This window comes from Sceloporus undulatus, chromosome 6 (genome assembly GCF_019175285.1).
Source record: "Sceloporus undulatus isolate JIND9_A2432 ecotype Alabama chromosome 6, SceUnd_v1.1, whole genome shotgun sequence".
NCBI classification, from domain to species: domain Eukaryota; kingdom Metazoa; phylum Chordata; class Lepidosauria; order Squamata; family Phrynosomatidae; genus Sceloporus; species Sceloporus undulatus.
The window spans coordinates 108,178,482-108,291,805 of NC_056527.1; the positions used below are offsets into that span (position 1 = coordinate 108,178,482).

Here is a 113,324-nt window from a genome sequence, read left to right on the forward strand (position 1 = left end):
ATAGAGGTTGCCCTGCTGATCCTTAGAATAATACAAAACACACAGCTGGCCAATACCATTATTAGGAGTAAGTATAATTTGGCAAGCCAGTGTGGCATAGTGGGTTGTGTTGGATTACGACTCTGGAGAGCAAGGTTTGATTCCCAGCTTGGTCATGAAACTCACTGGGTGGCCTTGGGCAAGTCACACATTCTCAGCCTCAGGGGAAGGCAATGACAAAACCTCCTCTGAACAAATCTTGGCAAGAAAACCCTAGGAAAGGTTTGCCTTACAGTTGCCATAAATCTGATACAACTTGGAGGCACACAACAACCATTTCACAAAGGAGTGAAAGTGTTTTGAGTTCTCCAGAACGGTTCAGCAGATTAGACTGCTTTTTTCCCCCCCAAAAAAATCAGTGGGGAATTGGCAGGCCAGAGGGAATATGGAAGACAAAAGAAATTAGGTTAGAGGTTTTAGCCATGAGATTTGCAAATTCCCAAAAGAGAGAATGTAGGCTAAGCAAGTCACAGGTAGAAGGGAAAATATAGTTTTCAAAGAAAAAGATATTTGAAAACTCACACTGCTGGCCTGCCAAATGGTGAAAGGGGTCCTGGATAATGCCACTTATAAGCATCATTATGGGCAGAAAAACAAACAAACAAACAAACAAACACCAGAAGTAAAAAAAACTTGGAAAAATATGATAGGAAGGTGGCTTCATTAGAATGCTTCTTGCTAAGCTCTAGGTGTTTTAATGGGGTGTTTCATTTAAAATATAAATAAATACAAGGGAGAGTACAAGATGAGCTTCCAACTGTATATTCACATGCCAGTATTCTGAAGTAGTACAATCCAACACCACCCCCTCACCTCATTGAAATGGGTAAACCAAGTGGATGTATTTGGAGTTGCCATCCATTTAGAGAGCCCAGTTTGATTAAGGCCACCCCACAGCATTCAGGGGCATGCGCCTTGACTCGATTGCCCAGATCCCATGCACTTGAGATTCCCTCACACATTCCCACCATCCTTTCCTCACTTTAAATGAGCCTCCACTAGTGTTGTTGGAAGGGCAACTAAAGAACTGGGATCCACAACACTGCACTTCACATACCTTGAGTGTCTCTCATAACTATAGCTTTAGACTGATTGAATCCTCAGTCCCTCTCTTCTCCAGGTACCTTGGGAACTATGGTTCAGGAAGGAAGTACTGTAGATAAGGACAGTGATTCTCAGCCTTTGGTCCCACAGATATTTGCCATTTCAACTCCCAAAGTCCCCATCAGTATGAACAATGATCAGGGAATTAGAGAGCAAGGGTTCAAACGATATGGAGGATCAGTGGTTAAGAACTGCTGGCCTAGAGCAATCTACCAGAGAATTCTCAGTACTTCATCAAACTACAAATCCCAGAATTCCCTTAGGATGTGTCCATGACAATTTAAGTTGTATGAAATTGATATAACAGTGTAAACAGATCGAATATATGTTTTTTGCATTTTGCTCTGGTTGGTACTAGTAACCAGCATTGATCCAGCAAGCCTGAAGATTGTCTTTTTCTTGATCAGAGCATTAAGCTCTGCATTCTGTCAGTCTTGACAATATCCAAAATGCAGTTCAATTTTGAGCGAGAAACAGCGGTCAAACAACACCCACACTTCTCTCTGCCATACTTCAAAGTTCTTATATAAACCATTACCCCAGAGACAACTAAATTAAGACATGTAATTAGATGGTGATACAGATGGTCTTTATTACATACAGCTAATCCCACTCTGCAGAGAGAGAGAGAGCTCTTATTACACCAAAATCTCAAATTGGTAAAAACTTATGTATAAATTACACACAATTTGGGGTTCTGAGGGTGTTGGCAGTGACACTGTGAAGGTAGTACTGGTAAGGTAACACTGATCCCAAACCTGCAGGAGACAGTGTGGGACATTGCAGGGAGGCAAGTGGGTCTCTTAACTCAAAATACATGTGTGCCTTCACCCCTCCTTTAGTAGAACTGCTTCTGTGGCAAGGTAATACAGTTTGGCTTATTATATGAACACATGAATGGCAACTCATTACACGGGAGGGGGGGTCTTCTATACAGCTGCCAAATCTCAAGTGTCAAATCAGATGATAAACATGTTACCTCTCAGCACAATAATCTCTTTCCCACTCCTCTATTGCATCAGTTCCCTAGGTCCTATTGCAAATGTAATAATCTGGCTTTTTTGGAGAGGTGAGAGAGTGATAGGTATATCTAAATGGCCACCCTACCAATGGTAAATTTAGCCATCCTTGATGAAAACCACACATGGAAAACAGAACTACAAAGTAATATAGTAACATGTACAAAGGTGGGTCAGGAAAAAGGAATGAAAGGAAAACAAGTATGGAGGATGAGGCTCCTGCTATGCCAGGGTACTGAGATATCTTGTAGGGGAAAATATCTTTCTCCTCTTAAATGAATTTCATGGCAACCGAAGGTTTACTTCAGGGTGGGAATCATGCAGCCCTCCAGATGTTGGATGCAACTCTCAGCATCCCTCACCATTGGTTACACTGGCTGAGGCTGCCTGGAGTTTCAGTACAACAACATCTACGATGTCAAATGATTCCCACCTACTTTAGTGGAAGAAAGAATAAACAAGTCAGGCTAAATAATATGGACATTAAACTTTGTCATTATTTATCAAATATTATGGCTGTACTGCACTTCTCCAAGAGCATAAAAGCATGATTGAGGAAAAGAGGAACATCAGATTGCAACTGTCATCTTGAAATTATGTGCAAAAGTATGGGAAACGTTGTGCAAACAGACAAGCCAGGAGAATAATGTTTCAATATCGAGGCCACTAATATGGCCTCTCCTAAGTTCACCATTTAGATTTGTGTAGCAAAAACAGCTGATGGTGACTGGGCTAAGCAATATATACTTCAAAAGCAAAGCATTGTTGGGAGAAGGCTGCTCCAAACAGGTGTTTCCCTCTGGCCATGCATACTGCTCCTTACATTTCTGCCAAGACAGCTTGGGCCATCAGCTAAAATGGACACACACAGGGTAAACTAAAGAGCCAGAGAGAATCCTAAGGGGATAATTAAACTTCAAGCCCCAATAGCAGCACTTCATAAGGACACAAGATAATCTGTTTTAAATATCTATGTTAGTATGGTCAGAAGTAAACAATGGGCAAACAGTTGATCTACTCCCTGACCTGGCCCAGATATAGTTGGAGAATTATGGGAATGATATTTTGTCCTTCTCAGATAAACACTCTTGCACAGTTTAGAAAAACAACAACAAAAGGCTCAGGTGGGGCTGAAGAGGACTTCTCTCTGGGTGAATTTGGTTCCCCTCCAGAGATACACCAGCAGTGTGATGCAAAGTTTGAAATCTTGAAAATGAGTCTATTTAGCTGCCTTTCAAAATAAATGGTGGACCAAATTCCTCCCTTTCAACCCAAGCTTGAGGCAAATTTCTCTTCACCAGCTACTTTTCTCCTCAACAATGTATAATATTATGTGGGTGAAGGAGGAAGCCAGGAGGAGCTGGACCTAACCCATCATCCCACACAGACCACGAAGTATTATGGGAAGACAGGGGTCATCACATCAAGTATGAACTGCACAACTGGAGTGACTAATCTGAGGCAAAGCATCATCCCATTGTGGTGAGGGTTGGTAGCTGGTCCCACTGGAGGTGAGGGGCATTTTGCTCCCAGCCCTACACCATAACCTGGAAATGCTATTTCCTCTTTGCTCGTTCTGCAGCATCCAAAGCAGCCATATTGCACGAAGCAGAGACCAAGTGGATTAGGCTGATGAGACTCTTGATGATAGCGATGGGGGCACAGACCCACAGCACTAAGCGATAGAGACCAACGTGGGCTGGTAGAACTGGAAGGAAAAAGGAAAAACAAAGGGTGGAGTGAGGAGATGCATTCCATCAATCCCCAAACCAACATCCCATGGTCTTTCCAGGGACCCTTTCACTTACATAACTGCTGGTTGAGTATTCCTTATCTAAAATGCTTGGTAACAGAAGTATTTGGGATTTCAGATTTTTTTTGGAATATTTGCATATAAATAATAAGATACCTTGGAGATGAACCTAAAGCTATACACAAAATTCATTTAGCCTGAAGGTATTTTAACAATTTTGTACATGAAACAAAGTTTGTATATACTGAACCATCAGAAAGAAAAGGTGTCAGTATCTCAGCCATTTATGAAAAATTTTTGGATGTTAGAACATTTTAGATTTTTGGGTAAGGGATACTCAACCTGTACAGTGCCATGACTCGATTTTAACTTCTATGGGAACCTTCTATAGAATCCCAGGATTTGTAATCTAGAGAGAGGTATTTTATATTCTCAGTCATAGTGCTCTACTGCCTCAACAAACTACAAACCCCAGGATCCCACAGGCAGTTAAACTGGAATGATAGCAGTGTATAATTGCGTAACATGAAAGGGACCCAACTCTGCATACTCACTTTCTGGTCCTTCACCGAAACACAGCAAATACAGCATGCAGTAAAAGAGTTCATTACCAGCACACATAATGAAGAGAACGGGCTAAAGGGAAACAGAGAGAACAAAGTATGTCATACAAAACAAGCCAAGAAAAGATAGCAAATAGAAACTAGTTTAACATTAACTTCTGTATGTCTCTATTGAAGTTTTTATGTGTGTCAAGTCTCTCTTATTTGGAATTCCAAAATACGCCAAAATCCAAAAGTGTCCACATGGATGGTTGAAATAGTGACGTCTTTGCATCTCCATCTGTAATTAAATAATTCAAAGTCCAAATTCTTCTGGTACCAAGCATTTCTGATAAGGGAGACTCAACCTGTATCTGTATTTGTTTTAAAAATATAAGCTACTCTGAGCCCTAATTTGGGGCAAAATGGCAGGATATAAATGAATTATTAACAATAGAAATATTTTGGTTTTGATATGAATGCCTTAATTATTTCTGTTGGGTTTGATTTTTACTTTATTAACAAATTAGAGCCTCTTTTTTGAAAGAAAAAAAAATCCAAAATAGCAGATGGTATCTTATACAACCATCATAATATCGTGTAAAAAAATAAAATCAGATCAAACAAAGCAATCAAGTTAATAAAAGCAGAATGAAGATAGTCCAAAAGAGTTTCTGGCTTAGGTTAGTGCTTCTTTGTTGTATGAAGGTGGAGGGAGGGAGGGAGGGAGGAAGGGAGGGGAGAGGAAAATTCCCTAGGAAGGGATGTTCCAATACATTTCCATGTTTACCTCTGACAGTGGAGGCTCACTGAGCAAGGTTTCAAAGGAGAATCTCAATAGATAGGTAAGTTCTTAAGTGAGGAAGTGGTCCTTCAGTATCTTGGGCTTGGGCTATTTAGGGCAGCGGTGTGCAATGTGGTGGTCACAGGCCATATGTGATCCTTGGGACCGCTAGGTGTGGCACCTAAGACACGCCCCTCAAAAAGAAAACCCTGACACCCAGTTTGGGGGGGATTTTATTTTGTCCCCAAACCATTCAAAAACATCAAAAGCCACTCAAAAGCCATTCAAAAACATCAAAATGTAGTCGATTTCCCAACTGCCAAACCTCACAAAAACAACTCCAAAAATAGAAACAATGTTTAAAAACTGGCCAAAATGGCAGGCAGAAATGATGGCTTAATTGCAAGGAAGAAAAACAGCCTCCATACCATACACAGTTGCCAACCTCTGATTTAAAAGACTATACAAAACCAAACTAGCACTATAAATTGGACCTTAAAATAACTCAACATCACTGAAGTTGATTTGAATTTGAAGTATTACCGGAAATCTAGAATCCTTACAAAAGCAGAAATCTGGAAATATTTACAAAAATGTGTATGACAAGAATGGCTTCAGAGGAGGGCCCTCTTCCTGTAATTTCCATTTGGAGACAAAATGGAAATCATTAGTATTCATCATCCACTGTGTACTACTCTACATTTCTTAATGAAAGGAGAAAAATAAATACATCTTATTGTCTCAAGCTTCCAAGATGGTTTCCAAATACTGGAAATGGTGTGGAAGGACAGCTGGAAGACAAAAGACAAGGAAATTTCACAGTGTGGATGACTGGAAGCCATTTGGGAGGGAGAAAGGTTGGGACAGCATTTTGCATTGGAGAGAACAAAAGAGGAGGCTATCAGTGGGACTGAGGCAAGATACTTGAGAGATGTGATAGGAACAGTTCTAATAGACGGGTTCTAGACAAACTTCACTCACCCGGGAGCTGTAATACACTCGCAGGATCCGGTTCCCAGATAAATCGATGCTCTTGTGGCTCTCGCCACCTTTCACCACTGTACTGGTGGAAAGAGATTAAAAGCCTTAAAATGAAAGTTTAGAGTACTCAGCCTCTCCTCTTAATTGTATATTGCTCATCCCCTTCAATCTCTCTTATGCCACTCCAAGCACTTCACTTGGGAAAGATACTCCTAGAAAACTGTGCGTGTTTCCCAGCAATCACTCCCTATTCAAACTTTCACATCTTACACTTGAGACCTGTGTTTGACTTAAAAACAACAACTAAGATCTTCACCCCAAAAAGCATTCTAGTCTTCACAACTGCAAGAAAAATAATAGCAATAATAAAAATATAACACTTTGAACACCTTACAGTCTCATGTACATGGTTGCATTCTAACCCTTACATCAATCTGGTGATAGAAATCAGAATTTTTATTCCTATACTGCGATGGATTGACTGATCTTAAGAGAGAGTGGCTTGCCTAATGCCATTTAGTGACTTCTGGGCTATAATGAAATGAGATGCTAGGGACATCTTAATTCACAGTTGACTACAGTTGGTTTTGACCTACAAAGTCCTATACTGCTTGGGTCCAGGTTATTTGAAGGACTTTAGATTACAGATCCCTTGGACCAGTTCCCAGTTGAAGGACTGGGACTTGCAAAGCTAACAAGTGACAGCTTGAGTACTTGCAGTGCAAGTCCATTCACATCAACACAGAAGCTCCACTGCCTTCAATGAGATCTACTCCAAGGAAAACATATCTATGATGATAGGTGTTATTTTCAAATCAGGTACAACTCCTGACTGAAAAAGGAACTTGAGAGAGACAAGCTTTGCCTTGAGAGTAGAAATGATAGCTCAGTTGCAGAGCACATATTTTATATGAGATCTCAGGCCCAGGCCCCAGTGTCTTTGGCTGAATAGATTAGGGAGGCACATAAATGCAAAGATATCTGCATGGAAGCAGCTGCCTATCACAGTAGGTCACCCAGGGCTAGGATAGATCAGATATAGTGCAGCTTCCTCTATTCCTCACACAGAGTTACATACCTGTGAAGATGGAGCCAGTGGGAGGCAATATCCAGGCTCATGCTGAGCTGGAACCAGAGGGCAGATTCAGGGTAGAGCATAGCTAGGTTCACCAAAAGGCACATAGTGGCACAGCGGTCAGTCAGCATGTCCAACATGGCGCCAAAGCGGGTGCCTGGGAAGAATGTCATAGATTAGGAATAAAAATGTGCTATGAAATACAACTGGGGCGGGGAGGGAACACCAACAAAGATGGAGGCAAGGGAGAGGTTCAGCAGGGTTGCAGACTATAGCTTCCAGATGTGTTTGGACTGCACTAGCCACCATTACTAAGAGTGAGAGATCATCATCTTCTATTTATTTATTTGCTCTTTACTCTCCACCATTTTTCCAGCCTTGGGACTCAAGCTGGTTTATAGAAGTGAGGACAGATAATAGATAAATATTCACAACACTAAAAACCTACAAACATTAACATATAATTAAACTGCTAAGACCTTTTAAAGCAATTTAAACACATGATGGGTATTGCAGCCCAGTAACATCTGGAGGACTTTGTCTTCCTTATTGCTGGTTTTTGGGATACAAGCTGTGAAGGTTGTCACATAAGAGTCAAATGCAGCTCATACATTATGATCTGCCAGATGTGTGACAATTTTTTTTGCCATCCCAAGTAGATGATTCAACTTCTAGCTACCGTAAAACTGCACACAGAATGAAATGCCACTTCCCCATGGCCTGGAAAAGGGCTGTTCTTGGGGCTGCATGCACCCAGACACCCCGACTGGCGCAGCCATGGGAGAAAGGGACCGCCTGGCCCCTTTTCCCCTGGCTTCGTTCCAATGGCAATCTAGTTTTGGAGCTCCTTTTTGCGTCGCAAGCGCCCTCCAGCAGTGCAGTGATGTCATACACGCGCTGGTCGGTGTGGAGGCAGCGTGTGCATGACACGATCGTCCCATGCTGTGTATGGATGGTGCACCTTCAAAATTGCACCGTCTATACGAACTAGGGCTGTGGAGCATGCAGCTGCGCACTCCCCAGCCCTAATTTTGGCCCTAGGACGGCACTACCGCGCCGTCTGTATCAGGCCATAGTCATACTTTTTTTACTCTGTATGATTTTTAACATCTTTACCTGACGAAAAAGCCAGTGGAGCTTTGAAAGCTTGCAATATGTATTTTGTTCATCTTGGTTGTCCTAATAAAGGTATCACTGTTTTGTGCATTTTGGATGTTACTGTACTTTCCAGATGAGGTAGCAATTGATGGGAAGACTTCAGCTGAGATGTTGGAGAACTGCTAGCCATTAAAGCAGACAACAGATGATCCAGCAATTTGAACCAATCAACCTAGGCCAGGTTCATACGTTCATATATAAGTGCTCTCTCTCAAAGAAATTGCTGGTGTTGACTCCAAAAAAGTATACTTTAGAGCATAGAAATTCTTTCAAAATCACACGCTGCTGTCCACCACCTTTATGTGCAAACTGAAAGGAGCAATGACCAAACTTACCTTGGTTAAGGACCCGGGCTGCATGGCCATCAAAGGCATCCAGGAAACCACTCAGCAGGTAGAAGAACGATGCCGTCAGGTGAGATGTTGGCATAAAATAGAAAGCGAAAAAAGCGAAGATTATGCGGGCATATCCTGCGTAGGGAAGGAAAATAAAGAATGCTGCTGAATCACCAACCTACCCATCCTGCAACTCTCGCCCAACCAAATTTCACCTGGTGCCCACCTACTGTTATCCAAATCCCCACCATCTTGGTTTTCTAGAATAGAGCCGGCCAGAGTCCTGAACCTCATCCATTTGCTGCATGAAGGTTGATTATGAACAAAATCCCAATTTGAGGGGCAGCATCTTCACTTCTGACATATATAGAATGCTACTTCTAGGGGAGGAAAAACACTCTAGCATGGGCCAAATAACAGTAAGGAGTAAGTATTAGGCCAAATAAGGAGAATGCTTCAGGCTAGAGGCAAAATAAAGGAATAGTAATTTTTAAATTTACTTTTTGGCTCTCTTAGTTTTGCACTGATAGGGAAAGGTGCTTGTGGGACTTTCTAGCTGTCATGCTCAGAATAACTTGCTGGGCTTTTGGTAAGATACACCTTGACAAGGATTCTGCCTCCGGTAACAAAACATCTAGGGTTGGCCTCAGGCAGGTAAGCCCCTGTCCCCCCCCCCCCCCCCCCATGGCAGGCTTAAGAGAGTCTCTGGCAGTTGCTGCTTTTGGCTGGGCTGCTCTGGAAGCTGCAAGAGCAGAAATGGACTGCATGGAGGAAGATGCAGGGATCCTGGAACTGTCTTTTAGATGAGGATACATACACACACACACACACACACACACACACACACACACACTGCATATACTCAGTGTGTGTGTATATATATATATATATATATATACACAGTATATATATTTACATATACTGTATATATATATATTTGAATGTGTGTGTGTGTATATATATATATATACACACATTCAAATATATATAATAAATATATATACTCTGTGTGTGTGTATATATATATATATAGTATATACATTTGAATGTGCTATTATATAATTAATAATAGAAACCATGGGGGGGGGTTTCGTTTCCTTCAAAAGGCACCCTGAATTCTTTCAGCTTTGCTTGTGTCCTGTCCCCCATTTCCTCCTATGTATGTCCTCCATTTAGTGGTGCCTTGTCCTCCTTTGAGGGCATGGCTTCTGCTCACTTTGCCCTGCAGAGGACCTTCACCAACCTCCCATCAATCAATCAATCAATCAGTTAATTAGTCAATGAATCAATCAAGTCAAGGCATCCCTGCAACGTACCAATGATGTTGGGGACGAAGAGGAAAATGTTCTCTTCCTTCATTTTGCAGCTCTTTCCTCTCCTTCTTCTTCTTGTTGCTGTTTCTGGGTGGAAATGGGGGCTTCCCTGCAAATCCTGCCCAAAGACCCAGCAGAGCGGTTGAGACTAAATGCAAGACCCCTCCAAGCAGCCCAGGGACTCCTGCCCCTTGTTTTAAGGCAAGCCCTTTTATTGTCTGCAATAATAACCTCCTCTGTTTCCTGCAACCCTCGGAGGAGGAAAGGGAAGAAAAAACCCGCGGCCCCTTTAAGAGCCTTGATGGATCGCCGCGCTCCGAGTCGCCCCCCTCCACTGCGTTGGGCTAAACCAAAAGCAAAAAGAGGGGTGTTCCTTTTTTAAAAAAAATCCCAAATTACACACATTTTAAGGTACAAACCGGGAGAAAGGCTTCATAACGTAACAAAAAGAGGGAGTTTATGGTCAGGAACGTTTCTATTTCCTTGTACTCTTCTTTTACCTCAGAGGTTCTTCCAAGTCTACCCCGCTATCCGCTTTGGTTTAGTCCGACCAACAAGATGCGGTCGCCGCCCGGCTAGAAAGTCCCTTCCTCTTGTTTCCTCGGACCATAGAGTCTCGGAGGACTGAGGCTAGAGAGGCCCAGGTGGCTGCCACAGTGCAGCATTAATGCACTTTAGACACTACTTTAACTGTCATGGCTCCATCCTATGGAATCCTGGGATTTGTAGTTTGTTGTGGCACCAGAGCCCTCTGATAGAAAAGGCCAAATGCCTCACACAACTATAAATCCCAGAATTCCATAGTATTGACCCATGGAAACTGCACCAATCTTTTTAAACTTGATTTTAGCATTAAATTTGTTTTAATTATTGTAGCAATTTAATTCTGTTTTAATATAATATTTTGTATGTTTTTAACTGCATGGTGTTTTTTTAATGTTGTAAGCCACCCTGAGTCCCAGCTTTGGGAGAAGAGCAGGATATAAATATAATAATAATAATAATAATAACAATAACAATATTAAAAGTAAGTATTAAAATTAAACATGAAATAAATAAATAATTTTTAAAATAAATAAAATAAATGAAAATAAATACAAAAATAAATTTATAATAAATTATATATATTAAATATTAAAATTAAATATTACAATTAAAAATAGTAGTAGTAGTAGTAGTAGTATTTCCACAGTGTAGATGCAATCCCAATTTGGTAAAGATTTTTAAAAACGCGTTTTCATTTAACCTTTTGCAGAAAAATGGAGGTTTTTTTTTTAAAGGTTGTACAATTCTTTTTTAAAACTTGTAAAGTATCTATTTTAGGCTATAAAGTTTTTACCTGTTTAAAAGTTGTACAGTGCTTAGTAGCACTGTAATAATTCTTAGTATAGCCGTATTGTACAGTGGTTTGTGGCACTGTAATAATGGTTGTGTTACATTTAGGGCAAGTTTCTACAACCCAGTTCCTTCCAGATAGGCAAGACGCAATTCCTAGATTGATTTAAGGCAATGGTGAACTATTATTATTATTATTATTATTATTATTATTATTATTATTATTTACTTATATCCCTTTCTCCCAATATAGGGACTCAAGGCGCTGAACACCAAACAAACAGACTGCGTCAGCCAGAAAAATCAGCAGTAGCAGAACACATTATAAACCATCCTGGGCATAAAATGCTGTTTGAAAACACTGAAATTCTGGACCATGCCAACAACTGTCAGGTCAGAATACACAGGGAGGCCATTGAAATCCATAAACACCTGTGCAATTTCAACAGGAAGTAAACAAAGTTTGGCTACCTGTCCTGAAAAATACCAAAATCAAAACTCAGCCCATGGAAATGCAAACCACCCAGAGTGAGTGGGGTTCCCAGAAAACAATGGATCATTAAGTAAATGGGCACCCTGAGGTAGGGATGCCATAACCCGGTGGCCCCCGTGACAAAACCGCTTTTGGGGTCCCCCTCCCGGTCCCGGTCCGGTTTGGCCCCCAGCCCCCGGTTCGGGGCCCGCACGGCGCCAACCCACCTTCCTCTGCCTCCCTGCATGGCTGCGCCACCCACCTCCTCCTCCGTTCCAGGCCTTGTGGAGGAAGCAAAGGAGGAGGCGAAGGAGGAGGCGGTGTGCGGGGGGAAGTGGGGGAGTGTGGCAGGGGGGAGGGGGGCGCAGGCACGCGCAGGAGGCACACCTCCTTCTCCTCCTCCTCCTCTGTTGCAGGCCGCGCCAAGCGGAGGAGGAGACAGAGGTGCCTGTCTGGCTTGGTGCCAGGGCAGCAGGCACTGGCAGGCAACCACCCACCGCCTCCTCTGCCTGGCGCGCCTCCTTGCTGGGCACTTTCTTGGACCCAGGAGGCGGAGGCAGAGGTGGAGGTGGGTGGCTGCCTGCCTACTGCCTTGACGCTGTCTCCCAGGCCCCAGGGAAGGCTTGGAAGCGGTCTCCTCCAAGTCTTCCCTGGGGGGGCACTGTCTTCCCAGCCCCAGTGGGGGGGCCTTGGACAAGGTTTTAAAATGTAGGACCTTTTTTAAAATTTCCTGGCAGGAAGGAAATTTAAAAAACAAAACAAAAAAACAGTCCTACATTTTAAAACCATGTCCATTTTCCCGGTTTGGAGGCCCTCAGGGATGGCAACCCTACCCTGAGGCCTTGCCATCCAACAACAGAACAATACACAGATTAACATGCAAGTCACCTCCTCTCAACCAACAGTAAATATAACCCACTCTCTTCCATGCCAGCATTCTCTGAAGATGCTAGCCATAGCTGCTGGCTAAGGAATAAGCTCTTCTACAACATGGCCTCATAGCCCTAAAAACCCACAAAAAACTAAGCAAACCCCTTAAAACTAGGGGAAACTTTTATTTAACTGAAACTTTCATTGAGCAAGTAATTGGTTCCCATTTGCAACATTCTGGGATTTAGCACAAAGTGGGAATTACCATTTTTTATTCCCTGCTAAAGACAGAAATTAATGGCATGTCACTTGTTCATGGAATATGAATTATACAATTATTTTAATCAGGTTGTTTTCTAACAGAATCCTTTACAAATTTATAAGGTAGGTCCAAAACACACTGCAGAAATTATCCAGTTAGAAACCACTTTAACTGCCCTGCCTAAGTGGTAGGAAATCATGGGAACTGTAGTTTATTGTGGCACCAGAGCTCTCTGACGAAGGTCCAAAACACACTGCAGAAATAATCCAGTTTGAAACCGCTTTAACTGCCCTGGCTCAATGCTAGAGAATTCAGGGAAGTGTAGTTTTGCAAGACATTTAGCCTTCTCTGTCAGAGAGCTCTGGTGCCACAATAAACTAGAGTTCCCTAGCACTGAGCCAGGGCTGTTAAAACTATTATTTCTGCAGTGTGTTTTGAGTCAGAGAAGGCTAAATGTCTCACAGAACTACAGTTCCCAGAATTTCCTAGCATTGAGCCAGGGCAGTTAAAGTGGTCTCAAACTGGATGATTTCTGCAGTGTGTTTTGGACCATGGAGACTCAATTTTAAGCTGATACTGAAGCAAACAGAGTGGGGACCACACAGTACTGCTGGGTAAACCATCTCAGTTCCCAAACTCCTTTTATGCTACAATCCTATGCCTACTTCTTGGGGAGAAATAACCACATTACACTCAGGGCTTCCTTCTTAGCAGACTAGTGTAGGATTGTGTTGTTAATTGGTCTTGTTTTTAGCAGAGTAACAACAGCTTAATGATATATTGAAGTACTGCTTATCACATTAATATACTGACCTTTACCCAGGTTGCGTATAGAAATGTCTATTGTTCCTTAAACTAGTATATATACCGATGGCATACATACAATTTTCTCCAAAGCCTGGAAAACTTGGTTGTTCAGACTATAGGTCACAGAAGTCCCCAGCCAATATCGTTTGGAAAAGTTACCTTTTAACTACATTTTCAAGAATCTGGAAGTTATAGTCCAAGAAAGTAATTTTTCCAAGCATTTGCTAAAATAATCTCCAAGACTGTGTAAAAGCAATTCTAAAATATAAAGCTGAACATCATGGCTGAAATTAGCTTGAATCAAAAGTTTCTTCTACCAAGAATGACTTTGAAGATGGTTCAGAATGCACCATAACACCTAAAAACAATTCTATAGACAACACTGCCATATTCCCTAGTTCTGGGACCAGGGGGACTAACATAAAAACCATACACCTAGGTATGACTTGTCTCATCAAAGTGTTGCTCTCATACAGGAGTGGGAGTCATGTGGCCTTTAAGACGATGGACTGCAATTCCCAGCATTCTTAATAATCTGCAGGACCACATGATTTCCATCCCTTCCCTAATGAAACGAAGAGTGCTTGGTTCAATTTTCCTTTCTAAAAGAGGTCTTTAAAAGTTCTGGATCTGAAACCCCTACCCCAAGGCATGACCCAATAGTTCTGTGGTTGAAATCATGTAACCCTCCAGTTGTTTTTGGACCATAGTTTCCATCAGCCATAGCCAGCCAATGGTGATGAACACTAGGGACTGCAGTTAGATAATGTCTGGAAGGGCACATAATGCCTCTCCCAGCTTTAGTTCTGGTGCAGTTACTTTGCTGCCTTTTGATGTTACTAAAAGGGTTGCCACCTAAACTGTAATCTGGAGGCATAAACCTGTGGCATGACAGTTGTTTGTTGCCTTCCATGTTCCAGCAATCCCAGTCAGTGTGGCCAGAAGGAATGATGAGAGTGGTACTGCAACAATATTTACAATATTATAACCACCTAATCTGATTAGAAGTCATTTGAGCCTTATATGTAAAAGAGCAATGGCCAAACTGGTTTGTTTGTTGCATTTATATTTTATTTTAATTTTTTAAACAGGGAAGAAGTGACAACTGCAGAGGCTTCAATGGTTCTTCCACCCCTTCATGTATTGGCCCTGAAATTTATCCAGGATGCCTATTTTTGCAATTAACCCAGTAAGCTTTGCAACACTTTCCCTCTCCCTCCCTTACCCATGGTGGATGTTTTGGGGGTATGAGATGCATTGGACTTTCCCCCATGAGATTATGGAAGGAAAGTGGAGGGGGGATTTGAGCTGTGTGTTCATTATTCCCTTTCTCTTTCAGTATAGTGGATCTGGGGCCAGGTTTATCCAGTGTCCTTAGCTGAGATCTCTGACTGATCAGTGTCGCTGTCCGAATTTTCCTGCTGGTGATGATCCACGCGCCGAGTCACTTTGCTCAAGAACTTCCCTGATCCACCCTGCTGAGAGGGGCAGCAAATCAGGGGATGTAGTATAGAGAGGGGAGGAAATTGAAAAGAAATACACAATTCTAAGTGCCCCCCTCCAATACACTGACTCTTTTTCTGCTTGGCACAGCATGCTGTTGAGAATGTGAGGGAATTTCACCACAAGGTCTGCCAGAAACAGTAGTAAATTTGAAGTGGAGAACCTCACTGGGACAGTTTCTGTAGTAGCATCCCTATGGCGTGTCTAAAACTGCATGCAGCTGTGTTGATGTAAAACTGTTTCTCAGTTTTCATCTCTATCAGGAATAGGGTTGTCAGATTTTAGGTCCTGGCCCAGAGACTCCAGGTTTCAAGAGCTATTTCCAGACAGGACAGGAGACAAGGGTACAAATTCTTCAGTTTTGGTGGAGTCTGTTTAAGGCAAAGGAAGTGCTGGATGCAAATCTCCAGCTCAGATAGTTGCACAGCAGCATGCTACAGCTTGCAAGAATTAATTGGCTTCTTAGAGAGACTTGAAAAGACACTTGGGATGTCTTTGTATTTACTTAGGCCTGTTACAGACTGCCAAAATAAAGCTGCTTCGGGTCTCTTTGGAGGTATGCTGTTTAAATGACGCATGCATCCAGAAGCTGCACCAAAGCTGCACTCTAGTCCTTAGGACTGGAGCGTGGCTTTGGTGCGACTTTCGGACTCTTAGGACCCATGTATCATTTAAACAGCATAACTTCAAAGAGACCCGAAACAGCTTTATTTTGGCAGTCTGTAACAGGCCTTAGCTTCCTTCTTCCTTCCCAGTTAGTAGTAGCAAGGCTCGTCCTTCACCCTGTTCTTCTGGCTAGAAGTGAGTAGGCTAGATCAAATGTCCTTATCCCACCTCTCTAAACAGGTGAGTGACTATAGTTGGTACTTAATGCATAAGGCTGTCTCTAGGTCTCAGGTTTTGGCTCTGAAAAATCCAGGGATGACATGATGCTAAATTGGCAATCCTAACCAGCAATAGGTCTTGCTAAACCACCTTTGGGCTAAAACAGGGATAGATGTTGTGCATGGGTTAGGACTGCCATTAAGCTAAGAGGAAACAAGACCCCAAGGGGGTGGGAGGTGACATCATTATCCCTGCTCACCAGAAAGTCCCAGACTTTCAACCCTGCAAACCCATTCTCCACTAGATTACTGTAGTGTCATGTTTCACTACATTACTGTAGTGTATATTACTGGTCAGAAATATGGTGTTAGGGTTGCCACCCCTCCTGAAAAATTATTTTTTGAAATACAGCATACGCATGAACTGGCTGGGGATTCTGGGAGTTGCAACCCAAAAATATTTCCAAGCTCTCAATGGGGCTTAGAAAATGGCCATTGCTCTTTTACATGTGTTAAACAAGGTTAACTGTATTCAAATTTAATATTGTTCATACTTTCCCCTCCCAGTACGTGTACATGCACACACCCTTCCTGAAACAGTTAAGCATTGGAAAGCCCCAGCCTTGGAGACCTTTCACACTATACAGTTATAGAATACAATCCCACTTTAACTGCCGTGGCTGCATCCTATGGAATTCTCAGGTTTGTAATTTGGTGAAGCACTAAAGTTTTCAGGCTGAAAATTGCAAAAGCCCTGCCCTAAACTGCGAATCCAAGGATTCCATAAGTTGCTGCCATGACAGTTAAAGTGGAATCATGCTGCTATAGTTGTGTTGAGTCAAAGAGTCCCAGGCACAATAAAACCAATGGCTGAGGTGGCAACCCTAAATACTATGAAACCTTGAAAACAAATGAGAACAGCCTTCCCCAACTTTCAGGTCTCTAGATGAAGGAGTTGACAACTCCCTTTACCCCAAGCCAACTTCTATTTGCTGGCTGAGAATAATGGGACTTGTATTCCAGAACATCTGGAGGGCTGCAGGTTGGTGAGGAGTGATGTAGAGTATGGGTGTTCATTATCCTGCTGAATGAAAAGTTGTCCCTGGAAGAGAAACTGTGGAACAGTGCTTCTCAGTCTTTGGCCCTCCAGGTCAATCAACTTGGCCAAGTGTCAAGGATTCTGGAATTCCAGAACATCTGATGGGTCAACATTTTAGAACCACTGCCTTCACAGGGACTTCCCTCCTTTAAGCAGTGGAGATCTTTAATTAGAGGTAGATATCTTTCAAGGGTGCTTTAACTGTGTATTGCTACATGATGGAAGTTTGACTGGATGGTCCTTGCAGTCCTTTACAGCTCTGTGATTCTATTTCCATGCTGGGGATGGCAGTATAAATTAAGTTGGGCCAGTTATGAATCTTATTCCTGCTTTCCCTACCATTTCTTCTCCTTACACTTTCCCATGGTGCTTTATGCCTTGTGGCCCAGTACCTGAATGGTGCTGAGTTCCTGCTCGGACACTAGCGGGGAAAGTCCATCTACGCCAGCAGAGGGGGACCGCCGGGGTGAGCGGCGGCGCTGGGTCACATAAGCGCCCCCCATCTGATCCTCCAGAAGCACTGTCTCCACCTGATAGAAAAAGAAAGGAAAGGGGTAGAAATTTGTACATGTCAATGGGAAGCCATTTTAGGGTTGCAGGGAGAGGATAGTGAGGTTCTTGTGCCATCTTAAAACAGGGATGGGGAATCAATGGCCCTGCAGATATTGCAGTACTACAGTTCTCATCATACTTGAGCACTGGTTAGGGCTGATGGGAATTGAAACACAAAATATTGGAAAGGCCCTGTCTTATAACACATTTACAGTGGGCCTTTGGTACCCGCTGGGGTTTGGTTCCAGGACTAGTGGATACCAAAATCCGTGGATGCTCAAGTCCAATTATATGCAGTGGGATAGTAAAATGGTGACCTTCATATAAAATGGCAAAATCAAGGTTTGTTTATTGGGAATTATATTATTTTGGAATATTTTCAAGCCATAAGTGCTTGAATCTGTAGATAAAGAATCCGTGGATAAGGAGGGCCAGCCGTTTATGATGTCAGCTTCTGTGGACTAAAATTAATCTCACCAGATGCAAGAAGTGTTATTCTCAGTGTAAACAGTGGGATCAAAAAGCCACAACATGCAAGAAGGACAGTCTTGTCATTTTATCACTGTCTGACTGCCTACTGAAGATACAGTCTCCTTTTTCCTTGGAGAAACAGTCCACAAGAAGCTTCAGCTACAATAAATAATTGAATCTTTAAATGTTCCACAATATTTTTTGTTACAGAGGGTGCCACTGAACATGTACATCTTTTTCACAGTGGAGTATCCAGAGGCAGTGATCTCTCCAATGTCAGTTGCTTTGGAAAGAGGGAAAAGAGGGCTTCCAGGACAGAACTCTGACACCATTAATGTCTGGGAATCAAACCTGCTTGTGCCGTGAAGGATTTCTCCCCCTAATCTGCAGAGACTGACCAGCCTCCTCTTCTATCCCATCTTCTTCCTGATGTGAATTATAAGGGAAAGGATGGAATTAATAGTGCCACAACTAGAGCTATAAAGTTATCTTTTGTACTACAATTCCCAGAATCCCCCAGCCATTATGGCCCATGGCTGGGAGGTTTTATAGTGATAGTTTTAAAAAAAAACATTTCCAAATTATGGATTGTACTGCCTCTGTGTCATACTTCCTGCTACAGTACTTCTTGATTCCCTTTCTGATTGAATACCATTCCCTTATTCTGTCCAGCCAGTCAGGCCCAATCTCAGCCTCTGGTACCATGGCCTTAGTCCTCCAGCAGGAGCCACTGCTGTTAGGTACCTTCCTCTCCTCACCCTGGGCCCTTTTCAATGGTTTTGTCATCTCAGGGACCTGGAAGCTGGCACTTTAAATTTTCCATAGTGACAGTGTCCCAGTGTAACACCATTTCATGGTGACATGGGAATTGCAATGTTGGCTTTTTGTCCTATCCATCAATCACCTAGATTTAAGGTGTCCGTGGCAAAATGCCACATGGTGGGCATCCCAGTGATGTTGGCAGGTGGCATCAGAAGGGGCATTTTTACATGGACACCTCAAATCTAGGGTCAGCCATCCCAACCATTCTGGTCCAGTTTTCTGAAAGGGCAATTCAAGACTCGCCAGGGAGGCCTGCTCTAGAAGAGATAAATGCTCCTCATTGCTCCTTACCATATTGATTTAGCTAAGAGCCATAATACAGGAATATTTTTCTCTGCTGGGCTATTAGTCCCCGGCCCACCCAAGACCAGCTCAAAACATTTACTGAATGAGTTGGAGCGCCATATTGTAATCCAACTCAAGGTGCATAATGCTCAAAATCAATTTTTTATCTTGTTGCATAAGGCAGAAGGTCCTACAGACACCTCTTGTCAGCCCTGGGAATAAATCCACAACATCTAAGTAAGTAACAATTTGCTGCCCTTTTATGACACCCAATATGTGATGCCTGAGGCAGACACCTTGGTCTTCCTGATGGTAGGTGTCCCTACATACAAATACCACTCTCAGTCCATATGAGGGAGAGTTGAAATGAAAAGCAAATGAGGTTCAAATAAAACATTTCTCGGAGTGGGGGGAAATCATTCTCATGGGACAACTTGTATAATGTTTGGGGCTGCTGCTTTTCCAGTTGCAGTTACACCTGGAACTTGATTTGAACTAGGTATAAACTGAACTAGGCACATGGCAGAATGCATCTTATAAGCACATGCAAAGTGCCTTTCCTTAAGCACCTAGTGACTAGTACATTGGAGCATGTACATAGTATCTTTCATTGTTGGGTGCCTTCAAGTCATTTTGGACTTACGGCAACCCTAAGGTGAAACTACCAGGGGTTTTCTTGGCAAGATTTGTTCAGAGGGGATTTGCATTTGCCTTCCTCTGAGGCCGAGAGAATGTGACTTGCTTACGGTCACCTAGTAGGTTTCCATGGCTGAGTGGGAATTCGAACTCTGGTCTCCCAGTGTCTTAATCCAATGCTCAAGTCACTACACTAGGTTGGTTTTTCTGTCCTCAGAGTCCTAATGGTGTGAAACTTGTGGGTCTCCAGAAATTGTTGGACTCTGACACCTAACATCCTTCACCATTGCCTATGCTGGCTAAGACTGATGGGAGTTGAGAGTTCAAAGACATCTGAAGAGCTACATATTCTTCATTCCTGGTATTATGATAACCAGTCTTTGTGTGCCTGTCATTAGAGGCCAAAGCATACAGGTCCACAGCTTGCACTTCTAGGGAAGTTCAAAGTCCACAGGGATGTTTTTAACTCACTGTTTCTTGGCCACAACAGGATCTAAACACCTGGAGATCATTAATTCCACTTTGAAGGCCATCTTCTGGACTGGAGGGGGGGAAAACATGCAAGACAAGAAATTGAGTGAATATATTTGTCTTATATATCCCTCCCATTTTCTTAACTAGTTCCTCTCAACAAGTCACTCACGAACAGCTGCATTCAGAATCTGGACTGGGTTCCCGCTGGACTGAAAATCCTGGCTTGCACTTGAGGACGGGGTGCAGGAGGGCTGCAGCATAAGCGAAAGTAGAAGAGGGGACAATGTTTAGAGGATTTGAGTGAAGCCAAGATCTCAGCTGATAGGGGCACTCATGAGCATGGGAGGGCTGTTTTTGTGTTTACCAGTTAATCCAAAAACAAAGGTGAATTGCCTCATCGGGAAGCTTCCAGGGGATGCAATTAATTTTTTAAAAAATAGGTTGCAGCATTCCCTGCACATATTAGCATCAGATACTAGCTGTTCTTCAAACCCACAAGGGAACTCTTGGTTTTGGAGCTGGAGCCCCAGAACTGTTTTTAAGGTGCAGGTGGGGCTCAATATTGATAGTCAGGTCAATACTAATTTTTTGTGGGTTTTTTTGGACTATGTGGCCATGTTCTAGAAGAGTTTATTCCTGATGTTTCGCCAGCCACAGACGCTGACAAAACATCAGAAATAAACTCTTCTAGAACATGGCCACATAGCCCAAAAACACCCCCCCCAAAAAAAAAACCTATGGATGCCGGCCATGAAAGCCTTCGACTTCACAGTACTAATTTTGCCTACTTGCAGGTACTTGCAAGGGGAGAACAATTTACTTTCCTCATTCATTATCATTCAGACATCCTTAAACGTGAAGACTCTTACAAGCACAAAAAGTGGTTACAGGCATAGGAGTGCTTGTAAAAGTGCCTTCCAATGTGTTCATTTTAGCATACGCCCAACTAAAAGCACTTAGGAGAGATCATAGGCAGCTTCGATTGTTCCTGAGACGGTTTAGCAACAATCAGAGTCTTAAGTATTTTTTACAGCTTTATCATAGCTTGCACTCTGATAATTCCAGAGAAAGATGGACTTCATATGAGTCTTTGTGGACCAATTTTGCCAGGTTATTTCAGTAGGAACTCAATCCCCATAGACTAAGATTTTTGGGGAGATTTATGTGTCCTATGTCCACCTGTTCCTGTTGCCATAAATTGGAAATGATGATACACAACAATAAACGAAGGTTGGATGGGTATCTCTCGGGGGTGCTATATGTATTCCTACATGGAAGGGTGTAGAATTAGGTGACCCTTGTGCTCCCTTCCAAATCTAAGATTCTGTGTGACTATTCTATGATTCAATGACCAGTACACAAGGTGGGGAGGGAGCTGGTTAGCAACAGGGATGCCAGTCACTTACTATTTTCTGTACGTCGGATGGTTGCACAGAATTCAGAATATGGCATGGGAGGCTGTGACAAGACTTGGAAGAGCCCCTGGTAGTCGGGGGGACTCAAGAAGCCCAAAAGCTGCTCAGCCAACCCTCGGGCTGCGATGTAGCTCAGCCGAGCCTGGCCCAAAGCTTGCTCCGCATGGAAACAGGTCAGCTGAAGAGAAGGCATGGGACTAGGTTATGGTGAGACACCCATTTTTATTATTTATTTACCTGCCATCTCAATATTTAGTTAATTAATTGATTGGCATCCCCAATATGGGATCAAAAGCAGCTTATCAACAACCACAAGTTTATTGATTAGTCGACTGACCATATCAACAGCTTATAAAGGTTAAAACAAAATGTAGCTTAAACGCTATAGTGTAGAAAAGTTTTACAACCATTAAAAACAAATTAAAACAGGAAAAAAACACATTTAAAACATAATAATAATAATAATAATAATAATAATAATAATAATAATATCAAGCCACAGCTTAATTAAAAGACTCTTCTAGCACATGTTAACAGCTGAAGGCCTGGGTAAATAAAAAAGTCTTTACCTGCCAGCAGAAAGAGAGCAGAGAGGGAAATTCAAACCCAGGAGCAGCCACAAAAAAGGCTCTTTCCTTACCAGATGAGCCGGTGAGGATGGTAGGACTGAGGTCCAATCCACACTGCAGAAATAATCCAGTTTGACACGACTTTAACTGTCCTGGCTCGGTGCTATGGAATCCTGGGAATTGTAGTTTATTGTGGCACCAGAGCTTTCTGGCAGAGGAAGTTAAATGTCTCATAAAACTACAGTTCTCAGAATTCCCCAGCATTGAGCCAGGGCAGTTAAAGCAGTGTCAAGCTGGATTCTTTCTGCAGTGTAGACTGAGAGAGCACCCTCTCCTAAAAATCACAAGGCTTGGGCAGGTTCATATGGGAAGAATGGGCTAGCTGGGACCAAAGCCTTATAGAGCTTTTATAAAGGCCATAACCAGTGCTTTGCATTGAGTCCAGAAATGGACTAGTCGTCTGTGAAGCTGATTCAACAAACACATTGAGCTTTGCATTATTTTCCAAAGAATTTGCAAATATACAACATTCCTATATAAATCTGCCATAAAATGTCTCCTGTCTTTATCTCCTTGGACCCTAGATGTCACTGGACTCCTATCAGCCCTGTCCATTAGCTATTCTGGCTAGGTCTGCTGGGAATTGGAGTCCAACAACATTTGTAGTCCTTTCCCCACCCCCTGTCCTCCTAACATCTTAGCAGGAATTCATTACTACTAATAGTAGCAGCACTTTTGTTGAGTGCTAGTACTAATGTAAGTACTTTATTACTAACAGCAACAAAATAATAATAAATATAGGTTGTATTGGCAGAATTTACATGTTCAAACATTTAAGGGTATTAGCTGGTGGGGGATATGAGTCTACATACAAATACTTTTGGGTTTCAACCTTTCTTCCCCTTTGTTTTCTGCAGCAGCAGCATTCATCACTACAGTCAGGCCTTACATCAGTTGCAGGGTTACCTGTGCGGTCTTTTGGGCCTCAGCTGAAACCTGGACCATTTTGGCAGTGTTCGCAACTGTGTTCACTAAGAGCTCAGCCATAGCTTCTGATATCCTGGGTACAAAGCCGTCTGGAGCTGCCTTGTCAGCCTGAGAAGTGCTTCCCGTGGGAGATTCAGGGATCTCTTCCATTTTGGACCTAAGAGGAATGGGTGCGGGAGAGAAATGGGTGGACACTAGATGTAAAATGGAAAATTTAATATACATATATATACTTCCTGGTAGAACGGGAGGACTCTCTTGCAGTGGTGCCATCAGATCAGGTTTTTGAGGTAGATATCTGGAGCTCCAACTCAACAGAATGAGCAAAAGGGGTCTGATATGGAGCAGGGCAGGCTGAGCATATTTTGAAAGAGCAGCAGAAATAAAGATGAAGCAGATCCATAAATCCATTAAGCCTGCTGTCCTGCTCTTTGCACTGGCTTGAAGGAACTGTTAGCCCCAGGACAATTCATATGAAGCATTAACCTGACTTTTTTCCCCTGGTCTTTTTGAGCTAGATGGTACTCAAAGTGCTTCTGAGCATGTACAAAGATGTTCTTCTTCACCCTTGAGTTTCCAGGGATGCATACTTGTGAACGGAAATGTTTAACTCATAATTTCCATAGTTAGGTGGGTAGATTGATGCTTTGTCAAAATATGCTCTTATCAGACCCCTGCTCCCCTTTTCTTTTTGTTTATGTGATTTATTGGGTTCATTTAGGGACCTCATATACTAGGTTCTCCCACTTGTCTAGATTATCAGAGATACACGGCCTTTTTTTCAGCAATAAAGTGCTAGAACTCTCTTCTCCTTTCTGCCTGCTGCCAAATTTGTTGAAGTTTGGGCACCTGGTGAACATATTTCTCCAGGCAGTTAATGATATTAAAATTGTCCTTTAACAACTGGATAATTTTAAAGTGTTTGTACCTACTACTGAGTTACTGTTTTATTTGCTGTTTTATTATCATGTCTTTTTATTATTTTAAAATGTGTACTGCCTTAATTTCTTTTTATTAGGATGAGATTCTCTCTCTCTCTCTCTGAGAATGATTATATGATTATATAGGGAAATAGACCACACATTATTTTCAGCACTCTTTTTTACTGTATAAAAAGATAAACAGAGGTTAGCGTAGAAGTGCATTAGGCAATGCACAGTTTGCCAAATGCTCCTGGGCCTGAAGCAAATTCCTAATCCTTGATGTACTGAAGAATGGCTTGGTGGTATTTGGGCAGTGCAGAGGAATGGCCTAGGTAGGAAAACACAGAAACTGGAATGAGGGAGCCCAGGCTGAACAGACCTGTCATTATAAATGTCATTTTAGTGCCCATGAACTTCTCCCGGTAACCAATAGATGCAGAGCAATTTATGAATGAACAAGCACATTGGTTTAATTTTTACAGGATGCAGAATTCTGGCTTTCTTGATGCAATTTTGATTGTAAATGTCAGTGCACACTATTTTTTTTCAATAATGCATTATCAGCACACTGCAGAAATCTAGTGTGGAGCTGGATGCCTCTTTTGCTATCGATTCTCCATGAAGAACATTTACTTGGAGAGATAAATTACCATAAACTTGCCCTTTCTTTCTTTATACTTTCACCTCAAGATGCAGAGGCTGGGCTTTGCAGCTTGGTAAGCAAGGCCATAGTTCAGAGACCCTTGGAAACAAAGGCATAGCCAGAGTAACAGCAAGATGCAACTAATCCAAAGGTGAGGAGCATTTGTTCCCAATCCTCTCCAGCCCTAATCAGCATAGAAAATCATCAAGGACTGAGAGCTGTAGTACAAAACACTAGGAGGATAAAAGGCTTCAGGTCTCTCGTTTAATCAATACTGTTTTTATAGACTTTTGTAAGCTCTGTGTGTGTGTGTGTGTGTGTGTGTGTGTGTGTGTGTCAGTGTCAGCTGTCAATTTGTGAATTTTAAAGGGTTTTCTTATGCAAGGAATACTCAGATGTGGTTTTCCATTGCCATCCTCTAAAATACAGCCTACAGCACCAAGTACTCCTTGTCAGTCTCCCATCCAAGTACCAACTAGGTCTGACCTGGCTGTTTCCAAGATCAGATGGGACCTGGTGCCTTCAGGGTATTTAAGCCTTGCCACTTGCATCCTAAGTTCAGACTGTGTGATCAGCTGGAAGGGCGTGTATATGAGTGCGCTGTGACATTTGCTGTGTCCATTTTGCTGTCCCAATGGGAAGGAGTTGCAATCATGAGCAGATATCTTTCACCCTTAAGTTGTGGTTCTCAGCTAAAAGTGATAGCAGGACTAGGTGGTGACATCTGGGCATGCTGAACAATATGAGGTGGGCAAAGTGCAGTTTGTGCATCCCGAAGTCCCCCTCAGCGACTAGACCATGGGGTGAGATACCTCAAGAACTGGGGCTAACATTCCCCAGGAGCCACACACAAACTTCGTGACAGGTCTCAAGTGGTGCTGCTCAAAAGTATGGGTTCCTGGACCAGCACCACTTTGCAAGCCATTGCTTGCCAGTCTCTGGTGAGCTTGCAGGGAAAACAAACTGCTGCTGCCAATGGTCACAAATATGTTCACTCTCTCTGGCACATTCCAGTCCTCCGCATCAGATAACCTGAAAAACTCTGCACTACATCAGTGCAAGATATTGCCACACCTATGAGGCTTAGACTCACACAAACCAGACGTCCAGCTCCACCCGAATATATAAAGCCACCATATATGTTTTTAAAAATATACCATTGGGTTGGCAGCTAAATACTCACAGCCCAACTTTAATGAAGGTGGGGGGTGATACCTAAATGGAAATTGGAGACTTTGGCCACACTAGTGTTGTTGTGTGCCTTCAAGTTGGTTCCGACTTATGAGAACCTTAAGGCGAACTTATCACAGGGTTTTCTGGGGCTAACAGTGCGAGACTCACCCCAGATCACCCAGCAGCCTTCTAAGGCCAAGCATGGAATCGAACTCCAATCTCCAGGGTCCTAGTCCTATGGCAAAACTACACCACCACACTGACTCCATTACACTATGGTGATCATTTGAACATAGTGCAATGGGAAGGCACAAGTGGGCTTATTAGGAATGTTTCTGCCAGAAAGGTGTCCTAACACCACCCACCAACTTAGGTGCAGAGACCCAGCTCCTTTTGGCTCCCCTGAATACAAACCATCACTCCCTTTGCTGTCAAGCAAGCCCCCTGTGGCAGGAGGTGGACGGCAACCAAAGGTGCTCCTTTGACTTGGTACCCAACTGCCAGAGATGCGGTTGCTATGGGAATGCTTCCAGAGCCCAGTTGCTAGGCAATGGAATTCCTTCGCAAGTCAAGAGGGTTGAATCTTTGCAGAATGCAGAGATGGAACTGGAGAAGGTCTCTGAGAATGGCTGTTTAGGGTGGGGAGAATAGTATTTTGGAAGAAGGAAGAAACTACCTTTGATTGAAAGTTCCCTCACATACATTCCAATATGCAACAGCTGAAAATTGAACGCAGAGATTTAAAAAGTGGCCCCTTGGATCCAAAATGTTTTTTGGATCCAAGGATGAGACAAGGAGTCTGTTTTTCAAGGTGGAAAATCGGGAGACTTGACATACTGTATATACATGGCTATAAATCGACTTCATGTCAAGTGCCCTAATTCAATGCAGCAGGTTGCACATACAGGTTTAAATGTTATTCCAGCTTTCTCAGCCGAGAACAATCACTACTCCTTGGATCTATGTACACACACACACCAGGTGGCTTACGTTCTCCACATGTAAACTCAAAGGAGAAAAAATATTTGTGCATCTCAGAAGATGATATATATATATATATATACATACATACACACACATAAAATAAAATGTTGACTGATGTGTTGTAAGGACACAAATGTTTGGACCCTTTCCCACAGGGACTTGACCCAAGCCCTCTCCAAGCCCAAAGAGACAAAATACTTTTGGTTTTCTTTTTAAATATTCAACATTTTTATTAAAAGATTTCTCATCCCATCTCGAAATCTATCCCACCGGTAGCTCCTGGGGGAGCAACCATTTTCCATCCTTGTGTTCTTTTCCCATTTTTTATGCTCCCCCATCCCAGTAAGAGCCAAGCTTCCCTGCCCCATCGTGGTTGTTGTTGTTGGTTGTTGTTGTTTTTTTTAAAAAAGTGTTTTTTTATTTTCTAATACATTCCATAGGACACATATGTCTAAGTTGCCCCCAACATTTTTTCTTCATATATAAAAAAAGACATACACACATACATACACACACTCACATTAGTTTTTAATCACCCACACAGAGGGAGACAGGGAAAAAGGGCAGAGGGGAAGGAGAAGGAAAGCACCAAAAACAAAAGAAAGGGAGGGAGGGAGGAAGAAAGAAAGAAAGGACAGAAAGAGGTAAACTGTACATGGGGGAAGTTATGGCACCAAAAAACAGAAAAAGGATTCTTTTTTTAGAAACAAAAGGATTATTATAATACATCAAGCCCCTCTGGCCCCAACCCTCCCCATGCCCCCATTTCCCAATCCCAGGCAGGCAGAAAATCACTAACTGAACATCTTGAAGGAACCAAAGAAAAAGTAAAAACAACGTCCCATTCTCATCCCCACCCTCCCACCGGCTACTTGCTGAAATTGGTGGTGGCCTTGTTGAGAAAATTAACATGAAGGGTCAAAGAGGGGTTTTGTTTTTGAAAAGGTCAGGTTTCCACTGATGTCTGAGAACTTTCCAGAAGGTAATGTTAAGGTTGAGGCCTAACCAGTTGCCTGCACTGGTGGGTACAGACAGGTCATCTGGTGAGGAAAGGGGATTTGGGATGATACATGTGGGGGTGGAAAGGAATTGCGTCAGGCATTTCAACTGCTTCAAAGCTCCCCACACCAGAAAGGAAGCATCTAATAAACCTCAGTATCTTAATCCTATATGTAAAAGGAGCATTGTACTATTATTTCTCCCACACAGAGGGAACGTTCTGCTTCAAAATCTTCTTCCAACTGAAATTCCACTCTTTGTAAGAACTGCCTAAGTGAGTTTCACCTTCCTTGTTTCATGTAAGGACTCTCTATTGTGTTTTCTCCTCACATTCAGACCTGCTTCTCCTGTTGGACTTTGGGCATCACTCAGAATGCTGTCTACGTTCTATAGCAGAAGTAAAGCAAATATGCCTAGTAGGAGAAATCTGCAAAGAGAAAATTTTAATTCCACACTTTCCCCCATTTTTCTTCAGGATGGCAAAATTATTTCCCTACTTCTTCCTGCAAAGGATGGAAGCTTGGTTTGCCCCATTCTTCCTTGAACAACTGGAATTCCTTTTTCACATCTTACATTTCTTCTGACCTGATGGAGCCTAAGCCTTAGTCACACAACCAGCAGATGGAAACTTAGTGACCTTTTCTTACTTTGTGCAATTTGTGACAATAGGATAGACAACAGAGTGTACAGCTTCCCTACAGGAAAACCATAAGCATACATTGCATTGCAGAAGGCCAGACCAGAGCTTATCTCTCTGGCATCCTGCTTTCTTTTGCACAGGGCATTATTTATATGGATTCAGTCATATTATCTCCCAGCAGAAACTCAAAAGGTACAGTCCAGCAACTGTTTTACCACCTCATCTGCTATTGGACATGGCATTCCTTTCTGTGTGGTGGAAACATCTAGAAATGCTCTCAACTGCAATGACTGGGAAAGGAAAAGCTCTAAAGGCCAGCTTCTCACAGTAGTGTTCAAGAAGTGTTTTCAACATGATAGCCCTTCTACCCAGTTTTAAATACCTGTGTATTGTGGCCTCAATGGAATTAACATGTATCCATGCTTCTTAACCCCAAGAAAGTTTTGGAAGAAGCCCTGATTTCCTGTTTATATGCTATGACAGCCTTCCCCAACTAGATACCCTTCAGATGCTTGCTACTCCATAATCTGCAAAATCATGGGCCATATGGCCTGAGAAGGATGGAGTTATAATTCAACACATCTGGAATGCATCAGGTTGGGCAATACTCTGCTAGATTTTCGAAGTCTCCTGTTGGAGAAGAAAATGGACACAAAACTATTTTCACTTGCAGATTTGCCTTTTCATCTTTCTATTTATCACACAAGAATGTTAAGATTCTTAATTCTGTTCCTCTCTGCATTTACTTCAACATGGTCCACATGAAGGGATGGGTAGGAAAGCATGATTTACAACACAGAAAAGGTTTTCAAGGTTTTCTCTTAACAGGCAAAGTTGGAAGGCCTACTTTGAAACTCCTGTCCTTAACTGGGCAGGCAGTACATCAGGTTCATAGTTTTCTACAGGATGTTGGCATCTTTTCAGTCTCACCCACAAGATCTGGGGGAGCTAAGGAGAGGGACTGTTTCCCATCAGAAAAGTGGTTCAATTTAAAAAAACCTACAGCAGATTGTGTTAACACAGAAAATAGAAGTAGGGCAACTGGACCTTTAAAAATAATTTCCTTATTGTGACAAGTTGACCCCGATCCCAAACCCTGGGTAGCCAGCCATGGGGTTTGATCATACTGGGTGTTTTGTAATTGAAAACTTTCTCTAGGGGTGCATGTGTGTGTGTGTGTGTGGGGGGGGGGGGGGGGGAGAAGTGAGGGGGGGGGGGGGAAGCACAGAGAAAGAAGGGATGAAGAAGGGTATATTCTTTGTAGTTAAACCTTAACCCAAATGATGTTATTCACTCTGCTAGGCAACTGATTTTCGCATGCAGTTATGAACTCAGGGCTACAGATTTAAGGAAATTAAAACAGGGCATGTAGGGTGCATGTCAGCCATGTGGAGAACATCAGGGGCCACAGGAGTGACTGGAGGCAAATCTGAAAGGGGCAAAAGGGTTCTTAGAGGAGCTTGCAGGGAGAAAACCAGGTGCAATAGGGAAGCAGGAACTAGATCTTTCAGAGACTTAAGACTGTGGTCTGGAAACTAAATGTTAATGCTTAGCCTGGGGGAAGGAATATAGTTCAAAGTCCCTCTGAATTACAGGAATGATGAGGTGGATTCCCTTCCCCCACCCCCACAGAGGGAGGAGATATAGTCTTCATGATGTAAAGATACCTGGGATTGCAATGGATTTCAACCCATATTTCCAAACAGACAAATGGGCAGGTGGGTTGAGAGCACTACTGAAAGTCTACATTCTGGCTCATGACAGGAATGTGAGGACTATTTTCGGACCATCTGTCTTCCTTGTCCCCTCTGTTCCCAATAAGTTGGGACCAGGATGGTGCCAAAGTAAATCTTAAGAGCTGGAGCAAGCCATCTATCTGACAAATGGGACAATGGCTAGCAAGAGCCCAGAGCGTCTTGCAACGCACACCTCCCTTGCCATCCAAGACTGTGGTGAGGTAAGGAAGATTCTGGCAAGAATGGTCCAGAAGCAGATTGAGTTCTGTTATCTGTAGGGCTTTGGGTAAGATCAGAAAGCCAACATCCGCACCCAAGTAAGGAGGGAATGTTCTTCACTGTCAATCTGATAGTTCTACGCATGCACAGACTGACCGCCACCACCAGCAATCCTGGGGTCTCTCCAAATCCAGACCCACTAATTTTGATTCCTCTCACTACGTCAACTGATTTAAGGAACAATAATGCAGGAGAAAGATAATATACGTGTTTTCTTACTGCAGCAGCTTTGTTCAAGGGCCCAGCGGGCAAGCTATGGGGGCACAATCAGGAATTGTGGATCTGTTGCAATGTGGAATCTTTCCCCCTCCCTCCTTTCTGTCTTTCCCTCTTATCAGGTGTGGGATTGGGAGTATTTTCAGTCCCACCCTGAAGAGATTAATTTAGTCTCCACTGTTGGGGCACTGTTCTATGTCTCTCTCCATCTACAGATTGCAGCAACGCTGGGGGAGTGACCGACAACAATCAGAGATGCAAGGACTGATGGCCAACGTCATGTCCGCAGCTTCGGTGTCTCCATCCATTTGGCGGGGGATAGGAAACCACGATCTGAGGAGGCACCAGCATGCTCCAGAGGCCAGGAATTCAATCTCCCCAATCTCACAGTCCAATCTTCTGCATCTCTGTGCTTGCGAGGTGGTGGCAACTCAAAGGCTACCAACGATGTCTGAGGAGCCTTCCATTGGGGTTCAGTTTCACAGCATCTCCCCCACCCCACCCCCTTTTAAGCTTGCTGAGCCCTGGCAAACATGCCCCACTTCCCACCCTTTTCCAACAGCCAATCCCCTGTCTCCCTCAGGAAAAAGTCTCCCTGTTCTCACCCAATCGCCTCATGAGTACGAAAAATGCGACCCATTGAGGATGTGAGAGGTGACACTGGCTGAGCGGCTGATGCCCTGGTCCGACTGGCCACCCGAAGCCGTGCGCCGCAGCGGCTGTGGGCTATTCCTCAGCATGACCACGTTGGAGCGGCCGCCAGGGGCTGAGGAGGAAGAGGAAGAGGAGGAGGAAGGAGAAGAAGAAGGAGGGTGAAGCCAAGCTGAAGGGGGTGGGGCCAACATGGGGGGCTGTCTCCATGCATGAGGAGCACCGGCTGTGTTCTGGACACCATGGCTCCAATGGGAGCCACTGCGGGGAACAGGACGGGAAGGCCAGGGCTGAGGGGGGGCAGTATAGCCTTGGTTGAAGGCTTCAGCTGGAATGCCTGTGAGTGCCATGTTGCTGAATCCCAGGCGCATGCTTTCTGAGTCAAAGGCCTCAATCTCCCGGGCTTGCCGCTCCAAGAGGCTCCGAATACGGTCAGAACGCTCATTCTGCAAGGCCAACATTTCCTCCTCAATCTATAGATCAACAAAGGAAACACACAAGAAGAAAGATGACAGACAGAACTTAGAAGTATGTACCTGCAAAACCACAAATGTAATTATGAGGGCGCAGAATGAGGTTATTCTGTCTCCATAAAATGAAATTCTGTCCCCCCATTGAAATTTTCCTCCAGTCCCACAATTTCTTGCATTGCAGGAACTTGAAAATTCAAATGAGCATTTAGGAATTCAGTTTAGGCATCCAAAGAAAAGGAACAAGTGAAGATACCAAATAAATACTACAAATTTAAGTGTTCTAAGTGTAAATGATTTTCAGTGTCTCATCCTCTAGAATGCTAGAAATTTGGGGACTGAAGGAAAATGTCATTTCAGGACAGGAACAGCATACTTATGAGAGGGGCAATGCCCTCATTTTCCCCTCACTGTAGCTATATTTCTAATGTAAACCCATTTGCTTTGGAGGGTGCTTTCCCCTTTCCCCTCCTCTCTCTTAGCGAGGCATTAAGAATAAGGCTGAAGCAATCTGGATTCACTTGCATGAACTGTAAAAGGTTGGGGAAGATACAGGAAGATGGGAGAACCACTCTGGTGTTTGGAGGTGGGTGGGACAGGAAAACACACTAGAAACACCATTCCTAAATCATAGGTACCTGAAATTATAGCAAGTACATTATACACTAAAAGAAGTTATACTGGGCCAGGGTTTCTTTTCTGACTTTAGTTCCTCATGGTGCACATCAGCAGTTTGCAGCACTCAAGAAAAGCACAGCACAGTTGGTTGCAGAAATATAGTCCAGGTTTGGATTGAAGAATAGTGTCATGGCACTGATTCAAATGGACAGTGAAAATAATAGCCCTAGGGGACTATTTGCCTTTCTCAAAGCACTTCATGTGGAATAATCCTTAAAATTGATTTTGTAAGGTAAATGGCAGCTCCTGGTGGAGGGAGAAAGGCAGCTATGGAAGATACAGTGGGCCCTTGGTATCTGCTGCGGTTTGGTTCCAGGATCTCCTGTGGATAACAAAATCCGTGGATACTCAAGTCTCATTAAATATGGCATAATAAAATGATGCCTCTTATATAAAATGGCAAAATCAAGGTTAGCTTTTTGGAATTTAATTTTTGGGGAATATTTTCAAGCTGTGAATGTTTGAATCCGTGGATAAAGAATCCATGGATACAGAGGGCGACTATTTGTTTGTTTTGTTATTGTGTGCCTCCAAGTCATTTTTTTTACTTATGGAGACCCTATTTCTTTGCAAGGTTTCTTCAGAGGGGGTTTGCCATTGCCATCCTGTGAGACTGAGAGAGGGTGACTTACTCAAGGTCACTCATTGGGTTTTTATGCTCAAGCAAGAAAATAAATTCTGATCTCCAGAGTTGTAGTCCAACACTCCAACCACTACACCATGCTGACTCTCATAAGATATTTGTACTCATTAGAAATTTTGGTGCTCCATGAAATATCCTTCAGGGTCATAGATTAAAACAACACAATTAGGATTTTCAATGGGGAAAAAATCAATACTGTTAATTTTCTGCAATATGACTTTCAGAAATCCTCACTAGCATAGTCAATGGTCATGTTTGCTGGGGAACTCAAAAAGTAACTTTCTCAAGCTTTGATGCTTATGCAGCACGGTAAGAAAGCAAGAACTGTGGATTCTGAGGACAAGCCAGTGGATGCAGGTACATACCCTTTGCTCTAGCAGCGCCCGACGGATGGATACCCGCTGCTCAAGCTCCTTGATCTCCCGTTCATGTTGCGCTTCAGTGTGGATCTTGATTTTGCTCTGATAGGCATTCAGTAGCTCCAGCTCCTGTTGCAGCTGCATCCGGAGGACCTGGTACTCTGCTTCTTGCGTCTCATCCAACCGCAACTAGGAAGGGACAAATGGAGAGATAAGGGAAAGAGATAGTAACACAGAGCTGATGCAGAGGTGAAGGTGACTGTTTCTAGAAAGAGAGAGTGGCAGACATGGTTTACCTTCCAGGGATGCAAGGTCTCCCATTGTTTTACAGCTGCTTCTGGAACAAGGCTCTGACAATAGGCTCTGTCCCTGAGCAAAATTTCCCCATTAGTTTTTGCTTCTTAAAGCCATAGGGGTCATTTCACATACTTTTGATTATCTACCACAGGGCACAGGGACTCTGTGTAGTAAGTAGGGTTTCCTGGTTCATAATTGCTATGGAACAGAAAGAAATTGAGGTGATGTGCCTCTCGCTTTAAAGTAAGGGAAGTTGCACCTGCTGATTTGCTATTCAGCAAAGAAGAGAAACACATAGGGCTTACCAGGTAGGGGGAAAGACAGGTTTGTATGTGAGGAATTTTCATGCTGAATAAAAGAATGTCAAGACTTGGATCTTTAAGAGTCAAGAATTCAAAATACAACTCAAATGTAGTCAGGCTTTACCTGCTGCCTCTTTCACATGCGTTGGGACTAAACTGCCATCATCCTGGTGTAGAAGACTGAGGAAAGCTGCCCTTGGTAGTCTTGGGCAAGTGAATCTCCATCAGCCCCAGAAAATAATTTAGTGACCAACCTCAGACAGATGTTCTGAGAGTAAGAAGGGTGCAAATTTGTACCACGTTTCTAAGGCATTTACATTATGCAAAGAAGTCCAGAATTTAGAAAGCTTATTTTTTTTCCAGATTATAACTCCCTGGATTCCCACATCCAGTATGCTGTTACTTACGAGGCCTGTCTAATTCTGCACCAATGAAGCCAAAATCTTGTGCTCCTTTACAAAACTAGACTGAGTCACTTCAATAAAAACTGTTTGTCAATCAGAATTGGGCAAAAAGGAGTATGAATTAATTTTTGCTGCCTGGATATAAAAGCAAAGGTGGGAAACACTTTCCTGACTGGGAAAATGGGCAGATTCCCCCTCCTCCACCCTAGCCCAGGGTGGTGGGGGGAAGGCAGAGTGGGGTACCTACGGCCTGGGTGGAGAGCATTTCGTTGATGCTGTGGTCGTACTGCTCGGCGAGGATGGCCAGCTTGCGCGTCTGCTCATCCTTCAGGCGTTTGAGGATCCCTTTGTGCTCGCTCTTTGGGGTGGTCTCCAAGAGATGGTTACGAAGGGCCTTGTACTGTCGTGTCTGGATCTTGCAGGTGTCCTGGAACTGCTTTTTGATTTGCAGTTCTTTGGACTGGGGTAAGCAAGAGAAAGAGGAGGACAAAGGAGGAAGCCAAGTAGAAAGCAAAAACAAGATAGCCCATAGAAGTGGAGGGAGGGAGGGTGAACAGTGAACAAAGGAAGAAGGTACCAAAAAGGGAGTGGAGAAAGACAAGAAAGGAGGAGAAGAAGGGGGAGGGGGAGGGAGAGATAGAGAGAGAGAGATAGAGAGACAGGATCATGTGTTAGACAAACAACTCCCACCAGTCACAGTTTGGTGGGAAGAGCCTGCAGTTCTACTGTTCCACCTGATATTCCCTACAAGGAGAAGCATACCCCAAGGATGTAGCCATGAATACAGTCCAGCGGTGTACTGTGGTTGGACTGAAATCCCACCACCTAAGAACAGCTAATGGTGAGAAATGCTGGGAGGACTGGCCATCCAACATCACCTGGAGGGCTACAAACTCTATGGCAAAGACCCTGCTTCACCTGCAGAAGGTCCCAGGTCCAATTCACAGTACCTACAGTTAAGAGAATGTACAAGTGACCTGTGATCTTCCAGGAGATTTTGCTACTATCAGCCTCAGCCTCTACTATAAATGGTAAGGGTTGTAGGAAGTTCAAATTATATAGCAGGACTGGGAGAGAGCTCTCCCTCTCTCAGGACCTGGGAAGTCACTGACAGTCAAGACCAAGCACTACTAGGTCAGACAGACCAAACAGCTAATTTGGCATAGGGTTGTTCTATATTTTACATCATGGAAGAACAGGATACAAACGTTTTGATATGAAAATTGCAATGCAGCTCTGCCAGCAACTCATTTATTGAATACACCCACATTCTGAAAGATTCAGGGGTAAGGAAGCAGCTAAAGAGACAGGTGAAAAGCAGGGTAAATATGCTTTGAATGAAAAAACAAAGATGGGTTCCACCACTTTTATTCTAGCATAAAGGTCACTATCTGTCCTCCCTATCAGTCCCTTGGGAACAGCAGCTATTCTGCTCAGGTCTATCAAGGGGCCCTTCAAAGACTGGCTCCTGCCCACAAATCAAAACAGAGAGATGTAAAGGGAGAGCTTTAAAGAACAGCCTCTGTCACTTTTATTCAGGGGTTGATTAAATAGTGTGTTTTCCCTCAGATCTAATCTAGGGTTGCCAATGGGTTATATTAAAAAACCACAAATGCATAATGTAAATGAGGTGAGGCAAGTGTGTGTGTGAGTGAAACCTTGGGCAAGTCACACTCTCTCAGCCTCAGAGGATGGAAATGGCAAACCCCTTCTAAAGAAACTTGCCATCGAAACCCCATGATAGGTTCCCATGATATGGTGGGTTCCCATAAGTTGGAAATGACTTGAGTACACACAACAACAAACAGCAAAGTATATATATGCGTATATGTATATGTATATATATATATATATGAATTAGTGACACATGTATGATTTCCTGAGAGTTGGAAACAAAAATACAGAATGGAAGGAATGACATGGGTATGATTTTCCTCAAAGTGTGGAGAAGTAACTTTGAAAGGAACACGTCTGTGTGTTAACCTGTTCTAAAACATATGATGTGTGACATTTTCAGTATTATTCCATTATGGACAGATACCCATCTGTTTTGATAATTTTTCACCATCCACGACACTGTACACTGATCAACATGGAAGCCCTTCATTTGAAACTTTCTCTAGGCTGCTTTCTGGTATTCAGCTCAGTGACAGGGTGGCTCAACACCCAGACAGTACTTTTTGGAAAAAAAATTATTCCCTGTTGGTTTTTCTATATCTCAAGAGCAGGAAACTGCAGTGCGTTATATAGTGCTGGACTGTAACTCTCATTAGTCCTATCTTGCATATTCCATGGGGATGAATGCTGGGAACTAACACCTCTCCTTTATCTAAATAGCTATCAGGTTCCTCAAGAAACCCATCAAGAAAAAGGGGATGGGGGAGTGGAGGGGAGTGCTGAATGCTCCAAGTCTATTAACACTTCAGATAGTACAATAAAGCCAGATCTACCAAAAAACCAAACCAAACCAAACCAAAATGAGTATCTGTTTCTGGGCTATCTTATGGCAAGGTTTCTGATTCACCTGGAAAGCCCTTATCAGACAGAGCCAAGACCAAAGCCAGAGCTTGCACTAGTTACTTTCTGGGGCTACATCTCCCAGAATCCCCTAGCCAGCATGACCAGGGATCACGCAACCCCAGAATTCTGGAGGTTGTAGCCCTAAAAAAAGTAATTTTTTCCAAGCCCTGACAGTCCTGTCTTCCAAAAGAGATGAGTAAGGGCAAGCACCTCACATTTTTGCCAGGATTAGACAGGGCTGTGTAGTGGACAAGGGCAGGCAACCCTGGTGCTTGGTTACCTGTTCACCTTCCAGGTCTCCTAGGCATCTAGAAAGTTTGAAATTCTGACAGTAAGGGAGAGACTACTGTCTACTAGGAGAACTCTATGCCTGAGTGGTTTGCAATCATTAATGGAGAACATACCCCTCTTTGTTTGTCATGGCCGGCCTCAGAAGATTTAGAACGTCCAGGGTGGGGGATATTTGGCAGAGGTGGTGGCAGAAATCCTCTTGGGCTGGTGATTAGTACAAAACCTGGTAATGGCCAGTATTCAGGTCGTATTTTTGCTTGTAAGACATATATATAATTATTCTGCGTGGATTTCAGTTATGTGGAAATGAAGGGCTAGTTTCTTCTAGAGGCAAGAAAAACAAACTCCACCCCATCCCTTCACTGTTTGTGTGAGACACAATCCATCCACAAGGACTTGACTGAAACTCACCAACAGGAGTAAGAGGATCTCTTGCTTGGTTTTGCCTAATAGGTTAAAGCTGTCTGCCACTCAAAAGCCCTCGGTGGTACCTCCAAATCCACTTTCCTGAGGTAGCTGCTTCACCAAAATGAGTATTTTCATGACTACAATTATTATTTCTTTGTTTCCAACACAGCCAAAGACCATGTAGAAATCTAATTTTCTTCTTCTGTTAGCATATTTTTAATATTCTCCCCAATCTTGGATGCAGAGAATTATGAGAGTTGGGGACTCTCACAGAGAGTAAGGAAAGGAACCAATAGGGAAGAGCAAGCACACACTGTAACAAGAAATATTCTGGACTTTGTAAACCTAGGGTACATGAAGAAATGCAAGTGTTTTGGGGGGCAGAGGGTGTGAAAACAGACTCGTAGCCCAGCTCCTAAACTTACAGTGCCTCATTTTATTTCAAATGTGATAAAAGAATCAAATCAAACTCAAAACTCACAATACGGAGGTGCTGAATTGTGGTGCAGAATTTTTTATTGATTTTTTTCCTTCAAAATTTCACATGCATCCACAACAGGGAAGGGAAAAATAAATAAACCACAGATGAACACCTTTCCCCACATAAAATGGGAGAAATAAATTAAAAATATTTAACAGAGAAATAAAAAAAATGCAAGGAGGGTAGGGGAAAAACACAGCTCAAACATGCACACAAAATGGGAAGAAATACAAGTACAATATTAAAATGAACAAAATAGAATCTGGATTAATGAATCTAAGTTTGGCCATAAAAAAGGTTAGAGGAATGCTAAAAATAAATCAATGGCTAAACAAAACAAAATAAATAAAAGACCACAGGTGAACCAAAAAAGGGAGAAATACAGGGCAAGTGCTCAATGCACCAATGGGACACAAACCCAGAAGAGATGAATATGGAATTAAAAACAAAACCAGATATAATATAAAAATGTTTTTTTTAAAAAAAACACACACACGAACAGATACAATTTAAAAGTAAATCACCAATTAACAAGAAGTATATTCTACTACTCTCAAAATGAGTTAAATGTGTGAAAACATGGTCTGCCATCACCTGATGCAAAATGGGTAAGAAGGAATGTGAAAATTCTACCTGAGCAAATGTACTTGAAGTAAACACTGATAAAAGAAATGGAATTTACTCTCAAAGTAGCTCATTCTGCGTGTCGTTTAGGAAGTTAAAGTTGCTGACATTCAGGTCCAATCAGGTTCAGGTGAAAAACAGAAAGCCTGAACATTGTCTGTATGATTCTGGCTCTCTGGCTCCATTCATCACAGGAACAGATCAGTTTGTTTCCTAAAATCTGATTTTCAAAAGAAGCCAGCAGAAAAGTCATTCACATGAACTATATCAAGATTCTGTACTGTCACCTTTCATAACGTGGCTCTTCCCCAAAAGAGTGGACTGTGGGTGATGAGCTATAGTCCAATACATCTGGAAGGCACCAAATGGGGGGAGAGTGCCATAGTGTTTTTGGGTGCTTTCTGGTCAGAGATAAAATGGGCAAGACAATGATTTCCAACAGCACAATTGTTGTCAGGGTAGATTTATAGGAACTTGTGTCAGAACTCTTCAACATGTTTGTTACTGGTATTAGAAATGAAGGAATCTTATCTAAGTGTTACTAGGCCAGCAGTAACCACCAAAGCGGTTTGGTGCTCCACGACTGCTGTTTTGGCTTAAGCCAGAAATGTATGGGGATGAAGATGACTAAGTAGCCAAACAGCTATGTGACAAAACTGTTTTCAGCAAAGCTCAGTAAAATGGCTCCTAGGCCTGGACCTACACAGTGAAAGAGATGTAAAGAAATGGGAAAGAATGAAGGAAGTGAAAGTGGTTGTACATATTCAGGGGGTAAGAAATGTGATACTGTTGAGTCCCTGACAAAAGGAACAATCTGAGGCATTACAACTCCTGCAGCAGTTCCTGTATTTCATCATGTAGCAAAAACAAACAAACAAACAAAAAACCAGAGTATTTCCACATAAATAAAAATTAAAAATGTCGGGTTCTTCATTAACAGAACTCACAACTGTCTCAACACTGTAGGATGTATTAAATGTCAAGCCAGCTTTGTTTTCTATGTAGCTTTAAAAAATCCAAGTATATATACCCATATGTTAAAATAAAGCAAACCAGCCAAAAGGAGAGTCACTATTTCAAAGGCCCAGAATGTGGGTTTCCATTATCAGTTAAAAAAAAAAAAGAGAGATGGTGGTAGAAGTAAAAAAACAACTAATGGCTGGGCCATTGGGCTTTCAAATGGAAAATCTATGGCAATCAATTTTGTTTCATGTAGATTTCTCCCATTTTTGGTCAGAATATATTTTCCAAAATAAAAACCTCTTATTAGCTCTCCCCCACTCCACAAAATCTGTTTTATATAAAGGTTACAAAGCACCAGTCCTAAAAACATACACAAATATATACATTCAAGTCAAAACAAACAAAAAAGTGAAATGATGGGGATGTTACAAATAGGGTGGGAAATGATAAATATATATAGATATATATTTATAAAATGGTGGGAAAATATATATATTTGAACGGCGAAAGAATCACCTAAAATTAGTAAGCCCTCAGGAGCTGGGAGGAGTCTGCTTTCTTGAAACATGTACACCCTTATAATTTCTTCAGCTTCCAAGTCAAATGGAAAGAGAGGGAGGCAAAACAGTTCTATTTGAGTGGGAACTTTTCCAGAACAGAAGCAGTTATTAGAAAGGTTAATTTCTGGGGCTACAGTTCCCAGAATTCCCCAGCAAGCATCACTACAGGTGCTGCTTTTAGGGGGATTACAGGAATAGTAGTCCAAAAAGTAATTTTACCAAGCTCTAGAACCAAGTTGCATTCACATTAATAATCTAAGTCCCAACACCCTTCCCCTTCTTTTGGTCTTGTTATGTTGTCAAAATCAGGATCACCTACATCTCCTCAATGTGGTAAAGTATATCTCAGAGAAAGCAACTGTGCTCATATGTTTGAAAGGGGGCTACTGGATAGCATTTGTAGGAGTGGAGCATTCTGCAAACCCACAGCCCCTATTATCAAACTACTCTTCTCTGTTAGGTTCAAATCTACAAATACATTAGTATACATACATCTCACACCTCAGTTTTAAAGGGCTTTAGCTTTACCTGCAACACAAAATTCTCTCCGTCTTTCCCCAGCCAGCCTGAATGGGCATTTTTTTTAGTCCACCCAAAACTGCCAGCTCAAAAGGGCATCAGATGATTCTTTCCTCGTTAGGATAATGAACAAACAACAACGCTCCCACCCACCCCCAATATGTAAACAAACAGGGAGCTGGCACAAACCTCTGGTTCCCCGCACCCCATGTCAAGACCCCTTTCTTCAAGCAGACCCTATCTCCAAGGGATGATTGGGCTCTCTTGCCATTAACACATTAAATTATCTCCTAATGCTGCTTGTCTCTCTATGCCAATACTACACATAAGATGGAATGAAATAGCTCTCACTGTGAATACTGCAAGTGGTTTTGCCTTCTTTCACAAAATTCCAGAGACTGGCCAACATCCCAGATTCTGTGTGTTAGACTAAGGACGAAGATATCAAAGTTGCGCCAGAATTATCTGTCTTACTGTTTTAGAAGAGCTTTGTGGGAATTCACAAGCATTCAAGGCCAATTATCTCCAGGGCTTCCTGACAGGCTGGGTAGTCTGTCCCCGACTTCGTCTACTAAGCCGCCTTACGGAGCCCATGGAATGGCCTCTTGGCCTGGCTGCACGGGCCATCAGGCGGGGGATGTGGCTAGGCCTCTCCCCCCGCAACACACGCAGCCCCTTGAGGCAGTGTAGGGCTGAAGGTGGCAGCTGGGCACAAATCACCTCTGTAAGGAACTTGTTGAGGCTGCAAACTGGTTTGGCAAGGAGGGCTACAGCCTTGCGATGCCAGGGGATTGGTGGCTGCCGTTGGTGGGACAGCACTGGGATACGACTACGGAAGCCACCTTTGTTGGTTTTGGGGAAGAGTCGAAAGAGCCCTCGCTCACTAACCAGGCCCAGGCGCTGCAGAATACGGAAAGCTGGGCGTGGCAGACGAAGAAGGATCAGCAGCCAAAAACGGCGGGCACGCCGGGGGAATCCCCTCAGGCTATACCTTGCCATTGCCCCCAAGAGATAAAGGGGCAAAAAAAGCCAGGGCGATGCTAAAAGATAGGATGCCAGGAGGATGACTGGAACATATAGGCGCCCCCTACTGGCACTCAGGCCCACCACACCCACTGCCCCTGCGATCTTGGCCAGCAGTAGAAAGGATGCACCAGAGAGAAGGAAGATAGAGTGTAACAGGGTATACGTAACCCCCAAGCCCACCATAACCCCCTCAAGGGCTAAGAGGATATCCTGAAATCCTCCACCCTGGGCCCAAAGAACAGCCAGGAGCAGCAGGAGAGTTGGGGCACAGGGATAGGCAGAGACCAACAATGCCAAAGCTACACAGAGCACATGAGGCAAAATGGCTGCCAATGGAGCTGGGGCAGGGCGGGGTTTGCTACTTTCCAATTGACTGTAGGGGTCTTCAGGGGCTGGGCAGCCATCACCTGGGCCTCGCAATGCCCCTTCCTCTACAATAGCTGGTAAAGAATGAGGGTATAAACTATCTTCACATTTAAATGGCTCTAGCTTATCAGCCTCTTGTCCATCTGGCTCTGGGACACCTGGGCGTCTCCGGATTGGTAACAAAACCCTAGAACCCTCTCTGTAATGATCCACTCCTTCAAGAAACTTCTTGCTTAACTCTAGATCTGCTGCTCCCTCTACACAGAGCTCTTGCTGTTTCAAACACAGTCCACCAAAATCTAGAATCTGTCCTCTACAGACTTCACTGTCTTTCCCTTCAAGTCCAACACATTGTTGTCTCTGTTCGAGAGCTGTAGCTTCCTGTCCATCTGGAATGACACCAGCCAGCCGCTGCCAAAATGGCTCTACATCTCCAGAACTCCTCAATTCAGACATCGAAGACTCCAAACTCTGCTCACTCAGATCCAAAGCTCTCTTCTGTGACCACTCCTGTACAAGTGCCCCAATAGGCAGTTTCAGCTCTAGATCCTGTTCTTCTTCCTGGCTGTACTGTTCTAGAACCATATGCCCATGACAGTCTAACTCAGGCTTCAGAATCCCCTTGGCATGGACACACTTCCCTACAAGGTCTGAACATTTTATTCCTGAGTCCACAATGTCAACATCACCCTGAATTTGCTCTAAAGCCCCTCTAATATGTTCACAATGCCCTAGATCATCATGACAAAGAGTGCCTGAATCCAGAACAGCTGTATCAGATCTTTCTGGGTCAAGGTAACCAACATGTGCACATCCTACATCAGCATCCACTAAGCACTTCTGAACCCCAGCCATGCACTCACATGGACCAGGCCCATCCAAATGGTCCTGTACAGACTCCAGACCTCCAGCCTCACATTTGTCCATTTCCATAACCCCTGGATATCCCTGCCCTGGCTCCAGAAACCCTGCATCCTGCCCTTCTGGGCACCACTGGCAGCAAGGCGGGGTGTAGGTAGCACCTACTTTGAGGCTCTTAGGCTGTTGCCGGACTTCCATGGCATGTTTCTGACGCAGCTCCTGCTCTCGACGCTTGTTGTACTCCAGCTGGTTTGAAAGCTCAGTTTGGTGCTGCAGGCGGGTGAGTTCTGTGCGGGTGCGCTGGACAGTGTGCAGATGCCGGAATTCCAGCTCCTGGGTGGACTCATGTTGGCGCAGCAGCATAGCACACTCGAGATCCTTCTGTGTCTGTTTTTTGTTCAATTCCTGGGAGAAGCAAAAATTAAATTATGTCAAAACAGGAGCTTCATAAACTGTGAGCTCTCCACAGTATCAAAGTTCATAAAACACCTGGTATCCCTTTTTTGGTTCAAATCCTTTTCCCATTAAAAACTGGGAATACTGGCACATACAATGGTTATGTTTTGGGATAAAAACTCCTAGAAATCTGTCCAAGAAGTGGAAAAAAGTAACTTTTTCATATTCTGCTAAGAATGGTGACACGCTTGCTGCTCCTTGCCACAGTATGAAGTCAACATGCACTTTCCACCAATGTGTGTAATAAGTACATGATGTGAGACTGAGAACAATGGCTTGAATTCTGAGAATCAGCCGTTTTTGTTTGATAAAAACCCCAACAGCAGGAAGGTGAAGGCAAGGTTCTGACAGTGTTTAATGCCAGAAACTGGAAGGATGTAAGTGTGTGAACAGGATTTCCATTAGTTAGATGTAGGTATTTAGAGTTCTGTTCCATTACTAGAATAAAACAAAAGCAAAGTATTTATAGTATACAGAGTACAGCTTACAGCACAGTTTACTAACACTCAAGAATTAGAGTGTCTGCATGTCCAAAATTTGCATTAGTGTGAAGAACAGGCTTTCTGCCAGTTCTGCTTCAACAGAGCGGGGCTGAAACTGTGTTACTTCAGTTCTTGTAACTGAACCACCTAATGCTCCAGCACTCCCAATCACTTATCACCCACTGAGACAGGCATTCAGACATCTGCTCAAGACACCAGTAGTTTTCCTGGGGCTATAGCATCTCCAAAGGGACACACCAAGAAGAAGACATATGTGGGGGTGGTACATAAGTGTAGATCTTCAATATGCCCCACCCCTTAGGTCAGTCCTCCTGCTGTCCTGTCTTTTCAACCGTGACCAATAATCTTCCCTCCCCCCCCCCAAGAGCAAAGTCTGATTCTTGGTGCCCACCTCCCGCAGTAGGTCCTGGTCCAAATTGTGGCGTGCCAGCAGCATTTTGCGCTTGTATTGGCGGCACTGCAACTCAAAGTACTGCCGCTGACGGCGCAGAAGGTTGGCCTCTTCCTCAGCCTGGTAATGCTGCATGTTCTCTTTTTGCCTCAATAGCCATTCCTGCTTCTCCCGCTTGGGTGTACTCTGGTTCTCTTGCAGTTCCTAAGAGAAGCACCAGAATGAGATAAGAAACTGAGCACTACACATTTTGCAGATACCTCCCATTACATCCACACAGAGGACTGTCAAATGATCTAAGCATATCTGATAGTCAGAAGGATGGAAAGAAAACAAGCAATAAGTAGTTCCAAAAGAATGTCTCACATTCTACTTGTTGCTGAATTTTCACTAACTATTCCTTCCTTTTAGTATATTCTCATTCCTTTTGTCACTGAAGAAGAAAGGAAAATCACAGATCTAGTGGAAAACTCAAACTTTATAGAACATTTCCCACAATATGTTTCTCTCCAAAGGGACAAGAACTACTTCTTTGCTCTCAGAAAAGCATTCTGTGGCATTATCCCTTTCCCATTCACAAACAGTTATATTTGCAAGGCATCATGTGAGCTTTCAGCGCACAAGAACAATGGAACGTCCTCTGGCACAAGTCTGATACATTGCAAAGTTTATATAGTCCGCCCTTGCTTTATGTGGGGGATCCATTCTGGACTCCCCCGTGTAAAGCAAATACCACTCATGCTCAAGCCCCATTTAACTGAATGAGGCTTGTGCATGCGGCGGTGCGCGCGCCATGGGCATGTGCCCCATTAGTCGCAATGGGATGCACCGCCCCTTGTGCCCCATGTGTGGGTTTCAGCATATGCTGAAAGCTGCGTATGATGGGGGCGCACTATATTTTATTTCTATTTCTTCCAATAAGAGTGCATTAGTGCTACATTTGCTCCTCAGTAAGTTCCTCCAAGAATTTTCAGTTACTTAAAATAGAGCAGCATTACAGTTTGAAATGGATGGCCATGAATTGGCAATGCCAGTCTTGTAGGTAAGGAAGGCACATCCTTCACCTAAAAGATTTCTAACCACAAAGGAAGTCTGAGTAGACACAACTGGAAAAAATGAGTGATGGGCTGGCGTGGGACAAAGAATTTTGGAAAGGAGACTGCCAAACAGATGTGGTACAAAAATGAAGGCTCATCTTTTTCCCACACACCCTCATCTCAATATTTTCTGCTCCCTTTAAATGCTGGTACCTCTTTGAGTTGTTCCTTGCGTAACTTATACTGGCGCTTCTGTGATTCCAACAAATTACCCAGTTCTTTCTTCTGCTGACCCAAAATATGTTGCTGGAATTTCTTCTCCTCAGCCAGGGCTGCCTTTGCCTGTACAAAGGGAGGAAGCAGGAGAAAGGAAAAGGACAGAAAGCTATCTTAGCCAATTTCAGGGAGCCATGAATGCCACAATTTCATACAAGTGCAGAAATCAATTCAAGAATCAAAGGACTCTAATCACCAGCTGTGGGAGTGGGGAGAAAATGGATTGTGTGACCAATAATTGGTTTAATTCAACATGGTTTTCTCTGAGATCAAAAGGACAAATGATCCCCAGGCTCTCTACAATGGCTAAGTGCAGTTACTAGATCATAGTTGCTCTGGTCAAGAACAATGGGAAAGACGAAGAGCAGCAATGGGAGTCCAAGATGCTGCATTTCTCGCATATTAGCCAGGACCACTCAAAGAGTAATCCTGTAAGAGCTGGAGGAGAGGGAACCAAGCAAAGAAGGAGGGGTAGTTCTTCACTTATTCCCCTACACAAAGTTGTGCAATATCAGCTTTCCCTTTTAGAGATTTGGAGTCTCTTTACCCTCTTCATGGGAGTTTATCCAGAGCCTTGAAAAGTTCCTGTTTGGACAACAATGCTAAGAATCCTCTAGTGGGGTGGGGGTAATTCTGGAAAGTGTTCATCAAATATCTTTTCTAAGCTCTGGATTTCTCCTTGCATAAGCCATAATTACTGATCTTCACCCATACCCCATCTAGTCTGGCACGGTGAACTCCCTTCTCTCTACCTCCAGTCGTACAAATCTCCTCTCTCACCTCCTTCTCAAAAATAGCTTGGTGCTTTTTGGCCAGTTTCTCAGCCTCAGCAGAGAAATTGTTGCGGTGGGCCTCCAGCTCCTTGTCCAGTCGCAACTGGTGCTCATCCAGCTCTGCCCGGAGCTTGTTCTCCAGAGCCAGCAGCTGCTTCTGGTGCTGGCGCCGCATCCGCTTGTAGCCGCTCATCTGATCTCGCAGGGCTGAATCTTGCTCGTGTTCCTGGATCTGGCGAGTCACCTGGGAAGGTGGACAGAAGAGAAAGAGGAAACCCCAAATGAATCCTCAATTGTCACATAAAGATTACTCTACTTACATGGTTACCATCATATTTGATCTACAGCTGATGAAGTAGGGAATAAGAGCTTGTCACATTTCTGTCTGCACCATTCTCAACAACCTACCTGGAAAAGTTTGGGAAGCAGGGCTAAAGTATTTTGTCAGCACATTGGTTATGATTAACCTAGTATCTATGATTAAACATGGAGTAAGATTTTTAACACCTCCACAAAGACATACTGTAGTTACCTGCTTAAAAACTGCAGGTGGCAGGCTTCAATGTATTTTACTTATTAGACTTACCTCTTGCCTTTCTTGCATACAACTCAAGACAATAACACAGACATATCCAAGAAGTCTCCCATTCTTGCAGTGACGAGACTCAGAGCCATTTATTTACACCACAGTTTCGCCATTATATCATGGTCTAATACAACGTGTTCTCTCTCCACCCAGCTTTCCTCAATCACATACATATATCACTGCTTTTCAGGGCTATTTTTTCATTCATGTGCAGATTCATTAATCAATTAAAGAAATCACAGTCAATTAACTGCCAGAGTTTTAAGAGAGCAGTAGCCTACACTACACACTTGATCTTAGCCAAAAGGCCGAGAAGCGATAGTAGCCATACAAAGAAACCTAGTCTTTATTTTTAATTAACTTTTCTGGCTCTCTTAGTTCGAAACAGTGCTGGAGAAATATTTCAGATATGTTCAAAGGCAAAAGCTCTTCGGCCTAAAGTCCGACGCTAATGTTTTCTCCTAGGTTCATATCCTCTAGCCTTGCAAAAGCTAAACAGCCACTGATCTTACTAGGTGAAGTCCCTGAACAGGTTGAGAGGAGGGACAGGTGTAAAAGCTAATAATTTTGCTTCATACACCTGCCCAAACCACTTTAAATGGGCTTAAAACCTTTCATTCAGAATCCTTCATTTTAATTCCTGTCTTTAGTTACCCCACTTCTTACTCAATACTTGCTCCACATCAAATTCCCACAATGGACTAATCTTGGCTGGCTACATTTAAAGTAGCCTTTCTCAAGCTAGTATCTTCAGATGTGTTGGATCATAACTGCCAGCCAACATATATTGGCTGGTAATGATAGGAATTGTCCAATTTGAAGACATTTGCTTGAGAAAAGCTGCTGTAGGTGTACTCACTGAAGATGTGGGGGCAACATTCAGAAACTGGTTCTCTAGCCTTGACATTTCTCATACCTGCACAGAAGAACATGGCTTCAACAGGAACAATGAAGCAAATAAAACCACTATGAAGTATGTAGGCACTGATTAATCATGACTCTGTCCTTTACTCACCAGGGAAGCAGTACGGATGGTGGCAAAATGGTCTCGATTGCGGCAATAGGCACGGCGTCGAGCAGCTGAGGATGAGCTCTGGGGTTCCATCTCAGGTTGGTACGGATCATCATACAAATTGTCATGGCCCTGCAAAGAAAAAAAAAACCCACCAAGGTGTGAGGAATGGAAAAGGTGAAGAGCACACACAACTATTAAAATGGGAAAAGGCATGTGGTTGGGCAATAGGACTTCCATGGGTAATCTGGGGCCAGGAACATATAGCCCTCCAGATGTTGGGATTGCAACTCTCTGGAGGCCTAGATAGCATTGTCAGTGGTAAAGGATGAGGGGAATCTGTAGCTGATCAACATCTTGATGGCCTCCAAATTCCCCTTTGCTGATTCAGAACATGCTGCATGTTCTGGGGCAACAAGAAAAGCAGCAAACACGATGGCTTGAGCAGAAAAAAAAAAGGCCATCAATAGTATGAACAAGGAGCATGGGTCTGTTCTGGGAACTTCCTATTAGTGCACTGATAAGGCTTCAAGTAGAAGATTATTTTCAGTTGAAGGAATAGAAAAAAAATGCTGTGGACAGATCAGAACGGATTTAGGGGATTGCTCTAGGAATGTTGAAGACAGTTGGTATGTTTAACCCAAATCTAAAAAGAACTGGAGCAGGGCAGGGAAGAGATGCTAATATTTTTCAGAGGCTTCAAAGGGAATCTTAAAGGGGAGAACAATTTAATTGTGAGGATCCACAATAGTGGGCTTTAATCTACCTTGCTGTCATTTCAATTATTTTAGGGGGTGAGGAACTAAGTTTTTCGAGGAGCATCTCTGAAGTAAGGTGCCTAGGAAGTTCTAAAAAGCAATGATATTTAATTCCTAACATTTTCTGCTTAAGAGATGAGATGGATCATAAATCTTTGATCTGATCATCAATCTACCTCAACCACACACCATCAAAAGCCTCCACTCACTTTCTTCTCACTATTTGTGCTACATAAACGGTCTCTAATTCATGCTCAGAGACACAGTGTGCTCCTGTTAATTTGCCCACATTGTTTGGATTAGTTGGTTTTTAATCTTATATTGTTTAGTCTTGTTTTAAGGGGGGGGGGGGTACTGTGTATATATAGTTGTATTTTAACTTGCTGTACACCGCTTTGATTGCTTGGCAAAAAGCGGGATAGAAATAAAAAAAATATTTTTTATTTTATGGGCAGAGGCACCCTGGGATTCTAATATATTTAGCACTGTTCACCATCACCCACAAGGAGGGCAATGGATATTCCCAGGCAAATTTGACATCTAAAGGTGACACTTCAGATGCCAGGCTTCACACTTCCTCAAACTCAATCTCAAAAAAATCCCACAACATCCACAATATTCATTTGGTCACTCTCTATGCTACTCTCATCCTCACTGAAGTATACAAATCCTGTACCGGGAGACGATGGATGACCGAGCTGTTGGAGGTGACTGTGTGCTCGCCTTCCTGCATCATGGCAATCTCAGCTCCATCATCATCATCTGAGGCATCTGCCAGGCTGTTGACACTGCTGCTCTGGCTGCTGGCACTGATGGACATGCTGGGCACTGAATGGCTGCTCTCCATGCTGTTAATGGTGCCTGTCCGGTGGAGAAACTGCTCCACTTCCTATAAGGAAAGAGAAGAGATAAGAAAAAGGTACAACTTCTACTTCTGGGAAAGGAATGAGAGGAAGCTGTCTTGGGAGATAGTAAGGCAAAAGGATAACAAAATGGAAATCCTAACCTCCTCCTCTTCTGGTGCTTCTGCATTTGGGCCATTCTGTGCTTCCTGGAAAAGGATTTTCTTCATCTTGCGGTACTGCAGGTTGTCAAGCTCCCTCACAGCATCCTTGGTTCGTTGGATCAAATCCATGATAACTGTCTGAGGCCGCTCCCTCAAGAGGAAGCGATGCTGTGGGGTCACAAGAAGCAATAGCATTAGGTAAACTAGACAACTGGTTGAAGAAGCTATCTTAATTATCCACTGGTTCTTTCAAAGGTAACCTAAACCAAATCAAGGGGATAGATACAAAAGGAGGTATGCTTATACTACACTAATTGAAAACAATTTAAGAAGTTTATTGTAAGAATAAATCAACAATTTAAGAGGTTTACTCTAAGAATTAACAAATCTGGATCCAATCCAAAGGGAAAATTCAATCCTTTTCAGGGGGAAATTAAAACCAAATGGAACTGCAAATACTGTGGAAGTAAGAGATATAAAATTTCTAGAAACTTTAAAGACACAGAGATGTTTGTGTGTGATTTTTTCATTTTGCTCAGGAGAAAGCCAGAAATCTTCAGGCAGGGGATGCCCTTTACAGCTTGAAAGTCTCTTTGTTGCTTTAGGAACATAAAATCCATTATATAACTCAGTTAGACATAACATTATCATGTTTGATACATTAAAAGTACAGCTTATTTACAAAATCACTGTAAATTTGACTTCCTTTTTAAAAAAATAATTTGTTACAAATGGAGCTACAAGGTCCTGAAATGTAAGGGACAGCTGCACTATAAAGAACCTCTTTGCTTTTGCCAGTTTATGATGTGCAAGCAAAAGAAGAAACCATCAAATTAGTATAGCAAACAAAATTATTTTGTTTCCATTGGTTCTTCATAGCATCAACCATACATCATATCCATAAAAAAACCTGAACAAAGAAGTGGAGCCAGAATCTGATACTGTACGTTTGCTGTTGTTAATTGCCCTCGAGTCAACCCCAACGAATGGTGATGCTGTGGATGAGACACCTCCAAGATTGCCTATTTTCCACTGCTCTGCTTAGTTCCTGCAAATTCATGTCTGTGACTTTTCTGATTGAGTCTATCCATCTAATGTGTGGTCTTCCTCTCTTTCTACTGCCCTCTACCTTTCCTAGCATTATTGTCTTAATCCATGCCTTCTCATTACATGGCCAAAGTAGAACAACCTCAATTTGATAATCTTGGTTTCCAAGGGGATTTCAGGCTTGATCTGTTCAAGGACCCATCCGTTTGTCTTTTTGGCCACCCACAGTATCCTAAGCATTCTTCTCCAGCATCACATCTCAAATTAGTTAATCTTTTTCCTGTCTGCTTTCTTTGCTGTTCATCTTGTATCTGTACATGGTGATGGGGAATACAATGGCTTGGGTGATTCTGACTTTAGTGCTCAGATATGTATCTCTACTCTTCCATTCTTTCTAGTTTTTATAGTTCTTTCATAGCTGTCCTTCCCATACCTCGTCTTCTTATTTCTTGACTGCAGTTACCATTCTGATCAGTGATCAGTACAGGACCAAGTAATTTCCTCATTTTCTAGGTTGAATTTATGTACAGTATTTCTTCTGTAGTCATTGTTTTTGTTTTTCTTTATGTTCAATATTAAGCCTGCACTCTCATCTTTATTTGGAAGACAAGCCTTATCTTTATTTGGAAGACAGGATCAAAGCTCAAGTGTTCTGATAAATCAACAATGTAATATTCACTTACATTTATGGCACATATGGGGAATGTTTTTTTAAGAATAGGAAGCTATTCATTTATTTTGATTTATAGCTGCTTCTAGGGGAGCAATATTGGGAAAAGTTACTTAGAAATGGTGATTCCACACCTGATTCTGTATATACTAGAATATTTTCAAATTTTATTTCAAGTCCTGGCATTTGTCTTCCCCTGAACAGACTTGTCCTCCTTCCTCAGCCTAATGTTCAACTTCACACAGACAGAGTAGTGCTGTAATTGCTCCATAGTCAAAAACACATTATATTGTGGGTGGATAAGACAGGAAGGCACCTCCTGATGTCAAACTGGGCTGGAAGTACCTTGAGCAGTACATCAGAGGTTGGGCGGTCCTGGGGGATCTTCTGCAGGCATGAATCTACAAAGTTCCGGAAATATTCAGACCTGGAGGAAAGCAAGGAAGGGAAATAAAAGTTTTACTTACTTTATAGCTCCAGACTGCTAAGTTTCTCTCCATCACTAGAGCTCTGAATTTATCAGCCCTAAATTCTGAATTTCAGGAAGGTCCCACCTTCTTATACACACTAGCATTTTTGGATTTTCTTACCAGTGACTAGACTGAAGGAGAGGAGAATCATTCTGGGCGATGTGGTATAAGGCACTCATAGCATTCATGTTAAAGAGAGGTGGTTTGCGCTCCGCTGGGGATACAAAGAGACAGATATCATTCTGTGGCTTCTAGCAGAGACCCTCCTGCCCACTCCATCCAATCCCTTCTTCCTAGATGCCTCCAAGCTTAATAGGGCAAGGAAGCTCTTGGACTATGCCACCACTTTAGTTCCCAAGTGCTCATTATGTACCAAGTTCGATGCAAGTGATTCCAAGTGACCAGACATCCACCTTGCCATCATATTGTCCCTCATCCATGGCTAGGATCACTTCAGGAGCCATCCTAAAAAAAGAGCCCAATGCAAAGTGATGTGTAATTATGACTTCCAGTCTATAAGGACCTACACAAGGCATGGGGAGTGCTCGTGGTCCAACAATATCTGGACAGCCACACTTTTTCCATCCCTGATGTATGCACTTCAGTCCTTTCTCTACAAAAATAACAACATCCTTTCACTAAAAGAAGACAACCAACTTCATTATACCTTAGCTTCCCACTTCTCAATATCATTGCTACCCTTTCAATCCCACCCAGGAAATACCCTTTCCCATTATCTTGTCCACTAAATTTTCCTTGCTGTTCAAGGAACCACAGAGTCTGAAACATCCATCCACCCTCCACTATTTCCCCTGCCACATTTTAATTCAACCACTATTCTCCTCCTAGTAGGTGCCTTCAAGATGGCTGAAGAGTGGGGAAATAAATACAGTAAATAAATAAATAATAAATAAATAATTACAAGATCTGTAAGACCTATCTAACAAGGCCAGGGATTATGGATGTTGTAGCCCTAACCATCTGGGAGGGCATCCGGATGCCCACATTTGGTTAGAACACAGAGACAGATCTACAAATACTTCTTGCTGTGTACATTTCTTTTTTTTAGTCAGGCTGGTCCTGTCAACCTTACCAGTATGGAGTACCAACAAAAGAGTTAGCAGGAGCAATGATAGAGGCTGAGCCAAAGTCCCCCAGCTTCACTTGTCCTGGTTCTGTCAGCAGTATATTCCCAGCTTTCACATCTCTGAAAATATAGGCAAATATTAAAAACTGTATAAAGCAAGCAGAGATGAAGGCTGAAGACTAGTGAATACGCAGTGACCCAGGAAAACAGTGTAGGATACTGGGGAAGGCAGAAGAGTGGACTGGATCACACAGGATGCATTTTAAAAAGTAGTGCCATAAAGTCTAAAAATCCAGATTTAAACTGGAAACTGACATTTGCAATTATTCCTCTAGATAGGAGGAATCCTATGGTGCTATAAATACATTCTATATATAACCAGGTTTCAAGCATTAATCTTGGAATTTGCATTCATACAAATATATAAAGCTTTACATGTTTTGTCAGCAAACAGGCGACAGTGGCACTATTTCATCTCTGTGGTGTCTCTGCTGAAAACCTAGCAAATTCTGCACTGAGTTCACCACTGTGTCATCCAGCTTCCCATGCCTTCTTCTCAACATAGCACAGGGAGAAGATGGAGTTACAGAGGTCAGGAAGGGTATACATCTCACCTGTGGATCATGTTGTGCGAATGCAGGTATGCAAGACCCTGCAGGGCACCATGAGTTATGGCTGCAATCTCTACTTCTTGCAGTGGTTTCTTGTGCACTAGGAGAGATGAGAAGGAAGAGTGCACATTGCATAAAACTTGAGGAAAACGGACACAGAAAATTGGTTCAGCTTATATAGGTTTTGGTTACTCACCTTCCAGCAAGTCTGAGGCCGAACCTAGGCAGTATTCCATTACCAGCTGGTGGGGTGAAGTCAGAGAGGGAAGTGAGTATATGTTAGCATTTTCCTCTGAAGGAGAGCCTGTTCCCAAATAGTGTGCTCCCCTAGCTGTGCCCCCGCAAACCTGGTACTTCCAATTCACTTAAGAACATAAGAAGAGCCCCTGCTAAATCAGACCAAAAGGTCCATTTAGCCCGTTATTTGGACCCCCCAGCAGCCAGCCAGGTGCCTCTAGGAAACCCACAGGCAGGGCATGAAGGCAACAGACCCTTTTCCTTTTGCTCCACCCCCAGAAAAGCTCTGACCAAGAGATTCCATTTCACTACCATGGTTAATTGAGTATGTGTATGTGCATTTAAGTTGCCTGTCAACCTCATGAATTTCATAGGGTTTTCTTAAGAAAAGAATACTAAGAGGTGGTTTCACCAGTTCCTTCCTTAAAGCTTGGAAATGTTAGGGATCCCAGAATCACTGGCCATACTGTCTGGGGGATTCTGGGAGCTATAGTTTAAAAATGGTAACATTTCAAAGAACTGCCCAATAGTTTTCCTTTGTGAATCTGTCCCAATGTCTTTTTAGTGCCATTTAAGGCATAAGACACAGCCATACTGTGTGTAAGTGAATACTGTGTATCAATTATGCACTGACTGATGATATTCCCTGGCTTCTCTGTTCTTGGCCTGTTCAGTAATTTATGCAAGAAACCAAGCCACTGTTCACACTAGCTGCAGGCCCTGTTCCTGCCTTACATTCAAAGCCAGTCCCTCCCACACATACTTCCTCAAATATCCCATAATTCTACAAATGGGGAAAAACTGCCTGAAGGGTTTCACCCCCAAAGGAATATCACAAGGCATTCCCTTCTCTTACCCATGCTGTATGTTCCCGTAGATAGCAGCCCTTGTATTCAATTGTGTTTGGGTGCCGCAGCTTTTGCAAAAACTTCACCTCCTTGATAATGTCTTGCCATTTCTGGAAGACACAGAAAGAGAACCTGGGCACAGAGTATTTTGCATTTGAATGAAGGAGAGAACAAGTTTTGAAACCTAATGGAAACAGTGGGACTACAAACCAGAGCAAATGAATATCCAGGGCCATTGGCAATTATCAGTTCTTAAAATATCTCTCGTGTTTTAAAAAAGAAGTGAAGCACAAACCTCGTTAGATTGTTTCCCACTGTAAGACATCTTCTTGATGGCCACCACTTCATTGTTGCGTATGTCTCTAGCCTGGGAAGGAACAGAGAAGAAACCAAGGGAGGAGGAAATTGGAAATAATGGTCAGAATTAGGAGACAGTTAAAAGCTAAGTGATGATTTGCTTCTGTGCCTGGAAGAGGCAACACAGATCAAAGACGTAAGACAGTTTCATGGCTTGTTCACCAGGAGTCATGATGTCATCAGAAACAGAACAGAAACAGGCCAGAAATATGAGCAAGTGACAGAGATTTGGCCTCTTTAGTAAAAAAAGCATAAATGGCACCATAAAGACGATCCAAGAATATCAGGTCCAGCTTGTTTTTCAAAGCTGCAATCTGAGCACCTACGGAAATTGAATAAGAAAAGAATGGTCTTCTCTCATCACCAGCATGTGGTTCAATGATATAAGTGCCTCTACTCTTGGGAGGATGTAAACAACCACCATAGCTAGTAGTCCTTGTTATGAGGACAACGGAGAGGCATAATACCTGTGGCAGAGGAAGAAATGGCATTTCACCATACCCGAAGTTTCACTGAACAATATCTTAGGCCTTGAGGTAGAAAATATCATCTTTCTGAACAACTGGCAGGAAAAATACCACCATAAAAAATTAAGTGGCTGTCATCTGCTGCCTTTTCATGACACCTAACATCTCCTGATTGGGACATCAGCCATAGGGGTCTGCCCTTCATGTTGCTAAGATTCAGTATCAATGGTTGCGGCAAGGGTCACACAGTTACAAAATGCTTTCAGTGAGCTCCGCAGACACCTGCATTTCTGTCAAAATTCCCACCAGCACTCACAAAGTAGACAGCTCCGAAGCTGCCATGCCCAATCTCCCGCAGATCAACGAAGAGTTTCTCAGGGTCATCCTTGAAGAAAAGTTCTGCTACTTCAGGGTCCTTCAAGCTGCCAGCCCGGGCATTAGACGGCATGGTGGCCGTGGAAGGGACTGGGCCTCGCCTTCACCCTTCTCCTAAGGAAGGGAAACAGAGATTAGCTAGCTTGCCATGGTTGAAACTTGCTGAAACTACTGTAAATTGTTCAGGTCTGGTGAGTATCCTGATAGGGGACTACCTGAGAACTCCATGCATGCCTCCTTCAGTTCCTTGCTAGGCAAAGGCAAGCAGTAAATGTACTAAATGAAGAAACCCAATTTTTTCTGAAGATAGCCAGGCCATATCCAATCTTGCCAGTGACAATAAGGGACAGATCTGTAGTCTGCAATACAGCCTTGGACTGCAAGAGAGTGGGGTTGGCATGCTGGCTTCCATGCATACCAATGCAAGCAAAGTTTGGAAATATATACTTTTGGAGACTGAAACCCCATGATTCCTTACCTGGCATAATTACTAACCATGCTGGCAATGGGATTCTGGGGACAGATGTCCACAGAAGATAAACTTTCCAAACTCTGTTTGCAAAAAGTGCATCAACATAGGTACTGACTACATATCCGCTAGGGAGGTTTCACCACGCAAGTGAGGAATCAATGCCTTACAGCAGGAATAAGTCCAGGGAAACTTCCTCTTCTCTAGTCTCATCTGATTACTAAATATACTTCAGAAAGATGTGCATTGTTCATTTTGCTTCTAACAAAACCCAGAGCAAAAATGGCACAAGTTCCTTGGGAGTAGAAGGAATGCAAATTTAGAGTTATCAAGAAGATGTATCTGGGGAAGTAGCTTTGAGTCTACAGAAGCTCATGCTACCAACTTCTATCTTTCAGTTAGTCTTAAAGGTGCTGCAAGATCCATTTGCATACAAGAAGATGGCCTATTGTTGTTATGTGCTTTCAAGACATTTTCAATTTATGGAAACCCTAAGGCAGTGGTTCTCAACCTTCCTAATGCCGTGACCCTTTAATACAGTTCCTCATGTTGGGGTGACCCCCAACCATAAAATTATTTTTGTCTCAGTTCCTAAGACCATCAGGAATATGTGTTTTCCAATGGTCTTAGGCAACCTCTGTGAAAGGGTCATTCGACACCCCCCCAAGAGGTCATGACCCACAGGCTGAGAACCGCTGCCCTAAATCAACCCTATCACAGGGTTTTCTTTGCAAGATTTGTTCTGCGCTTGCCTTCCACTGAAGTTAGGAGAAGGTGACTTGGCCAAGGTCACCCAATGGGCTTCCGTTATAGTCCAACACCCAAACCACTATACAATGCTGTTTTCCAGATGGTTTACCACACTTTTAACTGGACTGCAATACCTCAATAGGCGTAGATGGGAAACATCCCAAGGAAAAACAGGCTTCATTCACAATCCAGGCAGAATCTTTGCAGTCTGTGTTATCTCACACTGACCCTATTGAAAGAGTCCACAAACAACTGGGTTGCCTGTGTGGGCTGACAAAATGATATGTCTGGTCAAGTGAAACTACTCATGAAACCAGAGCCATCTGGGCATCTCTCCATTACCAGAGTCCTTTATCTCTGAGAAAGGATTAGAAGCTTCAGGCTGATTCAAAAGATCATCAGAAAAGTGAGATCCAGTGCATTTTCCAATGGTACCAATCTGCAAATAAACTTCATTTGCTGAAACACTTAGGGACACTCCTCTTCACCCTCTAGGATGGGCAACTTTCATTATATAGACCCCCCTCCTCCATCCAGGCCAGTGAACAAAAAACAAGGAAATCAAGAGTGTGCAGGCAGGTTGTGTCAGCAAGAGGAAATCCTTGCATTGTTCACTTGCTTCCCAGGGAACAATCCAAAGCAAAAAGGCAAAGCACAAAGCCAACCCTGGCAGTGGGAACACTGGCAGGAAGGTATCTGGACAGACCCTTGCTCCATGAATTGACACATTACTACACTGAGGTATGCAGAACTAAAGACATTTTAGACCAGTGGTTCCCAACCTTGCTAATGCCGCAACCCCTTAATACAGTTCCTTATGTTGTGGTGACCCCCAACCATGAAATTATTTTCGTTGCTACTTCATAACTGTAATTAAATAGGTGTTTTCCAATGGTCTTAGGCGATCCCCATGAAAGGGTCCTTCGACCCCCAAAGGGGTCCCAACCCACAGGTTGGGAACCACTGTTTTAGACTGTAGAGCACAGGCAGACTGCAGCTCCCAGTATTCATTAGCACCAGGCTGGCTAAGGCTTATAAGAGCTGCAACAACATCTGGCAGGCCACATTTTGCCCACTTCTGCTCTGGAGGCGAGGAGAAAGGTATAGATACTAATTCCACAGAGGAGCATCAGCCTTGAATCCCAGTTCTGGGATAGGAGAAGCTGGATATACACTGAATGAATAAAAAAATACAGTCAGACCTCCATATTCATGGATATTTTATCCATGGATTCAATCATCCACAGCTTGAAAACATTAAAAAATACATATAAATTTCAAAAAGCAAACCTTGATTTTGCTATTTTATATAAGGAACAGCATTCTACTATGCCACTATATTTAATGGAACTTGAGCATCCACCAACTTTGGTAACCATTGGGGGGGGGGGAGAGGAGGGAAGTCCTGGAACCAAATCCCAACAGATACCAAGGACCCAATGTAATACTTACAGAGAAAAACTGCCACCTTGCAGCATAAGATGCACTACTGCAAAAACCAGCACCAAACTGGATCACAGAAATGGTATTTAGAGTTCTCAATTGAGACAAAGGAATTCCAGGTTCAAGGCCCTGCTTATCCATGAAATCACTGGGTGACCTAGGCAGAGTTATGGTACTCCTTTTCACCACAATCTGTCTCACAGGGTTGCTGTGAAGATAAAGGAGGGAAGATTATGTATGACTCCTTGGTTGAAAGGTGAGATATAAAAACAGGACATTATTTAGTGCATTTATTTATTGGTTTCTTTTATTGTTTATGGTGCTGATATAAAAATGCTTCAGGAGTCATACAACTAACCAATACAGAAATAGTTCTAATGAAAAAAAAATTTTTTTTAAACAAATCATGATTTTACCCAAAATGAATTGGCTAGTTGTTTCTGCTGCCTGGGAAACAACAGGGCTGGATGATATTTGACCCAACATTTGTGGATTAAAAATAACCACAAAAGAGGGACAGTTTATGACTGTGGCTCCTAACTTTTTTTAAAATCCACATCAACCTGCAAGCATCTGCTGAACCATTAGGCATCTGCTATGCGCAGAGATAAATGTACTGCTATGGCAAGTGTTTGTGGTGGTTAAATTAATACACAAATCGATTCAACAGCACAGTAATGTTTTAAAATATATATAGAATTTAAAAATATGCTAAAGGAGCAATAAATTTTCTCACGATGTTTAGTTTTTCCTTCTCTTACTTATGGAGGGTAATTAATGGGAATACTTTGGATGCGGCTGGAATCTTCCCCTCAGAAATAAGGCAGCTGACAAACAACTGCATCCTGGTTTTTCTACAAGAGGGATGGAGAATGTGTGACCCTCCAGGTGTTGTTGGCTTGCAATGCCCATCCATTCAGTCAGCATAGCCAATAGGAGGAATGATACGAATCTGTAGGCTATCAACATCTGGAAGGTCACTCATTCTCCACTCCTCCTTCATAGGATATGCTTTCATTTGCTTGGTTGATCTCTCTATAGTGAGCTTGCCTTGGATGGCTCAAGTAGGGCCCTTTGTCCACTTCAGCATTTTGCATGTAGAATTCTTCAAACAGAATGATGGGGATTCTTCCCAGGTGTGTGGGCTATTGGAAAACTGGACCTTTGACCTTCAAGGGCTTTCCAGCCTCATTAAAGTAGAGAAATGCAGACTAATCCTTAACAGCATAGGTGGTGAGGGGGGGGGGGGAAGCATCAGGTTTCTGTCATGCTTTTCTGTTGAGCTGGTGACACCTGCATTGAAACAATGTCATGGGAACAAAACAGTGCCAAAACTGGAGCAGACAAGGGAAAGTAAAAATCGTCACTGGTCTGAAATCAAGAGTTCAGTATTGGAAGTCACAATTGTCTGAAATGATCTTAGTCTCAAAAGGTTGTCCAACATTTTTTGTGGTACTGGCCGCCAAGTGTGATTTTTTTTAAAAAACCCAAAACTGTCCTGGTAACTGCCTTTAGACAGTTCATAACGCAATGTCATAAGTGAGCAATGATGTTCCACTGCAAATAATAAACAAATATAAATCAAAAAGGCATCCTAGTTTAGGCTACTGAACTTCCACTTCCAGATATGCATCCAAGGTTCTTTCAAATCTTTCTTACCCCCCAGCGGCCCACCACTACCAATACTCAGAGATGCCCATTTGTAAGCTCTTGGGAGAAAGCTGGGCAATCACTAAAGACAAGAAGGGCTACGTTGCTCATCTGCCCTGACCTCTTGTTACTCTCTCTATATACAAACTTTTCACTGCAAAAACAAGGGCTAGAAACTCTGGTTTTCAAACCATTTTCCAATATGGACATCAGATTTATATCCTAACTTTCTTCCATAATGCAATTCAAGAGAGCACACACAGAGTCCCCAAGCAACCTCCCATCCAAGCATCAATGCTAGAGGTACTTAGCTTCTGCAAGACTGCAATCATAGGCCTTTCGACAATGGATGGGCAACATGCAGCTCTTTAAATGTTGCTAGACTGCAACTGTTATCATCCCTCTTCACTACTTGCTGGGCATTGCAGTCCAACAGCTGGGAGGCTACAAGGTGTCCACTCATGCTCTTGAAGCAATTAATTTACATGGAACAGGATACAGAGAGACGTGTCTAGTGTTTTCTGCTGTTCCTTGCTTCTCACCAACCATGAATGTATTCAGAAGTAACTTCCCAAGTGTTCAATGGGGCAAAGACCCAATGCTGAGAATGGTTAAGGCAGTGAACCTCTAGGCACGTCTATTCAGAAGCTTCATTGATTTCAACAGGGCTTACTTTCAGGTAAATGGGTGCAGAATCGCCCTGTTTCCTTTCAGAAGTTCTAGGAAGCTTTTCCTGAGAAGGGGCTTGTCTTTGTCTTTCAAGCTCTTTAGTTACACAAGATGACAGGATTTATTGAGTAACTAATGGTTAACTCAGGATCAACCCCTTGCCCTTGTAGTCCATCACAAGAGCATGACAGAAAAACACTTCAGAAATACACTGCAGTCATTTTCACAGATTTTGCTGCAACCATTAGAAAACTATTTTAAGAAAGGAGAGCTGATATCCTTCCAATTCTAACCAACGTACTTCACCAGTCAAGATAAATGTTTCATCTGGCCAGCCCTGCAAAGCAACCAGTCTTCCGCATACCCTGTCCCTGGTTCTAAGTCCATGAAGCAGTTGCAATCCTGAAATGGACAGAAGGCTGACATTCTCTAAAACCAGACCTGAAAGCAAAAGAACAAACAAAATTCTTGATGTTGCAGAAGACATTTCCATTTCCCCCCGTCTCCTCTAAAATATTGAAAGGAGAACGTATGATGTAGGATGGGAAAAAAATAAGTCCTATACACTTTTCAAGCTTCCATAAGATTTCTTCAGACATTTTAGTGGAAGCCTGAGTCACTGACTTCTCCACCTGTCAGCTCTTGTGACAACATCTATGCTGACAAAATAAAAAGAAATCATACCCAGACACCCTGGACTATTAACAATATTCAACCAGTGTTACCAGTCAGGTATACCACGCAATAGTTATAAGCAGGCTCTTGGAAGGCAAAGAATCAGCAGCTAAAAATGCAGAAATGGCATCTGTCCTGGCATAATTCCTGCCTAGACTAGGGGAAAAAAGGATGTATTTGTTTTCTTTTGAATTGGACAGTAATTGTCAGTGTAAAACACAACTTGCTACTCTTTGCTTTTCTTACATTGGAGGTTCCAGAAGAAAGCCCATCTCATGGTGACATATCTACCTGAAAAAGTTCTGAGGATTCAGTTTTGTTGTTGTTGCGTGCCTTCAAGTCGTATCTGATTCATGGTGACCCTAAGTCCTATTACAAGATTTTCTTAGCAGGTTTCTTGGGGGAGGGTGCTGCCTTCTCTGAAGGTGAGAAAGAGTGACTTGCCCAGGGTAACCCAATGGGTTTCCATCGGTGGGTGGGGATTTGAACCCTGGTCTCCAGAGTCATGGTCCATCACCCAAACCACATACTGTACTACACTGGTCACTGAAAAAAAGATGTTTGCTTGAATAGCTAAGAAAGGGAGTGTGAGAAATCCAACACAGGAAAATAGAAAAAATAATAATGAATGTCCATTCATAAGGAAGTCAAGCTTGAAAATAGCCACTTGCCTGTGGGTAAAAGAATTATATCCACCCGACTAGTAGAAAGTTTTCTTTTGGGCTGCCGATATGCCCCCCAACAACAACAACAACAACAAAAACCCTACCTAAAACAGCATATTTGGGCAGAAGGCATAGTAATATATTGGCACATTTGTAAGTAAAGGTGTACCAAACAAAATGGACTTTGACAAAAAGACGGCATCACATTACATATACAAATGCTCAGTAGCTGGACCAATACCATCTTAAAAAGAAAACCACCTGTTCCATTATATTGATGATCAAACAACTTGCAATGGTCTTTCATGTTAATAGTACAGAAAACTCTTTGTCAAAAATCAACCAGGTAGACATTGTGTCCTATCTTGTATTAGAAAACAACTAGCTAACAGAACAGAATTTGACAACAGATGCAGAAGCCCCCAAAGCAATATTGTTTGCCAGGATATTTACTTATGTTTGACACAAAAAGGACAACATTCACGATAAGATGAATATTGTGGTGTACACACCAACACTAGCTCTAGATGTTTGGATTTCTTTCCAGTATCTACCCTGAGCTGGCATGTCCCAGAATAGCATGCAATTCTGCAAAGGAAACAATGGCCCACATCATATTCCTGGACAGTCAAGTAAAAAGAAAAAGAAATCTGTGCAGATTTGAGGCCCAGAAATCTGCCTGTTTTACATCAATGACTCCTGTTCAAAGTGTAACCATTCATTTATTCATCTCCTGAAATACTACATGTACACATGCAAGAAACCTGGCCAGCTCAAAATCTACTGTTGCTTTTTTTTTTTGGGGGGGGGGGAATACTAGCATGCATAGATCTACAGATATTTGAAAATATTCCATATCTATAGAGGAGGTAACTTATCTTGTTGAAGCAGTAACTAGTCTCTCACACCCTACTGCTCACAAACCCCACCTCCTGAAGTGGTAAATAACACTAACCCTCAAATGGGAAGTTCAATATTAAACGTGAGAAAGAAGAGTCCTGAAGCACACTGTATGAACTGAACAATACATGTTGAATAGCACATTGGCCTTTTCTACCCATGAAATTCTTTGGCATACTATTTCAACATATGTATATATCTAGACAGATAGACAGAAAGGGCTTGGAACAGTCCCATTCTACCCATGGCAAACACATTGGGGAGTGGTTTTTAAAGGTACAAGACTGAACCTTATGGGATCTTCAAGATAAATCACTCATCCCTTCTTTCTCTCCGAATGGTAATGCCAAATCTCATTGTTCTGCAGGATCAACGTCATCCTCTTCCAAACCAAATACATTTTTCACCTTCTCCCATTAGAAGTGAAACAAAACTTCTGACAGCACACTACGCTAATAAAATCTAGCACCAGCCTCCAAACCAGGGTCATCTCTGTCCCCTCTTCCTGAAACATGCTTCTAATGCCAAGCCCTGTATTCACAACCTTTTTAGCCTGACAAATAATTCTGAAAAGCCCATGGTAGTCCATCATTCTAACCTGATTATTTCAGGAATATCTAAGGACACAGAAATGGGACAGCAGGATTCCTTGAAAGCAGAGCAACCTATAATAGGAGCAAGGGCCCAGAGAGGCCGAGTCTAATAAACTGGGGTGGGCGGGTAAGACTCAAGCAAGGCTGCAGCCGTACTAGAGAAATAACCGGTTTGGCACTGCTTTAACTGCCCTGGCTCAAGACTATGGCATTCTGCGAGCTGGAGTTTGTTGTTGGCCCAGAGCGGAGTACTGGGCCCCACAACAAACTCCAACTCCCAGGATGCCATAGCCTTGAGCCAGGGCAGTTAAAGCAGTGCCAAACCGGGTTATTTCTCCAGTGTGGATGCACCCCTAGATTCCTGGGTTCCAAAGGAGAAAGAGCATGGTTAAAGGTGTGTGAATGGGAAGGGGGATACCAGAGCTCTTTATCCTCAAGGAGAGGAACAAGGTACAATGCACTTGGGATGACAGAAGGGAGGACTAAGATCCATGTTTCTTCCTGCAGCAGAGTGACAGGCCCCAGATCTGGGAAAGAGAACTACTGTACCAGGTTCCTAGGGCAGAGAAGTGAGGCCTACCTTTGGGAGAGAAAATTCGTGTCAGATGCGATTTCCTCCCTAAGCTTTCAAAGGAAGAAAGAAAAAAAGCAGAAGAAACAACTACTAGTAAATGCTGGACATACATACAAGAGCGACAATTAAAGAAAGAAACCCATATACAGGAAGGAACATACGCGTTAGGATGAGAGACTGTGTATTAGCAAGTATATTGACTGTAATTGGATAATTTGGTGAATGGAATCGTAATATGCATTATTTGTGAAGAAGATAGCCAAATAAAGGGGGGGAAACCATATACACACACACACACACACACACACACACAACTGTAAGTCGATATCCTGTATAAGTCGAGTGCAGGTTTTGGGGCCAAAATTATGGCTTTTCATACAACCCATGGATAAATTGAGGGTAAAACTGAGAGGCACGTAACGAAGGATCTAAAGGACGGAGCAAGGAAAACAATGCCAAAGAATTTACAAGGTTCCAGCAGGCATCCGTTTGTGCTCACATTAAAGCCTAAATAGATGAGAGAGAGTACAGGAGGACCAGTGCTCTTGCCTTTCACCAGGGGATAGTTCCTTTTTAAATAGGCGTTAAAGAAGAACATTCCCATTGACCCGTGGATAAGGGGACTCAGGTTTATTGGGTTAATTTTTTTGATTAAAATTTCTAGACGTATACATGAGTATGTACAGTAAATACAAAGGAAGGGGGGAGCAAGGGAATGAATGTGCTTCCCAACCTAGGCGTTACGTTTCTTTTATTCTGAAGGAAAACAGGAGGGTGGCGGCGGTGGTTATAACAAATGGATTGCTGCAATACTGCCCTCCAAACACAGACCTCCTTTTGCTCATTGCCAAGGCTTCTTTCCTTCCTTGCATCCCAAAGGAAAAACACCCCTCTGTCCTCCCCTTGGAGCCTCACCTGGAAGTCTTGGCAGCTGCCTGGATCCTGTTTCCCTCCAGCTCCAGGGCATCAAGGGTGGGGAGTAGACCCCCAAGACGAAGACGACGACCACCTCCTCGTCTTCTTCCTCCTCCTCTCCAACTCTTCCAATCAAGGAAGAGGGGTTAGAGAGGGCTGTGGCTCCTTTGGATGAGGAAGGCCTGCAGGTGGGAGGCAGAGGGCATTGACGGCATTGACAGCCCCTTCAGCCTCTCTCTCTCTCTTTCGACTGGAGAAGAAAGGCTCCGCAAAAGGGAGGACGTGGAGGGGAGGGCTCTGCTAAAGGGAAAGGGGCATTGCTGCAGAATAGATATATTTGGGGAGGGGGATATGGACCTCTTGAGTCTTCTTTATTTAGGGGGTGGATGGGAACCCCAAATCTAGGGAGGGAGGAAAGATCAAATGATTGTAAAAGGGGAAGGGAGATGCTATTGGGGGAGGTATGAAAAGTGTGAGACACTGCAGTCCCCCCCCCAAATGTTAGGGGCCTACCTTCTGATATCTATACTTTAAAGGGGGTTAAACTAGGAAAAGGGAGGGAAGGGAAATCTATGGAATATCAACTGATTGTAAAAGGCTATTGGGGGGTATATGAGGAGCAAGTGAGACCCTGCAGCCCCCACCCCCAACGTTCGGGGTCTGCCTTCGGATATTTAGACTTTAAAGGGGGTTAAGGTAGGGAAGAGGGAGGGCGGGTTGGGTGGGGCTACTGGAGCGACGGGGGCTTTGTAGGGAGAGCTCTAAGGGGCAGGGGTCCTTGTGGGGAAGGGGCAGGGGTGGGTGGGTGGGGAGGGAGGGAGGGAGGAGAAAGCCACAGGGATCCTGTCAGGGCCAAGGAGGCCTAGTCCTGGGGAGGAAGGGCGCCCTCTCCCTCGCTGTGGGGCTGGGGGGCCTGGCTCTGGGAGGCCCCCCTCCCCTGGCTCGTCTCCTGGGGCTCCTCCGCCTTCCTGCCTGCCTCCCTCCTTCCCTCCCTCAACTCCAGTTGTCCCCAAATCCAAGATGGCGCCCAAGGCAGGAGCCAGACCGGAACCAAGGCAGGGAGGAGCCAAGGCGCATGCGCGGGGGGAAAGGAAGGAGGGAGCGCTCAGGGGGAAACGCGCACGCGCGGATGGTCCAGGGAGGGAGCTGGTTCTAAAGGCGCATGCGCGGGAGCCGAAGTCAACGCACAGCCGCATACGTAGAGGTGGGGGTTTGCGCATGCGCTACGCCGAGGCTGTGTTTGGGGGGGAGAGAGAGAGAGCAGGGAATAGAATGGACAGGAAGGGTGTGTGAGGGAGGGTACGAGAAGCCAAGGTTTTTCCTGAATGGAAGCTGTTTGCGCACGCGCAACAAGCAGAACTAGACAGCTGAGGGGTGCGTTGATTGGACCGTCGCAGCTCGATGGGTGGGGCTTGCTCTCCATGACAATGTGAAAAGGGTTGCGGGGGAGACTGGAAAAAAAGGGAGGCATGACAAAGGCGCGCCGGGATTGGAGGAATTGTTTTTGGAGGGCGGGCGCAAACAGGAGGCCAGCGTTCCGATAGGCCGAGTGAAGAAAAAGTGCCGTTCAATGAAAGGAGTCAGATTGCCAGATTGGGGCCCCCCTCGAACACGTTTGGATTGGGGACGCTGGGTTTAAGAGGCGGAACGTGATTGGCCGGTTTCTGTTGTTAGGGGCGGAGTTTGTAGCGCTCAGCTGTTACTGGGGCAGGATTCGCGGGGAGCGGAAGGCTGTTCTGAGGGGACAAAAAGAAAGGCGCGCGCGCGGGCGACCGTTAAACCGTCATTAAGGGGCACAGTGCGCGCGCACCCCGGAAAAGGGGCGGAGCCAAGGCCCACGTAACGGTTCAGAAGGCTATGGAACTCTGGGAGTTGGAGTTTGTTGTGACTCCTTATTTTAATGGAAAGCGGAACCCAATGCTGCACTGTCCCAATTGAGCCTCATCTTCCAGTTGAGAGGGAAAGCGCTTCCTGTCATGGGAGCTTAGGAAACAAGGCAGGAAGCATCGCGCAGAGCCCCAGGTGTTTCAGGGCCCAGGGCCCCAGGCTCATCCGCCTTACCATCCACAAGGCTATAATGAGCCAGGATTCTCAATATGGCCTTTATACCTGGCATGGTTTGGCATCTTCAGAGCCTTCTGGAGGTTCATCTGCAGGCGATGCCAGGCCTTTGTATTCGGAGGACGTCATCTTGGGCTCCATCATGGCTGGGTCTAGAAGTAAACGAAAGGCCCTTCCTCCATCCCTGGCCTCTGGGAAGAGCAGCCCTGCCTAATGTCTGGAGCCCCTTTGCCAAAAGTGGGAGAGTGACCCTTGAAATGAAGACATAAATAAGCCTGTTGTGTTGCTCTTTGCAGAGAAGTGCCACGTACTGCAGGCGTTGTGATGGTGCCAAATAAATAAAGACTGAATGGTGACAGAAAAGACAGAATAAGTTTCACATCATTAGCCATAGCCCTTGAAGTAAAGTGTGGCAAACGGCTTCAGAGACTCCCCTTGCCCCACATTTAGATGAGGCCAAGTGGGTCTCTATTGGAGGCAGAGCCTGAAAGTGTGGAAAGCCCTCCCCATGAAGACCGGCTCTGCCTCTTCCCTTTTAACCTTTAAGCTGTTGTCCAGGGGCTGGTCTTTCTCAATCTCAGCGCTCTTGTAATTTGCGTCTTCCAGATGCTGCTCTCTGCTTTTTCAGTTTGAAACTCTATGCCTTTTCATGGCTTTGATAAACATTATATTGTGTTGTCTTGTTGATGTCTTCTGCCTTTAAAATGTGGTAAAGTACAGTTGGCCCTTTTTATTCACGGATTCAAGCATCAAGTTTGAAAATGTTCAAAAAAAGTATGAATTTCAAATACCAAACCTTGATTTTCCATTTTTTATAAGGGACACCATTTTGCTATGCCATTATATTTAATGGGACTTGAGCATCCATGGATTTTGTTATCCATGGGGGACCTTGGAGCCAAACCCCAGCGGATAACAAGGGTCCACTGTACTAGGCATGCCTTTGATTTAAAAGGGGGGTATACATTCATACAATAAATCCAAATTAAAGCTCAAACAAGGGTTTACTTATATTGCAATCCCACTGGACCCAATGGTGTTGAGTAGACATGTATAGATTCTGAATCATTTACTATACATGCATAGATTGTGCAATAAACCTCAACGTGATGATGCCTAAATTTATTTTTACTTATACTGTGCCCTGATATCTCATGATGTAAGACAGGATATAAACATTTTAGTGAATAAACAGATGAATCACGCCAGCAAGAATGACACTGGGATTCTTCAGTCACATCACTTGCTTCTGTTCTATGCTGTTCACCCTTGGCTTGAGCTATGGTACTTTTTGCCCTACCGAACAGCACAGTTCCTCCCTTAGAGACGGAGAAATACTGTATGTCTCACTTTTTGCCAGTGATACAGCTACTTATAATACAAAGAACAAAGGGGTTTTTTTTGTATCTAATTTATTGCATTATCCCTCTCACCCAGTCTTCTCACAGTGAACCATGATTATGGTGAATTCTAGTCACAGCTCGACCGTACCACCTCCATCCAAACTAGCTTTAGATCCGTAATATGCAGAGTGTTCTGTGATTCAGGTAGTTAGGAAAATGAGGTCAAACAGTTGGTGCACGTGGGTTATTTAGAACATGATAACAAGAGTGAAATTGTCTGGATTCACTTAGATTTGTCCCACCTTCTCTCTTGGTAGTGGATAACACAGGCTAGCTGCACAACACAGCATGGCACAGAGGCAGAGAAGAAAAGCCCCGGTCATCAGAAGACGTTGGCTGCAAAGGGCACGGTCAGCCTGAGAGTGAAAGGAGTGTGACAGTGAATAGTCCTAGTACCAGCTTCCATCATAAAGAAACCCTGAGTGCCAACACACATACTCTCCCTCTAATCTTTCTTACCTGGTCCAACATACTGGATAGGGCAGGGTTAGTTTGGTAATGTGACTGGTAGCAAATCCCTGGCTCTTGCAGATGCATGTCCCTCTCCTCTATCACACATGTGAGTGGCTGTCTGAGGATAAGATGGGAGTGCTGCATTAATGGGTTAAGAATTCATGGAAAGCATAATTCATGGCTCTTGGCTCACCTTGTTTTGGGGAGAATGGATGAAGGTGCAATGATGCTAAGGCAGCTCTCCCGGGAGTTGGAGTTCATGATGACAGCCAAGACATGAATTGGCTCCTGGGCATCTGGACCTGTATGTATGGAAAGGCCAAGAGGGGAAGGACAGAATTTGGATTCCTGACATCTTTGAGAAAGGACATTGTAACCAGTCAAGAGAGAGAGATCACTCACCTCTCAGACCTAATTTTGTTCCATTAACTGTCAGACTTAGGTGGGTACCATTGGGAGGGTCTGTGCCATTGTGGAGGTCAAAGGTGAGGCCAACCATGATGGAGACGGTTGTGTGGGACTCAGCAATGGTTGTGGAAGGAGGTGGTGTTGCATTTTCCTGGGTCTTATTTGGGACGCAGAACATTAACTGAGCCAGAGACTGTAGCAGAGAGTTCCAGTCCTTAAAGACAGGGAGGAAAGTTTCATCTTAAATTTCTCATTTCCTTATTTTTCCTTCCCACTTGTCTTTAAAAATTTGCTCCAGTTTCACATGATCTTGCCTCTTAAATCATTTTTATTTTCTTAACTGCTTGAAAACCAGAAGATTCCAACTATTATCACATCAATTGCCCAAAGTGCTAATAAACAAAAGAAAGCTAGAAGTGGAGGGGGGGGAGGATTTTAAAAAATGTTAAATAGTACAGAGGGGAGATAGAGCTGTGATATATTTAACAAATGAATCAGCATTCCTGGAGGCTTCTAGCTGTGGCAATTCATTCCTTTTGTCTGAAAAAGGGTGGTCTGGGGAAATGGGGGCATATTTGCTTAACCCTGTTTTACTGTTACTGTTTTTTAAATAACGTCATAGATCCTAAATTTACAAGTTAGTACGTAACATGGAGAAATAACTACCAGCACAACCACTGCTACTAACACAGGTAATTCTGCCCTCGGCTCAATTAGCGCATTCCTGCAGATTCAAATACTCTAAACATGTGACTTTGTTCTGCAACAAACACCTGATTTCACTAGCTTTTTCCTTTGCTGTTCTTATGTTCCTTTAAGTTGACTTTGACATTGACCCTACTGTATGGCTTTCTTGGCAGTATTTACTCAGCAGAGGTCTTCCTCTAAGACTGAGAGACTGTGATTTGCATAAGGTCACTATGTGGGATTCCATGATTGCATGGGGATTTGATCCCTAGTTTCTTGGAGCCCTAGTCCAGTACTCAAAACACACCACCATTCTGGCTCCTGCCTATAATTGTTGGGCAAATACAATGTATTTCATCTGAGTGAACTGCCAATCAGATAGAAAGTTTCAGAACTATGACCTTCCTTCAGCTGGTGGGACTTTGCCACCAAACTAGAGTTGGGGAGCCTTTGGCCCACCAGATGTTTTGGACACTACCATCACCCTTGCTGTTGGCCATACAAATTGTTTAAAATACATGAAGAACCAAAGATTCCTCAGCACTTAGCAAGAGAACAATGGAGTCCCTGATTTTCTGCTATTGCCTCCCCCCAACAACCTATACTTCCCCTATGACCAACCTGATCCCATCACAAGTACTTTTGTCATATTTTCCATTTAAATCCCTCATTTCTAGCTCACCTCTTTGACATCAGGATTCTGAACCTCGTGTGACTTGATGTAGGCAGAAAAGCCAAAAGAAGCAACAGCGAATGAAAGAAGGCAGAAGAAGAAGGTGACCAGAGGTGGGTGTCGCTCCAGGCAAACACGGAGGGAGCCCAGCAGGGAGCAGATGACCATGATCAGCCCTAAGGATGAGGGTAAGAAGGGTGAAGTGTCATCCTAGTACTTGGAAAAAAACCTGACTGCAAAAGAGAATCCCGGTTCAAGAGCATTCCTATACTGTGCAAATCAGGAAGCAGTCAAGGTGTGGCCCATAGGCTATATGCAGCCTATAGGCTCTAACATGATTCCTAATGCCTCTTTGTTTTTCTAAATACGGTTTTAAAGGCTATTTATATCCTCTATGGATGTGGGAGCACTTTTGTTACTTTCCCCTAACTGTTTTAGGCCCAGAGTAAACTCACCCCACCCCAAAACATATAATTTCTGGTCATATTCTGTTTTGAAAAATGGGCCTAAAAGAGGATTGGAAGGATGGGATGAGGCTACCACCCCAAGGATGCAAGAAGGCTTCAAGTTGTTGTTTTTTTTTTAATGTTGTGTATGTTGGAGATAGCCCTCTGAAGTCTGTGCATTCCCTGGACCACTGGAAGCTGTGTGTCCCTGAATGTGAAGCTAACATACTTGATTCTCACATGCATTGTAGAGCTTTGACCTAGTGACCTACAATGTGCATTCCAATGTAGCACATTGCTACAAAATGAGTAATTTCAGCAGAATGAGGAATGAAACTACATTTGCTTAATTTCTTATTCAGTACAGTATTCGAATCACATATTTTGTTGGGTTTCCTTCTATTAATTCTTCTGGCCTGAGAGACAATTTGCCTCATCTTTCTCTAGGATTATATGTGTGTGCAGTTCCACAGCAACAAGCTGCTTTGAGAAACATATCCCACAATGGCCAGAATTCTATTAGGGACATGTGCATGCGTGAGTTCCCTTTACGAGTGCAAATGTCCTTTCTCGGATGTTGCAGGGTTGGTATTTCCTCCCTCCCTGTGCAGTGCATAAAGTGCCCCATACCTTACTGAAAAGCTCTGAAGCCACCCAGCATAGCCATTATTTGTGGCAGGAAAGCAAGTTTATGTCCTCAGAGACAGATATGAAACGATTACAGCAGCTCTTAGATCTGCTAGGGTCCTCCATGCTGCTCCATTCTTTTTCTGTCTTTGTAGCCAGATGCTCCTCCAATCCTGCCTGCTCTCCACAAAGCATACAATGGCCATGTGGGGCAGCTTCAGGGATTTTTCACTAAGTTGAGGGGAAGATATATGGTTCACATGCTACACTTAGGGGATGTTGGATTGCAGCCCTTGTTGGTGTATGTCTTCAGCATACTTCTACCTAGATCATGATGCAAATTACAGATAATAATTCTTATATACACTAACATTATGAGTTTCTCTTTTAGATCCACAAATAGTTCCTTTCTGACAAAAGATGTCATGACCCAGCTACTAGCTTAGATGGCTTTAAGACATATCACTAGTATTGTATAACAAATATAAATATTTGTTATAAATAAAGGTTAATAATAATAATAATAATAATAACAACAACAACAAATAGCACTTGCATGGAATACTATTAGAGTACCAGATAGCCATGCCCTTTCAAAAAACTGCATTCCCATTTTCTCCTCCCTTCCAGTTTTATTTCCCCCCACTCCAACATTCAGCCAGCATCTCTTGGTCAAATGAGCATGTTCAGTCTTCATTGGGCTTCTTAGGTTCCCCACGCCATCCTAATTTTCTAAAAAGTTTTTTAGTACTTTTGTAAATCTTGGGGTTCTCCCAACAGTGCTGACACCACTCTCTTCCACATGTATGATGTCATTTGGGGTACACCAAGACCCACATTCACAAAATCAAGATACTATTACTATAAGGCAAGAGTGGGGGAGCTTTGGCCTCTACTTGTTATGGATGCCAGTCTTCAGATGCTGCAGCTGGTATGGGCAACTGTAACAGGCTGTTGTCCAAAGCATCTGGAATATATAAGATAGCTTAAAGATAGCATGTGTCTTAATTAGCAATCACTGAGAGAAACAAGCAATAGCTGCAATTTTCAACATATTATATGGTTTGCACAATATTAGACTCTGTAAGGGACATGTTTAGAACCAACAAGCTAGGAGTTCTCTGACAAACCAGAAAGCATGTAGGTCACTAGCACAATGGGACCTGGGAGCCGGCTTGAATCCATGCATTCTTGCTCAGCTTCCTTGTGAATCATTAATTATTTAAAAAGTGTTTCACTAGAAGAAAAGCATTCTTATAGAAGTATGAAAATATTTCTTTCTCAGACCAATGGACATTTGATATAGAGTCCTTCTCCTCCTCTCTCAACTGAAGCATCTGGATAAGAGACTGGTCTCCTAAACACAGAGGTCTGAGCCAAAGAAATTCATAAAAGCCCTGAGATAGCTTTATGCTGTAAGCAAATCCAGCTGAGTTCAGTAACGCATATTCCCAGATAAATGTGTATAGGATTGCAGCCATGGTATGATACTGGGATAGATAACCTTTGGTTTTTCAGACCATCACTCCCACAGTCCTTTACCAGTGGCCATCCTGGCTGGAGCTTCTGGGAGATGAAGATCACAACATTTAAAAATTCAAAAGATCCCGGCCCCATCCCAGGGGTAAAGATTACAAACTGACTTTCATTTTCTGAGGCTATTGATCAAGCTAACAAAGTATTTCAGCAGATGTTTCAGAGAAGAATTAAGGGGATTTATATATACTCAGCTTTTCAGGTGGCAGCCCCTCATTAATACCATCACTGGTTTTGGTCTCATACTGTATTCAGAACAACACAGGACATGCTGTTTGTAATTGCCTATAGAAAATTATTTGTTAAAAAAAGATAAAACAATGGATTATTCAAAATCATTATTTTTTATTTAGTATTTGTAGAACTTGGTACCATATAGAGGACCTCAGTATTCCACAGTATACAGGCCCATCCAACAGTCCTGTCCTTTTACAATGGGTTCCTTTCAAAATAGGAGCAATAAGCTGCCCTGATCTGGCAGGCTCTTTTGGTCAGTCCTGCTTCTGACAATGGAACCCTTGGCCTAGCTGAACCATTCTGGTTTTCAGCAGCAGCAGCAGCAGCAACAGGGATTTCCAGCGGTTCCAACAACTCATCACCTTTGATCTCACAGATATTGTGGAGGATACAGCATGTAGCTATGACCACTGGGATGAGCTTCTCTCTGACATCCAGCCTCATCTGCAAACATCTCCAGCGAGCTCTCAGGACCCCAAAAGCTCTCTCCACACATGCTCGGCACTTAGCAAGTCTCTCATTGAATTTCTCTTGAGCCTCAGTTTTTGGCGTTGGGTATGGCTTCATTAACCAGGGCCGAAGAGGATATGCATGATCCCCAATTATGACTGGAGTCATTGAAACGCCCTCCAATATTGTTGAAGTTTGTGGCCCAAAGGCACCCTCATCCATACTGTTGAAGAACGGAGAGTTGTGCAGAATGCGGGAGTCATGGGACCGCTCAGGAAAGCCAACATAGATATCAGTGAAACGGGATTTGCTGTCCACTAGGGCCTGCAACACCATTGAATAAAAACCTTTACAATTGATATAAGAATCAGCTGAAAATGGTGGGCAAAGAATAGAGATGTGTATAGCATCAATTGCGCCCAAACAGTTGGGAAAGCCCATTTCCTTGAAGCCTTCCATGATTTGCTGTGGCTCTCCCAGCTGAATTGTTTGAGCCAACAGCCTGCTGTTTATTTCCTCACAGACCTCTTCAAATATTGAGCAAGCAGATGAAATCCCTACTCCAAAGAGTTCTGAGACAGTCTTGTAACTGTCATGGTGAGCTAGCTTCCAGATGGTCATGGCAACCCTTTTTTCAACAGGTATGTGTGACCGCATGCCGGTGTCTCGACGTTGCAAGGCAGGGCGCAACTCTTCAGCGATATACATCAGTGTAGAGCGTGACATTCGGAACAGAGAAATCCAGCACCGGTCATCCTGCTCTGAAGAAATCATCCGCTCCCACCATTCACTACATCTTGGAAGCATCCAGTGTGACCTCTCTGACAAGGCCATCAGTTCATGCTCATAGTGCAGGGCAGGAGAAGAAGAGTATACCATGGTGACCACAGAGACAACAGCATTTCGGTGAAGCCGCAGCAGGGCTCTCTTGCGGCGCACACTGGCTGAGAGGATCCGCCGGAGCACTGCAGCAGATCGGCGGAAGCGCCTGCGCTGCAGAATTCTTGTTATGGCAAAAATCAGGGTACGTCTGTTGAACATCCACTGCTGTATAAGCAACTGAGATGTTTGAACACAGGCAGCAACAAGAGCCAGGCACTCCTGCTCCATTTATCCAGGCTCTCTTGGAAGTTCACAGTAGGCTCAAAAGGAAGGGGTGTCACAGTGCTGGGAGATAAAAATCCATCTCCCAGGTACACCAATGGCTATGGCAGGGATGACAACAGCAGGCAGGGAGGACTCAAACCAGTCTTTGAACTTCACTTGGAAAGGCACTGTTGAACTGAAGGGCAATTCATTGTAATTGTCTTTTTGCCTGCTAATTAAATCACATTTACATTTCAGTCGTAAAGGTCTTTTTTTAAATGCACAGGTAAAGCAATTCTCTTCTGCTCACACTCAGGGAAAAATCCAATCATTCAGGAGTAGGCAAGGTCATGTTTTCCAGATGTTTTTGACTACAACTCTCATAACTCCCAACCAGTATGCGCAAAGGCCAGGAATTATGAGTGTCATAGTTCACATTGGAAGACCATAAGTATTCCTGATCCTCCAAAAATCTTAAGCTTTAAGAAAGCCATCTATGGCTTTGTCTTGTCATGCAACCTAGAGACCCTGCTACTCCCACAAACATTCTTCCAGCTGACCATCACTCAGTGACATGTCTTTGATGTTTCCCCGTTTCAGACTAACATTGTTTAGTGACCTAATATCTGCACAAGATAATCAAGTAATCCATGATTTCTAACAGAAAAGTGTAGCCTCCTTGAAAAGCCTGTCAATAGTGAGGGAAATTCCCTCTACACATGTTCAGAGACAATTATAGCTAAACCAGGTCATTTTAAGCAAGCTCTGAGGTAAACGCTACCAGATCCTCACTCGTTTTATAGCCTTGCCAGTTTTCAGAACCTCTGCTCCTGTTAGGAAGACAGCAGGATTTCTAAAGGCTACATTTCATTTTCCCAAAAGCATTTCATTCAAACCATGACTGCAGTTTTAAATCTTCTTTTCTGTGAAATAAGCAGGACATTAATGTATTCTCATTGAAACCCATGGAATAAGAGCAGTTCTGTGGGCCTACTGACCCAAATAATTCTGTGCAACTGCTTTTTCACTATCCTTAGCAACACTTGCAGAAGTAATTTAATGCCTCTTTGCCCTACTGCCTTATTTTAAAAAAGGAATAGCAATGAAAAACATTTAGAAGTGATCCAATATCCATCACACAATCCACATGCACACATACAGTCTTTAATGACACTTATTTTCTCATACAGTACTTCACAATTGTCAGTATGTTCTGATAGATATTATGGCTGCAACCCTACACAACCTTGCTTGAAAGTAAATCCCACTGAACTCAGTAGGGCCTATTTGACGGTACTATATTAGGAACTAGTGTAAGCCAGAGTGATGGGTTTGGGACCTCACTAACAATAAGGGGTACCAATCTGAATAGATGCTAGTGTTCTGTCTGACATGTTAGACTACACTGTGTATCCTGAATGTTTATTAAAAACATATGAAAACACTGTTCTCCAATTAATCTGATAATTTCATATTAAATTGGGGGGAAAGAGCAGCAGCCAATGGAAACCAATGTGTTGATATTATGTTATTTTTATAAATAAATAAATATAAACCATGAGATAAAATACCATTTCCCCAGGAAAATTTCATTCAATTTTGAGGCCATTTTGCTGGAAACAATACAAGGGAATAGCACAGTGTTTTTGTTTGCTGTATTATTCCCTTGTCCCTTTACCACCTCCCCAGACTTTGCCAGAGTTTACATGGTGGGTTTTGCTTGCTGCAAATATCTCAAAGCTTGACAACAATAAAAACAAGAGAGGGGAGGGAGGAAGAGGAAGTTTGTGTCAGGCTGTCTCAAGGTGCAGAGGCATGTGCAAGAAAGGGAGCCCTCGGAGTGTGAAAGAGAGGGGAAAACTGGGCAAAGAAGAGTTACATCTCTTTCAGCTGCTTAAAAAAATGAATGAGCAAGTCCACCACTGAACTCTAGAAATGAAAGTGTATTAACCTCTCCAGAAAAAAAATGCTTATAAAGCTGCAATACTGTGGAAATGACGAAGGAGTTAGTGAGACTTACTCCTGAATATACAACTGACCCTCTGTATCCAGGGATTCTGCATCCATGGCATGAAATTATTCTAGGTCCTGGAACCAAACCCCAGTGGATGCCAAAAGGCCCACTGTATATGCAAAAGACGTCATTGCACATCAGATATTCTGATCAATAGTGCATTGACTGGGGGGGAAACCACTATTCTTACTTAGTGTTAGACCACAAGCTTTGCATGTCAAAAGTTTTTCAAAGTCTGACTTTGGCTCTCTCCAGTTAAAAGATCTCAGCTGCCTGGCAAGGTTAGGAAAACCTTGCTTTCTCTCCTTCTGTGCTCATAATCCTGGAGGAAGCAGTTTTATGCATCTAGCTAATTTTAGTGTCTCAGTTTCATCATTTTACAGAGTAAGGAAGCAGCAAATACTAATCTGCAGCTCTTGGGGCTATGACCTTTTGCTCTACAACTTCAGAATCCCCCCAGTCAAAATGACCAGAACCATGGTAAGTATAGGAGACCCTCCTTCTCCTCTGGCTGCTGAGTGAGGCTGCCAAACGCATGCTTCAAAGTCCAGTCTTCTTGATGGCATGACTAAAATCCACTCAAGAGGGAAGACTGGACTACGGCATGCTGGAGAACCTGTGGCTCTCTAGGTGTTGCTTGGACTGCCATGCCCATCAGTCCTAGGCCCTACAGACAAAAGTGAGGGAAAATGGTACAGTAGCTGAAGTCCACCATGATCCGAAGGGCCACTTGCAGGCTCTTGCTTAGAACCAACAAGAGGCAGACTCAGTGGAAAGCAGGATCACACTCTCTCAAAAGACTGAGAAGTGATAAATAAAGCAGGTTGACACCACTTTAACTGCTGTAGACCCATGTTATGAAATCCTGGAATCTGTAGTTTTGCAAGGCCTTCTCTGCCAAACAGTGCTGGTGCCTTTATTATTGTTGCTGTGTGCCTTCAAGTTATGTCAGAATTACAGTCACCCAAGGTTTCATGGGTTTTCCTTGGGATGTTCTGTTCAGAGGGGTTTTTGCAATTGCCATCCTCTGAGGCTGAGAGACTGTGACTTACCCCAGGTCACCAGACATCCTCCTTTTCCAGGACAGGTCCAGGAGGAAGTCCAAAATGTCCTCCATTTTGAGGATGACTGAGAAGCAGGAATTTATATTACATTTACATTACATACAATAAATATACTTATTATTATTTATTTATTATTAATATATATTCCAAGCAGGAATATATATTACATTTACGCTCATCCCTCCACATTCACTGGGGTTAGGGGCACAGGACCCCCGTGAATGTAGAAAAAAAAACAAATAACAAAACCACGATGTTTTTACCTGAGAGAAGACCGCTCTAGGAATCTCTAGGTCCTCCATTGCAAACTGGTGGTCAACATCTGCCAGACACTGACCACAGAATAGCACTGGAGGAGCTACAAATGCCTAGTAGAGTGTTCTCTCTAGGAATCTCCAGGTCTTTCAGTGAGACTTTTGGTTAAAGTTGACCATAGAGTTGCACTGGAGGACCTAGATATTCCTACAGAGAACATATTAATAAAATCCACAAATAATCAAATCCGCAAAAGTCAAACCTGCAAATGTGGAAGGATGACTGTATATTACGTTTCTAGCTTTTATTTGGGAGTGTCCTACATTTTTCTTGAATGCCCTACATGTTGTGGTGCCCTTATCCTCCTTTGCAGTTATGACATCTGTTCACCCTGAGGGTCATCCAGTGGGTTTACATGGCTGAGCCAGGATTCAATCCTTGGTGGTCTCCAGAATCATAGTCCAAGGCTCAAGCCACTATGTCACGCTGGATCTCACAGCTGGTGCCTCACAAAACTACAAATACCAGGAGCCGTGGCAGTTCAAGTGGTGTCAAACTGCATTATTTATACAGTATAGATGAACCCGCTGATTTTACCTTGGAGCACTTTGAACCTAAAGCCTTAAGTGTTTTGTTCCAGCAAGAGTTTCTAGACTGAAAACTGGAGAGGACTTCTGCACCTTTCCTTGTTGTGTTGAAGAGGGAATTTCAACAGATCTTGCTTCTCAAGCCACCAAGTAAGAAGCAACAGCTCTTTTGCACAACCACTGAAGGTTCAGGAGCCCTCACCAGTTTCCAGTCTGGCAACTTGTTCCGATGCTTAAAAACCGACCTGCATTTGAACAAGGAGGTGTTTATCAGGAAAGTTAATTATATGGGGGTAAGGGAGCCAGCGTGGCAGTGGACTAGGGCTCTAGAGACCAGAGTTCAAATCCCTGCTAAAGGCCATGGAAACCCACTGGGTAACCCTGGAGAAGTCACACTCTCTCAGCCTCAGAGGATGTCCGTTTCAAACCTCCTCTGAACAAATCTTGCCAAGGAAACCTCATGATAAGTTTGCTTTTGGGTTGCCACGAGTCAGAGACAACTTGAAGGCACACAAAAACAACAACAAAGCAAGTTATTAAAAGAAAATTAAACAACGGAAATGTTAGAAAACAGAAATTATAGTTATCATAATTTTAAATGCACTGTTTTTAATCTGCTTTTTACCGTTTTTAACTGTATGTTTCAATTTTTTTAAAAGTTGTTAATGCACCAATTCTATTTTAACTTTGATCTTTTGTCTGTTTTAACAACGTTGTGTTTATTTTAATTCGTAAGTCATGTTGAGTCCCAGTCTGAGCTCACTTTTGGGTCGCCCTAAGTCTGAATGTGAAATTCATTTATGTTTCGCGTATGCCTTACTTTCACACGGAGCCTGGAAGTAATTTCATACGCAACGTTCTTTAAAATTAATTTTTGGTGAACGAAACACAGTTTGTGTTGGGAACAAATAAACAAGGGCTGGGAATGCTGTGCTATTTAAATGTTAAGGTTTGCATTTTTAACGTGTCCTATTTTAATTCCTAACTTTTTAAACGTTTAAAATGGCTTAATTGTTAAAATTTTATATTCATACATTTTAATGTTGCAATCTTTTTAAACCGTATTGTTTTAAATGTGCTGTTTGCTGCCTTGCGTCCTTATGTTGGGAGAAAGGCGGAATATAAGAAGATAATAATAATAATAATAATAATAATCATTAAAAAAGGGTGTCATTATCTCAACTGCCCATGTAGACAATTTTGGCATATTTGGGGTTTCGGAGTCTGGGAAAAGGAAGACTCAAGAGGTATAATATTAAATATATTATACGAAAGCCAGCATGATGTTGTGGTTTGAGCGTTGGACTATGACTCTGGAGATCAGGGTTCGAATCCTGGCTCAGCCATGAAACGAACTGGGTGACTTTGGGCAAGTCACACTCTCTCAGCCTCAGAGGAAGGCAATGGCATTCTCTAAACGAATAAACAAATGCAGCAGCAAGATTAATTATAGCAAAAAGATGGAAAGATCAGGGAGATCTAGGAATACAAGATTGGCATAAAGAAATACGGCAACATCTGGAATTAAGGTTAAAAAGAAGGAATAGTGAAGCAACATGGAACATAGCAAAATCAGGCAGGAAGAATGACAGTTTTGAGGGTAGAGCAATAGGAGGATAGTAGGCTCTGGTTGTGTTTAATCTGTTTTGTCGATTGTACGTACAGCGCTGTGTAAATAAAGCGTAATAAGAATAACAAAATTAATAGTACTATTCCTTTGTGGAATTATGAATAGTTCATGAGGAAAAGAAGGCGGTAGAAGAAATGAAGATATTAATAATATTATGTGGCTGTTTTCTTTTTAAATTACTGGTTTACTTAATATTGAAATGGAGATGATTAATGTGATTTATTACACTTTGTATGTGGAATATTGTGTAAAGAGGTTTTTAAATACAAAAATAAATAAATGGTCTAAATTAATTAATCTATGACTCTGGAGGCCTGGGTTCGAATCCTGGCTCAGCCCTCTTACTTCGTCTTACCTCAGTCCTGCTGTTGCCTCTGGTCCGAAGCTTCAACGCAGTTTTCTGGCATTTGGGCTACTGTCCCTTTAAATATCAGTGGCGGCGACCCTCCATTTCTTTTATTAAGGCGAGGAGCTTGGAGTCATAACTGCGCATGCGCATACTACTCACAGTCTCACTCTTCCCAGCCGGCCTTCGCGCTTGAGAATGACGTTTTAGAAAGACACTGCGCACACGCGCTACCCTCCCCGTTTTTTTTTTTTTTGCTTTCTTCCTTATATGGGAAAAGCCTGCCTTTCCGCTTTCCGGCACTTAGCGAGTTAATTGTATGATGCGTCTCTCTCTCTCCCTCTCGCGCGCGCCTTCCCGCCTAATAACGGCTCCTCAGTGTCAGGACCATAGAGATGAAACTTTACCTAGAAAGGCCTACTATCCGCCTTTGAAGCTTAGGGAGCCATTTTGTTTGTGGGCAACAACAAAAAAGCACTCCTTTTGAGCGATTTCCTTTAAGTTTGGGGTTGAAAATGGGTTTGGAAATAAACGGTGCCTTTTGGGCTGCATCCACACTGGAGAAATAACCCGGTTTGGCACCTCTTTAATTATTTTCTGGCTCAAGGCTATGGAATTCTGGGAGTTGTTTGTTGTGGGGCCCAGAGCAGAGAAGAGCTCCGTTCTGGGCCCCATAACAAACTCCAACTCCCAGAATTCCATAGCCTTGAGCCAGAAAAAGAGCCAAAGCGGTACCAAAACGGTTTATTTCTCCAGTATGGTCCCCATTAATCAGCATTTAAATAGACCACTGCTCCAAATCAACCCTGCACCCCTAAAAGATGCATGGGAGGAAATGCGCCAAGCAGCATGCCCCCTCACTGTCCAGATGTGAATCTTATTTATGTTTAGGTCTTTCAAGCGTAATGTTCTCAGCCGAAGGCTTCTGACTTCTTTTGGGAAACTCCTCAAAAGCTTTTCCTATGATTTCAACAACTGAAAGAGTTTAACTTCTGTCCTTTCAAAATATGTCCCACCCATCGTGCCGCCTTCAGCACCACCGGCACCACCATCGCCAGTCGCTCTGCTGGTGACAAAGTTTGTCATTTGGCTCTGTGTTGCGCTGGGTAAGAATCAAGACACCGACAATGCAAGAGATGTGAATTTAAATAAATTCTTTTTTGCCTTTATTTTCAGGGGAATCCAGAGAAATTAAAAACCATGTGAAGAAATTAAAACCAGAGCATTAAATCAGTGGGAAGAGAGGGGGATGAGGCATCAGCCCCACCCAGAACAATTTGGGCTATAACAGCAGAGGGAGGGAGGTAGGCAGGTGGCATAGCTTCCCCTTTCAAGATGCCTGGGCTTCTCCAGTCTTCAAGGGGGGTGGGGTGGGCCTTGCCTTTCCCCATGTGCCCCCCTCATATCTTAGCGGTGCTTCCCCTGGGTATTCTTGGAGTTAACCCTTTCCATCCAAGGTATCCGTGTAGACAATCACTCTGCTAGGAGCTATAGGAGAAATGGAATGCAGATTCAATGAGAGATGTATCATAGGTAGTACAGTACATGAAATCCAGACCCCAGGCTTGAAGTCCCATTCCCCTATTGTATTAAGGTGACAGTGAAACCAGTCTCCTAACAATCTACACCGATAACAAAAAGTTATCCTATGACTGGTCTGAACTGTCTAAATCAGTTGCTGACTGCAGCAGCTTTCCCCATGTTCCCCAGTTTCATTCAGTATACCTTCTACATCTCCAGAAAACCAATCAGCCCAGTTACTTAGTGTCTGTCTACTTGCTTGATTCTCTGACTGCCCCTGCAGAAAGCAAGCCCTGAATTGTTGGCCTTTGCATGGTGCTGACTAATGGCTGTTGGGTGTTCTTGTCATAGGAGTCTGCCACATTTTTGTTCTCTTGTTGAAAATCTATTACAAACACAATGTGATCCTTTCAGTGGACAGTCAAGGCTCTCGAAAACAGTCAGCATCATGCAACATTTAATGCTTCAAAATTAGGAACTATGTGCTCAATCACAGCTAGGGCAATGTTTTGAAAAAGCCAAAGGAAGACTTCCTGTTAAAATGTGGCTTTACCTCATCTTAACTTTTGAAAGCAATTTTCCTTGAAAATCCTGTACTTGCTAAGGACATATTGTGTGCATACAGTACATCAATGGATATGTGGCAGGAAACTCACCAATGCATTGAGAAAAATTAAGTTTCTAATGCAACCAAGTGAAGATTGGAACAATCAGTTTTCATTTGCTTTGTTTCTTAATCCAGCTGCTGCACAAAGTCTCAGCTATTGTTTCCGTTGAAAATGATAAATTGCATACACTTGTACTCTTGGAATGACACCTCCTTTCTAAGATTTCCAATTCAGCTACACCTCTACAACTCACCTCATCCATCACCTTAAACCATAAGACTGCTTTTAACTGAGCTACAAAGGCCATCGCTCAGATACAGCCCCATTTCTGAAATCACCTAAATCACATTTTGGAAGTCATAGATTAAAACTCTGGGATCTCCTGTCAACATACAGATAACTGGGTACAAAATATCAAAGTAATTATGGCAGAAAGTAGTAGGCTACTTGCATCACTGGTCTTACAGGAGTAAGCTTAACTGATCTATGATTCTAAAGGGTGTTCCTTCCATGACTTACCTTGATTGTGTAGTTCCCATATATGACTCCACTCTGTATTAGGAGAGGAAAGAAAAAAGGAAAATTAGAAGCAATGCATTGACTCAGCATATTGCTAAATAAGACTCAGTATCCCTAAGCCCTCTGATATAGTTCAAGCAGCTCATTACTAAGAATTTTCTCATTTTTAACCACTTTCAGAAACTGGTGACCAAATGCATATTGATCAGGCACCCATCTCTAGGCACAACAGGGAATAAAATCTCCAGATTTTGCCTCAATGTGCTGAAATTGATTTGCAGCCGATACTTGAATTATTAGATGTTTAAAAAATAAGGCAAGTGGGGGGGCTTTATGAAAATCTTCCACCAACTACGACTAAATCAAGCCTTCCCTTTAGCATTTCGATAGCAATAGTTGAACCCATTACAAAATATAGTGGGTGGGCTCCCTTTGACACCTACCTAGTAATTCATATATGGGTCTAGGAAAAGGAATGGCAAAGAGTAAAGTTCAAAGTTCAAATGCATTTTATCTAGCAAGCAGTGAAAAGTTGAGGAAAATAAATACCATATTCACAGTATCTGCCCTTTACTTCTTCATCAGACAGCTTGCTCTATCCCAGACCCCTTCCATACACTTTAGAAGGCCTTCCCCATATCCTGAAACATTCTCTCACCACTGCCACCCCATCCTTTATCTTTCAAATGAAAGGTCTCCTTCCCATCAACATTACCTCAATATATTCAATCAAATATACAACATCTCCAACTCCTCAATATATTAGCTCAGTCCTCATCCCTCCCTCCAGCCTCAGGCTCCTTCCAACATCTTACCTTCCAAGTGATAATTTCTTGCAGCCTGCCAGTCACCGGCTTCCATTTTTTCCCAGCAAGCTCCAGCATCTGCTTCTTCTTCCTCCTTGTCTGATGCTGTCCCACCACCCCCACCATGCCCAGCTCCTGGCTCATTGATAAAGGAGAGGCCCCATTCATTTTGAAAGATAGCTCCCAGATGCTGTTGTCGACTGCTGTCAATAGGTGGGGAACTGCTTGGGGGTGGTGCCAAGACACAATTGGGGAGGCTATTCGTGGTACGGACGGCTGAGGCAGGAACATGGCAGGCTTTCCCTGGCTGATCTAAGTTCTCTTTCAGCTTGCTGGCATACGAGATCTTGGGGATGATCCGGGCACTGCTGCTATCGACCGGGAAAGCAGGAAGAGGCCTGAAGAGCGACCATGTTTCTTTCCCAGACTCTTCAGTGGCTGCGCTGTTGGCATTAGATGCCACAGCAGGCTTCTCACTGGCTTTGACAGTGGTGCCTCGTTCTGACTCAGGAGATGAGGATGGAGAGGGTGGGTCTGAGTACCCTCGACGCCGATGCTGCCATCGCCCATTGGAAACGCCCTCCGGAGCACAGTGGTGGTGGCCATTGGTGCTGGGCCCCCATTCTTTGCGATCTGAGGGGTTCCCTCGGTAGGTCTTGCGGTAAGCAGCATGGAAGGGGCGGCCGTGGTAGAAGTGAGGAGGGTAGCGGCGTGGGTGATGAGGAACTGGAGGGTCCCGTTCAGACAACTGGAGATTGCGGATGTTAAGGCTGTTGGAAGGGCTCAGGGGGACACTGGGCTCTTCTGCTATCTCAGCGGGGGTGGTGTAACCATTTGACTCCCATGAACCTGAAGAGGAAGGAAAGCAACAATGAGGCAAGGTTTGGATTAGCCACATAATGTAGCATATTTACACCCCACCCTGTGGCATGTCTCTTGGGAGAGAAAATCATGCCTCTCTCCTCTTCCCATTACCAGTGTAAAGGCAGGAGCCCAGTCTTCCCCCCAACTTGTTGTAACTGTGCCAGAAACCATTTTTATTGACTGCATTGGTGTTACTAAAAGTCTCCAAGCCACGGGTCTGCCAGTCCTTGGTGAATAGCAAGGAAAGATAAAAACCTGTAGCCAATAGGCCCAAATATGGTATGAGTCCCTGGCACATTGGTTCCCAGCATCAGAAGCACTGGAGTGCATCACCACCACTGTCATTTCATATATGTACAATGTATGAGTTATCCCATGCACAACCAAAATAAAGTAAGTTATTATGTGGAGATTTGGTAAGAAGACTGAAAAATTTGCAGGTGCCAAGTCAGCTGGACATGTAAGCATTTTATGCTTTGGCTACTGCTTTTCTGTGGAATGCAGAATCCTTTCCTCCAACTTGGGGCTGAGAGGATCATGATGATACAAGAGCTGCAAGTTGCAGAGGTGATCAGAGCAGGAAAAACATAGTGTCTCACAACTTTCTAATCTACAGGAAAAAGATACACTTTAGAACAGCCAACTTCAAAACAGTGTTCCAAGTGTGGATTCCCTTTGCAGAGAAAAGGGGTTTGGGGCAAGTGCAGGAGTTCTCCTTCTGTGTACTGACATGACTGCAACCAAAATCTGAATTATCGCTTCTGAAGCTGTTTTAATCTCACTACTTTTTGTTATTTATTCAGGCCTTCGAAGTCAGTCAAAAGAACCTGGGCCTTCAAATTGCCTATGGACCTTTGGAGACCCTATGAATTTCAGAGTTTTCTTAGCCAAGGAATACTCAGAGGTGGTTTTACCAGTTTCTTCCTCTGAAATATAGCCTACAACACCTGGTATTACTCCCTCTTTACTAACTGCTTGAAGTTAATGGGCCTTTGTTTACACAATGGCTTCAGAATGGGAAATGCATGTTGCTCTATGGCCAGCACAGAATTGCAAGCAATTAGTATCTTGGTGAAGGGCCTAAATACTCTAAAATCATCAGATCCTGACTGCTTTTTAGAAGCTATGCAGATTCAGTGTACACACACACACACAGTACTTAGTTGGGAGACTTCCAATGAATACCAGGTGCTGCAGGCTATATTTCTGAGGAAGGAAATGGCACACCACCTCTGGAGTGTCCCTTAACACATGGGGTCACCAAGAGCCAACAGGCTATTTGAAGGCCTTACACACAATATATATTGGTATGCAACTCTTTTAAAAAGTCTTTCTTCCAACAGGCTGGTGGAGGAAGTGTAAGTCTCCCTCCTTCACACCAAAACAGAAACCAAGTGGAGAAGGACTAGATGTCATTCCTTTGCCAGCCCACTCACTTTTTCACATGAAACTTCTGGTTGTCCTTGGCTACCAAGTGAGTTGTTAAATCCAAGGCTGTTTTAGCTTTAAAACATCCTGCCTCTATATTTTTAAGCTTCTCTGAGAAAAGATGGGGAAAGAAAAAACAGAAATTCTGAAAATCTATTCTCAGATGTAAGGGATCTCAAGCCAAGGCCTAAATCTCATTAATTTGGGATTGTGAAATCCTTCTTTAAAAATAGCAGAACCTTGCTGCTCTGAGAATCTGAAGTTATAATTTTCCCAGTTGTTTTATACTCCATAAGCTTCATTGCCCTGTTAAATAAATTTTATATCTTTCCACAAGTAGGGTAGAAGGAAAAAATTGGTATCTAGCAAAGAAACAAGAGTGGCAGACAATCAAATTTTCTTCCACACTGCTTCAACAGACAAGACTGAGAGACTCTAGTGCCCATCGTGTGGAAGCCAAGATCCTGAGGGTGGAGGCATTTCACCCTGCACTGGGATGTAGCCATTCTGAGACAGAAACACACAGAGACACCATGACAGAAAGGGAAAGCCCCAATTCAGTGTAACACACCTTCTCTGGAGACCTGGCTTGGCCTGTAGCCCAGCTCTGCTCCACCCCCTGCATGACAGAAAGAAGGTTTTATTTGCAGCAATTACAGATAAAAAAGAACAGCTTGCATTTATATGCATGTTACAAAACAGGAGCCACTGAACGGATAAATGAATAAGCGCCATCCTGGTGAGGAACAGGAAACCAGTGCTATGAGAAGAGAGTGCAGACTAGTACATTGAGAATTATCAGGGGATGGACAGGGCTCCTATATTCTGTGGAGCCCTTTCTAATGCCACGACTCTTTAATACAGTTCCTCATGTTGTGGTGATCCCCAACCATAACACTGCAGTGTCTCGGTTCCTAAAACCATTGGAAATATGTGTTTTCTTATGGTTTTAGGTGGCCCTGGTGAAAGGGTCATCTGACCCCCAAAAGGGTCATGTCCCACAGGTTGAGAACCGATGCTGTAGAGAGATGTGGCAGCCGGTGTGTGTGTGTGTGTGTGTGTGTGTGTGTGCACCTGTAAGTCGACCGCCAACTTACAGTAACCCCATGAATTTCATAGTTTTTTAAGGCAAGAAATTCTCAGAGATAGTTTTGCCAGTTCCTTCCTCTGAAATATAGCTGGTAGTTTGGATTATTTCCCCAATCTGGTTTGTACGAAGGGGGCGGGTGGGAACTTTGTTGGAGGAGGATGGGATTTCATGCCAACAAACCTGGCAGAATCTGTAACAATGCACTCTATTGCCAGGAAGAACACATCCAGCGGTTCTTGAGACTAAAGGGATAACAAGAAATTTGGAGGGAAGGATAGAAATGAGTGAGGGGCAACACTGCTTTGGAAACAAATGTGGCAGTTTTTTTAAAATGTCTGAGCGCCATGTGAAACAGCTGAGATGTTCCTAGCCCCAAGGCTGGCCCTAGTGACTTAGAATATAATGGGTGCCAGGCCTCATGGGGGCATTTAAGCTTACCTGTGCGGATGCGGTTGCTAAGGTTGTGGCATTTCTCCTTCTTCCCTCCAAGGAGATGCAGCTCCTCCTCTGGGTTGCGATTCTCATCCATCCCCAGTTCCTCTTTCTGCATGGCCTCTGGATGGTCTGGGAAGCGGTTGGTGAGGGGAGTAGAGCCTCAGCAGCACAGAAGGGCGCTCCTTAACACCAGGGGCCCCACCGGAGCTGTTTCCTAACCCTTCTTTTAAGTCAAGGCTGGCTTTCCTTCCCAGTGGCTACTTTCTTTCTTCAGCACTACAAACAAGCGGCTGTTCCTAAAAGTTACTGAGACCCAGGACTCCTGACACACAAAAAAGGAGGCTCCCGAGAGGCAGGGATTCCTCCAAGAAAAGCTCTAGGCTCCCAAATCCTAAAGGGCTACTTTGGGATCTCTGGTACCTGAAGCCAAATGGTTTTGGGGCTTCTGATACCTGAAGCTCCCCCGTTTTGCTGTTCTAAGCTTGGGTGCCCTCACTGCCCTCGGATCAAGCCCTTGATGCAAAGGCGGCCCTGAGCTTGACTATGATTTGTGAAAAGAAAGCCTCTCTCTCTAGCAGCCTCTCCCCTACTTTCCCTCTTCTCCCCGGTCACTCAGCACCTTCCTTCCATCCCACTCTTTCAGAGATAAACCTCTACAACACCTTCCTTTTTTAAAAACACAAATCAATCCCCGTTTAAAAAGGCGCCTTTCCCAACTAGAAGCCTCCTTCGGAGCCGGCGAAGCCTCCCTGCTGCCCCCTCGGAGTTGGGCAATGGCTACTGACTCCTCCTCGGGAAACGAGGCCTCCTAGCTCGCCCTTCCCTTCCCTTCCCTTTCCCCCCGGGCCTTATCCCACCGCTAAACCCCAAGGCCTAGGCTTCCCAGCCAGGAACCTCCAGCTAAAAGACTCCCCTCCTTCCTCCCAAGGAAGGCCCTGAACGGGGCACTCTCTCGCCTTTCCTCCCAGGCCCAGCCCAGCCAAACCCTCCGCCCGCTCCGCCGCTCCCTCCCCGGCCTCCAAGGCGCTCGGATCTCCCTCGCGGCCCGCCTTCCCCTTCCTCAGGCCCGCCGCCGCCGCCGCCGCCGCCGCCCGGCACATTCACCCAGCAGCCAGCCAGACAACCCCCGCCACGTGACCGGTTTCCCCCTTTGGCCTCCCAGGGTCATGTGACCCACCAAGCGCCGCCGCTTCCGGGAGGGAGGGAAGAAGGAGAAAGGAGAGGGGGAGCGCCACCACGTGATCCCAGCCCAGCCCGGGTCACGTGGGGCCTTCCCGGGTCACGTGGGGCGCGCCCAGTCTTCCTCTTGAGCTGGCTCCCCCCCCCCCCCCCAGCAGCCCTTGAATGGGAAACAGAAGGGAGGCAGCATTTCTCTCTCTATATACACACACGCACATGCATACAAACCCACACACATATATACATATATATGAATAGATAGGTTTCAGCCCTCCATAGGAGAAATGTATGAAATACTGCATTGCTTTCATATATGTGTGTATCTATGAAGAAGGAAGCTATGCATATACATATTTCAGCCCTTTAGGGGAAACACATGAAAGGCTGCATTTCTCTTCTGTGTGTCCATGAAATATATGGAATATATATATATATGCATAGGTATATTTCAGCCCTATACAGGGGAAAGATATGACAGGCTGCATTTCTTTTGTACATACAGTCGCACCTTGTTACACATGCATTTTTTATACACTGATTCATGCACCCACGCTATGAAAATGTTCCAGAAAAGTGTAAATTTACCTTGATTTTCCATTTTTTATAAGAGACACCATTTTGCTATGTACAGTATAAAAGAAATGCAGACTGTCATATTGTATTTAATGGGACTTAAGCATACACGGATTTTGTTATCCACGGGGGATCTTGGAACCAAACCCCAGCGTATAACAAGGGTCCACTGTATTTATATATATGTATTTATATGAATTAAAGTTGGCCCTCCGCCTTATAGGTCAAAACCAGCATCTTTAATTGAGCCTGGAAACAGACCAGCAGCCAATGGAACTGTTGCAACAAGGGAGTTGTGTGCTCCCTATAATCCGTTATAGTTAACCTGACTACAGCTCTTTGAGGTTTCTGAGCACTTTTCAAAGGAAGGCCCATGTAGAGCCCATAACATTAATCCAAATGGGATGTAACTAAGGCATGTACCATCAGGGCCAGACCCAACTCCTCTCAGTTGGTGCACTAGCTTTAACTGTGCAAAAGCACTCCTGGTCACTGCTGAAACCCATCTCCAGGCTCAGAGCTGGATTCAGAACACCCAAACAGTGAACTTGTTTCCAGGGGGAGTGCAACCCCATCTGGGATGAATCCCCATTCCCATATCAGTCTTTTGGTTGACCAGGAGCACCTCTTTGTCGGGATTAAGCTTCGATTGGTTTCCCTTCATCCAGTCAAGAGCCGGTTTAGCACAGAAACAGTTTCCTTGGAATTAGCTGCTAAGGAGTGATAGAACTGGGCAACATCAACATACTACTGATTTCCACCAGACTCCAAACCCCTGGACAACCTCTCCGGATGGTTTTATGTAATGTTAGCAAAGACAAGGGGCAAGATTGAACCCTGAAGAATCCCGCAAGTCAATGGCCAAAGGGTTGACCAGGAATCCCTCAGCACCAATTTATCCATACTGCTCTTTATATTTGCAGCAATGCAAAGGTGAGCCTTTAAATGAAACTCTTGAAAAATCCAAAATTAAGAGGGAAACATGTCTACACGTCTACTCTGTTTCCCTCTTCTCATAAGAGAGCTCATCGCAAGCAGAACTATAGGGCAGCTGTTGAACTGTTGTGCGATGGGATTTGACCCCGTGCTGCCACCTGTAAGTATGTGTATATGCACAAAACAAACACACAGATGTATTTAAGCACACAGAGTAGCCAAAGAAAACTGTAACTGGTATCTTTGGTTTGGTGCACTACCTGTAGAAGCCGACACACACACTCCTTTGACTTTTCCACATTTTGTTGAGTTACAACTCGAAACTGAAATTGATTAAATTGGCACTGTGATGTACTCAACACTGTGAAGGTGCAAAATGCATTTATAAGGCAAAAGCAAAATTAACTTACATATTGTGACCCAATAAAAATATTTTGCATCCTTACCATGCTCTGTATATTGTGTACATCCAGTGGTTAATGATGCTAATTAAATCCAATTTCAATTCCAGGTTCAAGCACAACAACATGTGAAAAAGTAGAGGAGAGGATGATTTCCACAAGGCAGTACAGATGCCAGTAAAGGTATGGGGAATCCCTGGAGAAAGGCATCCCCATCTTTCTTGTATGTGCGCGCATGCAACACAACAGAAAATACCCTGTATTTTTTTTAAAGCAGGAACCTTTATTACAATAATTTAATAGAAAAAAAAACAATTTAAAATAAATAATGCAAATACAAAAAAAAAGTTACAATAATTAATGCAAGATTACCTCCTCCAGGGAGGGGAGGATATACCGAAAGAAACAACAACAAAGAGGGGAGAGGAAGAACACCTTCTCCCCTGCAAAAGTACCTTTACCAGTACTACATTTTTATAAATGCAATGGTTCATTACTCACCTTACAGCCCTCTCCCCCGAGCCCCAACACCATCAACGAAAGGGCTGCTAGAATGCCCCATATTACGTTTTGCTGAAGGTGGTGTGAAGCTGCCAACCATTCCCTATATAGAACAAAGGGACTGAAAGGGGCAAGGACAGGAGAGAATACTTGGTTGGAAGATGAGGATAAATAAGGGTATCATACACCTGAATCTTGCACTAGATTGTGGGGGGTAGGATGGCAGCTTTAATGGGAGTTTTGAAGCTGATGTATTCTGAAACACAGACTATTATGCCATAAGTGGATGGGAGGGGAGAATTTGGATGGATCCAGATAGCATGACACACACATCAAACTGGTTTTTGATCCACAAAAGGGAAAAAATCTTTTAAGCAAATCCAGAGTTTTCCTCACAGGAGAAGAGCAGGTAAATTAACTAACTGCCTTCAAGGATGCTTCTGTTTACCATCTGTTCTAGTGAAAAGGTTGACAACTTTGGTCTGAGTTATTCTAAACTGGATTTAGTCATCCATGCTCACAGGTGACTAAACCCAGTTTAAAAAAATCTGCCCCAAAGCACTCAAAATGGGGTATAATACATAATACAAGTTATTCCATTGTAAAGTTATTCCATTACAACTTTGTCCATTCTAAAACAACCTTTAAAAGGAGTGTAGTCACAGCTTTAACCAGAACAGTTTCAGTACCTTAAATCTAGGTTTCCCCCCCTTCATATTGGTGATAAGATAAACCAAGTAAACAATGAAAAAAGGATGGTGGGTTCAGCATAAAACCTGTTCTAAGGTGAAGGACGGAAGATCAAAGAACCTAGACACTTTGAATCGAGAAATTAGTTTCTATATATGTTGGGGGATATGTATGTATAAACACACACATCAACCTAGGCAACGTCTTGCCCTTGACTTCTGAAAAACAATAAGAGGTCAAGTTACACATACAATATTTAGCTGAAGTGCAATGTAGGTGCCTTTGATTAATATCTTTACCCCCACAAAGATATTTTTTATTAATGTTATTTCATGGATCCTAAGTTAAGAGCCAAGAGGTCTCCAGTCTAAAAGGAAGACATTCTGGGTCAAAGAGGTTAGGAGGAAAGGACTATAGTCCAGGTTAGAGTTGACTGTAGAAGATTATGAGGCCAGTAAAGGTTCAAAAGAAAATAGCATGGAAAGTCAAAAGCATTAAGACTCAAATGTTAAGGAAAAATCAACAAGTGAGGACATGCCAGTAAAATGAAGGGCAGGTCAAGGTATTAACTGTTACAATAAAGGTAGGAAAGAGGATTTCGGTTGGCTATGAATTCAAGGAATAGTAGAGGATGGAAGAATAAACCTCCAAGGAGAGGGAGTTAGAAAGGAAGTGAATACCACTGAGAAGACTTTGGAAGGAAAAGTCAAAAGGAGGACACATGTCTTCCTTTGGCACCGAATGGATGGAGTAATGTGGGTACTAGGAGTGAGGAGGGATCAGTCTTTGAAAACTGCTTGGTGGCCATGAGGGCGCTCATCATGCATGATGTGTCGCCGGACGTGGATGCGTCGGACACGGTGCTCTCGTCCGTCTTCATCATCACCTGCACGGAGGGGACCTCCACCTCCACCTGCTACTCCACCAGTTGCCTCCAGGAGGGCCCTGTCTGGCACTCGCGGTGTCTCATAAATCAAGATGTTCAGGGTTTCCTCAAAGATCCGGGCTTCTGGGAACTCTACCTGTGTACATGGGGAAAACAAGATTACACAGACAGCAGCAGTTCTCTCCCCCAATGAGAAAGGAGACAGTGTGACTCAAGAGTTCAGCTTCAACACAGAATCCCAGCTTCAAATGTAGACATGGACATGAAGTTACCTAAGTATTATTTTTCAGCTTAACCAACTGTATGGTTGTTGAATGGGGAAAACTGATGCTTTGGACATCTTGGAAGTTAAAAATGCAAGCAAAGTACTAGATAGTAAGAATTGGATTTAAGAAAGTTGGATGCAAGTAGCATTTTTTCAAGAGGCTTTTTAAGCAATTTCAGATAAATGTCTTACTGTCAGGCTCACCATACATGAAATGAGAATAACAGCAACCTTATTGTAAGATTAAAATAACTTATCTCCCCTGAATCATATTAAGGTGGGTCCAAAACACACTGCAGAAATAACAGTTTGAGACCGCTTTAACTGCCCTGACTCAATGCTAAGGAATTCTGGGAAGTGTAGTTTTGTGAGCTATTTAGCCTTTTCTATCAGAGCTCTGGTGGCACAATAAACTACAATTCTCAGGATTCCCTAGCACTGAGCCAGGGCAGTTAAAGCAGTCTCAGACTGGATTATTTCTGCAGTGTGTTTTGGACCATGGTATGTGTATTAAATATACTTCTGTTAGAAAGCACACAATATATATAAACTAGATCTTCATATCATAATGAACCCAGATTTAAAATGTGCTCTGTATGAAATCATAGGTTTGGGAAGTGGGGAGTTCTGGTGACCTCACAAAATACCAAATAGTTATACCAGAGACTACGGGGCCGGAGGTGGGATCATGTAGCCTTCAAGCCTCCTATATAATCTGTCCTGTATACTCGAGGCTTCTGACTTTAGCCAACCAAAACTAGGCTGAAAACTGTTAGAGGACATTTTCTTCTGATATCTTTAGATTGTGAAATAACTTGCCAGAGGAGGTTGGTTAGTTGGATGTACGCTGTATGTACTTTAAGAGTTTAAAACAGCACTATGGTAGCCTCACCCAGATAATTTTTAAATCGACAATTTTAAAGTATGTCTTGATTATTTTTTATTATGTAATGGTTTCATATGTTCTTTTGATATGTTCTAATCCATTATCGTTCCCTGTCTCAATATATTAGGGTGGGTGGGGTGGTGCATGTAAGAAATAAAAATAATATTATAAATAGTAGTAGTTGTTTTAATTTTTCCCAGCAGCCCTAGCAAGCACAGCCATTAGTGAGTAACACTGGAAGTTTCAGTCCAATAACATCTGTAGGGAGATGTGATTCCCGTTTCTGGTTCATGGGATGGCCATCTTTATAGCCAGCTAGCCCTGATGCTTACTTCCAGTTCCTTTTTAATTCCACATCTTATGAGAAAGAAGCTTGGAACCTGGACAATGTCAACAACTGCCAGGGAGCACAAAGTTCTTCCATATGAACCTCAGTTATAGTTGGACCTTTGTTTGCATTTTAAGAAGTCTTGTGTTAGATGACGAATATAAATGTAATTAAACATATTATTACTGACAACCAGCAGAAGTACTTGGTTTTCCATTGGTTAGGAAAACTTTTAATTTATTACACTGAAAATGTCAGAAGCAAAATGGTGCAGATACCAGGTTTAAACTCATTTTGGCAGCTCTTTCTAAGTAAAGCCATGGCTGCTGGGACACCAAGGCATGCCTTGTGGTGATTAACTGCATTAAGTCCCAGTTTTGGGGGAAAGGTAGGATATAACTAAAGAGCAAGATGGTAGTGATGATGATTATGATGGCGATGATCTCTCTTTATAGAAGGATATGCCACCTCCATGTGGCTCTCCACATTACAACATATAAATGCCTGTAAGTTTTACCTTCTGATTTCTTGACCTGAAACTCTGTCAGTGAGCAAGTATGTGAAGTCTGTCACCTAGTGACTGAAGGTGGTACTACAAGCTTCAAATACAATGGGCCCTTACCTTATGCGGGAATCTGTTCCGGATCTCCCCCCCCTCGTGTAAGGCAAAAAGTGTGTATGCTTGAGCCTCATAGGATATAATGGGGCTTGTGCTTGCGGTGCAATAGGCGTGCGTACCATCCTCCCTTTTGCCAGCAGCTCCAGCATAAGCTGAAAGCCGTGTACAATGCGCCTGCATGTGGCGCAGGAGCACTGGACTATGTACACCTTGATGGTCCTTTAAATACCCATGCCAAGTTTCAGATGTCTAGATTTTATGGTCTTGCTGAAATGGCTCCAACAAACATAACAACATCCTGTTTTATTATTCTTGGTCATCATCATGAATGTAAGTTCATTAAAAGGGATTGCAGAATAGTAAGAAGTAGTAGAGGTGGATATTTTTTCTTGTAAGACATGTGCTTTTGAAATATATGATACTAGTACATTGACACTTAAAATGTAAGATGAGACTGCATTACTTAAAATGTTGTAGTTATTGACCTGAAAGAAACAGTCGGCTCTTCATATCAATGGATTCTGCATCCATGGATTCAACCACCCACGGCTTGAAAATATTCTACATACTCACAAAATCCAAAAAACACACCTTGGTTTTGCCATTTTAAATACAGTCGGCCCTCCTTATACGCGGATTTGCCATGCGTAGATTTGAGCATACGCACATGGCAAATCCGGGAATTGTCCCCAATGGTAGCGCGCGTGCACGCGTGCCACCATTGGGAACAACTTCCCTCCCCTCCTCCCCAACTCTTTTCTTCCCTCCATCCCTCCCTACTTACCTTTTTCTCGCTGCACCGCGGAACTGCTTCGCTGCCGCCGCCGCCGCCTCAGCCACAGCCAGAAGAAAGGCCGGGTGGAGGTTTCGGAGGCCAAGAAGCCTCAGGTGCAGCAGCAGCGAAGCAGTTCCATGGCGCTGGCGAGAAAAAGGTGAGGGAGGGAGGGAGGGAGGGAAGAAAGGAGTTGGGGAGGAGGAGGGGGAAGTTGTCCCCAATGGGACTTGAGCATACACGGATTTTGGTATACGCGGGGGGGGGGGGTGCGGAACAGATCCCCCGCGTATACCAAGGGCCAACTGTATGTGAGACAATTTTACTGTGCCATTGTATATAATGGAACTTGAGCATCCATGAATTTTGGTATCAGGGGTGTGAGTCGTAGAAGGGCCCACCGTACATCCCCCAGAGAACACATTGGCCATGTTTGTATGGAACAGAAAGCCAACATACTGGCAACTCTGAGTTTAGCATAATCAAGAAGTTTGTGTGGTCATGTATAGAATCCATTAATTCCAGCGTAATTCCCTCTGCTAGCATAGTGGCTGAAAAAAACAGAAATTGTTTAGTAGGCCATCTAAACTTGGGACCTTGTACCATTGCTTCCAAACAGATTAGAATACAAAGGCCAAGAGAAAACTCTGGTTTGCAAACTTCACTTGTAAAGGAGCAACAAATCATGATCACCTGCATTCATATGATACACTTAAAACAATTTCTGTTCTATCCAATGGCACCAGCAAGAGGAGTCTAGTGAGAGAAAATGCACAGAAGGTACAAGCCAAGATTCCTTTGAATCCTCATTTACAGTTCCATGTGAAGGCATTCTGAATAGATTAGGAAATGGAAAACATGTATTTGGAATGCAGAAGACTGTCTGTGATTTACCTTGGTCTGCTTCTTCTCAGTGGCATAGACAATGGAGGTACAGCAGACTTCAGCGATCTTACGGCCCTGTCCATAAAAGGACCAGCAGCAGATCTCATCTCCAAGAACATCTTTGATGAAGAGAACCCTTCCATTGAACCGCAGAGCTAATTTGTCAAATAGTTCAATATTCTTCAGTAAGTTGTCATCAGAATTACTGGAAGGGGAGGGGAGGAAGAGAGAAAACGGTGGTGTGGGATCTCCACAATCCTAGCAAGGAAGTGGGAGAATTTGCTCAGGGCAAGCATCTGTGCTGTTGGGCCATGTTACACCCCATCTAAATGACAAAAAAGTGACAGACCTTACCTTGTATATGAATACTTGTTATTACTTCTATTATGCAGTAACTTCACCACAGGCTAAACAGAGGGGAAAAACAGTTACATAAAAATACAAAAGAAACAATAGGAAAAAACTAAGGTGATTATTGCTTTTTAAACTGCTTTTTAAGGCAAACTGGCTGTCACTTGTAACTCCTTCACTTTGTCATCAGATGATGCAAATAACCTACAAAACATTTACTAATACAGTGGTACCCCGGGTTACGAAATTAATTCGTTCCGCGGTTAATTTCGTAACCCGAAATACCTTCGTAAGCCGAATTCCCATAGGCGCTAATGGAAAAATAGCTCTCTGCTGCCCTCCGGTGGCGGAAAATAGCGCCGCGGTTTTTTCGTAACCCGAAGAAACCTTCGTAAGCCGAAGCAATAAATCCCTATGGGATTTTTTCGTATCCCGAAAAATTCGTAACCCGGCGCATTCGTATCCCGGGGTACCACTGTATTTGGATTCTTTGGCTCTATGTCAGGCTTATTTTATACTTTTTAAGGCTACCACATGGATGGCACTTGAAGTAAGCTCCATGTAGCAGCCATACTATGTGGAAAGATATTCATGTACGGCAACTTAGCATATGCATTAACTGCCGCCATACACATTTGCCTCCATATCTGCAGAACATTTTAACATGGTCCCTGGTTAAAAAGTATAAAAAAATCAACACAGCTGTGTTAAGACAATGACAAATTGTGTGGGAAGGAGAAAACCCTTATGGGTTAAAGCTAAGGCTCTGTGTATCAGCACCTGGCCATTGGTAATTGTCATGCTGGCATAGAGCAATGAGAGTTCTGGCCCAACAAATCTGAAGGGCAGAAAGTAAGGAAAGCTGTACTGCAGATTAGTGAACTAGTAGGTTGCAAATGATGGGCATTTCCTCCCTGGTCCTACACAACAAAGAGGACAATCAGGCAAATGGCCCAAAGTGACCTGACCAATAACAAGTCTTTTGTGATTTCAACATCTCCTTACCTTGGTACAGCTCGAGATGATCTGTTGCTCTTCTTTGGGAGATGTCACCATGGGGATGTGGCAGAGGGGGTCATAGGCTTCACTCTTTTGCTAGGCAGAAAAATGATGAGTGAGAGAATTATGTTACAGTCCTGTTAGAATGCTCCTGAAGCTACCTTGCATTATTGACTCATGACATTTACTGTATATTCTGTCTTTCTACCAGTATATTCAAGACTGGTAGAAATATTATAAAGAATGGCATACATAACAGAAACGAGGCAGAGGAAGGGTGGAAAGAGATATACAAGCAAATCCTTAATTCTTAGAACAATCACATGGTCGGAAACAGAATGAGCCAAATAGTGAGAGCAATCAAAGTTGAAGGCAATTTTGCTCAGACAGGCCAAGAGAGTCGAGGCCTTGCTTCTCCCCACCAAATATTTCACTTGTTTCAAAATACAAGAGACTCAAGAGGAGCCAGTCTATCTTCTATTTTCTGATCAGGAACTTACCTGTAGGGCAAGCTGGCAGTCCTCAACCAAACCCTGTATCAGGTAGTACCGGGCTTCACACAGCACTTCCTCCAGCTCCCTCTGGGACTCTGGGAGGGATACAGAGCCATCTCTCAAGTAGTTTAGGATGGTTCCAAAATGGCGCCCACTTCGGTCAATCAAGATCCATCCTGCAAAAGTAGAACTGATTTTTAGTCCCTTAAAAAAAGGAGTAACCAGGAGGGAAGCATTTCTTAAACACAAGCATCCTCTTTAAAGGAGACTAATACATCTTAAGGAGAAGGATCCAAATATTACTATCTGTATAGATAATTTTCTTTATGAAGCTGCAGCAAATAAATTCAAATAAAGCCTTTTTCATCTTAGCTTAGGAGGGAGGGCAGTACTTTCAATGCTGCTTGCATCTAATACCTCTAGAGCTACATTCTGTCTGCTTCTGCTTTAAATCACACACTGATGGAATTCCAGGAAGGCAAACACTGCAAACCAGATTTAGACTATAAAATCCTTGGGCAGGGACCAAAATTATTTTAAATATATATTATTTTTCATATTTTCCTCTGCATAGCACTATAAAAAAGTGAAATTTGGAAAGTGGTAACCATGTTTTTCCCCCCTGTTGCAACAAAAACAACCAAGTCTTGTGACACTTTAAAGACTACAGTAATACATTTTACTTGGCATACTTTTTGTGGACTGTATCTGATGAAGTTGACTGCAATCCATTAAAACCTATGCACAATAAAATATATTTGCCTTTAGGGTACTACAAGGCTCTTTAAACTCTCAGAACTGGATAGCTAGGAAGTGGATCCTGGAGATTCCTCCCTACAATAACTTTTAGGTAAATAATTTAATAAGTAGATCAGCCCTACAGAGGAAGAGAGTACTGTACCCCCTTATCTTCCAGGAAGGGCCAGTTACTGTTTGGATTGCTGCTGAAATGATGCTATTTCTTTTGAGGCCAGTTTCAAACTATTTCAAGTACAATTTATTTCTGGATTCATATTAACGTCACTCTTTTCTTTTCTAGTTGGTTTTCCCAACTTACACAACCACAGAAAAAATATTAAGCAATATCATATATTAAAAATTTGATAGATGTGAAGTCAAGTCTTGCCACTAAAACACTTAGCAGTGGATGTAACAAGAAAGCCTTTATTTTTGTTCTAATAATGTCTAGCTTAGGTTGGTTTCCCCTGGGGAATGATATGGAATCTATGCCACTAAAACTAAGAAGGGCCCACTCTATAGCTTCATAAGTCCTCTTGCCTTAGCCTCTAGCAAGTCACCATAGATTGCCTCTATGCTGCCGAGAAACCTGATTAAGGCCTGTTACAGACTGCCAAAATAAAGCTGCTTCGGGTCTCTTTGGAGGTATGCTATTTAAATGATGCATGGGTCCTAAGAGTCCGGAGGTCGCGCCAAAGCCCCACTCCATTCCTAAGCACTGGAGGGCAGCTTTGGTGCAGCTTCTGGATTCTTAGGGTGCATGCGTCATTTAAACAGCATACCTCCAAAGAGACCCGAAGCAGCTTTATTTTGGCAGTCTGTAACAGGCCACAGTCTCTTTTTTAAATATAAGGTTAAGACTTCTCAGGGGTTCAGTGTTCACTGTATTGGAGAGCAGGCACAATGCACAAAAGCAATCTCAAGAAGGAAATAAAATGGAGTCTTGTGGCACCATTAAAACTAAGCAATTTATTTCAGCCTGAAGTTTTGTGGACAGCAGCTCTCTTCTTCAGATGGTATGGCCTCAAGGAGAGAACAGCAGGCAGGCACAGCATCATTGCACCTTGATTCCAGGCTTAGGAAGACCCTCTCTCTATCCCAATTGCCAATGCTCTGGCCTATGAGGAAGAAAAGATCAACCAGCCTTTGTTGGTCTTAATCCCCTCCCACACTGCCATCCACTTTTCCTTGTGTTTCTTGAATTGTCAAATTAATAATTTGTAAGCTGTTCTGGGAAGTATGGTATAAGCGCTATAAATAAATTAATGCATGGAGTGCAGCCTCAGTAGGCAAATATTTATATACCTATGAAAGGGGAATGTGAAAGGTAACAGAAATGCAAAAGGTGCTAGTGTACTGATGGGGTGGCAAGTACAGATGCTAATGGCAGTCATTAAGAAAATAAATAGATGTGTGATAAATAGATCCAAGTATAGATTATCAGATAAACTCGAGTAAACCCAAGGGTAGATTAGCAGATAAACTCATGTGTGGTAGAGAAATGTTTCTGTTCAAACTCAGTAGGAGGACACAATTAGCCTACAGATGTTCAGTTAGAAGTGGTAAAACTACTATCAGAAGAAATTCTCCAGACATGCAGCGGTAATCTTAATGCAATACAGAAAAAGACAATTATAACATTATTAAAAATATTGAAAGATGGCCTAGCAACCTGACTTCATAAATATAAAGTGTGTGTAGCGGGGAGGGGGGCAGACTGTGAGAAAGCTCACAAACATACCTTCACTATCTGTGAGCACCTCCATCCGGCCGCTGAACATTGCTTTGAGCATGGTGTCTTGTTTGGTGAGGGTCTGCACGGTGGTGTAATGCAGGGACCCTCCCACATTGAGCTTGACATATTTGCTGCTGGGGTTCAGGGGTTTGAGGTCAAAGGTCACGCCAGCTGCCCCTCCACCGCCATCCCGTCGTTGTTGGGTTGGGACCAGCGGTGCACAATTCTCCAGGGGTGAGACCTGGTCTGTGGTGGCCTCAGCTGACATAGCCACCTGAAGAAGAGAGAAATTGAAACTGAGCAGGGAGAACATGCAACTCCATGTTTCTTGCATAGGAACTCAGATTTGACTATTTGTTGTAGGGTTGAGGAATATGCCATCCTGCCATTCTGGGAGGAAGGTGGGATATAAATCCAATAAATAAATAAATAGTCAGAACGCAACTCCCATCAATCCTCATCACTAGTGATGCTGGCAATGACTGATGGAAGTTGGAATTCAGCAACATTTAGAAGGCACAGTACAGAACTTTCAAAGTTAACCTTTTAAAAAAATAATTGGTTGTCATTCCTTGTTACCCTTTGCTGTTACTCGCTGCAGTGTTGAAAAGTAACTCTTTACACTACCTAATGTATTTGTACTGTTTTTATTGCTTCCCCAACCCATTTTGAGAGGAAAGCTCTTCAGTTAAGGAAATGTCACAGAATTTGGGGGGAAAAAAGAAGTATCAAATTCAAACTCTAACTAACAGTTACTTTTCAGAGTAACTAGGAACAGGAATGCATTACATCATTAACTTCTCTGAACCCTTGCTGCTCTGAAAGCAACTTGTTACAGGCTTATGATATTACCAGTAATGTGTCATTTTCAAGCTCTAGAACCACATGCTTCACAACTCATTTAGGGCATCTGAAAAATTTTGTCTCAAAAAACAACACAAACACAGTTCTCTCCTTTTTTGCAGGGAAAAAAAAGCACTACAGTATACAGTTCTGCAAACCTTCAGGGCACTTTTATTTTTTCCTGTCTCACTACTGCCACCAGACGCACAGTGCTGCATCTAATATCTCCACCATTCACTGTCATCTCATTTCGGTCTGCCTATTTATCATCATCCCTCTGGGATTAGGTTTTTTTGTTTGTTTGTTTGTTTTCTATAGGTGTGGTAGGCAATTTCAGAGTTGTGGATCATCTTTGATCTTTATTAGAACCTGAATGTCCACTCACCAGAGGCAGGTGAAAAATGGCACCTCTGGCAGGCAGACATATACTAAGAGTAAAACACCCTTCTAAACACCCCTCACCCCAAGAACCAAGGCTATCCCTTGAGTATTTAAATTCTACCAACCTTTATGTGTGTGTCTAAGAAGGAAACACTTTTTAATTTCCATTCTTCTTAGACATCTGGGAATCAGAAACCCATTTCAAGCTAATGCAAAGCACCCAGAGATCTACTATAGTATCCAAAGGAGTGTATCCAAAGGAGGGTGACTAAAATGGCGAAGGGTCTGGAAACCATGTCCTTAGGGACTTAGGGAGCTGGGGATGTTTAGCCTGGAGAAGAAAAGGTTAAGGGATGATATGATAGCCTTATTTAAATTATTTGAAGGGTTGTCATATTGATGAGGGAACAAGCTTGTTTTCCGCTGCTCCAGAGAACAGGACCTGGAACAATGGATGCAAGCTACAGCAAAAGAGATTCCACCTCAACATTAGGAGGAACATCCTGACAGTAAGGGCTGTTTGAGAGTGGAATACACTCCTTCCTCGGAGTGTATGGAGTCTCCTTTCTTGGGGGTCCTTAAGCAGAGGCTGGATGGCCATCTGTCGGGGATGCTTTGATTTAGATTTCCTGCATGGCAGAATGGGGTTGGACTGGATGGCCCTTGGGGTCTCTTTCAACTCTACATGATCTAAATTGTCCTTCTGCGAAGCCCAGGTAGGAAATGAAAGATTTGCACTCATCTTTGTGCCTAATGGACTGTGGCTCAGGCTATCCTTCCTCCTGCTTTGGCCCATGTTGGCCACCCACACTGAGCTCTAGCCATGACATGTCTATATTTCCATCCCCATCCACCTTCAAGCTGTCTTCGCTATTCGTTCAAATATTTCTCGGCATGTAACCCTGAAGAATTAAGAACAGAGTATTTATGCAGCTCAGGTTCTCCCTTGTCTGAAATGCTTGGGACCAGAAGTGTTTGGGATCTTGGAATACCTCTACAGTATTTGCACAGACAGCGCGGCGCAGTGGTTTGAGTGTTGGACCATGATTCTGGAGACCTGGGTTCGAATCCCCACTCAGCATCCCCAATGGGCAAGTCAGACTCTCTGAGCCTCAGAGGAAGGCAATGGCAAACTTCCTCTGGACAAATCTTGCCCCACAACAAATTCCAACTCCCAGAATCCCATAGCCTTGAGCCAGAAAAAAGAGTTAAAGCGGTGCCAAACCTGGTTATTTCTATTATTATTCCAAAGTAAGGATCCACACTGGGGATATAACCCGGTTTGGCACCGCTTTAACTCTTTGTCTGGCTCTTTGCTATGGAATTCTGGGAGCTGGAGTTTGTTGTGGGGTCTGGACCCCACAACAAACTCCAGCTCCCAGAATTCCATAGCCTTAAGCCAGAAAGAGTTAAAGCGGTGGCAAACCGGGTTTTTCCCCAGTGTAGATGCAGCCCTGCTCTCTCTTTCTCCATTCATGGCTTCCTCCTCCTCTATAGCTGCCCTTTGACCCCGTTTGACCATCAGCCCACTGACCGGCCAGGTCTACTCACCTCCCCCGGCGAAGCAGGGTGGGCTCCGGCCAGGCCCCTCCTTCCCTGCCTGCCTGCCTCCCTTCAGCCCCGAAACAGCAGCCAGGACGTCGTCCAAGTCCAAGAAGAAAGACGAGGATCCTCCTGCGCATGCGCGCCTCTCCTCCACCGCTCCAGTGAGCAGCTACATCCGGGTATTTTCTGTATGAAGCAAGAGAGTCGAACAACACCCGTCCCTTCCTCCTTCCCTCACAGAGAGGGAGTAGAACTGCGCCTGCGCGAGACATTTCCCCCCCCTTTGGAGGGAAAGGCGACGGGACGCGAAAGGGAACAAGGTTCCCCAACGGCGCATGCGCAGGACATTTGTTTTCATTTATTTAATTTATTCATTATTATTGTTATTATTAGGGTATAACTGAGCCACTTTGTTGCCTGTCAGGATGAGACTTTGGTCCAAAAAACACTCTGCACAACTAATCCAGTTTGAGACCGCTTTAACTGCCCTGGCTCATTGCTACAGAACTCTGGGAACTGTAGTTTTTGAGAGACATTTAAGCCTCTGTCAGAGCGCTTTGGTACCACAATAAACTACAGTTCCCAGAATTCCCCAACACTGAACCTGGGCAGTTGAAGTGGTCTCAAACTGGATTATTTCTGCAGTGTGTTTTCGACCTCTTTGTCAGAAGCGCTCGGGTTTTGTAGTGAATAGGTTTATTTGTATAGCGCAGTGATGGCGACCCTATGGCACGCATGCCAGAGGTGGCACTCAGAGCCCTCTCTGTGGGCACATGTGCTGTCGCCCCAGGACAGAGTTTGTTACTAGAAAGCCAGAGGGACATGGCACTTTGCAATAAATAAGTGGGTTTTGGGTTGCACTTTGGGCACTCGGCTTCCAAAAGGTTCACCATCACTGGTATAGCGTATGCCATTACAAAAAGTAACCCATATAAAACATAAAATGTAAACATCAAATGCATTGTAAAAATAATACAGTGGTACCTCGGGATACGAAATACCCAGGTTACGAATTTTTCGGGATACGAAAAAATCCCATAGGGATTTATTGTTTCGGGTTACGAAAGTTTTTTCGGGTTACGAAAAAACTCCGGCGCTATTTTAAATGAGCCGCGGCTTTTTCCCCATTAGCGCCTATGGCATTTCGGCTTACGAAGGCTTTTCGGGTTACGAAAGCGGCCGCGGAACGAATTAAATTCGTAACCCGAGGCACCACTGTACATTGCAATACAAAGTTAAAATTGTAACCCAACCATCGTCTTTGCAGAGCTTCCTCCTTATACTGTAATTGATGTTTTAAAAGTAAAACAGGCTACCTTTTCAGAAATGCTTGTTTCAGTGCCCCCAATAAGTAATGAGTTAGATCTTCATCTCAGTTGGAGCCACATGGGCAACTCTTTCTTCCCAGAGGGTCCTTTGATAACGCCCTTGCAACCCATCCATGGTCACTGACTGACAGCAAAGGGCTGTGAATCCATATCTCTGTTTGAAGTTAGTTATATTATTTAGATATTGTGGGTAACTTGTTTGAAAAGGGAGTTAGGCATTTTGATAGGCCAACAGCGGTACAATCTAACTGAAAGTCATGTTTCAAAATGTGGAACTTCATATACAGTCAGCTTTCCTCATAGGCGGACTTGCCTTCCACGGCTTTGAGCTTATGCGGAAGGCAAGCCCCATTAAAGTAATGAGGTGCATACCTGCGCCATGTGCCCCGCGCATCACTGCATGCATGTGCCTAATTTTTCCCATGGGGCTTGAGCATACACTATTTTTCCCATACGCGGATCCCCTGCATATAGAAGGCGGACTGTATTTAACAGTTCTATCACAATTTAAAGAGCATAGTGAATCTTTTGAGAGCCCATACGAATCAAGTTGTAAAATTTATTGATTCCAAGAGAAAAGTTTTCAAATTTCTACATTTCTTTAAAAACAATCAATACAAGGACTGTTCCTATCCTTTTAGTAAGCTTCAGTCAGTATTTAATAGCTTGAATCAGAGAAGATGCCCATAGCCACAGGTGCTGGCGAAACGTTCTAGAAGAGTTTCTTCCTGACATGGCCACATAGCCCGAAAAACACACAAAAAACTAGTTTTTCTTTGTTAATTATGAAATGCTGTCTTGTCTTAAGTGCCTGATAAAATTACTAGCAAAAGAACAAAATCATTTGAGATGTTATATTGTGTGTATTTAATATATAAATACAGACACTAGACTGAAGTTAGCAAAATAGAAATCCAGTCACAATTTATAAAAATTCAGGTTTGGAGAAATAGTTGTGCAGATCACATCTGGCTACTAAATGATTCCCCAATGTTCCACGATATTTGCCTGGAGGGAAAGACAGAAAAAGGGACAGAACGTTAAATCCTGTAACTATTCATACCAGACCACACAACACTGAGTTGTATAAAAACATACAGGTTACTATCCAAACAATAAAATCATCAGTAGCTACCAGATATGTGAGATCACAAGGTCCTTTAATTAGGAATGTGACTAATACTGACTGCACTTTGGCTTCTCCCCTTCTAAAACAGCTTCCATCAACAGCTTTTCAAACCAGCTGAATGCAATAGAGACAAGACTCTACCTCAAACTGACCTGCCTACAATAAATAATAATGTGGCTCTACCTTTCTACAACAATCTGCTGTGAACACAAAAGAGTCAGCACTTGAATTAGTTCTCTTCCTTTCCTCACATCTTGGATTGTGCTCCACTAAACTGGAAGAGCTGACTATTTCCCCTAAGCATTAGTTGAACACTGCTAACATAGATATGTGGGATCAGGGTACTAAGAGGAACAGATTTGTAAGGTGCATTTAATAAACTTAGTGCCTAACTACAGTTATCAATGAAAGCTGGAGATACCTTCTGCCCGTTTAATAGGTGTGTAGAAAATGAAATTCAGCAGGATTTAGTTGTTATGCAAACTGTTTCTGTTGTTATTGTGTACATTCAAGTCATTTCTGGATTGTGGCAACCCTAAGGAGAAACTATAATAGGATTTTCTTGGCATGTTTCTTCAGAGGTGGTTTGCTATTGCCATCCTCGGAGGATGAGAGAGTGTGACTTGTCCAAGGTCACCCAGCGGGTTTCCATGGCTGAACTGGCATTTGAACTCTGGTCTCCAGGGTCATATTCCAATGCTCAAGCCACTGGCTCTCGTTACACAAACTAAGAAGTAACATTTTCTCTTCCACACAGCCTTTAAAGGAACAGGAGAAATCCTTTCATTCCAGCAATCCCAAACCTAACCTAACATTTTTGACTCACCAATATGTGGGAATAGTGTAGGAATCCAGCTGTCAGAAAATATTATCAAAAGCTATGAGGTACTAAACTGCTAAAGAATTGTGGAAAGCATGAGTTGTCCCCCCAAAAAAATTACTTAGAATTATATAAATTGTTAAAACAGTAAACTTCTACTTGGTTTCTAGCAGCAGTTCAAGTACTTCTGTTGACCTATGGAAGCCTTTAACTATCTGGTTTTAGATTACCCTGATTAGCCATCTCTTTGTTATTAATTAACTTTTGTCAAGTAGAAGTCAATTTATGGCAACCTTATGAATGAGAGATCACTGAGTCACCTTTGCATCAATAACGCTGCTCAGGTCTTGGAGAGTAAGGGCCCTGGCTTCTTTGATTGAATCTATCCATCTGGAATCCAGTCTTCTTTTTTTCCCTAATGTTTTCTACCTTATTGACTTTTCTAGTGACCCATGCTTTCTCATGGTGTGTCCAAAGTAGGACAATCTCAGTTTAGTCGTGTTGGCTTCTAGAGAGAGTTCAGGCTTTAATAGTTTAAATAGCCAATTTGACTGTAGTGTGAAAAAGTAGGGTGGGAAGATTTTAATTTGTTTTATTTTTTTTACATATGTATTTAAAAAGATCAAGGCTGAATTCCTGTCTTTGCAATGGGACTGCAGTATTTTGCAAATGTGCTAGTTCATTAACATAGATCCAAAACATAATGCAGAAATAATCCAGTTTGAGGCCGCTTTAACTGCCCTGGCTCAATGCTATGGGACTCTGTGAACTGTCATTTTTTGAGACATTTAGCCTTTTCTGTCAGAGAACTCTGGTGCCACAATAAACTACAGTACCCAGGATTCCCTAGCCCTCAGCCAGGGCAGTTAAAGTGGACTTGAACTGGATTATTTCTGCAGTGTTTTGAATCATAGTGACACTTATCAGTGAAAAGCTTGGGTGGCATAAAATTACTGTTGGGCAGGGGGACCAAAGGGAGGCATTTTAAGAGACTGTTTGGACAGATCACAGAAGGCTGCAGATCTAAAGCTCCCTCTTTCCTTCCACAATGTAACAATAGGAAGGTTTTTTCTTCTTCTTTTAAACGAAATACTGTACCAGGGACAAGAGAGGGAAAAAGCTCACTTTGGAGCAAGGTTTAGGAAATAGCCATTCCTCTACCGTAATACATTCACATATTCCAAGTAATCTACCAATAAGTGTTCTCAAAATGAACTTATCAGGGTTATATGGAATTTAAAAAGTCTTATAGAATCTTGAAGGGCAACCATGAATTCTGATGAAAACATGAAAGTAACAACCAAACATGGTATATTTTATACAATACAATGCTGTGCTGATCTGGTGGGGGGTTTTGTGTACATTCGATTTAGGTTTGCTCAGATTCATTTCAAAACTCAGAGAAGAGTTCTATGTTTTTAGCCACTCCTGCTCAGGGCCATTTTAATTCTCTTTCTCCTTTTTTTGCTTTTTGAACCCCAAGTGAGAAAATCACATTTATCACCACTACCTAGACTTCCCTGTGATAAAGACTAAAAGCTCAGAAACAATGGTCATGACTCATATCTTGCTGAAAGCCACTGGAATGCTAGTATCAATGGCTTAGGACCACAGTCTGTGAATACCACCATAAAAAGTAATTATACATCTACAATGGGTATTGTGACACCTGAAAAGGATCAGCAGATACAAAATTAGCAACTCTAAAATGGGATGGAGGATGCTCACAGAAGCATTTCAGGAACTAGGAGGTTATAGCTTCCAGGGTTTCTGGGTCCACAATGCACTGGAGGCCATTGAGACTCTGTATTTCCAATGCTGCTGCTGCTAGTAGCTAATATGCAGCCTCACACTTTTCAATTGTTATTCACCTTTTTGAGTTTATTCCTTTAGTTTCTATATTGTTCAATATGCATATGACACCAGTGGCCCAGAGTTGGAACATAAACATTTTCATTAAAAAAGTAGAAAAACCTTGGGAATTTGAAAAACTTTCAACCTTAGGTCCTGTATGTGAAAGAGTTCAATGAGCTGAGTTTAGAAAACTAGCTTTTTTGACATTTTGTTATAACTATACAATAACATTAAAATTATGTCGGTTTTATGCATAACAGCTGGACAGATTTTCAATCAACTTGGAGGGGATGTTTGGGATAGTCTGACAATATATAGACTATGGGGCAAAACAAACTACCCAAAAAGGGCAGATTGGGGCAACCCCAGAGCTGCTTTCCCCAGAGCCACAGTAAAATAGATGCACATGGCCCCAATCTGCTTTGCTGCTGCAGTCCCGGCTTTTCTGGCTTCTGAAAATGCGTCATATGATCGTTATGCCCCCAAGCTGCTCGGAAGCAGGCTTATTATGCCCATCTATTTCGCCCCTAAATGGATTAATATAATGCACTTTTGGAAAGGGAGCACTCCAATGATTTTTCCATTCCTACCATGTTTGGCAGCTAATTAGGAGAAGCATGTTGTCTCAAGTGCAACTGAGACTGGTGTGCAATGTAAGAAACATGTGAGCATTCAAAAAGAGAGTTATCCTCCAGAGTGGCTGAAACTGAAGGATCATTAATGATGGTAAGTGATTCTCCTAATCAATGTTAATTACTATTTATTTAGCAATGCTAAATAAATATACTTAGCAATGCTGGTCTTACAATGACATATACCTAGCAATGCTGGTCTTATAATGAAGCACGGTTATTGTGTCATGGCCACTTTCCTATTTTAAGCTTTGTGTATAATTGTCACAAACTATAATTCTAAGTGTGCTTTTCCTAAAACTAGTAACTTTTCTGGCCTTGTTTATGAAACTGTTGTTCTGCTTGTGTTTTATGGTAATTTGGTTGCACTGTCTATGGTCATTTTTCTCTGTACTAATTGAGCATATTGGTTCCTGTATTTAAAGTAGCAGCAGCCTGTGCTGCACCAAAGCTTATGTTGTCATAAAGCTCTGTATTTTTAAGGTACTACATGACTTTGGGTTGATTGTTATGCAGACAAACAGCTATGCTTCTGTGAAGTCAAAGGCTTTCATGGCCAGCAACCAGTTTTTTGTGGGTTTTTCAGGGTATGTGGCCATGCTCTAGAAGTTTATTCCTGACATTTCGCCACAGATGCTGGCGAAATGTCAGGAATAAACTCTTTTAAAAATGGCCACATCGCCTGAAAAACTCACAAGAAACTATAGCTATGCTTCTAGTTTTATGTGCAATGGAAAGTAGATCGCTATACTACATCTCTCTTTTTTTTAAAAAACCTCTCATCCTTTAAGATGGACATTAGGTATTTGTCGGCTTTTAGGTGTCATACAATTCCCAACATGCCAGACTATTGATTAAAGTATGCCAATTGGGGAAGATAGGATTCAGAATCCAGAATCTGGGGCCCTGAAAGTTGCTCATTCCTGCCCCAATGTAAACTAAATACCCACCTTTAAAAAAGATGCCACTTGCTTAGGTGAGATGCCATAGACTTTTCCAAGGTCTTCCACCTAGAAAAACGGGGAAGAACAAGAAAATTAAAGATGTGTTGATACCACACAGAGATTAATTATACGGGAAATGGGGATGTTCTAGTGAACAGCCGAATGACAAGAATTTTGTAGAATGATGCAGACTTGCACAGAAGTGATCCACTGGTTTGATCTCATGCAAAATCTAATGGTAATAGAGTGCACACAGCAGTGGCTATTTCAGTGCATGACAGAAATAGAAATGTTTCAAATGCAATCAACACCTTTTCACTCAGTCGAGAATACTATGCATGGTATGGAGAAAGTAGAATGACTTCATAGTACATCACCAATGTTAAATAGCATAACATAGATGACCCAATGAAATTGGTGTGCACAATAGATTCAGGACAGCCAGCATACAGGTAAATTATACAAAACATTATGAGCTTCAACACTACAAGAATGGGCAATGGTCACTATCTAACATAGAGAAATATTAATTGGTCTACCATTAGCCACAACCAAATGCAGCCTCCATGCCAGGGCAGACAATTTGCCCCTCCAAACATCAGATAGTGACTCACAGCATCCCTTATCATTGCTATACTTGCAAACAGAAGCTGCACTCCAATATCTTAAGGGCTACCAATTGCATATTGGTACCTTCAAATGCAGTATGCACCTATATAAGGAGCTGTGCTAGCTCAGACCACAGGCCTATCTGGCCCAGCATTGTTCCTACACTGGCTAACCAGGTGCCTATGGGGAATATGTGAGTATAATATGTGAAAACTCTCCCCTGCTTGTATTATATAGGAATTAGTGTTCAGAGACATATTATTCTGATAGTGGATGAACTATGTAGGTATGAGTCAGTTTCCTGGACATTGCTGCATTTTGTGGAATGAAATCTTCAGTTTGATTATGAAGCATGTGAAGTATACACTCCAAATATCTAGTTGCTGGAAGACATCAATGGAGGAGGTTTTTTGCTTTCATGAAACATCAAAGATCTGACTTGCCAGCAAACACAGGATGGACTAAGCGAGCCTATGTTTTGATTCAGTTTTAAACAGCTAGTATTTTGTATTACAATTTCCAGAATCCAACTAGTGTCCATGATGGCTGAAAGATTCTGGGTGTTGTAGTCCAGTACAGTAACTTTCCTAAGCACTGGTTTGTTATGTTCTTTAAACAATAAATAGCTCTTCCACTCACAGACGCAACAATCATCTAGTGCTCTGTACTTTAGCTGCGAGCCCAGTGAATTCATAAGCTGAAGAGGGATTAGTTGAAGACCAGTCCCCTGTCCACCAGATCCTGATGCTTCAGACCTGGCCTGGACAGGCAATCTGCTCAAGTATGTCAGCCTACAGAATTATTCTTTCTATGAGCAACTATGCCTTCAGAGTCCACTGACCTTCTCAAATGATCCATAAAGATCTCTCCAGCCTATAATAAGTTGAGCTTTCTTCTTGCCGATGCAGTGCAGGGCCATGAGATCCTTCACAGAGCCTGTGTTCAGGAGGGTCAGAATGTTCTCCTTGCTACGGGTCAGCAGGTCAGGGTGTACA

At 43.0% G+C, this 113,324-nt stretch overlaps 7 protein-coding genes and 1 long non-coding RNA gene across 16 annotated transcripts in view; 1 reads left to right on the forward strand and 7 right to left on the reverse strand.

Annotated features, from left to right (window-relative positions):
* Window positions 1-381: 381 nt before the first annotated feature.
* CDIPT (CDP-diacylglycerol--inositol 3-phosphatidyltransferase) lies at window positions 382-10,415 on the reverse strand. The gene is made up of 6 exons (XM_042471736.1): window positions 10,107-10,415; window positions 8,791-8,925; window positions 7,301-7,454; window positions 6,223-6,304; window positions 4,470-4,551; window positions 382-3,870 (listed from the first exon to the last, which is right to left on the reverse strand). The coding sequence occupies exons 1-6, from the start codon at window positions 10,147-10,149 to the stop codon at window positions 3,719-3,721; spliced, it is 648 nt and encodes a 215-aa protein (XP_042327670.1). The 5' UTR covers window positions 10,150-10,415; the 3' UTR covers window positions 382-3,718.
* Window positions 10,416-11,702: 1,287 nt separating this feature from the next.
* Window positions 11,703-15,313, forward strand: LOC121932780. Its single transcript, XR_006104413.1, has 3 exons — window positions 11,703-11,831; window positions 14,941-15,038; window positions 15,189-15,313. It is a non-coding gene; the product is annotated as an uncharacterized LOC121932780 (long non-coding RNA).
* LOC121932750 lies at window positions 15,193-27,069 on the reverse strand. Of its 3 annotated transcripts, XM_042471694.1 has the most exons (8): window positions 26,640-27,069; window positions 23,466-23,643; window positions 21,922-22,108; window positions 20,685-20,766; window positions 20,513-20,582; window positions 18,650-18,724; window positions 17,668-17,805; window positions 15,197-15,327 (listed from the first exon to the last, which is right to left on the reverse strand). In XM_042471694.1, exons 2-8 carry the CDS (start codon window positions 23,634-23,636, stop codon window positions 15,211-15,213), a joined length of 840 nt encoding a protein of 279 aa, XP_042327628.1. In that variant the 5' UTR covers window positions 23,637-23,643; window positions 26,640-27,069; the 3' UTR covers window positions 15,197-15,210. The 3 variants fall into 3 exon arrangements, with proteins under 3 accessions (XP_042327626.1, XP_042327628.1, XP_042327625.1); XM_042471692.1 differs by lacking the exon at window positions 26,640-27,069 and having other exon boundaries at window positions 15,193-15,324; window positions 23,466-23,796; XM_042471691.1 differs by lacking the exon at window positions 26,640-27,069 and having other exon boundaries at window positions 23,466-23,796.
* Window positions 27,070-30,051: 2,982 nt separating this feature from the next.
* TAOK2 (TAO kinase 2) lies at window positions 30,052-66,820 on the reverse strand. 4 transcript variants are annotated; one of them, XM_042471625.1, is made up of 20 exons: window positions 65,773-66,811; window positions 56,411-56,583; window positions 55,566-55,637; window positions 55,279-55,380; window positions 54,382-54,427; window positions 54,189-54,285; window positions 53,581-53,694; window positions 52,861-52,952; window positions 52,608-52,701; window positions 52,363-52,444; window positions 50,301-50,468; window positions 49,971-50,183; window positions 48,540-48,668; window positions 46,946-47,182; window positions 46,103-46,231; window positions 44,853-45,056; window positions 43,668-43,907; window positions 35,131-35,343; window positions 33,887-34,069; window positions 30,052-32,203 (listed from the first exon to the last, which is right to left on the reverse strand). In XM_042471625.1, the coding sequence occupies exons 2-20, from the start codon at window positions 56,540-56,542 to the stop codon at window positions 31,694-31,696; spliced, it is 3,057 nt and encodes a 1,018-aa protein (XP_042327559.1). In that variant the 5' UTR covers window positions 56,543-56,583; window positions 65,773-66,811; the 3' UTR covers window positions 30,052-31,693. The 4 variants fall into 4 exon arrangements, with proteins under 4 accessions (XP_042327559.1, XP_042327560.1, XP_042327558.1 ...); XM_042471626.1 differs by lacking the exon at window positions 30,052-32,203 and having other exon boundaries at window positions 33,924-34,069; window positions 35,127-35,343; window positions 65,773-66,552; XM_042471624.1 differs by lacking the exons at window positions 30,052-32,203; window positions 33,887-34,069; window positions 35,131-35,343 and adding an exon at window positions 59,141-59,339 and having other exon boundaries at window positions 38,601-43,907; window positions 65,773-66,820.
* Window positions 66,821-69,258: 2,438 nt separating this feature from the next.
* TMEM219 (transmembrane protein 219) lies at window positions 69,259-81,906 on the reverse strand. Of its 3 annotated transcripts, XM_042471660.1 has the most exons (6): window positions 81,745-81,899; window positions 71,467-71,633; window positions 70,092-70,311; window positions 69,883-69,991; window positions 69,696-69,807; window positions 69,259-69,592 (listed from the first exon to the last, which is right to left on the reverse strand). In XM_042471660.1, exons 2-6 carry the CDS (start codon window positions 71,623-71,625, stop codon window positions 69,464-69,466), a joined length of 729 nt encoding a protein of 242 aa, XP_042327594.1. In that variant the 5' UTR covers window positions 71,626-71,633; window positions 81,745-81,899; the 3' UTR covers window positions 69,259-69,463. The 3 variants fall into 3 exon arrangements, with proteins under 3 accessions (XP_042327594.1, XP_042327595.1, XP_042327593.1); XM_042471661.1 differs by lacking the exon at window positions 69,696-69,807; XM_042471659.1 differs by lacking the exons at window positions 69,259-69,592; window positions 69,696-69,807; window positions 69,883-69,991; window positions 70,092-70,311; window positions 71,467-71,633 and adding an exon at window positions 72,797-76,071 and having other exon boundaries at window positions 81,745-81,906.
* Window positions 81,907-82,874: 968 nt separating this feature from the next.
* Window positions 82,875-90,121, reverse strand: LOC121932743. Of its 2 annotated transcripts, XM_042471679.1 has the most exons (5): window positions 89,010-90,121; window positions 88,053-88,100; window positions 85,199-86,038; window positions 84,384-84,416; window positions 82,875-83,223 (listed from the first exon to the last, which is right to left on the reverse strand). In XM_042471679.1, the coding sequence occupies exons 1-5, from the start codon at window positions 89,119-89,121 to the stop codon at window positions 83,174-83,176; spliced, it is 1,083 nt and encodes a 360-aa protein (XP_042327613.1). In that variant the 5' UTR covers window positions 89,122-90,121; the 3' UTR covers window positions 82,875-83,173. The 2 variants fall into 2 exon arrangements, with proteins under 2 accessions (XP_042327613.1, XP_042327614.1); XM_042471680.1 differs by lacking the exon at window positions 88,053-88,100 and having other exon boundaries at window positions 89,010-90,118.
* A 2,236-nt stretch (window positions 90,122-92,357) lies between these two features.
* Window positions 92,358-105,250, reverse strand: KCTD13 (potassium channel tetramerization domain containing 13). The gene is made up of 7 exons (XM_042471688.1): window positions 105,020-105,250; window positions 102,251-102,518; window positions 99,778-99,947; window positions 99,284-99,373; window positions 98,282-98,334; window positions 97,937-98,132; window positions 92,358-94,308 (listed from the first exon to the last, which is right to left on the reverse strand). Exons 2-7 carry the CDS (start codon window positions 102,510-102,512, stop codon window positions 94,066-94,068), a joined length of 1,014 nt encoding a protein of 337 aa, XP_042327622.1. The 5' UTR covers window positions 102,513-102,518; window positions 105,020-105,250; the 3' UTR covers window positions 92,358-94,065.
* A 1,636-nt stretch (window positions 105,251-106,886) lies between these two features.
* The window catches only part of KIF22 (kinesin family member 22), a 16,559-nt gene continuing 10,121 nt past the window's right edge, over window positions 106,887-113,324 (reverse strand). The window contains 3 exon segments of the mRNA XM_042471644.1: window positions 106,887-107,349; window positions 111,727-111,786; window positions 113,171-113,324. The exon segment at window positions 113,171-113,324 is cut by the window's right edge and continues 2 nt beyond it. Of these exon segments, the coding sequence (XP_042327578.1) occupies window positions 107,317-107,349; window positions 111,727-111,786; window positions 113,171-113,324 (247 nt within the window). The 3' untranslated portion in view covers window positions 106,887-107,316.

Coding starts and splice junctions, on each gene's coding strand:
- KCTD13 (XM_042471688.1), bottom strand. CDS start 102,512: ATGTCAGCTGAGGCCACCACAGACCAGGTCTCACCCCTGGAGAATTGT. Junction 99,374..99,777: donor ACTGCCAGCTTGCCCTACAG/GTAAGTTCCTGA, acceptor TTTTCTGCCTAG/CAAAAGAGTGAAGCCTATGA. Junction 94,309..97,936: donor CTGAGAAGAAGCAGACCAAG/GTAAATCACAGA, acceptor CCATGTACACAG/GTAGAGTTCCCAGAAGCCCG.
- TAOK2 (XM_042471623.1), bottom strand. CDS start 56,542: ATGCCGTCTAATGCCCGGGCTGGCAGCTTGAAGGACCCTGAAGTAGCA. Junction 55,638..56,410: donor GCTTCGGAGCTGTCTACTTT/GTGAGTGCTGGT, acceptor GTTCCTTCCCAG/GCTAGAGACATACGCAACAA. Junction 54,428..55,278: donor TACGGGAACATACAGCATGG/GTAAGAGAAGGG, acceptor TCACCCCACCAG/CTGGTAATGGAATACTGCCT.
- LOC121932750 (XM_042471691.1), bottom strand. CDS start 23,759: ATGGCACCACTGCAAGAGAGTCCTCCCGTTCTACCAGGAAGTATATAT. Junction 20,583..20,684: donor GATTCTGAATGCAGCTGTTC/GTGAGTGACTTG, acceptor CCCCCCCTCCAG/TCCAGAAGATGGCCTTCAAA. Junction 15,328..17,667: donor AGGAACTCAGCACCATTCAG/GTACTGGGCCAC, acceptor TGCCCCTCTCAG/CAGGGTGGATCAGGGAAGTT.
- LOC121932743 (XM_042471679.1), bottom strand. CDS start 89,121: ATGCAGAAAGAGGAACTGGGGATGGATGAGAATCGCAACCCAGAGGAG. Junction 88,101..89,009: donor TAGCAACCGCATCCGCACAG/GTAAGCTTAAAT, acceptor TCTGTCATGCAG/GGGGTGGAGCAGAGCTGGGC. Junction 86,039..88,052: donor AAGCCAGGTCTCCAGAGAAG/GTGTGTTACACT, acceptor CTTCCTCTTCAG/GTTCATGGGAGTCAAATGGT.
- CDIPT (XM_042471736.1), bottom strand. CDS start 10,149: ATGAAGGAAGAGAACATTTTCCTCTTCGTCCCCAACATCATTG. Junction 8,926..10,106: donor CTTCGTCCCCAACATCATTG/GTACGTTGCAGG, acceptor TTCCCTACGCAG/GATATGCCCGCATAATCTTC. Junction 3,871..4,469: donor TTTCGGTGAAGGACCAGAAA/GTGAGTATGCAG, acceptor TTTTCCTTCCAG/TTCTACCAGCCCACGTTGGT.
- TMEM219 (XM_042471659.1), bottom strand. CDS start 75,863: ATGGAGCAGGAGTGCCTGGCTCTTGTTGCTGCCTGTGTTCAAACATCT.